The following is a 144179-nucleotide window of genomic DNA, read 5'->3' on the forward strand; positions in this document are numbered from 1 at the left end:
TAAATGATACAAAAGCACTGAAACCACAGCCCATTAATGGTGGTATTGGAGGTAATAAAGCACAAGAAGAAAGGGTGATACAAGAGACAAGTTTAGGATCACTGTTTTCCAGACATCTTTGTAAGCTGAAGCTGGCTGGAATGCAGCTGGGTACTCATTTTGTTCCCAGTGCCTGAAACCAAGAAACCTCCCATGTTCTCAGGATGAAGACCCATCTGTTCTCCAGGTGAACTGCTTCATACACTGTGCTTTCCCTACTAGAGAAGTCCTCGATGCCACTGAGCAGGAGGTACAGGGAGAGCTCTTCTAGTTTAAGAGCATGTCAGTTCAGGAGCCCGCACCTAAATTACTGGAATATTTTTCCCCTTCAAATAAGTAATCTTCTGTACATGCATAAAGGAACAGTCATATGTATAAAGTCACTGCAAGCAAATCCGGGCATCCAACGTGTCCTTGGTAGCTGTTGAACAGTATTCAACATTTCCAGCATACCCAACATACCCAATGCATGCAAGATCCAGGGCGGCTACAGAACTAACCGCAAGACCAGAGCTGCCGCTGGCCTTCCCTGCCCTCCGTGTGCACTCACTGCCCAGTTGATAATTTGACCTTTATTGTCTCCATGACCAGTTGAAATTTCACAATGAAAAACATGACATCAAAGGAGAAGACCCCATGCAGTGATCTCCCTGGAAGAGGATTTCTGCAGCATATTCAAAGAAGCCCTCTATTTTTTGGTAAGAACCATGTATAATAGAGTATAACCTCAAACCATGAGTTCAGTCATGTCCCACATACTGCAGAATCCTTTGTGTGCAAAACCATGAAAGAAACCACATCAAGATGTGTAGACCATTGAATACTTTAAGAAAACATCACCCACATTTATCTATCACTTCCTTACTAGAAATAACCAAATTCTGTCTTGACTAACTACTAAGCTATGTAGAAATGGAAAAAAATGCATAAAATAACTACTTAGAAGTAAACAGTTCGTATGCCAGAATAGATCGTTAGGTGATGTAGCTTTATCTTCTGCATAACACAAGTCATTGAATTTCATCTAATTACTGCCAATAAGTTGTGTTTGACTATAACAGGAAAGCACTGGTGTGAAAATTTCAAGAATTTCAAGAATTTGGATCTTCCTATAGCAGCTTGTGAAGGTTAAATCTCTCTCATTCTTGAGTGTTTTTTCTTCACTTCTCACTGGAGGTTATCTGTCTATCTTTCTGTCACCATTTCGTGGCCTTATTGACAAGAGATATCTCTGAATTTTACAGATGGATCACCCCAACAGGTGTTAGTCAAAGGAAGCATTCCAAAAAATAATGGCTTTGTCTTCACAATGGGAATCAAGACATTATACTGTAAAATAAGCTTCTGTTCTAATGTAGGGAGGTAAACTCAAGAAGTTATTGCACTGAAAGAGGAACTTCACCCTCAACGCATTGCTAATGATATGGCAATCATTTTCTCAAGATAGGACTGAGAATTTTGGTCTGGTTAGACTTGAAAGGGAGGCTAAAAAATGTCTAAGATACCAAACATAAATATACAACATATTTCAAATTATTTTTCAACAGGTTATAACCCTGTAAGGGGCTGAATGGCAGAAGAATAATTCTGGTTTTCAGTTGGCCTCAGAGAGGAAAACCTTCTATCACTTTTCTCAGTCAACAAGGTGTTTCACTCTGAGCACAGACTGGGTTTTACTACTCTTCAGTGTCCTACCAAGACTGAGAGTCCAGGCTGCCCCAGGTCTTTGTCTTTCCCTGGTGCTAATGTTGTACATTAGGCTAAGCAATTTTAAAATGTCAAAATAAAGGTAGAGTAAAAATAAACGGTAAATATTTTTTCTCCTCCAGTAACAGTTTTGTGGGCTTCAGGAGTCAACACACACAAAATCATATTCAAAAGACCATTTAAAGATATATCCCTGTGTCCCTTCCCAAAGCAATGGCATCAGAAGGAAAAAAAAAAAAAAAAAAAAAGCTCTAAGCTGTATAGACCAAAAAAGTATGCTATATAGACCAAGACAGTGTAAATACCTGTTTGATGCTTGTCTACACAAGAAGATTCACACTGGCTATGCAAGCTTACCTCTTTAATCCTTCTCAAAAGACCCAAATGTAATAGGTGTCTGGTAAAGCTATCAGATAAGGACTGCTTTGGGGAAGATCACAGACATCAAATTTCCATTCTGTGAAGATATCTGATGATGGCAAACAGAAGGAGATACACCTGTAGAAAATCTACAGATCCAAAGGGAAATCTTCACAGATTTTCATCTTCTCTGATCATATAATGGTGGACTTATGACTCATTCAGACAGAGCTTACTAACAAGGCTATCTTGTTACCCATGTACTCTGGGTTGAAATTATAAATGTTTCCTTAATAGAGGGTTACACTGAAATATGACCAGTTTGCATTTTTCATACTGCATTGGAAATGCATATAAGCAATGATGCAAGTTACATAATGTTTGCCAGAAACTACCCTGGCATTTTGATTCACCCAGTCTGCTGGTAAATGTTCTTTCTTCCTCTCCACAGATATGCTAAATGCAGCATGGCACATTTTATATATTTGGGCTTGGCAAGCATTTACATCTTTACATCATGCATCTTCAGAGTCTGAAACAGAAATATACCTTGCCAAATATCTTTATTAATGCCAGTGACTAAACCTAATGTTATGGAGAGCAACTTCAGAAGACCGTGCTATCTTCACAAATGATATGCAAGCTCTGCAGTCTGAAGCTCTAAAGAAGTGGCTTACAGGCAATATTACAGACTCTCCAACTTCATCATTACATGCAGCCAGGGAAAACTACAACCACTGAAACCCAAGCTGACAGGGAAAACAAATGGTGTTGCTCCACAAGACACTTCTAGTCAGTATCGTCCCAGGCTATTTGGTTCTGTTGCTCTAGAATATGCAGAGCTTCCCCGAAAGGAGCTGACAGGAGGATGCCATAGAGCTATCCACCACTGTACAGTAACCTAAGCTCTGAGCTTAAAGGAACGAAGCATGGGAAATGTCATATCTTTGGGTGCACCGATCCCTACTTTTGCCTCACTTGACCACAGTGAAGTCGCAGGGAGCACACGGTAGAGACTGCATGCCAGTGGTACCAGACTCAGGTGTTCTCACCTATTTTAGAGTTGCTGCTCTCTTCTCTGTGGAAATCTGTTTACTAGACTTTCAGAAACCAAAATAGCCGTAGAGCTAAAACACCTCCCAAGCTGTGAGATGCTACAAAATAGAGACTCACTGTCTCCTTTACATATGTTTTGTATTATTTGTGCCTTGGGCTTATTTTTTACCCATACCTCATCCTTCCTTATTAGTATGGGTAAAGGAGATGATGATTACAGAGATTACAAGGTTTTTATTCAGAATCAATCCCTCAAGGGGCCTTTTGAGCATTTTTGTAGCTATTTATCTGCTCAAAACAGAAATGGACAAATGAAAGGGAGAGGAAGGAAGCATGCTAAGAAAGGACTGAAAGAAATGGATGACGGTCTAGAGAAGAGACACAGGGGAGAATTCTTCAAATAAGGTGAAAAGTAGCAGCAAAACTAGCTGTTCGCTATCCAAATTGAGCACAGAAGAAGAAATCAAGTTAAATGACAGCAATGGAGATACAGGCTGAACTCTAGAAAATACGCTTACACGATTGTGTAAGGATAGGTTAGGTAAACTTTTCTTAGCTAAAGTTGATTTTATGTGCTGGCAGCAGGAGGTATCCACTGACTGTTCAGGGTCCTTTCTAGGCAGCAGCCACAATCCTGAATAAACTCTGGCAACATCAACTCCCCATCAGCAGACACTGAAATCCCAAGAGCTGCAGTAGGTATAAAAGCCACAGGAAAGGAGAAGGCAACATTTCCGAAAGGTTTAGGGAGAGGCTGTCCAAGCACACCTGAAGACTTTGAGCCTATTATACCCAGCGCCACTGCCCTGGGAGAGAGGGTTAGCTGATGTGGAAGGACGAAATCATGTGGTTAAAGGACATTTACTATTGGATGTTTACACCAGCAGGCAGGAAACCAAATTAACAAACTCTTGGCAGAGTTACCAGTGGAGAATTTTTTATCGTTTGTATAGATGGATTGCTGTTTTCTCTCAGAAAGCCTGTGTTCTTATTCCTCCAAACACAGTTCCACTGATCTGCCACAAATTCTTCTGCTTGGAGGCAAGGATGGGTTTTGTATTAGGGGTAAAACAGGTGGACACAAATTCTGCAAGAGTACATGAGCTGGGGATGTTGGTTTCAAAAGGAGATCCACCCAGGAGCTATTTAAACCTGTCCCTTGTTTTTGCCAGTAACGCCAGGAAGAAGGCTCACACACAGAAAATCGCTTTCTCCTAATACCGGCCAGAGGCCTTTTTCAGGAAACAGAGAAGAAAAATCTCTCCCAGCAGAGCTTCTTGTCCTGTCTCCCTGTTAGGGCTCGCTTTCCTCACCTCCCTGTTAGCACTTACCTACAAGAGAAAAGGAGGTGCAGAACAGGTTTGAAATGCTTGATTAGACATGGGGAGTAAAAAGGCTTGGATTTTGAAGGAGCTCCAAGTGCGGGGCTGATTTGGAGTTTGTCCTCTACAAGAAAGTGGAGAAGGTATTCATGCCAACTGGGTGAAGAAGCGTAAGGGAATACACATATGGCCTCATCTTTATAAAATTAATTAGCTTAAAGCCTCTGACTAGCTTTGCAATGGCAGGGGAGCATCTTCTAAGAGACCCTTTGTTTGGCGGAGGGCACGTTAGCCAAGAGAAACCCAGATGCACATCTGGAACATTAATCTTTCCCCTGACCACACCAATCCCTTCTGGGGAACCAGGAAGCAAGTTCAAGGATGGCTGAGGCTCTAAAATACTCCACAGTGCTTTCCTCTAGGCACAGCAAATCCTCTGCCTGTCCAGGCGCAGAATCAGGTGCTGTATTTCCCAGCAGTCATGTAGCATCTGTCCCTCTTAGCACCCAGTCAATTTTTCTAGTTGGCCTTTTCATCTTTTCTGAGTACTTTAAAGTGCGGCTCAGCCTTTTGCTGCAGTTAGAGGTCCTTTCCAACCATTTCTAGGATTTATCTGATGTGCACTACAGCCCTGCTGTAGGCTCTGCTCCAAATCGTGTTTCAAGGAGCATTTGTTTTAGTCATTTCTGGGTTAGGCTGTACCTCCCAGCACAGTCTCGTCCAGACACTTGCTCTCCCAACACAAAAGAGACTCGCTGTGCCAAGACACTGTCTTCTCCACCCCTTCTCTGCTGGGTGAACTCGCTGTCCCCAAATCATTTAATCTTCCCACTTGGCTGTAGGATAGCAGCTGTCTCTTCCAATGAAACTAAAGCCACTGGCAAGCAAACCTTCATTCCTGGGAGTAACACCAAGAACAGTCCATCCGCCTGTTTCTTGATCTTTCGGGGCTGTTTCTACCCAACAGTTGCAGAGGGGACATGGAAGGAAACACAGTCTTCAGTCACAGGAAATTTAGGGGGCAGACTTGAGGAGAGGGGAAGTAACTCAAGGGGAAAATGGTACAAGAAAACAAAACAAAACAAAACAAAACAAAATAAAATAAAATAAAATCAGAATTTCAGTGCCAGAATCTGAGTGTCATGTATGAGTGTACAGAAAAATTCTAGCATGTGTGCGGTTGCTTTGTGAGTATAATAAAGCTAATATGGATTCAGTCCGATCTGTAAAATCCTGTCACAGCATGTTATTGCTAATTCCTGAAGATTAAAGCAGCCTTTGGCTCTCCCTCAGTGGCCCAGTATACATTGCAGGCTGCCAGAAAATAAACAAGCAGTATTAATTGGTGGTGTTTTTTTCCAAGAGTGGTTGGCAGTATCACTGTGGCCATTGCAAGTTCTCGCCAATGGCCACAACTAAGAAGTGGATGGGTAATCGTGTACCCCTTTTTTCTGGTTTCCTACATTTGCCACACCACAGCGTGGCACCACAGTGAAATTGGTATTAATGGTACTATGACTGGACCATATCAAATATTTCTCTTTGGGCATTCATCATCTACAAGAAAAGTATTGAGTGTTGTACAACAAGATTGAACTTCACCAGTAACTGGCAGGGATTTAAATTCATTAAACAGTGGAATTTGCACTGGAATCACGACAGCCTTCTCCTTTCCTGGGCAGTTTTGACTAATGACAGGGTTTTCCAGTAAGGAAACTCAAAGGGCCTTCAATCTTCCTAGTTGAAGTCTCTCTTAATTTTGAAACATCTGAGAGCTACATTCCTTTGAACTGGAGATAAAAATAAATAAAAACGATGCATTTAACTCCATTTTAAAAGCTGGATTCCTCCTCCCCCACCCTCCCCACCCCCCCTTTTTTTTTTTTTTATTAAATCAGCTCAGATACAAGTTCTCAGCTTTCCTGATTTTCTCCTTAATATATTTCTTATGGGAAAATCGTAAGTGTGGTCTTGGATTCAGGCTTACTTATGCTTCTGCTCTTTCCAATACCCAAGGGAAACAACACGTTTCCAAAGTTCCTTCAATATTTATATTTTAGAGGTAGTAGCTTGTATGTGAGATCATTTCACATGCCTATCCTTCTCACTTTGAGGCTGTTCATGTAAGTTGTAATAAAGAAAACATATTTTGCAAACTGGCCCAACAGTTGTCATAAGTGTTGATGCTGTGGTCAATACTTTATGTGTGTTTTCTCTGATCTTTAGGTGAAGTGACAAGAGGATGCATCAGGTGGTGTGGAATATTGACATAATTTTCAGATGACAGAAGAAGGGAGGCTTGCAAATGAGATCTGACAGCTCTGAGAAGTTTTGTGGGTAGAAGTGAGAATACGATATGGATCAGGGTAGTGAATTTCCATTACATTTTATTTAAAACATAAGGAAGAAAAAATAAACTGCTGTGATACATAGTCGGTTATTCATTGTGGACTACAGCTCATGCAAACACACAAAAACACCACTTCGGAATAGATTAAAAAAAGGCGCAGCATTTCTCTAATGTAACCAATAAACTAGAGTAAATAACTTGGGGTGTATAATACAATCAGGAAAGCAGTGTTGAGTTCAGTGAGGATGAAAAATATTATGTTATCATATTTCACTTCTGAGATACCTGTATGTTCTGGGGGAAAGGTTAATTGGGCTGTGGGGATTTGAGCCTAGTGGTATTTAATAGCTGCCTGAGGGAGACAAGGGGGGACAGACAATGCAGATCTGATCAGTTCATTTCCTGGTCTTTAACCTCTGGTTTTTGTCTTTCCACTATGGTGGTTTCTCATCGTTACCATTGGAGCTCAGATCTGAGCCGAGGGAATTTTTGGAATTCAGCGTTCATGAGTTCCATACACACTCTGCTTTCCAGTAGTATGTCCTTTTCCTGCTTCATGGCTTGAGACCAGTGGCCTAAGCCGAGAGGGGAAGAGACGAGGGTGGCATTCCAGCCTCGGCAGGAGTCGCGGCCTCGTACAAACACAGCAAGGCCGCAGCCCCCAGCTCCTGCTGTATTCCTCACACACCTGAGCACGTTTGGCCTTTGGAAGAGACGACGGAGGTCCGTCCCCACAGATATCACTGGCAGGACCTCAGAGGAACAGCTTTGCTCAGCCTTACCCTGCTTCTGTGCGGTGCAGCCCATCTGGCCGAGGTCGGAGCGTGGCTGCCCGCCTGGAAGCCTTATGCTGCCATGCCATTCGTTCGTGGACCTGGAGCACTGCTTGGGAAGATTATTCATCACAGGATTTGCATCGAGACTTTCACAGCAGGAACTATAAGCTTTTGTTGTTTATAATGAGCACACTGCAGGAGGACAGCCACGGACATCCTTGTGGCTGGAGTTTTCTCCAGTATGAGAAATTAATCTCCTAAATCAGAGGAAATGGTTTCTGGTTACTGGTAGTTCGATTCACAAGCTCACATGAGCTTTTAAGAGAGTTACCTAAAATGTTCTGCTGTGAACAATCAGGTTCTCATACCCGTGTTCACCCTTTCCCTTTCCTCTCTAATTTCTGTGGTTAAACCTTTGCTTACAAGAGCAGGCACCAGAAGTTATGTTACAAGTACTCTCTTGTCTATCTTGTTTGTCATTAATGCAGGCAATAGGTATTGGCAGATCCTCAGATGCTCCCAAGCTCCCCTTCTGTTAGAAGCACTCTTACAGCATTTTCCCCTTTTCCTCCCAGTGGTACAATGGCTATATTATGGGACCAGGACTAAAAGGTTTGTTGCTTCGAGATCTCCTCAATGTGACCTTGTGGAAGTTAAGGAGGTGCTAAGTCACCAAATTACTAATTTCTTGCTACTGGCAAGAAATAAACAAACGAACAAACAAACTAACTAACAACTCCAAACCTTACTTCTACCACATTTTAGGCATAAAATTTAGGGAATTTTTAGGAAAATTTACAAAATCTAGGAAATTAGGCAAAGGGGGACTTTATGCGGGTTCTTATCAGGTCAGGAAAAACTTCTGGTTAGCCTGGTTGGAATGAAGTTAAAGAAATAAAAGTAAAACACATTTGTGGTAAATTTTAAAGGGTTGAAGTGTAATATATTTATTTTAAAATCATAAACATATACACAGGCTCACATACACTCTGTCTAGCAAGAAATTATTATGGTTTAAAAAGTAAAGCCTTTGATATAAACCCAAATCTCTTGCAGCAAATGTGAGAAGAATTTTTGTGTTCAGCAAAGGAAATACTTTGTGCATTTTTCCTTAGTGGAAGCAGCACAAAGAACAATTTGTACCGACCTGGAGTTTTGTGGTGTCTCAACTTTGTTTTAAACACTTTGGAGAGTCCAGCTTAACACTGGTAAGGAATCTATTTTTTCAATTATTTAGCTGACACACAGTGTGGTCTCATTTTAAGGATGCAGAGCAGTCACAGCAGTCAAAGAGCAACTGCCTTTAAGACACAAATAGGCACAGTAACCTCTTGAAAAGACCTCAGCTCTTGTTTATCAAAATACAGAATATTTCTTACTCACTTAGGTGAACTCTGGGTCTCGGAAGTCCCGTAACTAGTTTTGTATTTTTTAACATCTAAGCACGTATTCAGCAAAAAAAAACTCTTTGCAAAGAAGAATTGAGGATGCCCCATCCCTGGCAGCGTGTTAAGGCCAGGTTGGATGGGGCTTTGGGCAACCTGGTCTGTTGGGAGGTGTCCCTGCCCATGGCAAGGGGGATGGAAGTGGGTGATCTTTAAGGACCCTTCCAACCCAACCCATTCCGAAATGATTCTATGGCAATTCTAAGAGGAACTTCTTCAACACTTAAAATGCAACAAAATGCATGATTTTGACTCCAAATGATCTAGGAAGGCTGTTTTTAATCCATACATGCACCCGTAGCTTGTGGGGCACCTCCAGTTATTACTTCTGCTCAGAAGAACTACCACCTTGGCTGAGATGAGCATTCAGAAGCACTTTTCCTGCTTAAGGCTGTTCAGGATTCATACAAAAGGAAACTGCAGCCATAAATCACTGGATCCTTCAGGTGTGCTCACAACACAAGCAGAATGCACTGAGATCTGTGGTCACAGCTACCTTCATTTAAAGACAGTGGGAAGAAGTGAGCTACGCAGTAACCCGGTTGTTGCAGTACTTCGCCCAAGTAGGAGAGTTGGCTTGGGGACCTTCTACAGGATGATAGAGACTGAATCCACGGCTCTTGCTTCACAGGAGACAGCCTAACCGTCGAGTCATAGGACACTGAGTAAGCAGTATCCTGTCCCTTCTTCTTGGGACCCCTTCTAGGGATGCTCTGCAACCCAAATTTGAGATCCATGAGTCCAGACATACAGCGATGAGGAGACCCACAGCTGGCAATACAGCAGTTAGGGAACTCTGCTTCTGAAGCAGCACTCAGCTTTCAGATGTTCAGTATCAAAACACTCAAACTTTTCTGTCATTTGACCCTTGAACCTCATGAAAGGGAGTGAATCTTTGGTAGTGCTGCTTCTTTGTAATATAGACCAAAGTCTGCACAGAGTGAAGCTCAATCGAAGTGAAGAGCCTTTGCAAAGTTTTAAATGAAACATTGGTTAGGCTAACAAAATATCCTTTATCCCCCAAAAGTTGTCTTTCCACCTTCCCCCACAAAAAGGTTTACATTTCCCTTTACTTTGGTTGGGGGTTCTTAAAAAGGCTTAGCAGAAGGCTGCAGACCACCTACGTGATTTTCCTTCTCAGAGTAATTTTAAACTAGCCACAGATCTAAGTCATCATGAATTGTCTAAGACTTTAAACATATAAAATTAATGGATGCGTTGTTCATTTACCGCACAACAAAGCCAAGCATTCCTCCCTGTTATTGCTATCTTATTATTGGGAAAATGCCCAATAATGCTCATTCTTACAACTCAGCATGTTCTTTTAAGCCAAAAGAGTGTTTCAATGAGAGATGAGCTGGCAAATTCACATTTAAGTTTTTATTAAGTAATTTCATGTGACCTTGGCAATAAAATACTTGCTAAATAAATTCATGTGACTGTGATGATCAATGCAGAAATAAGATTTGCAGACCGTGGACTGCTAGAAATTGCTGGGCCTACTGTTGAAACAAAGAAGCTCATTCTTCTAGGGAAAAAAAAAAGAAAAAGAAAAAAAAAAGAGAGAAAAAAAAGGATACTATGCCATCCCTCTGGTTTTGCAATAAACTTTTCCATTTGTGCTGTGCTGTTTGTGTCTTCTACACTGGTTAAATTCAACAGACAACAACAACAACAACATCCTGAACGTTTCAAACAGTATTTTAATTTGGTTTAAATCAGTTGAAGTAGACAGTATGAACGGATGAAAAACTAATGTAGAACGCTGGAGAATTAACTCCTTTGGGAAGAAGACAAGAAGCAGAAATTGCTAGTAGAAGTACTGCAGTTGCAGGCTTGAAGGTGCGTTACAGAGACACGGAGAACAAATGGAGAGCTCATTAGAGACTGTCTGCAGTGAGTCAGATAGGCTGGTTGGGTATTTCCATCTCCATCTCCTAAACTTTAGTCATTCTGGGTACCAGAAGAGTGACTTTTTTGAACCTGTGGGTAATTTGCTAAAGGATCAGCAAGCTGAGCTAAATTAGCAGATTCTCATAGGAAGTCAACAAACAAATCCCCATTACACCTGCTCAGCCACTGAACCACTGATATGAAAGGCACTCACAAAGAAGTGACATCTTTTCTTCTACACAGCTTTGACTATAGTAATTATGACCACCTAACTTGACTTCGCATTAGCAGTTTCTCATTGTGTCCATGTTTGTGGCCACACACACATTGCTACATTCAACAAGGCAGTAGTGTCAGAGAAAAATTCTTTCTTGGGGCTCTTTCAAAGGCTGGAGTAGTGAGGAACTGCTCTGCACTATCTATGCAGAATTTGGCTTGGGATCTTGGTAATAAGAAATATCGTAAACCCACAATATACTTTTGGGTGAACTGTAAGTAAAAAATTTGCATTTTGGCATCTAGTTTATTTACTTTAGTGGTCATACAGGAAAGAGTATGGATTAGAGTAACTAACTCATTCCTCAGTCAGTCCTCCCTAACATAAAGTTGCTGTTTCTCAGCTTATGTAGAAAGTAAACTTTCAGGCTAGAACTGCTATGCCTTGTTTCAGTTTCACCCTGTTGCATTTCTCAAAGCCAAGCTAGGGACTGTAGGAAGTCCAGCAATAGCTCTTCTCCAGCAGTGGGAATAAGAGAAGCCTTGGCGCTGAAACATCCATCAAAACAGAAGTCAGTGATGACAAACATAAAGGGATCCATTATCTGCTTTCCTGTATATATTACAGACCTTGGACCTCCCTGGTTTAAAAGATCAGAGAGACTGAAATGTGTGGCAGGATATGAGGCTGAAAGTACTACTCAAATTCTCCATGTAGGACTGAGGTAGGACTGAGGCTGTACCAAAGTTTATGCCAGCTTCCTGGGCAGGTGTGCTTTTCACCCTGGCTAAGGGACATAACATTTGCTTAACTCCTGACAATTGTGGAATGCATTGCTAACCTCACCACAGCCTGCCGCAAATGTGAGTGGCAAACTACTACGGCATGACAAACCTTCCTCCGTGTCTAGCTTAGAGCTTTCCTCTCCTTCCAGCCACATGCAGCCTGGCAATCATTCAGTCCCTTACTGTCCCTCACCTGCTTTTTGTGAAAACAATATAATTTCCATTACTGGCATCCAAAACCCAAGGTTATAAATATAAAAATCAGACGGCTATTCCCTCTTTCTTTATGGGATTTTCCAAGATTGTCTTGGATATATTTAGTATTCATGTGTAATGAGTCAGAGTGTCCACCTGTGGTCTCCATAAACCGATTTTGTAAATAGCATTGACTGATGTGACTCAAAAAAAAAAAAAAAAAAAAGTAAGTTTCTGTTTTCCAGTTTTAGTCTGAATTCAAACACTGTTTGCAGTTCCAAGAACTCTGTGGGTTTCATGCTCTGGGTCAGTGGGTGGGGAATACTGGAAAAGGCACACTCCATCCTGTCCCCTTGTTCCGGTGGGCTGTAGGTCTGCAAAATGATGACTTTATTTTATAGTACAGCAAGCCACCTTTTCATTTAGAAACTGTTTAATATGCAACCTGCAGATGAGGCTCTGGCATACATACTTTCCTGTGTTTGTTCCTCACTTGGAGGTTGCTATTGAAAAACTGAATTTTGCTTCAGAAGAAATCAATGTACAAAAAGAGCTGTGGTCTGGTTTTTATAGGTGCTGAAAAGCATGAAAAGATTAAGTCTCACTGACTTTTCAGTAACACTTTGAAGAATACAGAACAACTTGACTTTGGTATTATGTTATCTAAGCTCAATTTAGCCTCATGCCAATGGTGGTAGCCACACTTTGAAGTGACACCTGAACTGCTTTCTTTGGACTGGCGTCATCTGTGCATGGTGTGAAGCCCCTCGGGGCTGCGGTACCTGTCCTCAGTCTTTGGACATATGACCTGTGGGGCTGAAATGCTCCCGTGCAAGTTGAAAGGGAACACCCATGCCTTTTAGTGCACAGGAGAAGTTTTGGGAAAAGAGCAAAAGAATTGCAGCAAAGAAGAGGAGGCAGCTTGTGTCCTGTTAATAACTAATGAGCTGTGTTAACTGAAGTTTAGATTAGCCCCTCTGGCAATATGGATCAATATCTTCAGTTAAAAGCACCATCATGCATAATGTAGGGATAATAATGTAGATTTAGGTTTATAGTCAGCTATAAAAGGATAACTGAAGTCAGCTCTGCAATGCAGGAAATCCTCAGCTCCAGAAAAACACACCTGAAATGGGGACTCGTGTTCCATTTTAAAATTCGGCATTTCTCAAGACATTCTTAAGGCTTCAGTTCTTGCCTTAAGATCTAGTTTCATCTGTATCCTGTGTAATCATTGCACAAAAGGATTACCTAGACATCTATCCCATAGTTGTGAAATGATAAGTTGGCAGCTTGGATGAAGGTGTTAAAAGGATCTGTATAAATGCACAGGTACCTGCATTAGGAGTCTGTAAATGTTTATAAATAACCAAGGAAATAAAGTAAGAGGATATGTTTGCTGAGTGCTTAAATATTCTGTTGACTTTAGTGGGAGTTTTGGCAAAAGCTAATGGCAGGCTGGCCCCTTACTAAATAGAGCTGAGTGAAACAATTTGTGATTAAGGCTATATCAACTGTGTTTATGTTAGGGTTTAAATGAAGTGTGCTGTGTTTGGGGCTTAGAAAGGTCCTGGCAGAGCTTTTGAACCTGTTCTTAATTGCAAGCTTAACAACAGTACTTAGTTTTCTTTCACCAAACTTTTATGAAATTTACAGTTTGCTTACTTTCATTATGAAAGTCAAGAAATGTGAAACCTTGAAGGATTTTTACATTAATGCTTCAGAAACACTTGAATTTGGAGCTCAAAGCAAGCTTCAAGGCTTGCAAAACCACTTAGCTTGGAATGTATAATACACTAAAAGGCAATAGTCTGCATAAATTTTTGCCAACTGAAACCACCAAGCACCACATAAGATCGATTAGGACACGATTCTGCCAGGTGCCAACATGTCCTGTGAGTCACTGCGCACTTGCAGCTCTTTGAAACCAACAGAACCAACTCAAAAGACACTCAGTACTTACTGAGATTGGATTTCTAACAAATCAGTAAAAGATTCTGCTATATTCATTCTGCTATATGTTTTGACTCAAAGAAGAGACTAAAAAACAAACAAACAAACAAAAACACTCTCAGACTGTAAAATTAATAAAATCACTGAGGAACCATCATTTCTCCTATTATAATGAATGCAAAGCAAGCAGCTGAGCTACCAGATAACACGAGGCATATTAATTTGGAATTACAGAAGCATTTGATAGCAAGGCAATGGCTAAAGTTTTATCAGCTTTTCCATTATAAGCCACCATAAAAATCTTCTGAAAACAGATAGTTGGTGTATGGTTTCTGAGCCTCAGAGGCATTCTGAAATTTGCATTTGATTAAGTAGTTACCACGAAAAGAAATCAGTTATTGTTATGGCATTCCTTATAAACATTCAACTTAAGTTTAGGGGAATTAAGTTTATTTGGGCTTTTATTACCTATCAAACTTTGGTCCTTAACATTAATTGCAATGCTTATTATTCCATAACTGTAACAAGAGCTTCCTTATTTTAAAAATAACCTGTAAAGGAGAGGAGTTGCTGCGCATTCTTTATGAGTACGTGCTGAGTGTTCCTGATGTAGATACATGCAGCTGACAATTAGCTGGTAGTGCCAAAGCATGCACTAGAAATACAGTCTAATAACTGACTCAAGCCAGGTATGTTTTCTGTGTAGGAATGGAATCTTTGTGCTCTTTGGTGCCTGCGATGCTATGCAAAGATCATTTTTACTTACTGCCATAACACAAGTCTTCAGTGATCCTCAAGCTAGTAGCACCCCTGTTTTGATCTGGACCCCAGTAGGCGGGCACTTTCTAAATATGAAAGGCAGTTCAGTTTTTGTTTCAGCAATGTCACAGGCTAAAAAGGAATGACACAGAAGGAGCAACTCAGCACTCACTGAAATCTAGCCGGGCCCCCTTGGGCACCAAGCAAAAGCAGTCTCCCCTAGAAGCACAGCAGCTCTTGCAACATGCCAGCAGTATGACACAGACTAAGGGGAAGGAGTAACCGTGGGCAATTAGAGCAACCAGGACATTATGGCGATTACCCAATTTGCACTACAGCCAAAAACCAGGATAGATGCTGCTATTCTTGTGACAAGTGTCATCCAGTATTTCATGGCATGGAGCGGTTAGGACTCAGAGCCTCGGTGCTGGGACTTACTGCAGGAGAGCACCCAGCAGGGAAGCTGGGTGTTGCACCGCTGACTCAAGGCAAAGAATGTCAGCGGCTGAATCACAAGTGCCACTTCCTATGGCACTTTGTTTTTCTTTCCAGGATTCCTCTGACTGCCTGATAGCAGTCAGATTATAAGATCTTTGGAAAGCTGAATATATCGAAAGTCTTGGACCAATTTTGCGCTTGGTGCAATGCAGTCAGTCAACATTGTTGGCTTTGTCTCTGGGTTGAAGCTGAACCATTAACTTCCTCTAGTCCATGTAAAGGTAGGAATGGTAGATCTAAATTTAAAATATTTCCTTGTTTTTCTTAAGCATTGACTAGCCTTCTGGTTCCGTAGTCATTTAAGGAGCAGTCACTGTTTCCATTACAAATTCTTCTTTCAGGGATTTATCATTGCAATAAAAACATATTCTTATGGCAGAAATATACTCCCTGCACAAATGCTCTGGTGAAGGAAGATGAGTTTAATTGTCAAAAATTGCTGCATCAGAGCAGGACACAAGGAAAAGGACTAAAGACTTGATCTGAAAAGAATGTCAAATGCTTGTTTTTAAGCACACAAGTAATTTCATTGAGTTCCAGAGGTTTGTTTACCCTTTTTAATAAAAAAGCACAGGCACCAGAGTAATTAATAGTTGATAAAATAGTTAATAAATAAATGAATTATACTTGTTTACACTGATAGACCATACATTGCCTAGCATTCATGCAAATAAGAGCTACATCTGCCCATTAAAGAAACAAAGACCACAATCCTAATACAGTAAATAAATAGTACCATCTCGGTTGTGTCAGGAATTTCAGGTGATTTGTACCCTCAGCTCTTCTTCAACATAACTACAAGAAAGCCAAGCTGCTAAGAGAATTGTCTTCTACCCTCTAATGGAGACAGGCTTGATAATACGTTAAGTTTTATGCATCTTCCTTCTACCTTCTCATAATATCTATCTTATACAGATATAATAGGAAAAAATAATATATATTACAGTTATTGGAATTGGACTACTCTGTGACTGAATGATGTTTCTGTAGATAACCAATTGTTCTTCTGAGACCAGAACTCTAATCCATCCCTTCAGCAGCAGAAATTGGTCCTTCTTGTTATGAGCATTAACGCTCAGAAAATTATATCTGTTTTGTCAAAAGTATTTCCCTACACAAGCCTACAAATGGATCCACATCTGCATGAAGCCATGATGCAGGTAGAGGATGACTTTAAAAAAAGGCTGAAACTACTGATCACTGAGCTACTTACTGGCACAAATTTTAGTGTGCATATAGTAGTATGCTAAAGGAAGAGCAGAAACACTTATTAAGGAACTAGTTGCAATCCTAACCATATGTCTAAAAGAAGTATCAAAATATTAATTTGTCTACAGTAGCTGCAAAAATTGTGTGAGATTCTACAAATATTTAAGCATAACAGATGCACAGTATTACCTCCGGATGACACTAAGAGATGGGGTCCAAAACAACTAGTGAAGGAATATTTCCTGTTTTTTTAATATCATAACTGTAGACCTTGCAAAAAGTAGAGAGAGAAAAATTGATAGAAAAATTGATAGAAAAGTGAAGAGAAGCCAATGAAGAAAGAAAGATCTTGAACCTATTTGTAGAGTTTATGCCTCTTAACTAAATTCGCTACTGCAGTTACCACAAACCCACATCAAATATTCAAAGAAACTGCCATGCCCAACATATTTAGTGAGCTGTAGGCCAAAAGCATATGTCTATGAAAATTAAAGAAAGAGGTTTTTGACAAGCAAGCCTACCAATATTTTATTTTTTCTTCTCCCATTGAATTGAGCTGTAGGTACTGATAAACAACAGCAGTTGTATACAAAATAATTCTGCTTTCAACAGCATCCATTAAGAACACGTTTTGACAATTATTATATTTCTTTTTTCCTGTGTGGTCCATTGTGTGTATAGCAATATCAGAATAAGAACACTTCTAGTTTATTAAAGTACAATAGCACACTCTAATTACCCATTCAGGTGGTTTTAATATTTACATCCTGACCGAAATGCAGTGAAGAGACTGCAAAAGATCTGCTCCTCTCAGCCCTCCTCCTAATGTTGCATCTATCACTTCTGGGGCTTCAGTCTCACTCCATAAATAATTTTTAAAGGGACCCATATTTAGTGTAAAATTGTTATGTAATGTGGCAAAACTATTACATAATACAGCATGCTGAAACTTACTTTTTGTTTTCTTCCCCAAAAGAGATGTTCTGGTTCTTCATATACTGGAATGGCAGTCATCTGAGAGAAGTACAGAGTTTCCTCCAACTCAGTCCCTAACTAAACAGCTCTACAAGTTCAATTTTAGCAGGCTTTGATCAAGTTTAGGGAGACCTTACTGAAACAATCTTTTGCATATGTTTGGCCTGCAAGGCTCGAATTACCAAAAAAGTCAGCTGTAGTAGTGACCGGCAAATAACTTTGAATAAATTTACAAAAGATCCCATAGTATCTTCACATATAGGGACAGAAAAAGCTAACAACAACAAAACCCAACAGAGCTGCAAATTACAGAGGTAGTTCCACAAGTAAAACTGTTGGAGACAGGGAATGAAGAATCAGGCTGGGCACTGGGTGCTTTTAAATCCAGGTGCTGTATTGGGACTGAATCGGAGTCTAGTCATATTTTTTGTTTAACATATAAGATTGAGAGGCTGGAAAAGCATCAAACTGAAAAGAAAAAGCACAGCCCTTACTGAAAATAATTTTAGAAAATACCACAGAGGTCTTTATTTTAAAGGAAGATTTCTGGAGAAATTTACCTTGGAGCCAAATTCCCCTTTCTGTATCACATGCTTCTCTCCGTGGATTGCAAGTGGAAGAATATGCACGTCTGGGGGAAAGATATGAGGAATGTTTTTTAATTTTGTTGACTTAGACCTTCTTGACATGGAATTTATCTCAACCTGCTCTTGTTTCTTATTGGACTCCTAGTCCACTGAGCAGTCCACGGAAAGGTGTTCAGGGAAGTGAGAGTCACCTGAGGAATTTTTATAGGAGTTCTCCATAACAGAAAGAGACACCTTAATATCTAATCTTCTAATCTTTTTTTTTTTTTTTTTTTTTCAGCTCATTTCCTTTTAGCCAAGGGAAAACTGAAAGTAACAGTAAAACAGGTAATAAAGCTGACAAGGAAGTGTTGTGTGTTCAAGGTTGAACACATCAGCCCATCCTTGACAGTCTGTGAAATCAGCCAGCTGTGATACCGGACTGACTATTAAAAGATTTTATTTCCCTAAATTACGTAGAATAAAAATGTCGCAGGCTTCCCACCTGCACTTCCTAAGGGGATTTCACTTCAGAGCAAGCTCCACTGTAAATGCTGGCTTAGCAATAAGTCATGCGGAGGCTTTGTGCATGTGGTACCTATTACAGAGGCTGGAAGCAGCTCTATGTCTCCTGCAGTGGTATATGTTTCTACAAGAATGGAAACTACCTGCTTTTAACTGGTACCAAACATGCTTGCTGAAGGGACTAAGGCCCACTTTGTAAGCTGCTTTGAATCATAAGGCAAGAATCTGGGTCAAGCCTCGTCCCTTTTACACAGCAAATGCACAACAGCTACGTGCTTTGTATGTTCCACATCCAGTCTCTGGACTGGATGTATACCCAAGATAACAAAGTGTTGCACTCATTTTGCTGAAACAAATTCGAAGTAACAAATAAACCAGCTGAGGATACTCCGGTGAACAAAACCACTCCTAACAGTTTTCCTCTTGCAAGTGTTATGCTGTTTCTTTAATACTTAAATATATCAAAATGGTGCTTAGTCCCATTTAGTCTGACAATGTTGTCAAGTGCCACGCTGTTTCAGACAGAAAAATATTTTACAGTCATATCTTCTCAAAGCTGAAGTCACTTTAAACCAGTAGTCTATAGTTACAAACAACAGGAACTCACATGCCTTTGGGCACTTGCAGCAAAAAGCTTTTACTGAGAAGGGGTCAACACACTCAGATGCAACAAAACACTGCTGATGCAGAAAACTTTGTCATATTTAGTCAGTGCGTTACAATGGACAAGAGCCATTTGGGAAGGGCTCTGTCTTAACAATTCCGCTGCATCTCTTCACCTCCACTGGCACCGCAGTACAAAAAAAAGTCAGCAAAGGATTCTTTGTAGAAAAAGAAAATCAAATAGGGCTGAAAAGTTGTAAGATAGCGTTATTATCAGATTCATCTTAGGGGTAGACATTCACATGAAGAAAAAATCATAGGAAAGGAAGAGTCTGCCATAAAAGACTATTTGGTGTGTAAGCAAAACAAGGAATGTCTGGGTCTGCAACAGGTCAGTGACAAGAGATAAAGCAAGATGTAGGTTTGCCATGACTCAGCTCAGCAGTCTGGTGCAAAACCCAAAATAAAAAAAAATAATAATTTTAAAATGTCTATAAAATTTGGTCTTCATTTTGGCTGAGGTTGTTCTCTAAGACTTCTTCATAAGCTGTTTTGGGGCTGGAGGGTTTCTCTTCCTATTGATTTTAAAATACCTGCCAGTTTTCTTACAATTTTGCTCCACTGTTAAGCGCAAGGCTGAATTTCCACTTACAACCCACACATTATTTACTTTCCTCATTCACATGCCTTGGAGTTTATTACCAGCCTTTGATTTAGTTACTTGAAACACGGCAGGTACATATGAATGGATAAAGTGATCCATTAAGTGCAGTAATGCTGTATTCATAACCTGCAATGAATTCACACTGCTGACACTTTCAGATTATTGAATTACATGGGAGTTTTTTTATATTAATTGTTAGGTATAAAAAAAAAAAAAAAAGAAAGAAAGAAAGCAAAAAGCATTGATAGTTTGTAACACTTGCAAAATCAAACTTTCAGAAGTTAGGAAATCACACATTTGCATTTGCCCCAACAGCCTTAATTTTGACACATTTTGTTCAAGCTAGGGATGAAATGGAGAAGTTGCAGAATGAAAGATACTTGGGAAACCCCAGGTTTCATGCTTCCTAATTTTGATGTGTTGATTTTGTAACAAGACTGAACTTCAGATGAATCAGGGCCCTTGAGAAGAAAGAGCCCATGACGAAAGCAATAGAAGATCATACCAGAACACACAAACACGAGGCCAAATTTAGGCTGGCCAGACAGATAAATATCTGGCGCTTCCCAAACTTGGAGGACTTGATTTTCCACTTTAAAAAAGGAAGTGTGAGTTTCAAGTGTGCCTTGCTAACTCAGATTTTAAAGAAAGCCTACTCTGTTCCCATGCAACCATATCAATGGGATTTCGGTGCTGACCGCTTGTGATTGCTACACCGAGGCCAACTGCTGGAGGAAGCAGATGAGCAGTCTCGGCTACCAGCCACACACACCGTATTGCCCGTGGAGAGAACTGGTGGAAGAGGGCTCCTGGAGGGGGGCAGAGGAGGGGTCTTTTCCCAGCCTTCCCCCAGAGAGCTGCTGCAGCACCCCAGTAGCCTGTTGGTTCATCACCTCTCCTGCTGTGCTGGCTGCAGGACATGCCAGCGTTGGGTTGTGGTGCTAGGAAGATTTCCTAAGCTCTGTGGGATCTCTGCAAAGCTTAGGATTTCTGGAAAAACAATTTTGCAAGACAAAATAATGCATTTTTTTTTCTACATTAAGAGCTCACTTCTTTTCCTCCTGCCACACAAGTTTGTATGTGCACACCCCTTACGTACCTGTATTTCAAAGTCCTGTTGGAAACAACAAAGATGTTAGAACTTCTCAGGATGAAGTAACAAGAACTTTTTTATACTGAAATGGGTCAGGGCTCCCAGACGTGCAGGTAGGCCAGCTGCCACCCCTAAGATTAAAGAGATGTTAGAGTCTACTTCAGTGCCTCAGGTTCAAGGACAATTTTGTCCTGCCTTTCCTCCTTTCCTCCAGTGAATACCCATGTGTGGGGTGCACATTGCTGGTCCAGGTTATCCCAGTAAAATTGTTACCACTGACTTCAGGGTGACAGGAACCCAAAGCAACTTCTACCAGTTTCCCTGAATGAATCAGAATTTTAAATGTGCAAGGCAAGTGCTGAACGTCTGCCACAGCTGTTACGGGAAGAAAGAAAAAAAATAATAATGCCATCGTAATAGCACATTTCTCTCTCAAGAAGCTTTAATGTCAGGAAACAAAATACCCAAGTGCAACTATTTTTCTGACTTCTTCATTGTTGGGGGTTGCCAGAAGAAGGTCTTTTTTGCTTCACAGACCACCACAAAGTTGAGACATGGAGAACAAGAGATTGTCCACATGACTCTTCTGTGAAAGTTCTGGATTTTCCAAATGGCAGTTTACAGTTACATGTTTATTCTTTTTTTCCAGTCAGCGAGTATTACAAAAATAAAGGACAGAAAAACAGAGGTTATGCTAATATTTCCCAAGTGACTATCAACAGCATGCAGTTTCAGTCCCTCATGCAGATGATGGTAAATTTTCTCAAGAAGCTAAAGCAGACACAGTCCGTAGACAGACAGTTGTGGAATTATGTAGAAGATAATCCTTTGTAAAATTCTTATCTATAAAGCCATATCAACACTTGTTTTTAGGTGGTTCTTTGAATTATTGGTAACATTCAGCATGTTCTCTGACAGACGCCAACAGCAGAGGTAGTAAGGAATTTTCAGCAGAGCTGAAAAGCCCTTAGGTGAGCAAGTACGTCTATCACTGTTAAAACATTTTTGCAGCTGGTGAAACTACCAAATTTCTGATCTTCTGCCAAACACATTCAATAGTTGACGACTGACATTTAGACATTTTTTCCTTTTTTATCAGATTTTCTGTCTTAATAAAAAAAAAAAATCAAATTATTTAAATTCTGTGTAATTGACTAAATACTGAGAATGATGGCCTGTTTTACAGCTGTCCAGTACGATTCACTGAATAATGCAAAAGGTAGACTTCAAGTGGTGGAATAAATTATACCTTGCTTCCTCATTGGGATGTTGGTAATAGATAAGCTGTTCATAAACATTAAATGTAACAACCCTTATTTGTGATTTCTTCTTTCTGAAAACCTCAGAAACTTCTGAACCAAACTTAATACAGATTGATGAACCATGCCAAAATGAGAATACTCCTGGACACAAAATCGTATTGTTGGACAAAAGCACAGAGTTGTCTTCAGTAGAAATATTTCTGCAAAAATCTCGCTATCTTTATCATATAATTTGTCATTTGAATTTGGCCTGTATTTTTTCTGTTTTCCAATGTAAGTGAACGACAATCATTTGGAATGGAAGGATCTTTGGTATGTCCATATTTCCCACTGTGAGTTTACGTCATTCTGTTGAAGTTAACCTGGTGAAGAGGTGGAATGGGCTCTAGGTATTTACACACTTCATTTTCTGTGCTGTATAATTCACCAGGGATTTGGTCCAAAGCTCAGAGAAGTTAATATGAGTTTTTCTATTTCTCTATTTCAGATCTTTAACTCTTCATTATCTTTCTGAATGTTCACCTGCAAAACTCCTTCCTTGGAGTTTTACTTTTTCATTTGAAGACCCACTGGAGAAGCTCATTCCAGATCTGCAGCTGTCCTGTTTTTAATCTTTACCTGATTTCTTCCTTTCTATAGAAAGGCAGCTTGGGATATTCTCTGTTGCTCCCATCTCTTTTCCAATTGCACCATGCATCCTCCTCAAAACCCATGTCACATGCCTGTCCGGTGTGACATAGCAGGGACTAGGAGCTACCTGGTTTTGTTACTCTGATTCATGGTGGAATTTATGTTTCCACCACATATACATACAAAGTCAAATGCTTTACAGAAATCTATTAGAATCAATGCTCCACTCTCCAGAGCTATGAGATGCCATAGGCAAAGGAAAAATACAGAAAAAAAAAAAAAAAAAAAAAAAAAAAAAACTTGTTTTGGACCTGAACTTTTCTTGGGGGTTAACTACATAAGCAATATTGTGGCACTGAGCTTAAACTCTTTAGCTTTGCTGGACCCAAACTGACTCGCACAGAATCATCTTAGCTCTCTCTGGAACCACTGCACTGGTTGAGCTGCAAACTAAATCATCTTCCCATGCATGATGGGAAGAGATGACTCAGACAAACTGGTTGTCTCATCTAAAAGGATATTCAGGCAAAATACTTGGTTGCAAATAGTTGAGCTCAGTTTTTCCTGTCAAAGACTTTAAGGAGCATCAAAAGAGAACAATAAAGTTTACTAAGAACTTTCGGACCTCTCAGCCACCTCACTTCCAGAAAACACCTCAGCCACCTCTCCCCATGACAGGTAATACTAAAGCCACCAACTTAAATAGTTGAGGAGTTTGTCAAGAACACTATATACCGCAATAAGCTAAAATCATTGGACCTCAGGACTGTTAGCTAATGTGAAGAAGTAAACCAAGAAGCAAGCATTGGTGTGTGCCAAAAATGTTCTCTGGTGAGAACTGCAATGTTTATGGATGAAAGTTGCTGATGCGATACACTGTCATAAACCAGTTTTTAGGATACAAGGTGTAGAACTGGTTGGCATTTGGGCCTAAAATTGATAGAAAGTTAGGAATACTTGAAATGAAACTTTGTTTATTTAAACAGACATATATATTAAATATGTATATTTATATGCTCAAATAATATGCTCAAATAAATATGTGATTTGGAAGATCTAGCAGGTTATAAAATTAGGTCAGCTAGCCTCTGGAACAGGTTAGCTGGTGCATTTTCACTGGCTGGAAATAGTTAAATAAAAATTATACATCTTTATAGATGAAACTTCCCATCACCACCAGCAGCTATGAGCAGGAATCATTCAGTGACATTCCAAGGCTTCTGTTACGTAGGAGGCCAGCCGGGATCATCATAATGATCCCTTCTTGTTTTAAAAGCTCTGAATACTATATGCAATCCCTGTAATTAATCTAGCTCCATAGGCTTCTATTTACAAGGCAGTTATTTTGGCTGTCTGTATCAGGAGAAATAACTAGTTGCAGCCAGTCAGGGTTTATTGAAAGTAGGGAACTACTATTTGGAGCAAAGTCTGTTTCTAAAAAGCTTGCTGTATAAGTCTACGCTCTCTGGAAACACCGAAGTTGATCTCTATGACACATCCTATTTGCTGAAAGTTTACGGGAGATTGACTCATGCAGTTTTATGTTGTGCTCTGTTTAAAATACTATTTTTTTTTGGTTGAGTGGTAGCTGTTTCAGTGGTTACCTTTTGGTTTGATGGTTTGTTTTTATAGGGCAGAGAAAGTTTACCCAAATTACGAGGAGTTGCCAGTACTGCCTGAAGAAAAATGTCATCCTGACATTGATTTCTTTGGGGAATGAATCATGCAGCTATATAACTTTTAGCAGTGCTGTCTGTCTAGATTTGTGATCTTTTTTCTTTCTTTTAGCACAAAGTTTGTCACTTGAAACAATGCGTGATGTCTCGTCTTAAGAATATTTATAGTTTAGCCTATGTTTACTAACAGTTCTGTTCTGTGTCACTCGTGTCTGGCATATGCATCATCAGTAGTTCCATTTCGGTATAGAAACCCATAATTTCACTTTATATTTTGTCCATATGCATCATTTTTGTGGCTATCTTTTATCCGCGATGGGGCATTACAAGGAGGCCTTCTTAATGATAGAAACCATAATGTGTCCCCAATATAGCACAGCATAGATAATTGTAGACAGGAGTTTAGGGGTATTTTTGGCTTTGACAATTAATGACTGCCTGCATGAAAAATTTAATGCATTGCATCACATAAAAAAACACCAAGAAAAAAAAACAATGGCACATTTCTTCAGAGAGTTCCCTTGAGCTCAGTTAATCCAAACAAAATCAAAATGGCCAGATCTTTAAATCAGCACAGGCAGAAAACCTAAGTAATGAATACAATTTTATGGAGTTCTTCAGGCCGGATCTTGCTTACTTGAAGAGCTCCACTTAGGAAGAAAGGGATGAGGAATCCCAGGAGCAGCAAAATCACAGTAGCAGATGTTTGTAGTCTGGTTCTAACCCCACATAATTAGAATAACAGACAAATCATAACTTCTCATTTTCTCATCCGTGTTTTCTTTTTAAGATTGCTTGAGTCCTTTGTTTCCATGCTCTGTTACTGTGCATCCTTGTTATTTATTAAGTGCTGCTTGATGCAAATATTTGGAGATATGAAGCCATTGTGTCTTTGCTGTCATGTTTTTTAGGGATGCTAGTCAAAAAAAAATCAACTATTGCCTCCTTGGAAGGAGGCTCAGAATTTAGGTTTTGTCTCCATCACCCTTCCCACCAGGAGGACCAGAGAGACACTCACTGAATGTGTGTCTGTACGTATGGCATGGCATGGCATGGCAGTGGTGATTGCATGAGGTGGCGTCAGCACCGAGTGGCACCGAGGCACTGGCATCCACACGCAGGGGAAGACTCACAGTTACTGACTCATTCCCCACCACAGATCCTCCTGAAGGGAAGGCACGTGCTGTCTGTGAATAACTTCTGTCAATTACTGCTAAGAGGCAGTAATTCATTTCCAGATCAATTAAGTCTAGAATTTAAAAATAAAAATAAAATGTTATTGCAGAAAAAAGGCCAGTTCCAGCTGGGGAACTGGCAGAAGCAGCATCCAGCAGGATGCCAGTCTAAATCCATTTGCAGAGCTCATCTGCACCCTGGTGAAATCGGTTTCCCACTTGCGTGAGCAGGCACGGCGCCATCCTGCTGCATGGGTACTGGGGCGGGCAGCCAAGCGCTCATGCGCACGCACTGACTGTGGGCAAGCAGGGCACGAAGCCAATCCCAGGAATGTGGAGGCAACAGCATGGCCGGAGCCTCTGCATGGATTCAGCAGCTAATGGACCGTGTCAGCAGCACGAAGCTGGAGTCACCTCGGGGATCAGCCAAGCAGCCTCCTCCACTGCCGGAAATCATTTTTGTCACCAAGGGATCAGGTCTTAAATTGCACAAGAAACAAAGAGGGAGGAGAGGAAGAAGAGCAACTGGAGATTTCTTAATGGCGGCTTGTGTGATCAGACTCTGCTTACCCTTTGCATAGTCCTTGTTATTTTGATTAGGTCATTGGTTTTTTGGGAAAAAACCGTCTGATGGGATGCAGAAGGGTGGATGCTTGCATGGCAAATCTCTTCTGTGCTATATAGGCAGGGAGCAGACAATATCAGAGGCAGCTTCTTACCATTAACTCAGCTCTTCACAAGTTCAGATTTTCTCTGAATTGCTTTTGGCTGGTTATAGCCCAAGGGTACGAGACCTCTCTACCACAGCATTGGACAAAAAACCAAAAAACACCCTGCCAGGATGCACTGGTTCCCCTCAGCACGTACTGCTCTGACCAAACTGCAAGCACCTAGCAGAGAGTGTGGCAATTTCCTGTCCCTTAGACTGAAAGTGACCATGAATCCTATAATAAAGTTGGAAACTCCAAAACACTTGGAGAAATGACAATGCCACATAATGTTTTACTGATAGTGTTGGACTTAGTCCAACACTGTCCTTGGAACTGATTTAATGTTACTTCTAAACTCATAAATTCCTTTGAAGACTGTCATAAAAGCCCACATATTAAACAAAGCCACGCACCAAATTTTGTTGATGAGAAATAGTGTGCTGATTTATGAGCCTTTCTTCTATATCTATATTGCTATAGCCAGAGAACAGACAGATTAAAAAGCAAAGCACCCAAGCATGTGTCACTTTCTATGTGGGGATGAGACAAACACAGACTTGAAGTTTGGGAGAATCCTGCCTTGGGGAAAAATGCTGAAAACTCAGTGGTTCACAACAGTTCCCATCAACAGCAAAATAATTGCTCTTCAGAAATCTTTCTATAAGCCCTGTAGCTTGAATTTATCCTTTCCAGGGATGGCTGAGCATTAGCTCCAAGTGACGTGAATTACTCCAAATGGTAGAAGTCACAGCAGCCCTTTTATCCAGTCCATGCTAGTGCTGCACTTTATACGTTGAACTACTTTTAAACTAAAACCCACTCATACTGTATACTTACAAGTATCTACACTTCAGAGACATGCATTTGAAGTGGGGACTAGAATGCAGTCTTCTGGTTCACAAACCAGAAGTCAGAAGCCTCAGAGGTACTGGCAATAACCAGAACTGAGAAGATAAATGTCTTCTCATTTTAATCTTTCTTCTTTACCCAGAACTTGGAGCTGTAAAAAGTCTAATTCATTATCGGGTTTAAAAATAAGCAAACAAAAGAAAAGAAAAATAAAACAGTTTTCTGAATATGGACTGGGTGAGTGTTTTTCCTTTGACTTTGTTAAGATGTCAAGCAGAAAATATGCCAGCACCATCACCTCCCTCCCCTTCACTACCAAACAGTCTCACAGTCAAGACAATTAACTAGGAAGGTGGGAGAACAAAGTTCAAAACTTTCTTTTTCTTGCCAGAAATACACCCACACGGACATGAAACCAACTTTACGATACGTGTTACACAACACTGTGTGTCCCCAAACAGCAAGGAAGCGATAGAGGAGGTAAGGGAGAGTTCATCGAGCGGGGCAGGCAGATGTTTCAGACACATTTGGCAGCAGGGTTCAGGCAGTGGCCGGGGCCAGGGGCTCTGAGAGCAGCAAGTCAGCCCCTTTGGAGCAGTAAGCAGTCACTGTTACCATTGATGGTGGTCAGGAGGCCACCAAAAAAAAAAAAAAAAAGTCAGGAATGCCTGTTTCAGGCTGTGCCTGTATTATTACATACCTATGGGCTAAGAGGGAGGTGTTCAAGCTTCCTCTGGTCTCCTGTGGATTCTTTCTTTTCTATTGTGTCTCCTCTCTAGCTTCCTTGCAACCTTGCCTTCCGTTTTACCGGATGAGCTCATGAATCCTCCAGGGCAGGTAGCTGCTCCCTGGTTTTGTTTTTTTCTTTTTCGCAAAGTGCTGAAGAAAGTGCTAAAAGCTGTTTGATTCTGGCTGTGTTTGGAAAATATGTGGCAGAGTTCAGACTGAAGAAGAAAAAAAAAAGAGAGAAATTAAATATTCTGTAAATCTATATAATCTATAAATGCATGTGTTCAACCAGAAGGTCACATGAGTAATGCAAGCCTCCATGGCTGAATGCTAGGAGCAGGAGACTAAGATCCCATGGGAATGATGTGCTTGTGCCTTGAAGTTTTTTCAATGTTCTTCAAGATAAGGAGGTTTCACATAAAATCCACAGGTCAGCACATGACCTAGGTACCACTTACACGTTCATGTGATTTATCCTGGGCACCAGCTTAGCGTCTGCCAGCTCTGGTGAATGTCTCGTACCTACCAGCCAGCTTCCTCTGCAGCACCCCACAGAGTTCCCCACTGCAGGGAAGGGTTGAGATGGAGCTGGTGAGCAAAACTCAGGTTTGCACTAGCACAAGGCTTCTCTAAAAAGGTTAAAGAGAGCAGGATCAACCTGTTTTATTTTGCCATGGTGGGGAATATGTCTGTTCTCATGCACAACTTCACTGCTAATCACCACTAGAAACTCAGAAAGCAAACAGAAAAAGTAGATGCTTGGTCGATATCAGTTCACCAAAGTGTCTTTAGGTCTGTTTCTAAATATAAATATTTTCATTAACCATGCAATCCTTTGTTCAATTGCTTACATTAATTAATTTAATTATTTATTTTTAGAGAGGAGCCTCAGACCAGCACAGGAAGGTCGTAGCTGGGCAGGACAGAAATGTGATTCCAGGCAGAACATCACCCTTGGTTCCTCTTTCTCAGCCCCAAAATACCAATCCTACAAAGAGCACTGGGGATGTTTGAAATCCAGGGCCAGGACTGAGCTCCATGACTTAAGGCATTATGTGAACTCTAGGAGCAGAGTGAAAGAGAACCCTAAAAGACAGAAATGCCTGAGATAAGACTGTAAAAATCTAAGGCTGGTTAAATGCCCATAATCTCTCGTGTGTAAACAAATAGTTAAATTTCTGTCAGGGAGCAGCATGTTCAGTTTTCTGAAGAAGCCATATTTCCCAGAAGGAATTACATAAATATTTATGAAAATAAAGCAGGAAATATTTTCCCAGGGTAGGACACTGTTCAGCACTACATCAGGTCAGCAGAAGCTGGGGTTTATTTTGTCAGTCTTCCCCTGGAACTGAATCATTGCCCTCTTGTTTGCAGAAATCTGTTCTGACACAGGAAGAGGCTGCACTTAGATAAACAGAATTACAAACCACACTGAGTATTTCACTTTCTATCGCATCTGCGAATGCATATCTGAGCGCCTTACTATTTTGAACAGCTTCTCTGAGTGATTGCATGGAAAATAACAATAGGTAACTGTCTCAGGCTTCTCGGGAAGTCTGATGCCATGTGAGTAAAGTCAAAGGAATCTTCAGTGGAATTAAAAGCCAGCAGACTGACTGTCAGAGAAGCCTTCACAAAGAAAGTGTTTATGACTTGTTCACTGTGAGCCAGTAAATTCTAGTAAAGTACAAAAACTAGAAACATGAAGTTGCAATGCAGTGCTACCTGAGTGAGCAGAAGTCACACACAACTGAGGTAGGTTTAACAAATGGGGTACAGTGTCTGCTCAATAGGACGTCTCATAAAGAGTCCAGCAGCCCTCTGAATTTATGGTCTGCACCCCAAGCTCCTTCTGAGACCTTGGTACTGACCAGCCCTTCTGCTCCCCAAGCAGCAGCTCTCTCCGTATCCCTCCTGCCTCGCAGCACACACTTCCAGCTGGAATCTGGTCAGCTTTTAGGTTTAAGGGCTAAATGAAGAAGGTAGGAGGGGATAAAAGGGTGAAAGGAGAGGTAGGAATACCCCCAAAAGGGGTTGTCAGCTCTAAAGCAGACCTAAGTTACTCCAAAACTGCCATCCCTGAGTCAGACCTGGGAACATTCAAGATCATCCCTCAAGGTACCAAACTCAACAGAGTCAAACTCCGTAGGGAGGCCAAGGAGATCATAGCTGAGAGGGGAACATCTATTCCTACACTGCTGGGCTGCCCCTCAAGTATTTAAGAAAAAAATTCCTAATATCATTAGGGTCCTATGAATGTTGTTTACTGAATGTAGAAACAAGGAGATTTTGGAGAATTTTTGTCCTTGTTCAGTTCTATTTTGGCAGCTGTTTGGAGGCATATTAAGGTCTAGTCATTGCTTATATCTTACTCAGAGAAATAACACTGGTGGAGCCTTGTGTTTACAGGCTCGAGCAGACAGTGCATGGTGTCAAAACCAAAAATGACATTTTACAAAACACCCTTAGGTTTACTTTCCTCTCTACACTTGGCAAACCACACGGTACCACTTTCCCTCTTCCATTCTCTCTAAGCTTTGCCATGATGATTGATGTATCCATTATGACATCCTGATACACTCCAAATCATCATGATCTGTTACACCAGGAGAATAGAAAGCCATGTAGGAACCCAGAACAGAGAAATATATATATATATATATTTCCTTTTACTTCAGTTGCCCCCAGGTGTATTCAGTATACTGCGGTACAGAAAATAAAAGTTCTCCCTAATACTAAATTTAGTTTAGAAAGGTTGCCAGCAGATTCTCAGCACCTCTGCCTGAATCAGTCCGTGGTAATGGACAGGATGTATTAACCTGGAGTTCACCCACAGAGTCTGGGAATCTATGAATAATTTAAATTGGCTGTAGAACTGGCCATCTTCTGATGCACACCATTTTAGGGTGTCGTCTCTATTCCTTATCATTTAAGGAGAGAGTAAGTCATAAATGACTTACTCCTTGTCATTTAACTACTAACATGTGCATAACCAAGTCAAGGTAATACCAACGAGCAAGGAAGTGCTTGGGCTCCAAGGAGGATTAGTACTACAGGAAGGTTACCTGACTACTGCTCAGCTCAAAGCAACAGAATATTTCAGGATTTTCCTTTGTGTCTTCTGGTGGTTTCCTTGTAAAACATTCACGCCTTAAGAAATGTTTGTTTTATGTCTTTTATGTCTGGACAACACTGCTTAGTTTGTTTTTCTCCCTTGCCTACAGACATTTCTCTAAGCCCGATTCAATAAGAATTAACACGCACAATAGGCAATGTGCCTCATTAAATCTCCATCAGCAGTGAAGTTGCTTGAGGATTTTTCAGTGAACCTGGTTTGATAAATACTGATTCACCAAACCCAAGACTTTTGTTCTACTATATCTATTGTGATGGATTTCCTGTTAAGGAAGATTTTCTAGCCCCAGGATGGGATTTCTTGTCGAACATACAAGAAAACATAACTGATTAACAAAAAGCCCTGTAATAACAGGATAACCTTAAGGCTGCAGTGCAAATGCTGGTTTGAGTTAGGCAGAGAAAGCATTTGAATATGGATCTCTTACATTTTAAGTAAGTGGCGTCATTACCAAGCTCTTGGATATATTAAGCTCTGTTTCTCAATGTGTGTTTAGGGGTTTTGTGACTTTTATGGACAAAAAAAATTGTAGGTTTTTGATTTCATTTCTAATGTGGAATGAGAACATTTGAAAATGATCATAACAGTAGTATTCAAAAAGGTTGTCTGCCTTGTCCCAGTCAGTAACTTAACCGGTTAAACAAATGGATTCCGGTCTCACTTACACTTACCCCTTTTTATCACTGATAAATAACAAAGAATTCACTGCAAGTCTCTCAGTACTGTGGAGCAGATAGCATCATTCACGTCACTTTGGCAACATTTCCCCAAATGCCTCCTCCAAAGCTAAGTACACTAACTTCCCACTCCTACGCTCTCTATTCTTGCTCTTACATTGACCTTCTGCTCACAAAATGGAAAGTGAAGAGAAGAAAAAGATAAATAAAACAGATTTACAGTGTACAAGTCGGAGGCACAGTGCCCAATGCAAATCACAGAGGAACAAGTTTATTCCTGGTACAACTCTATCCATCTCTAATCCCAGCTTTTGCTCTCCTCCCCCCCTAGCTGTGGCGTATCTGTTATCACGGCCACATTTGAAGGTGTTAGTTAGATAACATTCTTTAGCACTGAGACCACTGTTTATTTCTGAAAAGTACTGTATACAGTTTAACAAAAAAAGAACAGTGTTTTGAAAAATGGGACAGTCTGCGACCAGGCTAGAAAGAAAGAGAGAGAGAAGTCTCCTGACCCCTCTTGGGGCTTTGGCCAACAGTTTATCCCACATGAAAGCTTGAAATCAAAGCCTTTCTGCAATACCTTTAAGAAAAGGCATCCACTTTTACAACCCTGCTGCTACTTTTTCTGTCTACTGGAAGACTAAAACATTGTGATGCTAAGGAACTGACACTCTTAAATAGCGGGGAGAGCACCTTAAAAGCTATTATTATAGGAAACATATTTTTTGAAAATAGAAAGCAAATGTGCCCTCACTCAATAGGAAGTTCAACAGAGTTGCTCAGCTTTTTGAGTAGCTGTCTCCTTTCTTGTGTAAGAAACCAGAAGTTAGCAAAATTCCTGGAAAGATTATAAATACCCATCTCCCCTTTCTTTACTGCCAGGCTTCCTAGAATAATCTGCCGTCCCTGGTTAGTGTGTTCTCCGTAAGAGAAAGCTGGAGGTTTTTCTAGGAATGGAAAAAACATACGGATGGACAGCTGTCACAGTTCCTTCCAAGAGGATGTATAGCACTGCTGCGTGCTACCTTGGGGCCTGTGCTATACCACTGTCCTGATAGATCGTCTCTCCCAGTTAGCAAGTAGAGGAAAAAGGTGGTATGAAAGGATGTTCTGCAGTCATTTAACCTCGTGCTACTTTGGCTTTAATCCTGAAGTTTGTCCTTCTGTGCTGTGCTTACCAAAATAATTTGGGCTTGGAGCAACCATTGTGGAAAAATCTGTAAGCATAAAACCATCATTTGTGGGTTACTGGCTCAAACAACCATTGGTAAAAATCAACTTTTCATCCCCCGCTATGGGGGCTTTGGGTAGATGGCATCCAAAAGGAAATCACACCAGTGACTTCCACCCACAGCAGACTGGCAGCTAGTCCCTTGTCACAAAAGGTCTCCTTGGAGAAAAGCTCTTGTGGTAGTCTTTCTACACATTATAAGGAGGCTGAGTTACTCTTCCAGAACAGAACCAGCCACAAGTATCCTATAACTAATTACTACTCACTTGGATACAATACCACAGTCTTTTGTCTCTTGAGTAAGTGAAAAGCTGGGCATGAAGAATCAGCAGGGAAAGGAAAAAAAAAAGAATGACAAAAGAGATTATCCCCATATATTGAAGAAATTTTCCATGGCAAAAGCAGCTAAACATCTCACAGATAAGAGATAAATTGGAATAAACAGCTGTCAGTGTTAAATAAATATCCTGGATAATGTGCAGGACAGAAATAACTACAGCATCATCAAACTCCTTTCTTCACTTTATTTAGCTGTTCGTGCATGTAGCTCCCAATCTTTGCACTGCTTCAGTTAGCAGAGCATTTATTTTTGAATCAGCTGCATTTGTTAAGACTGTAAAAACGAAAGGCATTTCCTGAGAAGCTACAAGGATGAGCAGCAAGAAAGAACAACAGCTAAGGAAATACGGGACCCTAGTTGTGCTTTTCATCTTCCAAGTTCAGATTTTTGGTTTTGATGTTGACAATCGACCTACAACAGATATCTGCTCGACACACACAATTTTACCTGGACCAAAAGGTGAGGAATATGAGGTTACTAATGCTGAGACCAGTACTGATAAAGGCTGATTTTTTTAAAATAGATGTGGAACGCTTGTGGCACAGGCTGGGGATGTAAGATCTAAATTAATGCAGACTGTACAAATGTCTAGAAAAGTGAAACTGTAATGGGGGAAAGTGATGAAGCAATGAGATTTGAATTTGCTTTTCTTTAGTTTCAGGAACTGTCTCGCATATTCTCATATATATTAAAGTTGTCCTTTTGCACCTTTTTCCAGCCACGTAAATCTTCTCTTACTTCTTGTATTCATTACACAGCCGGTACAGGTAGCAGCCATAAATTGAGAAACTTTGTCTGAAAGTAAGCACCTATTTTGAACTGTTAATTGTTCACTTTGCATATAGGTAGAGAGAGAAATGCAATATTTAAAATGATTGTATTGACATCATTTCCAAATGCTTACCTGTAAACAGAGCTCTACTGCATTCATCAGACCTGATCCAGCAGCTCCTGTTGAATTAAACAGCACCTTCACTGCAGACCTCAACAAGAATTAGATCAGCTCTGGCATGTGCAGTTCTTTTGTCTTCAAAATTCTTTGCAAATATCTGAAACCAAATTTTCTGCATTAACTTACTTTTTGGGCAACATAACTAATGTCGATGGAATTGGCTGGAGGGTACCTCAGCCAAAAATTAGGACCATGACATACAAATCTATCTTGCAATGAGAGATCTAAAATCTATATTCCACACCATGGCTACTGCAGTTCGAACTATTGCTTTCTTTTTGGTAATTCATTGTATTTTTCTATAGGCTACAGATTGAGAGGAAAAAAAATTGCAACTGATTTAAATTTTAAGCAGAAAAAAGATTATCAAGTCAAAAGCATTGCTCCAGACTCATTTTTTTTTTTATGATAGATTATTCAAATGCATGTTGCTTAAAGGACCATTTTTAATCAGCAAATTAATTTCTTTATGATTACAAACCAAGCTTAAACTTTTGCTGCCGCAGCATAAATGTAGAGAGATGTAATGATTCCCAGGGGAGCTAGTGGGAGTTTGTTTAGTTAGTACATGAATAATGGCAGGCTGGAGAACAAAGTTTGACAGAATTGTGTTTAACAAGTCATGAGGCTAATGAGGTGGTCTTGTGACAACGTGAGAGTAGTTGGGACTCCAGGTGGTTTCTGTGGTCTAGCTGGAACAGGGAGCATTTCAAGGTTAGATACTATGATTCTTTGCAAGTGCGGTACTGAGAAAGTCAGTATATATCCATTGCCAGTCCTATCGCCCCCTGGCTGATACTGAGATGGAGGAGCCAAACACGTGTTGGCAGGGTCCTCACTACTACTGTAAAATTAGATTACCATAGCCAGGATCCATGATTGGTAAAAGGAGTGTAAATCAGCTCCAAGTTACTGGCTCAAATCCATTGCAGGTCATCAAATATGTTTTGCAGTCTACGTGGTACGATCCTATAGCTTGATTTCAGTTCCCACCAGATCTGAGCTCATCCAGGGCAGTTATAAGCTGATGACGGTGAGCTGGGCAACTAAAGACAGAGCTGGCTGGGTGTGTGAACTACCCTGTTCCTCCTCAGGCATCTCTTGTATTTAGTGATGAAGCTTGCTGGCCTAATATGGCAGAAGCCAGTCTGTCCTGCTGCCAGTTTTCCTCTATCCATCTTGTGTCTAAGGACTCAGGGCACGCGGTCCCCGGCTTAGGACCACACAACAGCCACAGGCAACACTTTGCTGCCCAGACTTTAACCCTGACAACGGGCAAGGCTCAGACTACCACTGCTGTAAGGTTTATTTTCTGTGCTACATTTGTTGTGCCCTTTTGTCAAACATTCTCCCCAATACAGGTTTTGACCCACCCTGCACAAGTTCCTCCACCTCACCTCCCATTTGCTCGGTGTCTTCAGCTATGGAGGTCTCACAAGTCAGAGGTGCTGAGCTCCCACAGTACAGTGGCCAGCTTCTTTCACCACCACAAGCCAGATTCCTGTTGTCCCTCCGTTGGACATTAATGGGATACATGGAGTATCTAACGGAACCAAGCACCTAGATGTGCAAGGAATTCAAAGGTATTAAATAGTTGTGCAAAGCTGTGGTGGCACAAACTGCCCTGTGGAGTAGCTCCACTCTGTGGGCCGCAAGTGGGATCGGCCTTGGTACCACGCAGCAGCAATGCTGCTCTTCCCATCACACAGCACCGTGGAGAGGAGGCTAAAGGAGGAGAGAGGATGTTTGGAGAGATTCAGACCTTATCACTAAGCTCTTGCACTGTTGAAGGCTGCAGTACTCACTTCATCATTTAGGCGTTCATAGTTACAACAGGAGCAAGCACTTGACCTTCCCGCACGTTCACCCTAAAGATCACCTGTTCAAAAAGAGTCATCGGTGTCACTGCTTGTACAAACCACTTGTAACTTTTCCAGATAATTTGTGTAAGCCAAGCTCTTCCCTTTCAGAATTATAGCCTTGTTTATGCTCAGACCTGAGAAGTCACCAGTGAGGTATAATATGAGTGATGGGATGAAAAGAAAGGGTAATTCCAGGCTGATCACCAGGAAAGTCTTCGCACCAGTTGTGACAGACCCACCAGCTCCCAAAGTGTGTCAGCAGAACCACAAAACACAAAGAGCTATAAAATACTCTGGAAGGACACAGTCTCCTAGGAACAGGAGAAAGACAGTAGAAATCCTGTGTCTTTTCCACTTTCAGTTGCTATGATGAAAATCTGCCCGAGCTAAACTCTTCAGCATTTAGAAATGATTAGGGGTTTCAGCCTGACCCCTGGTGGTTATTTGTCATCCAAACCAGGCACTCTGCAGTCCCCTGCATCTATTTTCTGCTTTTCCATTCCTGATGCTAGAAAATGAAAGTTGAGGTCTGTTTTTAAAGAATGATGCAAAGAAATTTTGTAAATATTCACTCCAGAAAAAAAAAGGGGGGGAGGGGGCGGGCGGGAAGGAGCGTAAGAGAAAAGCAAAAGCTGGTCCTCCTTTCCCAGTCTCATTTTCTATGCAATGCTCAGGTCACTTCTCAAAAAGAGGGGAATTTTTTAATGAACATAGCCCTGCTGCAATGGCTGTCTTGTCCTGTCTCCTTAAGAAACCTTTTGAGGTACATGGCAAATTGGCTTATATAGAAGTTAAGAATAAAATCTGAGAAGCATTTTCTAGGACTCTTATTGAAATATTGAAAAAGAAGCAAATTTGTGCTTTGGACCAAAACATGTTTTTAGTATTTGTAACTAGTGATTTGGGGTGTTTGATGTGAGACATTTAAGAATGAATTGGATTTATCTGGGCTGGTTTGGTGCAGGACCTCTGAAATCTTAGGTTAGGTAATGCTTATCCACAGCTGACTAAGTAGGACAGTAAAGACCAAATTCTGTACTCCATTAACTTCTTGGGTCCAAACAGAACCAGATCTGGCATAAATAACACAATGAATTTCCCAGGGTAGCCAAGCGCTTGGACTAGCAAAATTAGTCATGGCCCTGTCGCTCACTTTCCACCCTTCCGAGCCTGGAAATAGGCTGGCGACTGCTGATCCTGAGGGAGGAACTGGGAAACTGTGGGAAGGCAGCAGTGAACGCTGTGAAAGGAAAAGCACCAGCTGTCAGTCCATGCTCTGGCCTGAGTAAATCAGTAAGCAACAACGTGAGGGCAGAAATAAACTGAGAGCCCAAAACTTTGGCTACTAAACTTCTATCAAAAGCTTGAGTAGGGGGAGAAGAATAAGGCTGGCATCGCACAAGCGCAGAACAAGGCTAGAGATGATTTCATGTGAATTTGGAGGAGTGTGTCTGAGCACTGACTCCAGATCTTACTATCTTGCTATCAGGTCCCAGATCATTCCCTTTGAAATCCAGACACGGGAACTTCAAAGGCCTTGAATCAGGCCCAGGTTGAGAAACTGGAATGAGATGAAATCTGAAGAATATTGGGAGTTTCCCATAGCAATTCAGATGGAAAGCATTTCCTTACTATTATTGCTGACAAACGATGCTTATAAACTCTATGACTTTGGCTGGCTCCTCAAAATAGCATTTACTGTGGTCTCCAGTATAGCTGTCCATCTCTCAGCTTTAATTGTGCTTACGCAATTCCACTCTTGGAAAATCTAAAACTCTCTCAGAAACCAGATATGTTGCTATCCACATTTTCTTCCGAAAATATAAAGTGCCTTACCACATCCTATAGGCTGTTCAAACCTATAACTAAGCTTCCCTCTTAGCGCCTCACGTTTGATCTGAAGAGCCCTTTATAATCAACACATAATTCTATTTTGCCATGAATTTTAGCCTTCATGTATTTTAGCACAGGTTAAGTTTCTGATGTTTATCAACCTGAGTTATAAAGCATATATGTGGGCACTTAAATACAAATTCAGAAGATATCGGGTCTGTATTTCTCACCAATGTTGGTTTGATTCCTCACCCAAACCACTGTAAGCCATGGGTCTTTGAGATCACATCATAGTGGCAGGGGATCAGGTGAAGAAGCTTAAATTGGGACAGATCAAGTGAAAGATGAATCAGAAACAGATTAAATGATTTCTGTGTTATTAAAGACACAATATATGTCCCATCCGTGCACAAAGGCCCACACTTTCAAATAATCCAGGTCAGTGGAGCTTCACAGAACCTACTGAGGGTTTGAGTGTGGCCCATGCAATACAGTAGAAGTGGGTATTTCTAGTGAAGTCAATAGCTGCTAATAAGTGGAAAGCAGAAAAGTGAGCAGATAATCCAATTTATTCTTGAAGATTCTTTCAGTTTCACCAGGAAAGGTGACTGGGCCCCTGCTGTCTAACTTGATGCTGGGTGAAAAAAAGACAGTGCCCAAGAAATTGTAAGCAAAATGCTTCTATTCTCATAGTGCAACCTGTGGAGCCTTGCATGTTCCCTGCAGGGCACCTGGAAGAGTGGCTGTGGGTGAAGTTAAACACTACAGCTGGACTGATCTGTCTTTTTTTTTTTTTTTTTTTTTTTCCCAAAAAGGGAGGCCCAACATCTTTTTCTTCTGTCATTCAGATCATATGGTCCTACCTTCACCTTGCGCTGGCTCAGCTGTTTATTAGTCAGAGTCCTCACTTAGCTAGTTCAGCTTGCTAAAAATGTGTGTTTTATTTGCCATATTGGCATTTCCCTTTTCATTCCCATAATTCGTTACACACGGGGTCAGAAGAGTGCTCGAAATCACCCAGAGTGGGACAGAAGCACGCAGGTCACTGCTGGGGTCAGACAGGAGGAGGAAGGCTGGGGAAGGGCATATCACGTCGGACCGATTCCAGCCAGATGATATCATTTTACTCCAGGGCAGGGCAAGAAATCGTGTCCTCACTAGTCTTATGCATCTTGGAAACAAGAACCCCCACAGCTACGGGAAATTCGCTAAGTGTCTACAAGACAACGAAAGTGAAATTAGAGGAAATCTTCAGTCTTTCCATTGACGTAACTGTGACATGCTTGTACAATGGAAAGACAAACTGTTTTGGTGTTGGGTTTTTATTTATTTATTTACTTATTTCTTGGAGTCTGCGACTCCCTCTGGTGACCGAACCTCTCAACAGAGAGTACACATTCAAGTGCTGCAAAGGCTCAGCGTCAGTAGGTTGCAGACTGCCCATGGCGTGTCCTTTTTTCTGTTCAGACTACCTGATGTAGGAGAAGAACTGTGCTTTAGCCCACCAAAAGCAGAGTTTCTACCATCTGGAAGGGTGGGCATGCCCAGGAGTGTGGAGGAAGGTAGCCGGGGCTGTGATGCATGCTGAGCCTGCAGGCTCAGGGAGCTGAACCTGGGACTTTTGGGAGGGCTCTACCAAGAAAAGGCTTCGTCCTTCTTTTGCTTCAGAGGAAGCATTTAATTGATTCACTGTAAAAGAGAGGCTTAAGAGACATTAACATTTATGGAGTATTTTTGGTCAGGAGACAGGAATTGCAGCTGACCTGAGGCCACGGCTTGTCAGCACATCTGGAGACATGTCTCAGTAAAACCCTGCGTGGAGCCGGGGAGTCTCAGCAGGGCTGTGAGTGAAAAGGCTGGATACTAAGTGCTCCTGGAGTAAAACATGCCTAAACCCCGTCAGGAGCCCCCTCCCAGCTTCAGCTTCCAACCAGCCCGCAGACTTGCTCTCGCCCAGGCTGTATCTCCCGATAAACACGGTCTCTGTAATCCCTGGGGGTTACAGCCTGATTCTCCAAGATCCAGGGTCAGACCCTAATTGCAAGGCTTGGGGAGCCACTAAACATATGTGAACAATTTAACCTGAAAACTTCCTCCGTTCGTGAATACAAACCAGATAAACTGCCAACAAAAGACTGAGGAAGGAAATATAAATCACCCGAAGGTCAGTATATTCTTATTAATTGCATTCTTACCAAATGTAACCTCTCAACATTGCATTGTTCAGTGAAACTTCTAAAGAGGCAGAGATCCTTTCAACTGCCTAAAAATCCTGCTGATTATTAGACCTTCAGCATTTCCCTGAGCTTGTTTATAGGAGAAGAAAGGACTCGGTTTTCTCTCACTCAATTACAGTTACTGTTTTCTAATGGCCGCAGAAGTCATTTACTGCTTATCGTTTCCTCTTTTGTTCTGCCTCACGCAGTCCCAAGATGGAAAAGTCTAGCAACTTATTGTTTCATGTGTTAACTTAAACATTCTGATAATTTAAATCTGTGACACAGAAGAAGTGAATCAACTTGCAGGAATATGAACAGGTAGAGAAATGGCCATGCTTCAGCTCCTGGCTCCCAGTGCTTCATCCATAACCATATCAGGCATATGAGACCAGGATCAGATTTTTATTTTTTATTTATTTATTTTTTTTCTGTAAGACAATTCATGTAGCATAAAGCACAGTGGTACAAAAATTGAAAAACTCAGTCCAGAGCACAACCGGGAGTTAGATTTCCCTTTCTGTCAGACTACAAAATAAGTGGCTGGTACAGGGGGATGCCCTGTCCATATGAGGTCCCAGAGGAAAAGGAGAGATGCTTGTTAGAAATTAGAGAGAAAGCCAACTCAACTGTCCAAAACAACCTTCCACACACCCGCCTACCTCGTTGCAAATCACAGTAAAACCACAAGGGGGGAGCATAACCCAAGAGTTCACAATTTTTGCCAAAATTTGAGATCACTGCACACAACAGCTCAAGGCGGGCACAATGGATTTATAATTATAACTCCATGTTTCCAAGCACTGGGCTTAGTCCCGTATTAGATTAACAATGAAATGGTACCACTAATTAATGCTGTTGGCTTCTACCCTTGCTTTGCAATAGCCTATCCATTCTCAGATGTGATACTGGGAGAAAAGCAGGATTTCCCTTCTCCTCTTACAGATAGGCAAATTAACATTATTCTCATTTTCCCAGGTAATGGAACTAAGGCAGAACATCGTAGGCTGCTTTATGCCAAGATGAAACAGGTGATAGGTCTTCCTTCTAGGTGGTTTGAGCAATAATTGGGATTACATGGGAGATGTTAGCAATAAAAGTTGAGACACCTTCTAATTTCTCAAAATCTCCATAACAAACTTTCCCACACCTTTTACTCCTTTTACCTGTCGGCTCTGAGTCTAATGGCCCAAACACAGGAACCTAGCTTCATCTCTGGCAGCCCCACCTGTCCAAAATCTCAGAAAAAGCCACTGCATCTTTAGTGGCTCTAAACCAGAGAGAGATTGGAAGAAAACATCTCTGGGAAGTAATCACAGCTTCTCTGCTGCTATATTGACTTTCTTTCCAGGATTCTATTTCTAAGATTAAGTGCCTAAGCAATGCTTTGAGAACAGCAGCCTCGCCAGAGCCCTTAACCCAATAGAGCGGTCTGCAAGCCACGGGGAAGGTGACTGGGTGGTGAGTAGTACAGGTAGTCCCCTGGGTAGGGAGGTCAGCAGGAATCTCATCTGCTTTCCTGTGTGACACAGCCCAGAGAAACTCCCTCAGCTGTTTCTACACCAAACCCAGAATTACAGCACCTCTTGCACATGGAAATTCATTGCACAGGTAAAGGCTGGACGTGAAGAGGCTCCTAGGTCTCCCTCCCCTGCTGGACAGCATGGCCCATTTGTTAAATAACCCCATGCTACATTTCTAGTCAGAACTCATCCAGCTTTTCCAGCCTTTTAATCACACCCTGATTCCTTTCTGTTATCACACATTTCTTCTCCTGCATGGCTTTGCAGACCATGAACACATCAGCTCTTAACTTTTTCCTGAAATTTCATTTTACGAGCTCTTTGCCAACCTCTGGGAATCTTTCTGAATTTCTGTCCTACTACGAAGTGATTCTTACAGTTTTCTGAAGAGTTTCACAGGTGGGTTTAGAAAGGACAATTGCTTCATTTCTCAGTCATAAATGATGTTAGCACTGAGGTCAACAGCAAAATTAAACTGCAAATTCTCTGGCTCTGCTGTCTGATGACCGCCAGACAAGAACCCAGTACAAGCAGGCATCCTTCCATCTGCTTGGGGCTCAGACCCAAAGCTTTATCAGGATTTTAAGAAGCTTGGCTTTTGGAAATACATACCGACTTATCAAGTGTCTTTGAAGAATCAGTGAGAATAAAAAGATGTTTAAAACTTCTGCTTCTGGCTGGTTACAACCTTTTCCTTTCCTGTTTTGTCCTGAGGCAGCTGGAATTAAAAACAAAGTGCCTGAGTGAACTAGCACACACGTCAGGTTTCTTCCTTTTCCCTCCCTCTAACAAATGCTTCCTCCCTCCAACTCAGACTGAATTTCAGCCCTTTATCATTTGCTGTTTGCACCACTGACCACCACCCCCAAGGGTATCCTGACTGATGGGGTGAGTCTGCCCCCCACAAGGGAGCCCCAGCACTACAGATTTTGTGGCGCACGCTCACGTGCCAGAGGACCCCCTGCTACATTTTGTGTGCTGCAGTTAATGTGCCCCGTTTCTCTTCTCCCATCACCCAGTGGGACACCCCATGATATGCTTTGTCTTGGCTACAAAAGTAGCAGAAGGTAAATAATGAGTGGGTAGCTTTTCTTTCACAAAACAGTGAGGACACCCAAAGAAAGAGTCAACCTGAAAGCAACCACGGGAAGTTGCTTTCTCTCCCAGCACATTAAATCATCGACATCTTTGCTACAGGATATTGTAGGGACCAAAAATCTAACTGCATTTAAAAGGCACGAGACTAATCCGTGCAGGGTAGAATAAGAAGTGGCTCTCACAAGCTGCCTGGATGTGGTCCTTGGGTCAGGTAAGCCCTCCAACCATTGCTCACGGGGAGCAGTCACCCTCAGCACACCCAGTTCCCTGAACACCTTCTTCCAGGGCTGGAGACACCATCCTCGGTGAGATGGGTTACTGGTCTTGTCATGTAATCTGTCCTTCTCTTCTGTCCTTCTTCTTGTCTTGCAGACAATGGTAGGGAACAGGAACAGGGGGGAGATTTTGGAAGGCTGTCTGTATTCAGTGGTGGTCTTTTGCTGCAGGAGGGTGTAGGTGTCCCTCCCAGTATTTGTCAAAAAAAAAAAAAAAAAAAGTGGAAAGATGTCCTCAGGTTTTGGATCAAAACTAAGAATTAGAAGACAAAATAATCTCAGTTGTACCTCTGGTGTTTTGTTTTGCTGCATAACCTTGAATGAAATTCTGTGCAACTTCTTTCCTAAGGAAAGAGATAACATTTCTTTCCCATTACTGATTGCTGTCTTGCTCTTTCAGACTGTAAGCTGCTCAATGAGAGGCTGTCTCTTACTATACGTATAGGCAGTAACCTGTGTAACAGGACCTTGGTCTCATCTGGGGAAATCTCTGCACTACTCTAATGAATGATGAATGCAATGAATTTACTTCCTCCAGATACTCTGTGAATGACTAATTCAAAGTAAAGTATTGGAGTAATTGCAAAAGACGTTTGTTATGTTAACACATGCCACCTGTCAAAAACTGAAGGCAAGACTTCTGCCACACTAAGTGCTAAGGACTATGCTAAGATCTATTGCAACACATTTATAATCCTCTTGTTCTGTAGCATCTGCATACCTTGAACTCAGAGTCACTAGGAACAATTAATAAATTCAATGGTCTCCCTTGGCATTTCTCCCTGGTATGTTCAGGTTTTCCAATATTTATCTACTGAATAAATTCAATTCATTTATTTATCTGTTTACAGCTAATAGGCCTTAAAGGATAAGAATTGGTGTTGGTGTATAATCCTTTTTTTGGAACAGCTTCCCCCAAAGGGAAAATTTTTAGCTTTTCCTAATGGTCAGATGATCAGATTCATCAGCTCTTATTTGGAAATTTATCCCACGGCTACTGTGCCCTCAATGTGAAATAAAAAGAAATCAGTAGAAAAAAAAATGATGGTGGACTTTACTTTCTGAGAGTGTATAACTGGTCTTACTGCACTGAGTAAAATGTCGCATGATGCTTTATTTTATGTTTCTGGAAGGGGATGAAGGTGAGAAAGGAGACAGAGGAGAAGTTGGCAAACAAGGAAAAGTTGGACCAAAAGGACCTAAAGGTATTTATGTCAGTTTGTTTGCTATTACCGATATATGAATATCAACATACACAACTGTACTGGTGCATATGATCAGTGCTGTTTAATGCTTTTCATTCCTCTTGCCCCGGTGGATTTCACAATGCCTGTCAAATATTAATCAGTGAACCTAACAATGCTCTGAGAGTTTGGTGCAATTCGTGCCAATAGATACCGAAGCTACACCTGGCAATAAATCTAAAGTAAATTTCATGTAATAAATCAGCACATTTACTGCTGATCTCCCAAGTGACAACCATAAGTGTGATACAGAAGACTGATAACTGCCTAAATCATACGTACAATCAGGAAGATCACTGTTCTCTTAGTGAAATGATCCTTTAGGTGTAACTGAATTTTGAGAGTTACTTCCTGGCAGTGCATCAGGATGCTCAACAAAATTCAGTCTCAGCTGTCCCTATTTTGCAGAAAAGCAAACTGAGAAACAAAGTTCCTCTGAGCAAGCAGCATCAGGGCTGAGAACAAGGAGCCAAAGAAGTGTCAGGACTCCTATTAAACATATCCCACACCTTCACAGCGAGCTGAGCAGAGCACTCTGAGGCACCAGACGGGATAGCGTCAGCCTTGTTTGCATACTCTAACTCAAAAGCTTAATGTATCATTAAAGTTTAATGATAATGCAATCCATGTTCTTTCTTCCTTGACAGTGGTCTAATATTTTAAGTCTAATCAGAAAAGTTTCTAGCTTTATAGAATCTTTAAAAACATCCTGTTATTACTGTTATAATGAAAACCTTTTTCATTTTTAAATTAACTCATACGGCTTTGCTTCTTACCTTAAAAAGATCAGGTAAGATTCAAGCAGACCATGTAACAAACCAATTAAGAAGTGACTTAGTGATGTTAACTTCAGTGTGCAAAGTGAGACTTCCTAGAAATTAGAACTTAAACTGTCAATCAGTCAAAAAGGCATCCATTATTTTGGTGCTCTGAGGACTGGGAAAGCATACACAGCACAACAAGTAGTTCCCTATTTGTAATCCTGCTTAGATGGAGGATTCCCAGCAAAGCCTGAGTACTTAACTTCCTGAATAAACCCAAGGTTTTTGTCTGGGGTAGAGAAAAAATCAGCAGAGAAACACTTCCCAAGGAACATGCTGATGGCCTGTGAAGTTATATCAATACTCATTAGGAGTTTTATTTTGTATTTTCTGTACGAAAATACGATGTTTGTGAGCAGCTGAACAGGCAGTTTTGCTAAGGTGCCTTGCAGTGCCCTGCTGGTATCCCACAGCAGCAGCGATCCGAACCTGTGCTGCCAGCAGGGTGCTGCTGTGGACCTTGTTTAAAGGCTGGTTTCTGGTGTTGGAGTCGCTTTGCTGCTCCCTGCCAGAAGAGCGGGGCTGCCTGTAACCCTGCGGCTCACAGAAACACCTCAGCAGCCCAGGCTGGTACAAGCCAGCTTCATTTATAAAACTTTCTATATAAAAGTTAAACCATAAAGCTTGTAATGTGTTCACCTGTATACTCACAGGAGCACGCTTGTGTCCGTGCCTTACATTTGGACAGGCCACGCTCAGGGAAAACAGCAGCAGTAAAGGGCTAGTGTCTTGGGGAAGAAACGACAGAAGCCATCCTTACCCTTTTCCTCCTGTTTCTTCTCTCAGGAAACAAAGGAACTGTGGGGGATGTCGGTGACCAGGGAATGCTTGGGAAAATTGGTCCTATTGGTGGAAAGGGTAAGTCCTGATCTGGGAACTTTCTTGTTTGCTTTTTTTTTCCCCTCAAGGTAAATATGTGTTTTGTGTGAGTTCCAGGTATGGAGGTACATTAAATACCTGCTGTGACCAGTGGTCTCCAGAGAAAACTACGCATAAAGATCAGTGATGAGAGCTAACTGAAATAGTTTTATTTCCCATGTGCAATATATCACTTACACGGCTAAAAATAATTTGCTATGTGAGTTAAGAAATCAGTCCTCTGAGATGATAAAAGAGAAAGGGAGAAAATCTGGCCCTTGTGAAGGAAGTACCAAAATCTTCTGATATCTTGGAAAGAGATAGCCGAACTAGTGCCTCTGCTTTAGAGGCTGAAGGGCCTGAGTCAATACTCCGCTGGTGCTCAGGATGCCCCACCTGGTGATCTGCACTGGTGTGGGAGACGTGAGCAAGGGATGCCCAGGACAGGTGGGTAAGGGAAGGATTTTTAGAGTTTTAAGAGAGCACTTAGGTGACGCAGGACAACCACTCCTTGCAAATCAAGGCAGACTCCAACTCTACTTGGATAATCATTTCAAAAAATTATTGGTCTAGTAGCCTGAAAAGAGGCTCGGGCTTTCCTTTTAGAGCTACTTAAGAAGAAATATTACTTCTGCCACAATGAGACCTGCCTCAAAAGCTCAGCAGGGATCCACTATCCTAAGGGGAACTCCGTGGTCTCTAACCAAAGCATCAGCCCAGACAGGCGGGAGAGTGGGTGGAACAAGCTCTCCTGGGAGCTTCTCAAGCCAATGCTTTTTAATAAACCTTTGATGGCCCCTAGCCAGCCGCAGTATCAGAGAAGAACAAAAGAATTTGGCCTGAGGGATTAATTTTCAAAAGTACCTAGACAACTGAAGACGCAGATAGCTATCTCCTAAGATGTCTCCAAGCACCAAAGGAGACTAGAATTTAAGAATCCAAAAACTGTTTATCTGAAAGTAAACCAATGCTCTCAGCCTTTAAATCAAGCTGTCATCCTGACTGTATAATCTATTGCCCCCTTCTAGGTGGATTTTTTTCTCTTTTCCTTTTTTATTTGCAGAAGCAAAGGCCACTAAGTCACTGTTTAGACTGACCATTAAACATTCAAGTTCTTAACGAAGCAACCCTGAAATTTCAGTATATTAGTGTGCAGGCTGTCAAGCGATATTAATTAAAATGCCAGCCAGCTCCTGATTTCTATTTAAAAAATAATAATAATACAACCATATAAAAGAAAAAGCACATCAAAACATGGCTATCAAGAAAGCAGAGCAAGTGTTAACATTATTTTGCCTCTAAAGGTTTTAATTTTTAAAAGAAGAGCTGACACTAATTTCGGATAAAGTCCATCTGCTCTTGATCCAGACAGCCAAGACTTTTGATAGCTGTCAAATCACAGCTGAGATTACTTTAAAAAAAAAAAAAAAAAAAAAAAAAAAAAAATGCTGGTCACCTTCCTTTATTAGAGTAGTGTTTGGAGAAGCAATTTTTTTTTATAAAAATCATTTTTATGATTTACAGTACTAGGGGAAAGCAGCTGGAGGAAAATAAATCCCATTTCCATGAACTACACCTGAAATGAAACACTGTTCCTTACTGACCTCATTTCATGCAGGTGCTAATTGCTGCCTGCAAACATAATCTGTTGCACACATGAATTCGCTGGCTTAGTGACCATCAGCCCCATCTGGTCCCTTGTCCTGACATGAAGCTACCGATCCCAGGAAAGGGCTCTGTCCTGAAAGGCAATGAGAGAAGCCGGGTCTCACCTCCCTCAGGTTTTCTGAGTGCTTTCAGCCTCTTGGGATCACTGGGCAGTTTGTATTTAAAGCAGTACCAGGAACCAGCAGCACTCAAGATGCCTGTGTTATCGGTGAGTTAGTTATTAAAGAGTTCTCCTTATTTTCATTCACCAGAATTAATCATGGCTTGTTTGACTTGGCACATCTACCAGTACAGTACATCTACCAGTACGGTACATCTGCCAGTACAGTACATCAGGGCTTCCTATCAGAAGCACACCACTAATATATTATTAAACAGGGTTCTCAAATACACTCCCCTGACATATGTACTGTCTGAGATCTGAATATGTATTTTTCTTTTTATTCAGGTGACAAAGGAGCCAAAGGCTTATCAGGGGTGTCTGGAAAAAAGGGAAAAGCAGGTATGCTGTTCATCCTTCTCTGAAGAATGGTTGAGTTTTCTGGGTCTCTGATTTCAGGGTTGGTTTGTCTGTACAAATTTGAGAATGGGTGAAACAAACAGGAAAAGACTGAAAAAGTTATGTTTAGCAAAATAAGGACTTGGCAGGGACATGACTGATGGCTATGAATATAAAAACATTCACAACATGGGGAGAAGTTGCCTAAATTAATAGAGAATGGCTGATAAGATGAAAACTAATGTGTAAACAGGCCAGGAATATTTTTATACTGGAAACTAGAATAAAGTTTCTGAATACCAAAGGAATGAAGTCCTTTAATAGTTTCCTAATAGGATCACAGGGACAAAAATATATGTGATTTTAGATAGAGCACAGTTTGTTGTCAGATGAATGCAACACATTTGCATACAGGAGAATTTGGATTTGATGACCCAGAAGGTTCTTCTCAGTCCTAATAACCTTGAATGTTTTCCCACTTTGAATGTTCAGCTGTGTTCATTTATAAGACATTTCATAAGCAGCATCAGTCTGGCTCTTTATGGGAAACCATCAGCAAATTGTTTTCTTCCTGAGAATAAGAGAGGAACAAACAAAACCTACATTAAGCCAAATTTCAGTTTACCAACAAAAGATACAACTGAGACTTCAGTGCTTGACAGCCATTGATTATTTGAGTTGGTATCAACTATTTCTGCTGTACCACAGCTGTATGCAGCTGATCACTAACATGATCCTTCTACTGAGGTATTTCCAGTACCACCTCAATGCATCCTCCCAATACTCTTTTACTGAGAAAACAGTGGTGCTGTTGTTTCTGTCAGAAGTCTAGGAATCAGTGCTGTTTATGGATACAGAGGTGCCAAAGGATACCTTTGGCATTCAGATGTGACACTGTGTGATCAACACTTCAAGCCAGTTCTCAGTAGCCAGATGGAATTGATGATGAGAGGGGCAGGGGATGTGTAAATCCTACACTGATATGGGTGGAAGAAAGATGGCAAACTATCCCATCCACGTGTTTAAAAGTCTTCAGAAGGTTTGGAGGTGGGTTATGGCTGACCCTACACACACATATACACACACAAATATTTCTGAACAGATAAATCCTCTGTTCTTTGCATTGCATCAGGCACGGTCTGTGACTGTGGAAGATACCGCAGAGTTGTTGGACAACTGAATATCAATGTTGCTCGGCTCAACACATCCATCAAGTTTGTAAAGAATGGTAAGGGTTGTTATGTTGTGTATTTGCTGTGATTTATTTGGCTCTCATAACTTTTGTCACTGCTATTCTTCTACCATTGTTCTGTGGCAGCATCCAGGCAAAGACAGAGGGCTCACCGTGCGATGCAATGCGAACACATACAGAAAGTAGGCAGTCTTGCACCTGTGAGGATACAAGCAGCTGATGAATAAAAGCAAATACAACACAGCAATGATAAATAGCACAAGTGAAAGGATCACAAAAAGAACCAGGCACCGCTTGCTAACTGCCTCTGTGCTGCTGGCCTGCTCACCCTCAGGCTCAGTGGCCACTCAAGCAATGAAAGGAAAAAAGTTGGTGCAGACCTGGTTCAAAGAGCCAGGAAAAGCACTAGGAAACTCTAGATCTTGCTGCTGCTGTGCACGAGGACTGCATTCACGGTACTCTCCTCATGCCTTCCCTCACTATGAGTGTCACTGTCCTGTAATAAGGGAGACACCAGCACCCTGAAACCATGGGTTATAAAAAGTCACGTTTGCAGGCAGTGCTGTCAGTGGGACAGTGAAAAATGTCCCTACCAAAAGGAAGGAAAAGCATTTCCTGGCATGGCAGAGATTTTGAGAAGGCTCCACAACCTCTTCTAGGCCTCAGTCAATATCTGTAAATTAAAATGTGTCTGAGACTGTTATATGGCCAGCTGGCACAGCTCTCATCTATATTACTAAATCCTGCAAAACTGAATGGCCATACCAGGAGTGGTCTTCCGCTAAACTGCGCCTGGGGTAACTCCGGAGTTGTGTGGGAAAATGTTATTTGCCCCAGGCCAAAGCTCTGGCCAGGACCAGTCCAGCAATCCAACAGTAGGGACGATCAACTGCCAGTTACCCAGGAATGCTTCTTGGCACTGCTTTATTCAATAGGATACACATTGCCTAAGAAGTTTGCCTTTTAAAGCTGCTGAGCAACCACAGTTTCCTTCCTAGTCAATGCCCCTTGGTGGCTACAGCAGCTGTGAATATCAAGCTGTATTTAAAATGGCTTATTTTAGCAGTAGCATTGACTTTCTTCTGCATGGAAAGGGCGCAGAAACTATCCATACCCCTGTGTTCCTATCCCACAGCACTCTTTCACAATCTATAGCATAAAATGTGGCAATATGGCAATGACAGGGGTGTCAATAAAGCAACAGGGGTGATCCAGAGTTAGACACTGCTATTTGTCCATTTAGCATGCCTTAATTCGGTAAAATTTACTTGAAGGACGTCTGGTACTCAAGTGTCACAGGAGACACATGCCAGGCAGGACTGAAGAGCTCTTGTCCTAGTGCATGCACGGTGCTTGTCACTCCCACTAGTAGTCTCTGATCATGTCCTCATTGTTCATCATAAATTCAGTGGTGGGAATACTTCTCCTCCCTCCCTTTCATTAATTCTGATGTAAAAAACCATCAAATTGAAACACCTTTGATAGCTGCTGAAATGCCATGAATGATTTTTTTTTTCACCTTTAGTTATAGCAGGCATCAGGGAGACAGACGAGAAATTCTACTACATCGTCAAAGAAGAGAAGAATTACAGAGAAGCCCTGATCCACTGCAGGGACAGAGGAGGAACACTTGCCATGCCTAAAGATGAGGCAACCAACGCCCTGCTTGCTGACTACATCTCCACGAGCGGCCTCTTCCGAGCCTTCATTGGGATGAACGACATGGAAAAAGAAGGGCAGTTTGTGTACGCAGACAGCAGCCCGCTGCAGAACTACAGTAACTGGAAAGACGGGGAGCCTCACGACTCCACCGGCAGCCAGGACTGTGTGGAAATGCTCAGCACGGGAGAGTGGAATGACTCTGAGTGCCAAGTCACCATCTACTTCATCTGTGAATTCCTCAAGAAGAGAAAATAAATGTGCCACAAAAGACATCTGGCACCTTCTGTACATGCTGTAATCCCTCCTCATTCGTCCGCTGTAGGGAAAGCAGACAAAGAGGGATAAGTCTCCCTCCAGCCTTCACTTCACCAGCTTAAAAAATAACTACTGCTAGATGGCAGTGACCATAAAGTCAGCTCAGGTCTCCAATTCACCAACTTGAATTTTTAATTCATTTTCGAGTGTAATTTAGGGTGGTTGGGCAAATTTAAGCACAGAGAGGTGAACATGGTCTCACTAATGCAGGGGAAGACTCACTTATCTCTGCTTCCCACTCTATCACCCATCCTGTTGGGCTGAGGTGTGAGGAACCAACTTAACAGTGGCACTTCTGTCTGCAAGTCTGTGCAGCTTGTATGTGACCTGGGAATAGATAGAGATGGGGCAGTTCTAGTTCTCTGATGCCCCCCAAAAGCTGTGCAAGAATCTAGAAAGGTTTAGTGCAAAGAAAACAGTATAAAGGAAGCAAAACCATTGCTGTAGGCTGTAAACAAGCACAAATTGTTTCTTTTATACCAGTGTGCACTACTGGTTTAACAGGTGATTGTAAGAACATATTAACACCCTCCCTCAGTAGCCATCAAGGTTTGATGCTAATGCTAAAATTACATGTGCCTTTGTGACAAAGGAAGCAGCTCTAAAACGTGCTTTATCCTCCAAGAACCCAGATTCGGGTCTGGTTGAGCAACCTTAGTCATGGGTTGACTTAGTGGGGGACTCTCCACAAATGATGAGCAGTAAGTGCAGGTTTTGATGTCACAGCCTGGCTCCTCAGTTATCCATGTCAGTATGCTCATAATAGATCAGATTTTCATATCTTTGCTAATACCAAAGGGTCACTTTCCTTCATATAGTAGAAGAGTCACACTCATGTGGCTTCTTCTACAGCATTTCCAGGACTGTTCTTAAGTCCAGGATGCTCCTGAGACACAGCACCCATTTCGCTTTCAGAACTGAACCTGTTTATTCTTAGTCTTTCCTCAGCCTGCTTAGAAGTCTCTCCTTTCCTCACAGCAGGAGATGCCAGGAGACAACCCAGGGCCTCTGCAAGGTCTATAGATTTTCTTTCCCACTTGAGACTGAAAAGGAGAGAATGCTACCTGGAGGCTGAGGACAACGCTGGGCACCACTCACAGTGCAGAAGCGTACCTTGCAGGTCACCCTTGGCACTGGTTACACACAGTGTTCTTCTGGGTATATGAAGAGCTGACCATGAAGGCACTCCCATCAGGTACTAAAGCAGAAGGGCAGCTCTAAGGCTCCCTCCTACTGGTGTGTACAGCACTGCAAAGGCAAGTAGACAACAGTCATACTTAGCCAACCTGGTCTTCAGCAGGAAAATCCTCCAGTCCATTCACCTAGCTGGTAGTTTGCCTGCAAGCTCATCTCTGAGCAATGACCAACACAGGAGCTACTTGTTCCTCCAGAAAACCATTTATGGCTACCAGCAGTAAATTACCTGTGCTGCTACACACCCTCCAGAGAACTATTCAGCCCCGCGAATGCAGGGGCGGGACCACATTTCTTCTCACTGCTCCCCTGCTATGCTGTGAGAGTATTTGGGCAAACAGGTTCACTTAGCACAATGCGCCTCATCCTGAATTGTTCCCTTCCTGAGAACTGACGTGCCCAGCACCAAGCAGAATTACGCTTTTTAGGATCAATAGTAATAAACTCACTAAGCTAAATTATTTGGCTTTTAGAATTGTTAATGGATAATGATAAAGAATTAATGACTAATTCAAGGCCAAGTTTCTTGAAAAAAGTAATGCCTTTTTTCAGTTCAAGTCAAAGGCTGCTAGCCTCACTTGTGTTAGGTCAGTTCTTACGAGTCAAGAGGAAATGGCATACTAACATCCAGGTGGGTAGGCAAAATCACACTGGTACACACCTCCCCACCCCACATCTTCACCTCTGAGCCAAAAAGTCACAAAAGCATGCTTGCCAGACTGGGGGAACGAAATTTGGAACTGCCTAGCCATACTGGGCTCGCTGGCTGACAAAAAAAAAGAGGTGTCCTTAATGCTGACAATCACCATTAACAGGCTGTTCTCTTGTTCTTTAGGAGGAAACTCAGAGCTGGGAGAAGGTAAGGAGCAGAAACACTTAGCTGCAGGGTCAAGCTCTGCCTAGGATTTGACCAGGCAGTCTGGTCACATATAAAACCAGTCTCCTTCATGTACAAAAGCAAGGAGCACCTGTCTAGATTGAAATACGGTCAAAGCAACGAAGGCAGTTGTACTCCATCTACCCTGTTAGCAGATAGAGAATTATAAGTAACCCAGGAACATGCCCCACACGTGGGAAGGAATGACTGCTGCACGGCTGAGGGAAGCACGTGACAAACTTGTGTTGGGTTTCTGCAGTGGAAAGGCTGGAACTGCCTGCTGCATCCTCCACCTCACCTACCACACCAGATTCACCCTTTCTTAAATAGAAAAAAAATAAACAAAACCAACCCTCTTAACCACTATGCATTCACTGGCCAAGTAGACCTGGGGTGTGTGTTTCTTTGCTAACTACAGAAGAGGGACAGCCCAAGAAAGCAGCACAGATGTTTAAACTAGCCAGGCATAAACAAGGTCAGGTGCTCATACAACCCATTCCTGCAGCACCGGGTCTCAGTTAATAAATTTTGCCAAGAAGTCTAGCTCACAGGCCAAGCCAAATAAGACACTGTACCACACAGGAAACCTGGCAAGTAAGCCCGTACAGCTCTGCACCATGCAGACACAAGTTTGAGCTAGCACTTACTCAAGGATTGTAGCTGTGTTTTGCAGGAAAAACGTGCCTGTTATAATTAAGAATTTGGGCTAGATCACAGGCTTCACTGCTAGCCAATGGAAAGTCACTGCGGTAGGTAACGTACCTTAGGTTTCTACAAGAAGTGGATGGAGACAGGAGCACAGGAAATGGTGTCAGACTGTTCATGATTTATGGTGTGTTGGAGCAGGGTACCTAAACCATTTAACCTAACCCCAGTATTTTTCCCATGTTTTTCTTTTCCTTATACCCAGTCTGAAACCCTCTTGTTTCAGTTTATGCCCACTGTTACTTGTCCTCCCACCAGATATCACTGTGCAGAGTCTGGCTTCACCTTCTTGAAGACCCCCCTGTAGGTCCTGGCAGGCAGCTATCAGGTTCACTTAAAGCCACTTCTCCAAACTGAACAAGTCTGGCTTCCTCAGCTCCTCCTCACCATCCTGGGGGCCCTCATCTGAACTTGCTCAAATTTTTCCATGTCTTTCCTGTTCTGGAGGTGGCTTAAAAGGACACAGTGTCTAGATGTGCTCTAACAAGTGCTGAATGGGAGGATAATCCCTTCCTCAGCCTCCTGGTGGTGCTCCTGCTGGCACAGCCCAGGATGCTGTGAGCCTTCCTTGCTGCCAGGGCACACTGTCCCACGGGCAGTGCTGTCTACCAGGACTCCCGAGGGCCTTCTCAGTAAAGCCAGCCAGCCCCAGCATCTGTCGGTGCAGGAGGCTCTACCTCCCCAAATGAAAGAAACTTTGCATTTGCCCTTGCTGAATTTCATAAGGTTCCTGCCAGCCCTCCAGCCTGGGTCTCTCTGTATGGCAGCCCTGCCCGTGAGTGTATCGACTCAATATTGTTGGAGACACAGTGCCAAAAGCCTTCCTAAAGCTGAGGTAAATGACAGCCACTGCTCTCCACTGCTCATCCACAAATCCGGTCATTTTATCACAGAGAGCTACCAGCCTGGCCAGGCATGATTTACCTTTAGTAAATCCATGCTGTTCCCAGTCAGCCTCTCCTCATTGATATGCCCAGAAATGTGCTTTGGGAGGACTCCCTCTGTTAAGATCCAGGTGGACGAATATGATGCTGATCAGTTTATAGCTCCCTGGATTATCTTTTGGTGTTTTTGAAGAAGGGTGCAACACTTGTCTATTCCAGTCATTAGGAACCTTCCATGTTCACCATAACCTTTCCAAAGTGACAGAGCGGCCTTGCAACCAGTTCCCTCAACACCTTGGCTGTGATCTGTCTGGTCCCATGGAGTTTTCTGGTTAATATCTCTCAAGCAATCCCTGACTCAGCCTTCATCTATTGCTGGTTGTTCCCTTTTAGCACTTTCCCTAAGCACAGAGGAACAGGATAACTTGTTAAAGAAAGCAGAGAAACCATTGAATGCTTCAGTTTTACCTGTCTGCTGTCACTACATCACCTCCTCCATTCAGCTACATTTTCTTTGCTCAGCCTTTTTCTACTGACATAGTGGTGGAAGCTCTTCTTGTTGCTTTAAACATACTGTGCAAGTCACAACTTCATCTAAGTTTTAGATTTCCTGATATTACCCCTATATACTAAGGTAATGTTCCTAAATTCTTCCACTGTAGCCCATCCCTACTTCTATCTCCTCTATACTACCTTTTTGTTTGGAACTCCACCATGAGCTCCCTGTTCAGCCACGCCAGTCTCCTGATACATCTGCTTGTAGATGAACAGTGAACACAAGACAGCTTCCTAAGACCTTGATAGATCATACCAGGAATACTTCAGTGTTCTTCCTGCTCTTAGAGAATCAGGATTTTATGATCTCCTACAGATTTTATGATCTCCTGTAGATTATCACCTCAATGCAAGCATTAACCTCCTGCTCACACCGGGTGTAGAATGCACACAAGGTGCAGATCCTAATTATAAATGCAATGTTTTGAAAAATAATTCTAATAAAAAAGATTACAGAATAAATATACACCATTAGGAATATTGCTCACACCGGGTGTAGAACGCACACAAGGTGCAGATCCTAATTATAAATACAATGTTTTGAAAAATAATTCTAATAAAAAAGATTACAGAATAAATATACACCATTAGGAATATATTTTCCTCAACATTGCAGAGCAATCTCACATGGGCATTAGGGAGAACCACTTCTTTCACTGACTTTAGTGTGGTCAATGACTTTAAAAAAAAATAGTACCTAAAGCAACGGTGTGACACATTCTTGACCACGGCCACAAGAATATACAGACAGCTCTATTTGGTTTCACATAGTCTCGAATATTACAGTGTAGTTGAAGTTCAACCAGATGAAACTGTTATTACGAGATGCGATTTGACACTGTGTGATGACATGTAGTATATGTGTCACAGAGATAGGGGTCAGCTTATGGTTGTGTTGGAAGGCATTGTTCTAGATTGCCTCACTTCAATACGATTGCACAGGTAGGAAAGCCATGAACTGCTTTTTTTTTTTTTTCTTTTATTGAAGTCATACTTAACGTACTCAACGTGTGTAAGAAAGAATGAGGAAGATCAAAGCCGTAGCTTAATCCGGGTTGTTTTTATGCCTGTGTGGGAGGGGAGAACAGCGAATGGTACAAGAATTCTGTGAGCTCGGCCTACCTGCCGCATGCGGCGCACACTGCTGCTGCAGGCCGCCCCACCCTCCCTGGGCCTGGAAAGGTTTCTCCATGCTGATATTTCAACACAGGGAAGAAAAGTTTCACTTAATTTTCATTAGATGGGTGGGACCAGGAACTTGCATCGCCTTGTTTTGCAGAAAGCAGCAGTGGCCTGCCAAAGCACAGGAGTTAACCTCACAGAGATCTCTGTGTCTGGGAAGCAAGTGTGATCATGTGCATTTTTGAGTTCTGAATTCGTGAGACCCGTAACATCCTCCATGCTATACCTATACTTAAATCCCACAGACGCCCTGTGCCTAAAAAAGAACCGATACCCTGGTGTTGGGGCAGTAGAGGGGCTGTAGCTCCCCATGAGCATGATGCAGTACAGCATGGGCCCATCTGCGGAGCTGCAACCCTCTCACACAATGTAATTTCATTCCACTATATATCTTCCCTCTCCACACAGATAGTAGCTGTGTTAGTCTTTACTTACATGTTTTACAAAACAGGCATAGCTTTGTAAAAGTAGCCAGATGCCAATTATTGCTCTGGTCTTACTGTTTCAGACATAGTTCAGTCCTTAAGAGCATAATAAATGTAAGCAATGTCTTTTTGAAAATAGATTTCAGTCATGAATCCTCTGTTCATTTTTTCCCCTTACTAGTTTTTTCAAGTCTTTGCTATTTCATTAACCTATCAGTGAAGTATTGTCCAGCAAGAGATGCTAATTTTCCCAACTTCATACAATGGAAGTCTTTGTACCAGTTGTCCCACAACATTCCCTGAGCATGTGGGACTACACCATGTGGAGGGTGGAGGAGCAACAATGATGATCAGTCAGTTGGGAGAAAATTAAGTAAAACACTGCAGAAAAATGTGAATGCAGAGTTGGCGGATACTTAGCATGTGAGCCGAGGAATTTTTTTCCCACTGTGAGCCAGTTTCTAGGTCTTGAAAATGTTTAAAATCTTGTCTGAGGAAATCTGAAAGGCTGTCAGTAGATCAAGAAGAAATCTGAATTCAATAACTCAGATTCCCCAGAGCTTCCTGAAAGTTCACATATGCAAGAGACAGAGCTTTCTCAGTGCCTGAAGAGGTAGAAATACATTTTCTCTAGAAACAAGGACAATTACAATCTCACACAAGTGTGTGAAAGGTGCACTTTTTCATTCCTGCTTTCTCAGATATGAACCTTTTCCATATATAGGCACATAACACTGGACATATTAAAGTTCATGCAGGGAATGTATATGACTGCACTTCGTATGATTTTCTTTGTGGACAGGACAGTGTGTGACAGATGATAGCGACTATACATGCCATATCCTACCATACCACTGAAAGACTCACTAAAGAGAACATAAGAGCAGTATAATAATAATAATAACAACAATAATAATAATAATAATAATAGCAGAACAACTCTACATCAAACTATCCAAGTAGCTATAGGAATCTGGGAAGCAGAGGAACCACAGAGATTGAAGGTTATAAGATAGGTGTCCTTGCTTATCCTTCCTAGTTGTTGTAATTACATATAACTAATTAAATTCTGAAACTTCAGGCTGCGGTTCCTCCCAACACACAGGGATCTGATTTGTAACTCAGAGACATAAGGTTGCATATTGTATTACTAGTCCCTATATTCATCCTCTTTTGGTCATGGCAGTCAGGCAATTTTCTCTGTGTGTGGACAATAGTATCAGCCAGTTCCTATTCCAATGGAGGTGAGGCTTACTAGAAAAGCTGAAAGTGAGGGCTAGCTGCCCGTATGGCTCAGCAAAAACAGACAAACAAACAAACAACAACAGCAGACAACACAGAATCATAGAATATCCAAGTTGGAAGGGACCCACAAGGATTAATGTGTCCAACTCCTGGATCCCCAAGGGACCACACACACACACACACAAAAAAAAAAAATCAGATCATGTGTCTGAGAGAATGCATAGTTTAGTCAGGAGAGATTTGGAAAAAGTTAAAGAGAGCACCTCAGAAGCCCAGCCCTGCACTGGTCCATCTGGGAGACCAGTTTTGGGGGAAGAAGCTGGAGAAAGTCTTGTAGGAACACAGCACAATCTTACACTGACAAAGATGTTTTTGTTTGTTTGTTTGTTTTTGTTTGTTTGTTTTTTTGCTAATAGGGTTAGCAAAAATCTGAAAGAAAGGATTTTCTACAGAAGAGCCAGACTGGGACACAGAAGGAAGTACTCAGAGGAAAGAAGTTATTTAGGTTTGAGGTAAAGAACCCGAAATATGGATGCAGATTCCACTGATTACCTGCTGATCACAACTGCTTCTGTGGGACTAGGAAGACTCTAGGCAGTTAAGTGCATGTGGGGAAGGCTGGAGAGAGTTTTGTGTCTGCCATAGATCCAAGAAGGAAGGTCATACCTTTGCTTTGTGTTTACTTTACCACCAAATGTGCAAGGCTGCAACTGTTTCCGAGATACCACCCGCACGGTGACCGACACAAGGGGCTGGGAAGCTCAGATGTCTCTGGAAGGAAGCCAGGGTAGGCTGATACAGCATCAAGTCCGAATGGGTTTGCTCTAAGAACTTAGCCTGCAAGGTTTTGACAGAAAGAAAAGCATAGACTTTGAGGGCAAAGAAAAAGAGCATAACAACATCTTCCATTCACCATGTCAAACGTGCTTGGAACCAGGTACACGTGCATATGGCATATGCAGTCCCTTGAAGTTACATTTAGTCAGTCCTTTCAATCAACCAGCCCAGACTGCTATTCAAATCACATTAAGCAGCCCTTCTATCCTCTTTCAAATCACTGCAGAAAACACTGAACTAGTTTGGTCTAGGCATTTTTTCTCACCTAAGTTTAAGAATCTGCAAAGTAAATGTCCACATCAGGTGCAGTTGCTCTAAACTTCCTTTATAGGTGAGAAGCGGACACAAATGATTTGTGATCTATTTCCAGTTATCTACTTTAGTATGAAAAAAATTGTGCTTCAAATATGTCTGTTTCTTTCTCCCTTTGTAGTGGGGGTCTAGCCAGATAGCTCAGAGATACACATAAGCACTTGGTCAGCCGGATCCCACCTGTTTTTTTTCACTGTGTACCAGAAAACCCAAGGACTTCATGCTAGGTTAATAATTTCTTTCCAAGTAGAATATAGCTAAATGTAGAAGTGTATGAACACTACATTAGTCCAGCACAACAAATTATAACTTCAAAGTACCATATAAACATTAACTTCAGTGCAATTAAACTATTCTATTAGTAAAATAATGCATAGAATACTGGCCTATTTATTCTTTTACTATTACGCAAAATTAATGAGCTGTGTTTTTTGACCACTGATTCCTCCTTCCTCTAAATACCTGTGGATTAAAATTTAAGCTATTTAAACAGCTCCACAAAATTACTGGTAAGCCGAAAATGGAAAGGCAAGTATTTGAAATGCACTGCTACACACTGTAAACACTCAGAAGGGTATGTGAACATAAGATCCCATCCCAAATCAGATTCCAGAGTAGATGAAATATTTTTTTTTAGAATCAGAGATGTGTAGGGAGGCTGCTCTTTTAAGCTCATTTGGTTTTAGTTTTCACTTACTGTCTTGTAAATAAATAACAAAATTTTCCTGGTAGCTAATTCATCTTCCCTTTCCCTCCCCTCATTCAGAATCTCTAAGAACAATGTGCAAGTCCACTCTGAAGAGTTACTTACTGTTAAGAATGACAACACTCATGATAATGGAGGAGCATATATAAGAAGTGAAAAGATGACTGGAAAAAAAAGCACAAGATCAGGCACTGATGAACATGAGATTGTATTAGCAGCTGTGAATGAACTAAAATATTCATTAGCATTAGTTGGGTGAGTAACTGCTGTAGTTGTCTCATTAAAAATCATACAGTGAAAGTGAGATAGTTGGTCTTTAACTTATTTTTCATAGTCTGAACCACATCTTAGCAGAGCGTGTCTCAGTGTGAGGACAGCACAAAACACTTCACCTTCCTCTGTGAATCAGAAGTTAAAGGATGCTAATAGAACTACAGATTGTTTTCTATTCAAAAATTGCATACATACTCTGTGTAATACTTATTTCTTCATGAAGGACGCCATGCTAACAGGAATGCAGTGTAACTGGTTTGGGATTTATGAAAGTAGGAAAAAAAAATCCTCAAACCTGTTTGCTTTCCTATGAATCAAGACCTACTTGATCAAATGTTTAAACTTACCAAAACATTGTGTAAGAACCTGAAGCTGGGTTGAGTAGGAACCTGACAGTAGGATTTGAGTAGTTGAAATAGGCCTGAAAAAATATACTCACCATAAATTGCGTTTATAAATACTTCCCAGTTCATTGCATTTGCAGCTTAGATTCCTCCAGAATTTTCCCCAGAGTGGAATTGCTATACACATGGAAGTAATCACATATTTTCCCAAACTCACAGTGTGTTTTGAAATGAAGATACTGTTCTCACATGCTATGCTAACTTCTGATGTTGCTTCAGCACTTGGGTGAACCAGAAACAGTTACCATTTGGAAATTGCCATCGGTATCAGGGCTGGTTTTCAGATGATGTAAGTATATTAGCGGGCAGTGTTTCACAATCTGACATCTGAAAATCGGGCGTTAGAAATAAGGTTCGTGTTCTATAAGCTCCTGCAAACATCTGAGTGCCCCCTGGGAGTTTATCATTTCAGTGGACAGACAAGCTCAAAAAATTCAAGGTGACAGAACATGTATTTGTGCTTACCGTGAGTACACAAAAAAAAATGAGACAAATGATGACATATGTCCTATTTGTCTCTACTGAGACCCTTGGAGTTTTCCAGGATGTAAAACCCTGTAAATCTGTCTCATTAAAGCACTTCAAATTTGTCTAACTAAAATAAATTCCAGATACTAATTTGACTAAAATCACCTATACATATATCACCTATATGTTTAAACTCCTCTTTAAGAACAGTTTGAACTTCATACTGAAATCAATATTCTTTCAGCATAAGCAGATCCCTGTGATGATCTGATTTTTCTCTTTATTTAGTATGGTTATAGTAGCACAGGTTTTAAAGATGCAGAAGCATGGCTCATCATGTGAAGGCTTCTAGCAGCTGGGTGCATTACTATTTCTTATTTATGTATTATTCAGAAAATCTTTTAAAAAATCATAATAATGGTTTTCTGTTTATCATCTTACAAGAGAATTAAAATCCACGTTTGGCGTATTCCATAAAGAAGACAGAACATAGCAGTGTATTCAGCTCATAAATTCTGCGTTTATTTTTAAACCAATTTGTTAGTACTGAAAACTAATCAATCTCAGCACAAGCCTAATCAATCAAAGAGAAAAAAAGGACAGTTATGTCTTGGTCTGACCCACTCGGTATTCTCATTTACACTAGCTCTGATACAAAGGAGGCAGAGGTAAACCATGGTTGGGGGAACAGGATCACCTGATTTGGCAGAAGCCCAGTTACACTGACTTATGTGCAGCTTGAAGTACCACAGGAAAGCTCATAAACAACAGAGGTGTAAGATTCCTGGATGCCAGGGTCAAAGACCCTGAGATGAAGCGTTGTCAGAAAAAGGATTGGGGGTCTGCCCATTATTCAGTGCTTGAAGAGCTCCCTCTCAGCCTTATAACTCCAGTAGTTAACGTAAGTAGCAACAGATGCCAATAGAATAAGATCCTACTCTCTTAAGCAAACTGAAACTACAAATATAGAGGTTACTTATCATTCACTTAATGATGCCCATAATTGCATTCAAATAGTTATGTTTACCATCCTACTAATAGTCATCAGATAAGGCCTAATTATGTGGCCTTATCTTACACTAAGATTAATCCTTATTTACAATTGAATAAACTCCCGGTGTTTTGAAATCTAAAGGCTTGCTCCTTTTGCAAAAGTTTTTATATTATTTCAAAACATTACAGAGCATTTGTCTACAAACATAATTTCATAGAACCATTGAATATCCCAAGTTGGAAGTGACCTACAAGGATCATCGACTCCAACTCCTGGATCCACACAGGACCACCCAAAAATCAGACCATGTGTCTGAAAGCATTGTCCAAACACTTCTTGAACTCTGGCAGGCTCAGTGCCGTGACCACTGCCCTGGGGAGCCTGTCCCAGTGCCCGACCACCCTCTGGGTGCAGAACCTTTCCCTAACCCCCAGCCTGACCCTCCCCTGTCCCAGCTCCATGCCATTCCCTCGGGTCCTGTCGCTGTCCCCAGAGAGCAGAGCTCAGCGCCTGCCCCTCCGCTCCCCTCGTGAGGGAGCTGCAGGCCGCCATGAGGCCTCCCCTCAGCCTGCTCTGCTCTGGGCTGAGCAAACCAAGGGGCCTCAGCTGCCCCTCATACATCGTCCTCTCTAGACCTTTCACCATGTTTGTTGCCCTCCTTTGGACACTCTCTAATAGTTTTATGTCCTTCTGATATTGTGGCACCCAAAACTCTACACAGTACTTGAGGTGAGGCCACACTACTGCAGAGTAGAGTGGGGCAATCACTTCCCTCAACTAGCTAGCAATGCTCTGCTTGATTTCTCTCCCTGCTTCTCCTTCCTGAACTCATTCATGAGAAAATGAAGCTACCTTTGTCTTTTGCCTAATTACCCTTTGCCTTCTATTGGATTTTTAGCCAGGAATTCACTCAATAAAACAAACAGTCCCCCAAAAGCAAATAAAGTGCAACTACGGAAAAAAAGTGACTCTCTGTCAGCATGGATAGTTCATCTAAACACCAGGCACATACTTCTGACCAGTGAGATAAGATCAGAGGCCAACACATTACGACTAAAGATGAGTCCATGAAGTTCTGACTGATGAGAAGTAAGAAGAGCCCCATGCTATCAGCAGCTCTAATGGCACGGCACTGCGCTGCATCCTGCGTTGGCAGCACTTAGATGACATCCTCCAGCCTATGATGGCCAACCTAGGTTCATCTGCAACCAGCTGAACTGCTCCTCTTTTACACCATAGACCTGGAGGCTGGCAGGGAGAAAAAAACAGTAAGTATTGCTGGTGCGCAGTCCAACTACCAGCTTCTCAGTCTTCATCCCCTCTTTTCAGCAAGCATCCTAAATGCAGTCTTACTGGATCACGCAAGTGACTTCAACAGTTATTTTTCCTTTAGTTAGGCGATGCAAAAACTGCCAGCATGCAATCAAAAGCCTGGCCCTGCATGTTAAAATAAAAATTGTTAGGCTGCCTCTGAAGAAACCTCAACAATGTGGTATTTACACACCAATTCATAATATGCACTGGTCCAAACATGACCGTAAAGTTCTGTTACCACTGGGCAAACATACTACACAAAAGGGTTTCCCTGTCATTCATCTTATGCAAAACAGTTTTATGCCAATTTAATTTCACTGGCTAAAGAGGAATGACACCCAGTTTCCGCCAGTATGAGATCAGAATCCTGTATGCAATTTCCAGGAACACATTAAATGAATTAATCTATAAACAAAACAGTCTGCATGTCATACAATCAACTTCTGGCTTTCTATTTGCTTTTTCTATCTTTCTAAAGCCCCATCCAGCCTGGCCTTGAACATCTCCAGGGACAAGGCATCCGTAGATTCTCTGGGCAACCTATTCCACTGCCTCACCACCCTCAGTATAAAGAGTTTCTTCCTTATAACTAATCTAAATGTACCCTCTTTTAGTTTAAAGCCATTACCCTTGTCCTATCCATACGCTCCCTGACAAAGAGTCCCTCCCCAGCTTTCCTGTAGCCCCCTTTAGGCACTGGCAGGCCGCTCTAAGGTCTCCCCAGAGCCTTCTCTTCTCCAGGCTGAACAACCCCAACGCCCTCAGCCTGTCTTCATAGAAGAAGTGCTCCAACCCCTTGATCATCCTTGTGAAAGTTAAATCTGCTTCCAGAGGTGCTTGTGGTAACACACAGAGATAAGATGAAGACCATAAATTCTTACATTGACATTACTTCCACCTACTACCCTAGTATCATTAAAAATGTTCAGCTCTTCCAGAAGTGTAATGCTGAACATCACAAAAGGTAGTCTGAATATGGCTACATAGGGCTGCTATATAAGTAATTTTCATATCCATATAAGTAATTTTCATAGTATTTTTCAAAATATTAATTTCTCTCTTCAGAAACAGATATTTTTATTTCAATACATATTAAAGATATACACATTACATCGCTATACTTAGAATTTAAATCATCAATTGATTAATTCACCCTATGACATTTGTTGCATCTTGGAGATTATCCAACTTCCTCGGCCATATACTCTGCAGCAAGTCTAGCTAAATATATGTAAGATTCTCTCTTAGTTTTGAAAAATGACTCACTAACTATCAACGATCTACAGACCTGTAAACAAGTTTCATTCTACTGGTGTTTTCCCTGCACTGACTACTGACTTGCCATGTGTACTGACTTACATACACTTGGGCTTTTTAAATGCTGGAATTTTAATTTGTTTTACTTTTATCTCCTCTCCTTGCAGATAATTCTTATCATCTGAAAATGACAGAAAGTTATTTTGCAGTTCTGTGACAATCCCAACTTTACATTAGGATGCAATAAGCACCTCAAGAACATCAAGGGGAAGCTTGGACTTTATTTAATACTTTAATTAAGAGAAGTTTTTAGTCCCTTTGGTTGTATAAACAGACCTTCCTATGTAGAGTGAGTCAATATACTTCTGTCTACTTATCAACTCCAGTGGACTTGAAGCCGCATCATTAGTTTGCCTTGTAGCATGCCTAGATGCAATTATTTACATTAAAATGCTATTAAGACAACTGTCCAGCACCAATGGATGCTTTTGCCATGGAAACTTAAAAATGCAGTCCTGATACTGATCCCTTATTGACTTCAGATTTTTAAAAGATTCAAACAGTATCCGAATCAGTATATAAAGAATCACATATGGCATTGTAATGTATACTGCCCAAACATAGTAATAATCATTTAAACAGCTACTTTCATTTAAATGAGTAGGATTTATTTTTATTAAAAAAAAAAAAAAGGATTTCTATAAATCTGCTTTAAGACTATTTGTGTATACATATACCTAACAGTGAAATTTAGACTTTACTGTGACAACCTCGTAAAAGTCAAGAATATCAGTGTTAAAAGGAAAGTGCAGGTTAAAATGAATGGTACTTACAAGAAAAAAATAATCTATTGCTGCTGGAGTCCACACAGATTAATTGTGTGGCTGGATAATAAAGATGGAAATGTTTATGACCAAGTGTTATTTGTACTTCCTCTGCATAAGAGAAGGATAATCACATTTCTTCTTCCAAATCATAAACTGCTCAACACAGTTTTCTACCCACTCAGATCTCTCCCTGTGCAGGGCAATCTCAACAGATTTAGGACCAGACTGTTAAGTTAATTGGACATATGGTCTCCAGAACGCAGCCCCAAGAAAGAACCACCTACACCTCATCAGTTAGGCACAAGTCTGAATCCTATTCCCTTCTAAAACACACCCAAGTCAGGACCTGTAGGCATGTGCCTCCAGAGCCTGGAATTCTTCCCTGAAGATGAATGAATGGGACACAATGTTCATTTCTAAAATATGTCCAGAGGAAGAATAAGAGGTATCCCTCCTCTCATCTGATAACTAACAGGTTAAAGCACTCAGAAAAGAGAGGAGGCCAGCTCAGTGCCTCCCTTAACCTAACAGAAATTCAACCCTACATCTCCCACGTCTTAAGATTGGAAGAGGCACGCAGCCACAAGGGGTGTGGCGATGAGGAGAGAGCACAAGAAAATACAAATTGTTGCTTCTTCCTTCTCTAGAAGCCATGATTTAAAAACTGAGCTGCTCTTACTGCATTTTAGAAGTAACCCCATCCTACTTATGTACTAGGTATTCTGTAAGCACAGATGAGATGTGTTTAGAGGAGCTGACTGCTTCCCCACCTAGATTTTAGATTGGGGTGGGGAGGACAGGCATCTCAAGCTAAAATATTTCTTGTCATCACAAAAAACAAACCTATGAAAGACATTGTGCATCTAAAAACAAAGGAATACAATGTTAATGCCCTTCTTGGTTCAACCTTCAGAGCAGCTACACTTGCATGAAACCTTCTTAAAACATTATCTTTAAAATCTCAGCCGAATATGTTGAGAATGAACACCCAGAAACACTGGATAAAACAGTACTTACTCATTCTAGTGGACACCTTAAGTCTTATTTCAGCCTCTGAGAAAATAATAGAACAAGTCCTCCTAGAAACAACTACAAACCAAATGAAGCAGGTGGTTGTAAAAAGCCAACATGGATTTACCAAAGGCAAATCATGCCTGACTAACCTCATCATCTTCTAGAGCAAAATAATATCTTCTTGTCAACATGGGGAGAGCAGAGGGTATTGTTTACCCGGATTTCACCAAAGCGCTCAGCACTTTTTCTGACAGTCTTCTTCTAGACAAACTGGCAAGATACAGATTGGACGGGTGGTCTGTGAGTTGGGTAGGAATTTGGCTAACAGGCTGCACTCAAAGGGTGGAATTAATGGTTTTTGCTCAGGCTGGCAGCCAGGCACAAGTGGGGTCCCCCAGGGATCAATACTGGGGCCCATGCTGGTCAACATCTTCATAAGTGATCTGGATGGTGGGCTTGATAGCACCCTCGCCAGGTTTGCTGATGACACTAAACTGTGGTGAGGTGGACACATCAGAATGGGTGCCATCTTACAGAGAGACCTGGGCAGGCTGGGAGAAGCAAGAACTGTATGAAGCTTAACAAAGTGCAAGGTCCTGGCCCTGGGACAACATAACCAACGAGCCCAGTACAGGCTTGGATCTGTGTGGCTGAGGAGCAGCCTTGGTGAAAGGGACCTGTGGGTGCTGGTGGACAACAAGCTGAATGTGAGATGTCACTGCAGCCATGAAGACAAATCAGATCCTGAGCTGTTTCTGCAGGGGCGCTACTAGCAGAGATAGAGACGTGATCCTTCCCACTTTGCTCAGCGCTTGGCAGTCTGCACATGGTCCAGTTCTGGTTCTGCAATTCAAAAAAGACAAGGAGAGGGTCCAAAGGAGACCATGAAGATGATCGAAGGGCTGGAGAACCTGCCGTGTGAGGAAAGACTGAAGGAATCATATCGTTTAACCCTGGAGAAGACTCAGGGGGACCTCATCACAGTATTCCAGCACTAAAAGGATGGCTACGAAGAGGATGGAGGCTCTCTCTTCACAAGGAACCACACAGAGAAGGGGCAACAGGTACAAGCTGCACCGTGAGAAGTTTCATCTTGACAAAGGAAAGATTTTTTTTTACAGTGAGAATAATCAATCACCAGAACAACCTCAGGGGCAGAACCCCCATCACTGGAGGTTTTAAGGATGCAACTGGACAGGGTGCAAGACAATCTCATCTAGGCTCCGTTTTCCCATGAAGGTTGGACCTGATGATCTTCTGAAGTCTCTTCCAGCCTGGGCTGCTCTGTGACTCTGTCCTAAGCCACAAAGGGAAAAACAACAAAAATGCTGGATGGTGCTACATCCTTCACCTGGAAAAGATCTGGAAAAGGTATTCATACTAAGAAGAATGAGAAAATACATTATATGTGGTCTGATAACCATGTACCTTTCTAGACCCATATCCACCCCAAACTTTTACATCAGAAAAACACTTTACAATACTATTGGATTTTAGTAATTGTGCGTGGTTGAACGAAAAGCAGATGCATGTGATTGTTTTCAGTATTTTGAACAGGTAAACCAAATAGGCTCCTTAGGGAAAAAAAAAATATGCAGCCTCCTAATTTCTAAGCCTCAAATATCCACAACCAGAAGGTAAATCACCACCTTCTGCAGATCGGCATGAGGAAACAGCCACGTAAACGCGGCTGGAACTGACTCAGGACTCCCGAACGGGCGGTTTTGCAATCCGGAGCAAACACCCAGCGCGGTGCCCTGCAAGCAGGAGGCCCCCAGCCCGGCCTGAGAGGCTCCTGAGGAACCTGCTCCTGCTTTTCACGGCTCCTGTTGCGGGCTTTTGGCCGGGAGAAGAGTCCCGGGAGGGGACACCGGGGCAGCTCCTCCGGCCCCGGGGCGGGGTGGGGAAGGAGGGAGGCGGCCGGGGCGGTGCGTACGGGCTCGCCCGCACCTGCTCCCTCCTCCTCCTCCTCCTCTTCCTCCTCCTCTCCTTCCTCCTCCTCGCCCACCTGGCCGCGGCTCAGCCGTCCCCGCTCGGCGGCACCACCACCACCACCACCACCAGCAGCACCATGTTGCCCAGGGGAGCCTCGTCCATGCCGCCTCCTCCCAACCCCGCCGCCTACTTCCCGCCCCCCCGGGTCACTCTGCCCTCGGGGCTGGAGATCCTGCGCACCTACTCGGGAGCCTTCATCTTCCTGGAGATCGTGAGTTTTTTTTGGGGGGGGAACACCGTAGCCTTCCTCCTCTCGCCTTCCCCCCCCCCCCCGCCGTCGCCCCTCACCTGCCATTTTGTGAGCGGGCTGAGGGCGGCGGGCTGTGGCAGCCGCCGGCAGGGAAGGAGGGAGGGAAGGGGAGGTACCGCCGCTCCTACCCCAGCCCAAAAAGGGGGGAAAACGGCTCCGTACCCCGGGGAAGGGCAGCAGGGACCGGGACCCCCCTCCCCGGCCCGCCCCACCTCGCCTCGGGCACCCCCGGTCCGGCCCGGCCATGTGAGGAGCTGATCCCCCCAGCCCCGTCCTGATGGGTGGCAGGGGGAGCTCAAGCTGCTGAGAACCCAAAAATCTCCCTGAAAAGTTACGCTGGTTGTGCTACAGGTCCTGTGCAAACTCCTGCAAGTGTGCTTAATTTGTGTGTGCGTAAGGCCGTGTGCTGATTTATGTGGGACTGAGGTCCTTCGAGCTCAGTCTCTGCGCGACTGTGGCACTAATTAGTGTGCACGGGGGGGAGAAATCTTGGCACAACTGATTTTAGTAAGATTTTTTTTTTTTTTTTTTTACTTGGCGTCCCAGTCCGTGTGTCTGTGAGCTAGGTGCCACCCTGCAAGCTGTACAACAGCACCTGAGGAAGGAGCTGGGCACCAAGTCCTGGCGCTGAATCAGGGCCTGAGCCAGCGGGCACAAAAGGTTAAGTAGGTTGGCTAACCTGGCAGGCATTTGCCATGCGAGCTGAAGGGGACAGCTGTAGTATTGGGGACATTGCACAACCCTGGGTGCTGAGATTAGCAATCTCTGCAGTAGATTTCTTTTTTTTTCTCTTTTCATTGTTTTTTGTTTCTATTTTTAAAGAATCCTACAAGATTCCACATTCAAAATACTGAAAACGTTTCATGTGTATCTGCTTTTTATTTAGCAGACGCTTTCTGCTATCCCTTCTGCTTCCTCACTGCCCATTGCTGTCTGGTCAATAAGTAACAGACTTGCACCTGCAGCCTTGTGAAACTAGAGAAAGCGGTTTGTCACACAGCAGCAAAAAAAAAGGAACCCTAAAGAACAACTTGAAGGCTAATACCGAAACCCTTGGGAGTTTTGAACTGAGACTGCCAGTGTGTCTTTACATGCATGGTGCAGCAACGTAACACGAGAGAGGACCCAACTAATTTTCTAACCAATTATAACTAATTTTATAGCAGGCAGCTTTTGAAAGGGATCGCTCTTCCAACCTTGATTCTCAAGGAAGTTACCTGAATCTGAAAATGTAGCCTCTGACTTTGTAGTTTTAAATCTGTAGGATTTAAATAAGAAAGTGGTAGCTTGCTTTGAAATTAATTGTAGCTATCCGACAGTGGAAGTAAAAGCTCCATCAGTCCCTTATGGCACAGTATCCCCACTACTCATTCGCTCAGATCTGTATACTGAAAAAAAATTGGTGATGCTGTGTTCTTTCTCTGGTTACAATAACTTCTGGAAAATGTACGTTTCTCTAGTTACTGCAACATAATTTATAACTATAATTCTATAATTAATTTATAATTCTATAATCTAGTTTTCTCTTTCACTTTATTACTTATTGTGCACTTTTTCAGCATTTTATTACAAATACATTAATAAAGATGTGGTTTCATCTTCTTTATGTATCTCATCTGTTTAGGACTACCAAACTAAACAGTATGAGATTGAATCCAAATTTGATGTGCATCCTCATCAAGCTAACTTCAGTGTATGCGTGTATACATTATATACATACACACATAGTTGTGTATATATATGTGTATGTGTGTGTGGAATATTTTCACACTTCTTCTTTCCCTATAAATGACAGTAAGAGTAACATTTTCAGCAGCAACACAGAAGTCACCTGAGCATGTAAATCCCATTGCCAAGACTGTTTTAAGAGGGGCTTCGTTTAACCTCCACTTAGTGCCTATCATTTCTCAGAACAACTCTTGTACTCTTTGAGAACTTTTGAAGTGTTTCCTCTGTTTTCCTGAAAGTAGTCAGAGGGCTTGTTGATGTGTGATACGAAGTGCTAATTCTGAGTTAGAAGGGACTGAATGAAAGTTCTCTGTCAGTTCATCATCTGCATTCCTTTCCTTGCAGCTGTTTGGAACAATAGTCTGGATTTTGGTAGCATCTACAAAAGTTCCACTGCCGCTGCTGCAGGGATGGGTAATGTTCGTAGCGGTGACTGCGTGGTTCCTCTCCATCGTGTTCCTGTGTGTGTTCCTCTTCGGTTATGCAAATAGAATTGCCGTCAACTGGAACCAGACAGTAAGAATTTTTTTTATTATTTATTTATATATATATTTAAAGGATTATGTTTATTTTATAAATCGAAAATGATTTTGTGAGAAGTAGTTATCCTAAGTCTTAATGCCTGGGCTTCTGTTTAACAGGAAGTTTCTCAGAAAAGGAGTTCAAAACTGGAAGAGGGCAGAGTAGGGCCACAAGGATGACAGGGGAAATACAAGACCTCTTTTATGATGAAAGCTGAAAGAACCTGCCTTTTGAAACAGATTGAAGCAGCGTACTTGTCCTCTATAAGCACATAAAAGGCCTGAGCAGCAGGAAAAGAGCTAGTTTAATAAGTCATGACAACAAATTGGTTTAAATGGTCAGAAATAATTATGGACTAGAAATTAGAAAATATTTTTGGACTACTAGAGAAGTGAGTAATGGGAGGTAAAAAGATGTATGTAATATTGTAAAGGAAACGATACGTATTTTGAATGCATTGTGTGATGCAGTTGTCTGAAATGGCACCAGACTAAAGCACCCAAGAAGTCCCCTTCACTTCCTAAGAAAGTCTTCAGCTGACTTGGGGGTCAGTTCCAGAACAGCATTGACAACTGGCTGTTAGATCTTAGGCAGTCAAAGTCAGCATAAGCCTCAGCAGCTTACCGTCTTCTGAGGGTAACTTTATCTTCCTTACGGGAAATCTGGGGAAACTACAGACCTCATTATGTTCTCTTCAGCTTTTGTCCAGTGTGAAGACAAGACTTAATTCATGCTGTAATGAAGCATTATGGCTTGTGCCAATAGTTTTCACAGACTGTACCTTCCTATCAAAAAAAGGGAAGCTGTTGGTTCTGGTTTTTACCAGCAACGTGGATATATGAGGTTATTGACTGCTAATTTATGTACTCCTTTGTTGTCATAAACTGGTTTTTACTTTGAGGTTTTTAGTGCTCAAGTAGTTGAGCACAAGGTGGTATTACTCTCTCTAATAGTGCTGGGAGTGAATAATAACAGGTGGCAAAACTGTCATCAGAGTGGGAATTATCAAAAATAAAAGTCTTCTGAAAGGATCAAAACTTCTGAAATATTAAAGCATGTCTGTTTTTAACTGCTGATCACCTTTTCCTTCCTCCTGTGTGCCTTAGTTCTCTTACTGACACTTTTTTGATGATAGCTGTGTTTGTGTTCTTCACTATCAGTATATTTGTTTATCTGTTCAAGTTATTGACAGACAGTCCTTTGAAACAAACGCTCTTTAAAGCAAAGTCATAGAGCTTTGTAAGTTTGAGGCTCCAACAGCATCCAAGTCCATCAGTGGTAACAAACTGAATTCTATTAAAACAAACAATTCTATTAAAACAAACTGGGTTCTATTAAAGCAAATACACATACGTACAGTCTTGGCTTTCCAGCACAATACAGGCAGTAATTAAGCTAATAATGAGTTACAATTAGAGAGTGGTACAGGGATTTACGCTGTGACATCCTCACAAGTTATGACGCAACAAAACCCTTGAGCATGTGCATAACTGAAGTAAATTAATAGTGTCCTGGGTTTCATTGAAACTATTTGCCAATTTACAATCATTAATCCATTTAAGGGTTGCTGCGTAAGGGCAGAGTCTTTTATAGATTGCAAATGCTCATCTTAAAACAATCTTTTACCTTGCACATTGGCTGCCTGGCGTTGGTAGTGCTTGGTTGTACTATTAATTTTCTCCCCTTGTATTTGATAAATCAGTGAGAAACTTTCCGTGCCAGGAAATGCTAGATGAGCTGTATAAAAGCCATGCCCGTGGGACTCTAACTTACTCCAAAAAGCTATCGTAACTAAGTCAATATCTTAAATAAATGCAGTGTGAATCCTTTTATCTCTAGCACGGTGGCATAAATCCAGCCTCTTCCAGTCTTCAACAGAAATAACAGTAGATGTATCATTTGACCACTATCGTTAGGCACACAAATGTTCTGTGACTTGTTGGCACTAAACTCTTTAGTAGCACTTCACAAGGATTTTTACCTTCTGTTTCAAATAAATAATTACTAGAAATACTAAAACTGTTTTTTAATGTTACACAATACAGAGGTATACGTGTTCGTTTTAGGTTGGCACATTTATATAAATACAAGTTTTTGGTACTTCAGAAATTAAATTTGTAATAGAACTCAGACATTACAGGTCATAAAATTAGGAAAAATAGGAAGAGTCATGGCTTGTTCATGTGAGAGTATAGATGCATCCTTTATAGATTCATGAACAAATGTGGTTTCAGACTCTGGAAAGCTAAGTGTAAATATGAAAAATAGCTTGGGATTCTGACAGACCTGCATTTATTAATGCCATATGACATAAGTAGCTCCACTGAGCTCATACAGATATTTAAAAAATAAAATGCTACTCAGTGAAAAGTTGGGAAAAAAAAAGGACCTTAATACATCACTGTATTAGACCAGATGGTATGACAAATGCATTTCTTTATGACCTGACTCACAACACACTTGTTTACAAAATTAGATGTGAGCTAACATATCACGCAGATCTGGTCCTGTTTTACATATCCCTTGTGTGAAGCTTCAGTGATTATACAAGGGTTAAGGCAGTGGAGAGTTAGGCACCATGCTAACAATTATTAAAAACAAAGCTGACCACCTTCCCTAATAACATCTTGGCTTTTTCGGTCATAGAAACCCTAACCATATGAATGTGAAACCTTTCTGATGCTACGTGGCTTCACTGTAATTGCTGCCAGGAGAAGGAAATTAGAGGCTTCAGCAGGAGGATGGAGGAAATGAAAGAGTTTGTCTTGTGAAAATACCTCTCCTGCATGCATTCAGCACCATCTTCCTCATGGAGCTATTTGTGCTCCTTCCAGTATTTAGTAGCCCCAAAATACTGGATGTCCTTGATCATCTGTGGATTTATGAGCACCGTTTGAGTTGCTGAACTCCAGTGCTATGAAATTTGTATGTCGGGTCATGGTGAGGTCTGGGGTTTGTCACGGAGGGAGCGCACACCTGCATGCAGTCTGTCTGTGGAAGTTGTAGGTCTGTCTGCCAGCTCAGTTGAGCAGGGGAAACCAAACCAGTAAGCTTCTGGTGGAGAGAAGTGCCTCCCCAGTTGCAGCACAGCACTATAGGTTCTCCAGTGCTCCATCACTCTCATGTACAAGCAGCTGCTGGTCCCTGCATTTTTTTCTATGAGGTACAGATGTTGGGGGAGAGCAGGAGACTGAGAGAATGTGTCTCCTGTCCAAACCTTGATTTCTGGCAAGCCCAGGACATGACAGCCATCCAGCTAGGTTGTAAAGCCGCTCTCAGCCCTCTTTTCTTCTCTTAGTTCTGTGGATGTCAGTGGCGTTTCCTGGTGGTGCTCCTAAAGAAGTAATAGTATAAAAAATAAATAAATGAATAAAGCAGCCAAGATAGAAGACCTGAAGTTGGGAATTACTGCAGGTGTTTTTGCCAAAACTTGTATTCTCAGTAATAAGCAGTCATTAAGAAAAGCAGTATTGTCTATGACCTAGCCTCAAATGATTCTTAATTAAGATAAAATTATTTCCTGGTCAAAGTGGAATTGCAAAGTGTAAGTAGCCGCTTAGATCATAACTTGCCAAAACTGACTGGAGTGTAAGTACTGGAGTAGGTATACCTGCTATCAAATATGAAACAACCAATTAATTTGGAAAGGAATTCTTTTAATAATAACAATAAAATAAAATCTAACACCTATGAAGAAACAATTCTCTAATCTGGGAAATGTTCTCTAAGCAGGGAAATGCAGAGCATTCCTGCCTTGCTGTCAGATAGCAACTAGCTAAGGGTAATGCACGATAAATTCTGTGTGTATGAATGCTGTCTGCTGTTGCGATGAGCCACACGGGATGCTTCCTCCTGGGTGCTCGCTCTTCGCATACTGGTAGTCCATTGCACTCACGTCAATGACAAGTCCACAATGAATTTGTTTGTACTTGAGATAGACTGTGTATCATGGTTTTCATCAAAAAAGCATACCCATGCTTGTGTATAATATATAAAATTATGCAGACCTGCATGTGTACGCACACACAGCAGGTGGTATATGGACTCAGGAACTGAGTGCAGTGCACATACATGCTTTGCAGACTCAACAACAGAGGGAGATGCTGGAAGAATACTTTAGATGTCTTCAAACTGTACTGGAACGTCTTGGATCTTGCTGCATGGAACACTCTGAGGCACAAGCCACAGAAAGATTTAGGCACCAAACCTGCTTTTTTTTTGTGTACACCAGTCATAGAATCCAGAAATGCTGGATGTCTGAACCTTGTCCTTTGCTAGTAATAACTACAGAGCAGCGAATTGCCTAGAGAAGAGCAGGAGAGAGACATATATAAAGCAAATCCTAGCTCTTGTTAAGTCCCAGGCATTTTATTCAGCAGGATCACAAAGTACCTCCACATTACTCTATTTTGTGTAGAGCCAAAACAGAGAGAGTTGAGGAAGTGCCTCAGTACTTGGACTTTGTACCACGAAGTAAACTTCAGCTGTGTCAAGGTTGGCATGTTTCTGGGCACTTACAGAAGCAACATTTAAGCATGTAAAGGGAGCTTTTGGAGTTGAGGTTGTAGCTGAGAGGGGATTAAGGGGACTGCAAGTTTGTACTGTCCTGCTTCAGTTGTGATAAAGTCAGCCTCTATGTCCCTTCTTTTTGATCTGAGCTTTATGAATGGAGAGTTCTGTAAGCTCCAATTGCTTTAAAGTGATCTAAAAGGTCAGCACACGTACATAAGATGAGCACATGCCTCTTAATTTGAAAGAACATGGAGGTTGGGGAGAGGGAGGGTTGTCTTATTACTAATTATGTTAGTGAGTTGTTTGTAATTGCAAGCAGTTGTGAAAACATGTACTGTTTAAGCTCTCAGATGGATTTAGCATTGCTCACGTACAGTTATTGTTATCAGTGCTTGTTTCAGGTTTCAGTGTTGGCTTTCACTTGCACTGAGACTAGAAGAACTAGGTGCATGTTGCAGCACAGACTCAATCTGTTCTTTGCTTTTCAGGACTTTCTTTTCCATGGGGCTACTTTTGTCTTTTATTTTGGAGCTTTTCTGCTGCAAGCAGCAACCACATCTCTGCATCACTTCCCCCGCAGATTTAATTCCACCACACACGAGAAGATTCTAGCTGATCATGAATATAACATAAGCATAGCAGCCTCGGTATGTATTTCATTAACTTGTATCTGGGGACAGAAGTCTGCTGTAAGTCCTTGTAGCCAACTACTCAAAACGGGAGAAGTGATTGTCTTTGAAAGCAGCAAATATTTTCACAGTGGCATGCAAAAAATATCGCAGTAAGCCGTTACTCAAAGCTAATGTGATAGATGCTCGGAGGGTACTTTTCACAATAGTATTTGAAATATATTATCACTACAGCTTATAATTTTAGATGAGATATTTTGTAAAAGCAATGCTGGTTATTGGAATAGGAGAAAAAAACTGAGCCTTCGTCAAAGCATCAGGTGTGAATTCCAAGCCTGCGCTCAGACTTGTAATTGCTTGGGATTTTTGGTACTGTTTAGGTAGTCCTGAACATGCCATGGGGAAAATCTTGGACTAGCTCTTTGTGCAGCTCTAGATATGCCTGACTTCAAAGAAATATACAAAAGTTAGCTGCAAGGGCCATGCTGTTACCTATGACAAGGGTTAGAGTGTTTTTATTGATAGCCTAATCTCAGACTTCCTTTTTATCACTGCAATTACATCATCGCTGAATCCCTGTATCTGGTGATGTGGGTGTGTATAGCTGAGTCAGGAAATACACCGGGCGTTACCTTTCTCCCTGACTGGACTCTTGAATGGCAAGTAGAGGTGTGGAACTGGACTAAAACTACTGAGCTTTTTTTCTCTTTTTAACCTCCAAGAGCATCTCACATACCTCAGGGAACACTATGTATTTGTTAACCTTCTAAAACACTCTGTGGGTATCTGTTGTCTTCAGAACTGGATAACCACAAATTTTACACTGTAAACACCTTCAGCTTATCTTAGGATAAAAACAGATGAGCCTAAGGTGTAAAGTTTACATTCTCTCTGAAGGAAAATTAAGGAAAAACCCTTTGCTTCGGCAAGGGGTGGAGTGGGCATGTCAGTCTCCAAGTCCTAAGTGCCTTGCCATTACCCTCTTGCCAGTAACACACTCCAGCACATTTAATGGTACACAGACAGAACTGGTATCTCATAGCTGTGTCCAAACTGAGAGAGCACTTTCTATTAAATATCTCAAATTCTACGCTTCCGTGTAGCTCTTCAGTCCTTGTTTTAGTATGTTCAGATCCTACTTAATAAAAGGTAAAATATTTTTCTTCAGTCAACTGTCATCTTCTTAGACAATAGAATACCGAGGACTCCAAGAAGCTCTTTACCACTTCCATAGTATTTTTAAGAATAATTCAGTTCTTCATGACCCTCAAATCCCTGCCAAGATAGGGAGAAGGATATTCTTTTGTAACTCACCTCAGTGATTTTTAATTAAGATATGCTGGGAAATGGCAAATCAGATACTGTAGTCTTTAGCTTTGTTGTGTTTTTTATTTTTTTCCAAAAAGTATCTAATTAGAAAGTCAGGGCATACAGAGAAAAGAAAATTGTGACCCTTTGAAACACTTCATTAAAACAATCCTATGATCTACATGAGGAAAAAAAAAGAGATAAAGCCTTGTTGACATTTTGTCTTTTAAAATTACTTCTTAGATGTGTGTACTGCGATTAGAAATGTATCTGTTCCTTTTATGAGTGATGGTTCTAGGATGTAGCATCTCTTCAAAACTTGATTTATCACATTAACACTTGTATGGCAAGCAAGGTTGTTATCACATGATTGAATCTGTATGTTCTAGGAGAGCGACCATCATCAGCACTGGACAATATGAGAAACTATCTTTTTCAACAATTCAATGTCTAACTTTTTTCTTCTGTTTTATATTATATAATTGAGTTTGCCATGGTATGGCCTTCAGTTTCTATCTGTTCGATTTAGTTCTTGAGCAGCAGCAGATTCCTGGCATTTCTTAGGAATCTCTTCTAGTGTCTGGTTATCTGGTTAAGGAGGCCAGATTTGAATCAATCTCTGTATTTCTGCAAGTAAAGAACTCTGCTCTTTAGAAGTTTGTCTCCTTAATTGTTTGCTGGTAAAGGCATGCACTTGGAGGCCTTCTAATCAAACACTAAAAACTTCCAAAACTGAAATATAAGATGTAAGTACGCACAATTATTTTGTACCATAACCTCTGAACATGTTCTGTTTAGATCCTAGTTCAAAATATCTTCTGCAGCTAGCAACTAAGTTAAAAGCAGTAACATGGGTTTAAAACAGAGAAGTTCGTGAGTAAACTTGAGAGGATCCCAGACCTGTCTTTACCATAAGAATTTTGCGTGGGGGAGATACCTTTTGAATCATTTGTGTTGCTGTATTCTTTTGGAATAGAAAAAAAAAAGTAGATCAATATAATGTGTGGTTCACTCTTTTTTTTTTTTCTTTTTTCCCCCTACTCCTCTAGATTTTTGCCTTTGCAACAGCTGTTTGTTATGGTTGCAGCACAGCCATGGCATTAAGGAGATGGAAGCTATAGCGGTTGAAGAGACTTTAACGCCTGAGTGTTCCACTTCAGATCAAATTAAATACTACTTGTCTGTTTTACTGTAATGTAATTCCGAAAAAGACTTTTTTTTTGCTTAAAATCTGTTTTCAAGTGCTGAAATGCAAATAACCCCTAATCAGGATTTCCTTAACAGAAGACGTGTTTCTGTCTCTTCCTTTTTTAGTTTTAACTTTTGTTGGGGCCTAGAAACATTATTCACTGAATAGTATTATAGAGTTCAGGGATAAACAGATGTCATGAGCAGACAGCAGAATTTTAGTGCTAAACCAGAAGAGCAGGAAGAAAGCTGAAGCTAAACAGACATGTTACCTGCACAGGCAGCTAAAAAGCTCCCCCCTTGTTAAGTCCTGGGACTGGGCTTTCAGTGCTTTGCAGCATTACAGTGCGCTCCACACAGGTGGGCCTTGAGGCTCCTGGTGGAGTCATTGGTCCTGTGTGTGCTGCTCCTTGCATAATCAGAGCCCAAGCTGACTTTGCGGTATCAGCTTAGTATAAATTATTAACTTTGTACAGAGGAAATATTTTAAATATCCACGCAGTGCAATCTTTTGATATTATTTTACAACCATATTCAGCTATGGTGATCAGATCCTCTAAAGCTTATTGTGTTCTTTTGTAGATGGAAACTGTCTGGGACTGCCAGACAGTAGTTCATTAGTTTTAGGCATTTAGCTCAATCAGATCTATTTATACTGCAAAACAAACAGTGCATTTGTGTTGTGTGTATATAGGTGATATAATTTTGTTTAACAGGAATATTTGCACTGTTTTACTTTGTTGAAGTACAGCTGTGGTTTTGTTACTTCAAGTGCTGCATTTGTTACTTATTATGTGAGTCAACTTCATTTGAATGGAATGTTACCAAATGGTGCATGTAGTCTGACCTCAATTCTTGCAGTGCGCTGTTTGTTACATCTTAAACCTGCGGTGTTGTAAAGGTGTTTTTATTTGGAGAGATGCCTATGTAACATCTTGCTGAAAGCAGTGGAATGCAAAGCAGTCCGCCCATGAGGGAGTTTGCTTTTGGCAGGAATGAAGTTTAATTGAGCCTCCTTTGAATATCCCAGTTGAATAATGACATGCAATATTATAAATACAAAGTTAACGAAACGATAGCGTTGCACTCTGTTCCTTAACACTCATCCTGTTTGGCAGATGGCAAACTTTTTTTTTTTTATAATGCTAGTAAATATTTTTTTTTTGCTCTTGTGAACAGTGCCAAATTGATAATGTGGGAACGTAAAGGTTCCCTGTCATTCAAGAACAACTTGCTCACTGCATCTTGCCAGTGCACCTTACAATTCTGCGGAGACCAGCGGTGGTTGGGTAAGGGAGGACAGGACTTCCCTCATTCCGGGCCTACTCATTCTCCTTGAGCCAGCAAGAGTATCTGCTCTGAAGGTTACTTTGCCAGACTTGTCAGGAACAAGGATCTCTGAGAGCCAGCCACCATCAGTGGAGCCTGTCAGTCCCTGCTGACCCAGGATAGAGATTTTATCGGTGACACGGCAGTGAGCGGCCGCCCTTCCAACTACTGGGACCACGTCCTGAATTATTGCAATGGGATGGTTTTGTATATCTTTTCTGAAAATTTTATCTTCCAAGGATTTTATACTCTGCCTGATTTTTTTTTTCTAATCCTCTACTTGCATTAAAATGTGTTTTGTGAATGTTTTATCTAGAGCCATATACTTTTAAAACACTTCATATTGTATAAATACATTTACACTGGAGTATATGGATGAAAATGTTTAACGGACTTATGCTAAGCAGCATTAAAGTTACTTGATGTGTCTATGGCAGCAGTCTGGTTATTAATCCTGTTTCTAAAGTCTTGTTATTAGTTCTCTGTTTGGAAAGTATCAAAAAAACTACTTTGCAGCTCAGACGTGGTGCTAGACGTACAAAATTAAGGCTAAGATTTCTTGAGAAGGCACGACTACGTTGGTATTAGTTTTGTATAGTGGTTTGCCATGTGGTACAGCATAAATGTCAGTGAGGAGAAGAGCAACATCAGCTACAACAACACTGTAAATGGACGCTGCGCTTTGGTGTGGTTACTCCGTCACCCTGGAACCTAGACGTGCACGGCACACTGCAGACAGTGCACAGCTACAGCACCTGCAGCCAGCTGGGGCGATGGGGGAAAGATCTTAACTTTTTGCCTATTTAAACGTACGGAGGATGAAACCCACACATGGTGTCAATTAAAAAGTTGTCCAAGGTTAGCTGGCCTTTGTACTTGACGTCCGAGTTCAAACCTGAGGTGTAAAGATGATGACTAGTGGGTGCTGTTTAAATGTCTTACTCTACTTGTAGAAGCAACCCAGGTAGCAGAGTGCAGTTAGCATAGCGTGGAAACTTTATTTGCATAGTGAGGAAAGGCGAAACTTTCCCTCTTAACTATCAAAGACAAACAAAGGGCAGTGAAGAGATAAAGGTAAAAACTCCAGTAATGAAAAGGTGGCTTTTGTAGCTGAAAAGGATTGAAAGGACAGAAACGTTTTGTTAGTATGTAAGGAGTTTTACTGGTCTTTGAGGAATATCTAAGGAAGGACATACCAGAAAAAGGAACAAGGAAGCCATTGCATTCCTTCTTTCTTTCTTTAAAAAAAAAGAAGCCAGTAATTAATTTTGTATTTCTTTTTACAAAGGCGGGTGTGACTCACAAATGTGTGCATGCTGGGATGTCTGTATGCAAATACTGATAGGGGATTAGCACGAACCTTGTGATGGTTATTACAGGTGATATATGCAAGCTGGTTCTAATACGTCTCACTCTTTTCTCCTAAATTAAATGTACAAAAATGTCCCCAAGCCTATGATTGATGACCTTGAAGAACACGATCTTAGACTTCTTCAAAGAACGGAAGGAGCCCAGGAAGAGAGAGGAATATAAACTGTCACAATGAATTTAAGGTGGATGGAATTAGACCACAGATACCAAAAAGTGTTTTCGTCAAATGTCTCTATGTGATGTGAAGTTACGGTGCAGGGATATCCAAGATACCATGCAGGTACCTACTCTTTTAGAATCAGAAAATACTACGTAGTATTTTGGATACCAGTGTTCTGTAGCTGCTGCTAAATAAGCTCTCTATAAGGAGACTTTTCTTCAAAAGGTGCAGGGAGAAACACTAGTTTGCTATGGCTTAAGAGAAAGAATGAGTTTTAGAAAGCTAAACTTCCGTTAGAACATACTCAGAAAATGATGCACAGAAAGTGCTTCACCGAAGTCCTGACTCTATGTCTGTCTTCCTGAATATCTGGATATGACCCAAGGTGACACAGCTCCTGCAGCGACTATTGATACGTACAGGATCAGACTGTTAATGATTTCTCATGCCTGTGTATATTGGTTATAACTCATGAAATGAGTAAAGTTATGCTGCTGTAAAACACATCTGTAGAAAGAGAGAGGCAGAACCGGACAGAGATCACGCAAATCTGTTCCCTTCATAAAAAGTTAAAGAAAAAGCACTGAAAAATCAATAGGTCAGTGTCTTTTCCTCTTTAGCTTCCAAAACCATCTCACAGCACTGACTCCCACTGCACTTCCTCTAATCCTTGTATTTTGCTATTGCTTTATAACTGTAAAAAATGTTGACGTTCCAGTCTGAATTTGAAAAAAAAAAATAATGTTAAGGGAGGGTAAAACTCTTGGAGAACTAGTTTGCTCCTTTTTTATCTATATAGAGGGAAACTGGTCTCTGAATGCTGGTATCCTGATGCATTTCACAGTCCATTGCTGGGCTGCCAGGGCTGTACAGAAAGGCTTCCTGGTTGTGTCTTCAGACACAATGGGGAACCACAAATTCTAAAACTGAAATGCAAACCTAACACTGGGCTTTTCAGTCTTACAAAACGGAAAATTGGAAAATGAGAACATGCTGTATGTTTTTCTGATCTGGATTTTGGACCATTGGTCGTGACACCTTGGCCTTTGTGGAGACACAAGGAACACCATCAGAAGAAAAAAAAAATTAGCAGTGGAAGTATTATATATATATATATTATTATTATTTTAAGTGAAGTTCAGCATGACTGTTCACCTTTCCCCTGGTGGGTTAACTTGCTGTTGGTCCCTTATGGTGCTCATGTAAACCGCCTTCCAACCTGAGCAGCCCAGAACTTACTGCTGCTGTATCTGAGGAGCTCCTGGGAAGAGAAGTGCTGTTCTCCTGTCACAGATGGGAAGCTCAGAGAGGCTCATGTGCTGAAGGAGACCTGTGGTGGAGCAGAACCCGGTTGCCCAAGGCAAAGGTGGGTTGAAATGTGGGCAGGAAGGCAGCGGTGCCGTGCAGCCTGTACATGACAGTTCCCATTTCTGTCTGTCACGGTCGTATTAAGTCAGGCAAGTAGTTACATGGGGTTAAAAGGTAGAACAACTGTGAAGGATTATGAGTCAAAGGGAGGCTTTATGTGCCAAGTTGGCCATTCCTACATCAAACGCTGGTTTCTGGATATTCTGACATTTTTAAGTTTTGATTATCCAGCTGTAAATACATGGAGTTCCTGTTTGAGATGTTGGTCTACCTCCTGCATCTTAGGAGAGGAAACAGATCCTCAGGAATCTGCAGGTTTCAGCTGCTTCCATCTACACGACATGTTTGAGCCTTACAACCTTGGCGTTAGGAAAACTACTTGCATCCAGCCTGCCAGGGCACAGCTTTCAGGTCAGAAACCCGAGCTAAGTTTTGGCAACTAACTTGTCAAGCTGCCTTCCAAGGAAGCGCAAGGATCAAGTCATCAGACTTGGACAGGTATGTTTTAACACTTTTGTTGCTGTGGGATTAGTGCAAATATTTGTAAGGATTCTGGAGATTGTGGGCAACATATTCACACACGTGCCCAGCAAACCCAGTGTCAGACCTGGCTCCAGAGAGGCTCTTGTGCAAGGAATGGGCCCTGTGGACCCATGCTTGATTGCAGCATTACTAGTAATCTTCAAGGAATTACTGGAGCTTTTAATCTCATCCATACACAGTTTCTAGTCTTCTCAGCAAAGTGTGGCCCATATCACCAGGCCAGTGCTGTGGAACAGCAAACAACAGATGAGAACAAGCCCAGAGGGGTTCCCTGCAGAGCGAAGGATCCTCAGCACTCCTCTGACTGCACAGCCAGGACCTCACGCTGCCCCATTGCCCTGTACAAAGGTGCTGGGGCTTCAGGGTGATCTGATTACCTTGCTGCAGGTGTTTTAGGTTCAATAAGCTTTATGACACAAACCAATGAGGCAAAAAGTGTTTTCTTTTAACAAACACTTTGCTACCTCTTTTTTTTGTCCTTAAAAGGACTATAACCTTTTTCTTTGCAATTAATTTTCAAGTGGAAAGCATACTGTAGCATAAACTAATAATGCAATTACTAATACCATAGGTCTTACTATTTCCCAGCTGAAGGATCTGGAGGTATTTCTGATCTCCTGGGTCCAGTGAACACCCTAGCTACATCACAGCTCTATGTGCTAGTGTGACCTGAACAGGCATCCCCTCTTCTCCCTGCCTCTTCCCTGGTTTTGGAAAGAAAGCCAGGCATGCAGACAAGCAGGGAGCTGCACCATGATCTGGACAAGCTGGACAACCCAGAAAGCAACGTGGTGTATTTGGACGTGATTCACTCTTAGGTAGATAGCACATGCGCAGATGAACTTTGATGGTTCCACCAAGACAATGTAGAAGTTCGGGCAAATGGAGGAATTGTGTCAGAGGCCCACTGAATATAAAAGGTTTAAGACCTTAGCAATTCGTTGCATTTGTCCCATGCAATAAGTCTAGGTCTTGAAACTTTAATGTGCCTGTTTTTCAAGCTGTAAATACCTTGTCCTGGGATGTGACGTCCTGGGGAACCTGTAGGGCCAGCTTAGAGCCTTGGGCTGTTCAAATAAGAGGCAAGGTGAATCATCACCGGATGCTTTAACCCCAAATTCAGGACCAGAGGGGAAGGGGAAGTGTTCCCCACCTCCCAAGTCCACTTCCCAACGTGGTATCAGCTCTAAAGGTCAGAAGAAGGACAGGAATTCTTCTCTTTCTCTGTTCCCTGGCTACAGTCAGCATGGGCTCTGCACGAGCTGGAGAGCAGAAAAGAGGAGAAGCTGGACAGAGGTGTCACCTGAGTGCTAAGACACGGCTGACCTGACCCGCAGCAGTGACAGCTGTTCCTGGGCTAAAACCCAAGGTTCAGTGCCTGACCTAAAATAAAAAGTAAATATACCTGATAATGAATTTGTCAAACAACAGGTCTGGGTCTTAGCTGGAGCAAACGTTCCTAAAAGAGACAGAATACGTCAGAGAGAAATTTCATGATGAACAAGAGGCCAGATTTTGCTTTTAGTTATATAAATGCAACTTCTTTTGAGGTCTGGTCGCCAGCAAGGAATCTCACTAATGGAAGTAAGAACAGAATTTTCCCTCAGCACTAAATAGAGCTGACATTTGAAATAAATGGTATTACAAATTCTTTGGCCTTGTGTCATTTGCTTTTTCTCCTTAGGATTCTGCTGCTGGGATAAGTTATTACTGGAATAGCTGCTGCCATGAAAGGAAAAAGAGCCTTTGTGTCCATGGCAGGCTTAGAAGAGATGAAGGCTCCAAGGTAAAAACCCAGAACTTGTAGGGTCTCATTGTTTTAGGGGATCTGACTCAGGGGTTGTGACTGGTTTAGGGTTGACAATGTTGGACAAACTAGGTGAGGCACAATGTCACATCGGACTTCTAAGATGAAGAACTACTACAGTGTCACCACTTAATTGATACCACCAGATTGTGCGTCTCTGCTGGCTGAAAGGATATTAGGAGAAGAAGTTAATGGTGAATTTACCTCAGTCCTGAATCTCGTATTTTTATTTTGATAAAAAATAAATAAATAAAAAGACCTCCAAGGGGAACATTACGTGGTTTAGCTCATGACTTAAACGTGGAGATCAGCCCCGTTAGTACCGGTAGATGGAGCTACAATCACAGAAAGCCCTTCACTGGCTGCACAGACTTTAGGGACGTCCTTGGCCACTCAATCTTCAGGGTTTCTCCATACCCTAATTTCCAGATAAGCAAAGCTGCCAGCAGTGCAGTTAAAAAGACTCCTTAAAACATAACTAATTTGTCTGAATGGACGGGGGTCACACTTTCATCTTTTTCGTTATACACAGATATAGCAACATCTTAGTGCCGTGCACTACTTCAGACTTCAGTCGGTATGTTCATATTCCATATTTCATATTTATTGGGAACAATCCCAGTACAGTAACACAAAGCAAAGTCCCTTTTCTAAGGAGGTAAGAGGCAGCTGGAGATAGCATCCTTCCATCTTCTCCCTGCAGGACTCAGTTGGCTTTGTTGACCTCTATAAATCACATGTGACTGAAACCCCTGGAGCTCCACTAGGTCAGACAAGTGGAAACTAGCTTTCAGACCTTAAGGGGATTTTGGAGAGATTTCTTTTTCCTAGGGAGTTATGGATGTTAACCAAGTCAGCTCATTTAAAATGGCAGCTGAAGAAATGGAGCCACAGACTTTGCAGAGTTTGCAGATACTAAATTCTTTCAGATAGTCAAATTCTGTGCATGCCATGAAGACTTCATCAAACTGAGCTGGCACAAAGGTGGCAGATGAACTTTAATGTAGATAAATACAGGGCAAAGCATCTAGGAAAAAATGATCTATACCAAACTTGGAACCGAGAGTTACAACTTAGGAAAGACATCTTGGAGCCATTGCTGATGGCTCTCTGAAATCATCAGCTCAGTATGCGATGGCAAGCAAGAAAAGTCAATAAAATGCTGGAGCTCATGAGAAAGTTATTAGGAACAGAACAGAGGGTGTAATGTTGCTGTTACATTAAAGAGAGAGAAAGAAAAAGAGAGAGAGAGAGAACAAGAGGAAGAAAGAAGAAAGGGGAAGAAAGAAAGAGGAAGAAAAAGAAAGAAAGAAAGGAAGAAAGAGGAAGAAAGAAAGAGAGGGAGAGAGGAAGAAAGAAAGAAAGAGAGGAAGAAAGAAAGAGAGGAAGAAGGAAAGAGAGGAAGAAGGAATGAGAGGAAAAAGGAAAGAGGAAGAAAGAGAGGAAGAGAGGAAGGGAGGGAGGGAGGGAGGGAGGGAGGGAGGGAGGAAAGAAGGAAGGAAGGAAGGAAGGAAGGAAGGAAGGAAGGAAGGAAGGAAGGAAGGAAGGAAGGAAGGAAGGAAGGAAGGAAGGAAGGAAGGAAGGAAGGAAGGAAGAAAAAATGGAAGGAAGGAAGGAAGGAAGGAAGGAAGGAAGGAAGGAAGGAAGGAAGGAAGGAAGGAAGGAAGGAAGGAAGGAAGGAAGGAAGGAAGGAAGGAAGGAAGGAAGGAAGGAAGGAAGGAAGGAAGGAAGGAAGGAAGGAAGGAAGTCTGTGGATACAGACAGTATTAGCATGTTTGGGATTAGCATGATGGGATTAGGCAAATCAATGAATGATGGGTCTGTCTGTTAACAGGATGAAGGAGGAACGGATGCTCTGGTGTCCCTAATCCACCAGTTGTGGATGTCGAGTGCTAAGGGAAAGAGTTGCACTGTCATGTTCACATGTTCATCCTAAATAGCAGCCCCTCTTGCCACCACCAGAAAGCAGTGGGCTAGATGGCTCACCAGTGTGACCCATGGGGCATCTCTCACCTTCTGCTGTTTAGCAAAGCTGCTTGTGACCTTCTAAGTGGTGAAGTTCCCCTGTGGCATACAGCCTCACATACGCAGTCCATCCTTGCATTACTGAAATGCTGAGTGCATTTAATCAGAACTGATAGTTTAAAATCAAGACAGCCAAGTTAATATTTTTAGGATACATACGTAAAACTTGTATGCCCAAGCACAAACAGAGATCAAGAAGCTCTGTTTGGTACATATTTGGTACACATGAGTAACAGTGCTGGCTTCTGGTCCTTCACATTGCAATGGAAGAACAAGAGGTAAAATCAGGTCATGCTCTTGTGCGCAGTTTTGGGAACAGTGAATGGATACAATACAAGCTGCCCAAGTTAGCTGAGAAAGTTCTCGTCCTTTAACTACTGCTCTTCAGACTTTCCCTAAACAAATATTTCATCAGTGACATGCTGAAAACTAAGCATCTAAGCTTGTACATGTACAAGGTTATTGAAAGAGAAGTTTCACAAAATCTTCTTGTTCTTTCCAAGATACTTTCTGTCCTGTTTCTCTCTCCCCCAGTTCATTACCTTTTCTTCTACAGCTCTGCAAGGGCTGGGCTGCCTGTATGCACTTGCTCGTGCATGCACATGCACACACTTCCTCATCCCACTCACATTTTTTGCCATCGAAATCCCATAGCATCCCAATTCAAGCCATCCATTTCCTCTGCACTATCTTTTTTTCTTGTTTGTCTTTTTAATGCGGATGCAATTTCCTCTATGCAGTGTCTTCAGTCTCAACACGCCTTGCTGATGTTTCATCCCTTCCTCTTCTCGTATTCCTCACCCCTTTATTAATCTTCCCTGTTGTCAGCATTTACCAATTAGCTTTTGTGTTAGGCACAAGACGGGGATGCTAGTCATTGGAGTGACTCGAGCTGTACCTCTTGCAGGGCTGTGGGACCTCAGGTAACAGGAGTTATGCTTCTGGGCATGCCACTAGTGCTACGTGTTGAGTCAAGGGCCTGACAGGTACCTCTGCCTTTCCCTGGCAAAACATGCAGCTGCTTAGTTGTGTAGTTACAGGTTTTTTTTTTTTTTTTTTTTTTTTTTTTTTTTAATTCAGTATAGGCAAAGCAGAGCAGCTTTTCCTAATTGCTCTTCTAGAAAGGTTTTAATGACTTCTGATTAAACCTTTCTCAGAGAGCTCAGCAGAAAATAAGCAACTAGCACGGAGAATTTCTGGCAAATCATAAGCAATTGAAAAAGTCTTTTAAAGGAAAAGTGTTATGTTTACTCAATTATAGACAATGCTTCCTGCTCTAGCCAGAGTATCTTTAACTCTTCATGCCAAAGGAGTCCTTTGACATCAAAGAAATTCTGTCCTTTTTGGACAAAATGTCAGCTGTACGATCACCACTGAAAAACTCTTGTATTACTACAACCAAATATTTTCCATCACAATCTGAATGGCATCTTCCTCAAGTAAAGGAGGCAGTTTGGCTGAGTAATTGAAGTATTTGCTCCTTTCCCAGATCACATCTACTGCTTTCCTTGGGGTCTGATGCTGCAGTGCTGCTCTCCTGGCTGCAGCCGAGCTGTGCCAGCTTACATCAGCCGAACATCCAACCCGCTCTTTCACTAAAGCTCTTTTTCAACCTTTAAGCTTCGTTTTTCTTTACCCAGCAGCACCGTGAGGGTGGATGACCAATGTCATCTGGCTGTCCCGGAAGGCCACGAGCAGATGGAGCAGGTGAGGATGCTCTGCGATGGCTGGAAGAAAACAACCACCGCAGTCAGGAGAGAAGCCCCCGAGCCCCTGGCTCTGCTCAGATGTGTGCCAGGCAGAAGGGAGCAGGCTTTTAGCAGCAATGTTTCAGAGAGCTTCCCAATAACACGCTTCCCTCAGAGAGCATCTTGTATTTGAGTGTGCATTAAAGGGTAGCAAGCTGCCACGGGATTCAGTGAGACTCTGCGTATTCTGTGAAGAGGCAGCCTGGGTTGTCTTTAATGGGAGATGAAGCAGGTCTGGAAGCTTTCCATTTTCCATCCTGCTGGCTTCAGCAATAATGTCATGTAAATCCAAAGGGAGACAAGTGACCTTCTAGCTCAAGGCATTGTGCTGGTAACACACATAAACAAAGCCTGTAGCTAGAGGGGGAAGAATTTCACCAAAACAAGGTCTAAGGAGAAGTAATTTCCTTTACCTTTCTGTGCAACACTCTTGTGATAAAAGGTCTCCCTTGCGCGAGTGGCATTTCAGCCCCCTGTCACCTAAGGGATTTAAACTCACCTCTCCCATTATCAGAAGAGATCCTTAAACACCCACTCATCCGGACTGAAATGGCTCACAAACACACGTCCATGCTGAAGTTACACCACAGTCCATAAAGCAGTCTTGTATTCACAAGGCGACAGCATCAGTGAACTTCAGCTGATGACTGTCTTCCCATTGTGCCCTTGTCTTCTGTTACCAAATGGCTACAGAATATCCATAACAAAATTACACAACTACAGAATGGCTGAGGCTGGCGGGGCCCTCTGGGGTCCATCTGGTCCCACCCCAGCTCAAGCAGGGACACCCAGAGCAGGGTGCCCAGGACCACGTCCCGGTGGCTTTTGAAGATCTCCAAGGAGGAGACCCCACAGCCTCTCTGGGCAACCTGTGCCAGGGCTCTGTCACCCACACAGCACAGAAGTGCTTCCTGACACTCAGGGGAACCTCCTGTGTGCCAGCTTGTGCCCATTGCCTCTTGTCCTGGCACTGGGCACCACTGAAAAGAGCCTGACTCCATTTGCACTCTCCCTTCAGGTATTTATACACATTGGTGAGATTCCCCCTGAACCTTCTCTAAGCTCTTCTCATTTCTACTTAAGACAGGCTCCAGGTTAAAATTTTAATAGCTGTAAAACATGGTCCAATTCTTGGATTATAGTCACTATCAGCCTGAATTTTCCACTCTTCTCACAGCACATGATGTGCTAACAGCTGTCCCCGGATGCAGTCTCAGGCAAGCCTGCCTCCAACAGCAGTTTGGGATGTCTCCACCCTGCTGCTGCTCCTGTCCGAAGGATGCTGCTGCATGTCCCATCCTGGCCCCATGAAGGACACCTGTTCCAAAGGGAACTGGCAGCTCTTTTCAGGACACAGGCAGGGCATATGTAGCAGCACATCCAGCAGAAAGGGGAAAAAAAGGGTTTAAAATATTTCCTATCTTTAGCATTTGAAAAATATTGACTGTTCCAGTGTAACAGTGTGCCCCTTGTGGCTTGCTCCACAGCTTAGGCCAGCTCTCCCCTTTGATGTTTTGCCCACGGTATAATAAACTTCAACAGAGAAAAGAAAAACAGCTCGTCTCCTTGAGAGCAATGAACAAATGAACTGCAAATGTGAACTGAAACTGTGCTGTGCTTTTTGCAGCAGCAGATTCTTTTATGTTAAGTGGCCTAAAACGATACTGTAAAATTCAACCAAACAGAAGAGCAGTCAGCCCAGCTGGAATTTGCCTGGATCTGCCTGGGTAGAAAATGTTGTGTTTAAGAGGTTTTAGTAAATTCCTAAATTTTGGTACCTGCAAAAAAAAGGAAAAAGACTTTCTTCAGAGCTAGGTATTTTAGTTCTTTCTTCTGTTCTGACTCCTGGTTTCAGGCAGCTCAGTATCAAAGAAACCAAACTGAAATAAGCAAAATGTAATTTCTGGGAAACAATCAGTTGTGGGAAGAGCAGAGCTCAGGTCTGAGAGTTATAATCAGAAAATAATAATTTCTCTAATACTCACCAAAAATGTATGGCCAAATCCTCAGTACCCTTTAAGTTAAAATGGAAATGTTCTCTCTAATCTGTCTTGAACGCTTCTCCTGGGAGATTTTTTCCCCTCTCCCTGTGTTCTTTGCTGTTTGTGTCATTCCTGGAAAGGGACTTCTTTTCTACATATCTTCTAATTTTGTGGTGGGGATTGTGGATTTTGGCAAAGTGCCAAAGCTTCAAGACTTTCAACACTGAAAGTTTCTAAGAAAGAAATTATGTCAGATAGACTTTCTTACCTCATATGACACTTGGCCTGAGACTTAGTGCTGTTATTTTTTTATTTTTATTTTTTTTTAGGATGCTGTAAGAAAGCTACATTAGACTGGTAGAGCAGATTGTAGATTATCTTCTGAGCAGTCCTTCACAGGTTTTATCCACAGAGGAACAGAAAAATTTACCAGGAAAATGTAGTGCATCAACAGGAGCAACTTGCCACATGAGCTAATTCGGGGCCTATTTTTGAAAGCGTGTATGTGCTGTAAAAGGCTCAACCCCAGAGCTTTTTTAAGTCATGAAAGGCAAGCTCCTCAGAGACCTGAATTATGACTGTAGTGCACATTGCCATATCTAAATATGGGCTCAGATCCCAGGCTGGACTTTTCTGACTGGACGCAGGGTGAGAGGGCAGGTAAGGTGTCCCAGTTCACAGGAGGTACCTCATTTTTAAAGTATCCCATAAGCAAGTATACTGGAAGAGGGTCCTAGAGATGAGATGTACCTTGTGCTCATCACGCACCTGTTTGCAAGCCATGGCTGCACACATGTCGGTACACACAGGGCAACAGGCCCCCCACACCTCACTGACCCAGGCAGGGATGCTGAGGACATTGCGGTAGGCAACACCATGTCTTGCTCTCCCTGTTGGCATTTGTCTTAACTTTTGAATTTCATGTGGTCATGAGCAATACTGGAAGATCTGGAGCGGAGACCAGTGCTAAACGAGGAGTGCTCTTCTCTGAAGATGCTGCAGAACTCACTGGTAGAGAATTGGGGTGCATCATGGGACTATGCATGGATGCAGACTATGGGACTGTGCTCTGTCTACAGACAGAGTATACGGAGAACCGTTCTTTCAAGGCAGAGAAGACCCCATAGTCTTCTCTTTCTAACTCCAGGGTTAGAAAAAGTATATTTCCATTAAGACTTTCTACATGATTTTTCTGGTCTAAAGTTCAGCCCTTATATCACGTAAACCCATGCAAGATGCCCCTGCTATGGAATGCCAAAAGGAAACTTTTGATGATCCCTTTGATGCTCCAGGGCACTGAGTGTCCCAGAATGAAAACCAGAACTGGGGTGACTTTGTGACTGCCAGTGACAAAGGCTGTGATGTGAGCATCTCAAGAAAGTTAGAGGCATGCCTCTGCCAGAAGTCTTCCAGGTAAAGTGTTAAGGACAAGTCGGCTTGGCTAGTAAGTGTGAAATTTCACCACAGAAATGCACATAGGCACAGACTGCAAGCCCCTGGCAAGCCATTTTTGTGCAATTTCCATGCCAAGTGCTCATGCTGGGGCTCACACTAACAGCTTTGCATACAAGTCAGAACAAAACTGAGTTCCAGCTCCAACATTATTCTGCTCCCACATGGCTTTCACTTTTCACCTTGCATGTCACGGTTGCTTAGCATTAAGCACCGTAGTTACAGTTGACAAGACCTTAGATTTATGCAGGCCGTAAGCTAACACACCAGAAGAGGTTTGCAAGAACTGAGCCAGTTCTGCCCAGAAGCAGTGATTCTCCTGTCACATCGTTACAGCACACGTGGGTGCCCGCCTGGCTACGTGCTAGCTGGGCTGGCTGACACCCAGGAGTGGAAGAGCTAATGTTCTCCCGTCTCATGCAAAATGAGGGTCAGGGTTTGCTCTTTGCTCAAGAGCAATATTCCAGACGGATGGTAAGAAAGGTGCCAGATAACTTGCTTCAAATGTGACAGAGGACTTACAAGCCAAGTGACAACAGGACACAGTATTCAATTATTGCAGGTGAAGTCCCTGACATTTGCTAGTGTCCTTAGAGGATCCTGTGAAGGAAGTCATCTGGGGCAGTAGATTTACGGCAAAAAGCTGTCACTCACAGTTTGTTTTTCAGCAAGACTTCATCCTCCATCCTAGCCTATGATACAAATGTGGGATGAGTGGCTGATGAACCAGAGGGTCATGCTGCCATCCAGAGGAACCCATATAGTCAGGAGAATTGAGCAAAGAGGAACCTCGTGGTGTTCAACATAGGAAATGCAAACTCGTGACCCCAAGAAGGAACAACAGCAGGCACCAGTACATGCTGGTGAGAAGAGAAGGTACAGCAGGGTTTCATTGATGTATATAAATACTTGATGGGGAGAGTAAAAAAGACAGAGCCAGTAACAAGACAAGAGGCAATGGACACAATTTGAAATAAATTAGATTAATATATTCAAAAACAAAAGCAAATTTTTTTTATTATTTTTTTCTTCTCCCACAAATGTGGTCATACAGTGATAGGTTGCCCAGAGAGCTTGTGGAGTCTCTATCCTTGGCAATAGCCAAAACCCAACTAGACACAGCTTTGAGAAAGGCAGCTGGACCAGAGATGCAGAGTTCTCTTCCAACCTCAATTATTCCACAATGCTATGACTTTGGCAAAACAAACGAAGCAAACCTCATCAGCAGAAAGGCCTAAAAGAGATTTGCCTTACACTTGGATAGATTTTCTTCAGGCAGCTAAGCAGCAGGAGCACAACATGAGACTGGTCACAGCGCACGCTGCTTTGCCAACTCGAGTTCAACAGCAAATCATCTGAACTGCAGGACCCACGTAACACTGTCTCAAGGTAGGCCCGATAGGACGTGGAGCTGCTGCTCAGTGGTGCGATGCAGAAATTTCAAACTTGCTGAAGAAGCCCTAAATCACAGAACCGCAGAACAGTTGAGGTTGGAAGGTGCCTCTTGAGGTCATCTAGAGAATCCCTTTTCTCTGCACATTTGAAGGCAGTGCAACATAGAATCATAGAATCATAGAATACCCTGAGTTGAAAGGGACCCATAAGGATCATCGAGTCCAACTCCTGGCACCACACAGGACTACCCAAAAATTCAGACCATGTGACTAAGTGCACAGTCCAAACACTTCTTAAACTCCGACAGGCAATGTTAAATATACCATATATACACTGTCATAGTCAGTGAGACTTGTCTCACCCATCCCAGACAAGATCCTTCTCTGCAAAGCCTACAGTGATGTAGACTGTTGGAAGCAGCTTTGGGTCAGGATGCCAACGGAGGTCTCCCACCCCCATGTCCTACTGTGGCCCTCAGAGTGCTTTGCAAGCCATATTCATTTCAACTGATTCATCTTTCTTTGAGTACTTTTTAGGGTGTTCTTTCTCTTAGTTTTTCCAGTCCCTACCATAGACAGAGTTTGTTCCCTTTTCTCTCAAATTGGGACTGTATAACTGATAACACTGTCTGTCTCTCCTTATTTTTGTTCAGATGGCTTTTCTTCAGGTGCAAGCATTTAATCTCTTGCAGTAACTACAAAGTACTCAGAGGCTTTGTGTTAAATGTCCAAAAAAAGTGAAATTTAGCTAAGTAAAACACCGGACCACATTTTCTGTATTTCTGATGTCTAGTGCACCAGAAATGTTTAACGTATTTCTTTAATCATGTGGAGCCTGATCCAATCTCCCCTGAGGAACATCATAGTCCTTCTACTGACTTTCATATGTCTGGATCACATACACAGTGTATGCAGTGTATCTCCACCACATAACTCATGGAATGTTCTCCTAACCTTTCAAGGGTATATGGTACATTTTACATATATGTATATATGCATATATAAAAGGAATAGGATTTTACTACCGTGGCTAGGAATGAAAGTAATCATTAGGAAGTCATACCTTGTACCTTGTGCCTATTCCAATACTGAAGTCTACAGCAAACTCCAAAATCTGAAGGAATGAAGGGAGGCCATTATTACTTTTTCTATGAAAATGCTATTTTTATTAAAAACAGAAGGTGAGCTAAAGGCACCAATCCTCTTTAAAATAACTTGGATTTTAGCATCAATAATGGAAATTTATATACTGTGGCTGGGTTATGTCTAGCACCTCTCCCATCTTTTCTGACTGTCCATAAATAAAATGTTTAAGGCCAATGAATATAATCAATGAATGATCTTAATGTTTTGCTCTCAAATTTTTCCATTTCACAGGAAGTTCAAGTTTCCTTCAGTAAATGGTGTAGACTTTCCCATGCATTCTCATAGTCTAGTAAAATCTATTTTACACATATTAAGTCTTGGTTTATTTATTGGGGAAGAACAGGAATGCCACAGAATAATCACGACTGCGATATTTTTAAGGTTAAATTTCTTTAAAATATTTAGCAACTCCTTTTACCCTGCCATTTTGAACAGGATAAATGCATCACTGCTTTCCATTTCTTGGGTATGTCTGCAGTGGTTTCCTAAACAGTGGTTTTACACAGGTTTAGGCTATCTGAAATGCAAGTCTGAGATCCAGATCAGAAGTGATAACAAACATTTGCAACTGTGGAGGGTCCCACTGCTTTCCATGGGGCTCTGGATGGGGTGGCAAGTCCCTATGTAAAGACCAGACCCTGTGACCGGATCCTTGATTTCTCCAGGCAGGAGGAATCTACCAGCTGGTATCTCAAACAGTAAAAGCTTGGCATATTTTCCTGTTCTTTGACGGTGTCAAAACACGGAATCTCAAGAACATCGTAAGAAAAGAGGGCATGTCAACTGCCCCTAATGAATCTGATTTACTATGTGTAAAGAAAAACTTCGTCCTTTTTACAAAACCACTTCGTTATTTTTCTCAGAACAAATTTTCTCAACAAATTAAACACTTTCTACTTTACAAGGAATACAAACCACTATTGATTGCAAATACAGTCTATCCTGCTAAAATACTGAAGGAGATAAAAACCTAAGCATTCCTGCAGGAGCGAACTCTAAAATTAAAGAGCTGGAATCTTCCACGTTCATTTTATTAAAGTTTCTCTAATATCTATAATGACCCCTTTATCACTAATTCACTTCAAACACTTGCTGACTTTTTGGTACTGGCTGTAGGAAAATCCTCCACTTACTCTTGCCACTTCCTTTCCAGTGGCCTAGAAGAAGGTTTGTTAATGGTCTTTCCTCACCTACTCTTTATTCATTCCCTGCGTATCACAAATATTTAATACTCAATTCTGGATTCTGGTTAAGTGCTCAGTACACAAATTCCAAACCGCAAGCCAGGTGCTTGACAGAGCTGGAGGAGGAAACAAATTGCTCCTACCTATGGGTCCAGGGATTTAGAGCTAAGGCAAGTGGTGGAGCCGTTACCGACCGTCCCTGAGGTCCTGCCCTGGAGGAAGGCTCTGATGGATGGTCAGAGCTGGCAAAAGATGCTGGGAGAGGCAGCTGTGAAGGAGTGCTAAATTCACACAGGTTCCCTGGCCATCGACTTGTTGTGGAGAAGACAGAAAGATGGAACTAGTTACCAGAAAGTCTTTAAAAGCACAGCAGGTGGAACACTTAATATATATTAACAAATAAATAAATAAATAAATAAATAATGTAGAAGCCTACTGCCAACATCTTTAACAAGGGAATTCCCAGTAACAATACACCTGGTTTTACCTTGGTTGTCTGAGAAACTAGAGTCTATTCAGCCTTCAATGTCATCCAAATGCTCTTTGGCTTCTGTCCCCAGGTGGGGAGATGCCCTTACCTGCTAAGCACTTACCTACACAGAGCACATCACTTCATGTTCTGTTCCTGGAAAACAAGCCAGGTATATATGGGTGAAGTAAAACCATGCTTGGCTTGTTCACCTGAACATGGGGAAGAAGAGATTTTGGGGCAAAAATAGGAGTGTTCTTGGCATCCACTTCTGGGAATTTTCTTTAAAATTCTTCCCATTTTTTTGTGACCTGGTCTAGGCCAAGAATAAGAAAAAAATAAATGCACTCTTTGGGAGTATTTCAGTAATACCTAGCGATAAGTTGTCTCTGGCAGAGATTATTTCTGCAAGATCCAGGGAGGATTTAAAATCCAAATAGAGACAGGAAAGCAGCCCAGCACTCCATTTGAATTGGTGGCAAAATTAAGTCAAGTGTCTCAGCAGCACCCGAGAACTCTCGCCAAATATCTCTAAGATGGCAATCTAACCTGAGTTGTGTTGTGGCTGCTCCTTTTGAGAGCCTGCAGGGGAATAAAAGGGCATAAGCCCCGAAGAGACTTTCTTGTACCGTGTCTGTAAATCTCAACGGCGAGTAAGGAGAGAGCAGAGCAGGCATAAAAAGTCCTCCCCTTCCTTCCAGCTGTTTCTTACATGGGGTTTGCTGTTAAAAGATCCGAAGCAATAGGTGATTGAGTTTGGCCTAAATCCCGGGCTTATGTCTATCCTTGCACAACAGAAAGGATGTGAACAATAAAACTGGTTAAAGGTCTGTGGCTACTCACATCCTTAAGTGCTTTTCTGTTTTGCTACGGAACTGCTAGCCAGTTGAGAGAAGTGATTGACCCACTCTGCTCTGCCCTAGTGTGGCCTCACCTCAAGTAATGTGTAGAGTTTTGGGTGCCACAATATCAGAAGGACATAAAACTATTAGAGGGTGTCCAAAGGAGGGCAACAAAGATGGTGAAAGGTCTAGAGAGGAAGATATATGAGGAGCAGCTGAAGTTCCTTTTTTTGCTCAGCCCAGAGCAGAGCAGGCCGAGGGGAGGCCTCATGGCGGCCTGCAGCTCCCTCACGAGGGGAGCGGAGGGGCAGGCGCTGAGCTCTGCTCTCTGGGGACAGCGACAGGACCCGAGGGAACGGCATGGAGCTGGGACAGGGGAGGGTCAGGCTGGGGGTTAGGGGAAGGTTCTGCACCCAGAGGTGGTTGGGCACTGGGACAGGCTCCCCAGGGCAGTGGTCACGGCACTGAGCCTGCCAGAGTTCAAGAAGTGTTTGGACAACGCTCTCAGACACAGGGTCTGATTTTTGGGTTGTCCTGTGTGGATCCAGGAGTTGGAGTCGATGATCCTTGTAGGTCACTTCCAACTTGGGATATTCTATGATTCTGTGATTGTAGGTGCAATCTTGACCCTGCTTCTAGGGTTTGGGGCATGAGGATAAATCAGCATCACAGCAAAAAATTCTTGCTCTGTATTCATAAGAACTTGAGAAAATGGCTCCTGTTGTGGGATTCTTGGAGGAAGTGAAGTTATGGGTGGGCTATCTTGTAGCCTAAGCCTAAAGACAGAATCTGGCTTTGCAGCGTTTTCTGTCTTCATCTTTTCAAAATCAGTCTCCTATTTTCATGTCCAGCCTGAGAACATGCCAAACAATGCATTTTGCAATTCCATCACCTGCGCTGTGAAGGAAATGTAGGTGTGGTTGCACATGTGGATTTCTGCAGGTACAGCTGAAGTCATGCTGTCACTTCTGACAGTTTGCACCCAGCACTGGCAGAATGCCTCCCAGCTACAGCTCATGTATTTGGAGGCATGAAAAACTGAGCACCTAATTAAGAAGGCACTGAAAACACAGGTGTTTAGATCAGAAGCTTGTCAGGTATATGCCAGACTCCCTTTACCGGCAGAATCATGTTACTAATCTATTTGTAGAACTTGATTTATGAAGATAAATAAGACAGCCAAATTATGTCAACTTATGGCAAAAACCATGTATTTTTCTTTCAGCTCAGATTCCAAAAGGTTATTTTCTTTCTCATAAGGTTATTTTTAATGGCAAAATATATGTGTATGCTACCCAGTCCTGCATGCAATGCCAGGACAGCTCAAAACATGGCAATTATGTTGACCCACCAAAAGTTCAAGCAAAAAAGTATATGGTGTTTACCAATATTTATTAGCCATTTCAAACCTGGACAAAACCAGGGTATCACATTTATCTTCTTTCTTAGTCCTTTGTGCAGAAATCCCTTGTATCTACTTCATTTGTGTCTTCATATCCTCCTTAATGCTAGCTGAGAGATCCTGGTGTCTTCTGGTGTCTAGTAAGCCAAACTGTGTTAAACCTGTTCAAATAAATATGTAATTAGACAGAAATCTGCATATTAAACATTGTGAATCTTGACAGCCTACATTTTCACTGTGTCTTCTACACTTTTCTTAAACACAAAGCACTTAAGGAAGTGATTAGCCACAGACCTATAACCAATTTTATTGGTCACATCTATTTGGTTGTGCAAGAGCAGACATAAGGCTGGGATTTAGGCCAAACGCAACACCCATCCACATTATTTGCCTTCAGGGGTATTTCAGAGTTCTTTCTGAGATAATTCATTGGATTTGTTCAAGTGGGATGATCTCTGGCTGTTGTTCTGCTTCCAAATGTATTCAAGATAATGGGCATCAGCCTTTTGTGTACTCTTTCTCTAATCTTTTCCCCCTAAAGTGATGCCACATGAGTGACAGCAAACAGAAAAGTCAGCCGCTGAAGAGGATAAGTGGAAAAGACTTTCTTAAGATATCTGCCTGCCACCCAACTCTAAGATATATAGATTTCTGAACCCTCTATTCAGGTTTCTTATGTCTAACAAATCCAGATTAAATCAAAATCGATATATTTAGGTCTTGGAAGCACAGTGGGTTATAGGCTTGTCTCAAGACTGGACAGCATAGGTATAGTGTTGATGTAGGCATGAGAGAAACTCTTCTAAAATATCCTTCATGTGATCTTTTGGACCAAGGAAGGCATTGGGAAGGGGAAGGAATCTAAACTCTTTCGTGTGCTTTGATCCACAATCCCATAACAGACTTCATTAGTAAAAATAACAAGACGTGATGATACCTGCACATTTCTTTTTTTTAGCTGCGTATGTAAATTTTTTTTTGCTAGTCAAAGTAATCATTTTGTCAAGCTCATTTGGTTCAGCTGTCACTTTCATCTACACAGTTAATCATTGCTCCTGAAAATGACTTAATCATGGGCTCTGCATCCTCAGAAGGAAGAGATTCTGCAATCTGACAGCAACCCCAAACTAGAGCCAATGCCTGGTTCTGCTACTTGAAGAAAGTTTAAAACATAAAGGATGTAACTGTGTGACCAAAACAGATTAATAAATGTTCAGGTCAGAGACAAGAGCAAAGGAAGCAGGACCAGAGAAGTGACTAACTAGAAAAACCTGGGGCCTTGATGACTATGGGTAAAATAAGGGTTCATTGGCTGGAAAAAATATATATATAGTCTAGGAAGTTAATTTTAGTTACAGGGTTCACATTCATGCTGCCACTACAGACAAGATGGAAAGCAAATACATTTATGCAAAGGAAAACATGATGCATTTTATGTTATAGTCAAGCTTTTTTATATTTTGCGAGTAACATTTTCCCAAATCAAGGAATTAATCAGTAAATAGAAATACATTCTGAATTTCAGAGTCTAAGCATCACAGATTCCTCTGAACCAATGAAATCTGGCTGTCTTAAGAATTCTAACACTCTATTTGAAAAGCTGGGCTTTACAGACCAAAACTTGAAAATTTTGCATACTTGTATTAATCTCATTGTCATATGTATTACACTGGAAATTTAAGTATGAACCTGTCTCTGAAAAGACTGAATAAATACTTACCATATTTCTCTGTATTATAGTAGTTTTCCCTTGTCCTGATTCCTGTCCTGCCAGAGATATTGGTCAACAAACTGTGTATACAGCAGTATTCAGAAAAATATAGTAGCTAAATATAAACTTCCAGGACTTGAAAAGTTTTATATTTAACTTCTCTGTTTTATTCAAATCTTAAAGTGATTTTCATTCCTATTTCTTTCTCACTTTGGTCTTTCAATATCTGATCCCACTGAAGTGACTTTGAAAGGTACCACCTTGACCTTTTGACATTAGCATGATAGAAGAAAGAGGAATGAAAGCCTATTATCTTATGGAGGAAGAAGTAAAGTTACTGATTTAATCTCTCTGTTTTTTTTTTTTAATTGGATTAAATAGCTAGAGGGAGGTAGACACAATTCATCAGCACTTTATTTAAATTGCTGTATCTTCATTTTTTGTGTGAACCCGTACATGCTTATTCCTGTAGGTATGCAGACTGCATACTTATCACCAAAAGCTTCAGAAATATGTGGGTGTAGTCAACATCTGTGACTGCTTTGGCTTAATGTTCTGGCCTGTTGCAATCTTCTGACAATAGAAGCAAAAGGAAACACCTTTCACTGTATATGTAAGGCAAGAAATGCAATTTGTGCTTTTCTCATCTTTCCCATTTTTAAAATCCTAAAAAAAGTATTAATCACTTAATCCCACCTGTGCTTCCTTGAAGAAAGAAAGTAGGTAAGTTATCTCCATTGCACAGATGGGAAGATTGAGGCAGAAATATGACACATCACAAAATATACCTCTAATTCAGAAGTCAGAAATCTGTATCACTTAATCCTGAATTTTCATTAGAGTGGTCAAAATAGACCAGTATACTTCGGGAGTGTCATAAAGACTCTTCACAGAGATATATCAGCATTTTTAATGCATAGCAAATCGAATGGATTAGAAGTACATCAGGGCTCATTACCACATATGTTCAGGTTTCTAAATACTATATTTGTTATACAGTACTTCCAAAGACAATATCATCCCTGGATTGTACCTAATTCAAGTGTATTAAAATTTGTTTTACATTAAATCGTTCCACAGTACATTTTTACTTATGACTTGACACGGAACTGTTCTTCACTCAGGGATTCATTTGTGAGCTATCTGTGGCTATCTGTGGAATACTATTTCAACTAATTTGGTCTAGATGAGACTTTACTCCCACCTTCCCCCCCCCCCAATAAATAAATAGATAAATAAATAAATAAATAAATAAATAAAAGAACAAAGTGTTAGAACAATGTTGGGCCCAGCCTGGTGTTACCACTTACATCCCAATTTTCAGATTGTTATTGCCATTTCTACAGAAGCAAGAGATGAAATATTTTCCCTTTCAAAACCCCTGCATGATATTGCCCAATATTCTCTGAGATTTAGACTTCTAAGAAAGATGGGCTTGGATGCCTGAGCCAGGAGAATCCTTTGTGCGCCCTCCTACTGTGTGCCCAACCTCTTCTGTGGTTTGTACATCTCTGCTGGTGCCTATGACCAGGGCATAAACCCTTGTGTACCACCCAGGAACAGGCTTGAGCTGAGTTTTCTTGGATCCCAGGTCAAGCTGAACATACTGGCCACCCAGGCCCCCATAGCCTGTTCCTCTCCACAGACATATTCAGGAAGCTGCACTGACTACACACACAAAACCCATGTGTAGGTAAAATGTTACAGGTTGGGAACCTCTGGCTAACGGCATGGCTTTGAAAGAGGTAGTACACAACTAGCCCCAAACTCTCTTACCTTCTTTTTGACTTCCGTCACCTTCTGATAATGCTCATCCGTTTCCCTAGCAGCTTCACTCCAAAGGGAGAAACACAGAACTCTAAAAATCAACTAATTCATTGATCATTTATTTATTTTATTATACATATTTTTCCCTATAAATGAAACTAATACATAGCATGGGAGGGGAGGATCATCTCCTACTTAAATTCTTGGTTGAAGTTAGCTAAGCTGGAGTCACATATGCTAAGACCCATCACATATCCCCCCAGAAGGAGACAAAAAATCCAAAGTTTGAAGTGTGGTGCTACAAATACAGCCAGAGTAAGATTTTGAAACTGTCAGCTTAATTTCAAGCAGTTAAGATCTACTGTTATTGTGATTTGAAGGTAAGCTTCACAGTGAACATCCTTAAATTAATTTGGATATGAATTTAGACATACAGTTACACACACCTATTTTTAAGGACAGGGATATTGATCTTGGCAAAGCAATAAATTCCAGTAATATCTCTCTTCAGAATAAAGCCAAGACAATTCAAATCCGTTTATTTTTTTGTCTTCATAACATTTTGCCAAAACCATCATTTTCTTGGCCACATAATTCTGATTTATATTCAACAAGAGTAGTAAAAAGCTTTAAAAGAGGAGACAGCCAGAGTGACATTTTCCTATAAATCACAATGATTTTTACTGCCACAAGATCCTGCGGCTCAACTTCAAATACAACTGTGCTGTAAACTGCGTGGATGAAGCTGCATTCTTTCTGAATGAGAACCATGTTTCCCTTTCTCACTGAGTGACTCCACATTCCTATCAGTCTCTAGCAGATAATAACAATATCCAAACAAAAGCAGTTTTCAGAGCTGGTAGAGCAGCGATGGGAAAACATGTTCAAAGTGGGTGCCACTCTGCATTAAACCACTCTCTACCAAAAAAAAAAAAAAAAGAGAGAGAGAGAAGGAAGCTGGCTTCTATGTAATCCTCTAGGCACTTTAATCAGGTAAGGGAGTTGGGAAATACCTATATCCATTTCTTAACATAACAAGGGAAAATCCATCATGGATTGTTGAAATCCTTGTGGAGGAACAACCCCGTGCATGAATATATGCTGCGGGTCACCCAGCTAGAAAGCAGCCCTGCAGAAGAGGACCTGAAGGTCTTGGTGGACACCAAGTTGAACGTGAGCCAGCAGCATGCCCTTGCTGCAAAGAAAGCTAATGGTGTTCTTGGCTGCATTAAGCAAAGTACCGCCAGCAAGAGAGGTGGTCCTTCCTCTTCACTCTGCATTGGTGGAGCCACACACCTGAAGTACTGTGACCAGTTCCAGGCTCCTCAGTACAAGAGAGACATGGATGTACTGGAGAGAGTCCAACAAATGTCCGTCAAGATGGGCACTTCTCCTGTGAGGAAAGGATGAGAGAGCTGGAAGTTTTTAGCCTAGATATGAAGAGGGATAAGGGAGGATCTCATCCATGTATATAAACACTTGAAGCCAGGCTTTTTTCAGTGTTGCCCAGTGCCAGGACAAGAGGCAACGGGCACAAACTGGAGCACACGAGCTTCCATCTGAACATCAGGAAGCATTTCTGTACTGTATGGGTGATGGAGCACTGGAACAAGTTACCCAGAGAGTTGGTGGAGTCCCCTTCCTTAGGTATTTTCAAAGGCAACCTGGACGTGGTCCTGGGCACCCTGCTCTGGGTGTCCCTGCTTAATTCTGCACAATTAAAATAATTCTAACCTGTTATATATGGTAAGGCATTTGTTTCCCAAGAAGGGATGACATTTCTCTCCCACAGTCCTTTCATTTTATTCTTTGGGAACTGTCCCCAGTAAAGTGAGATGAATGGAGCAGGGCCAATGATGTAGTGTTTTGACTCTAGATTAGATTAGTGGGCAAAGGTCTGCCCACCAGGCTCAGGATACATTCCTACTTTGCCAAAATCTCAGCAAAAGCTGTGAGGAGCCTGCAGCCATATCTGAAACAGACTAAAAATCATTTTATTGCAGTCCATCACACAGTGCTTATTTCCTAGCAATATGCAAGTCACCTGAACTCAGTGACAAGGGTTCACGCTCGTAGGTCATTTCTATCTTATCTCTTGGACTCAATTCCTCACTTCAGGCCACCCCTCCATTTGGTGTCAGGATGAGACACATGTTCACCCCCCACAGCTCACTGCCAGGATGCTGAAACCGAAGCCCGGCTGGAAGAGAGGCAGCAGATTCACCCTCCCTCTGCACCCAGCGTCCTGGACAGCATGAACAGCAGCCCCTCCAAGGCTGCAGGTGAAAGCAGTTTTATCACAGGTCCCCCACGCTTGCTGTTTCCCCCCACAGACACAGCTTCTGTGTCAGCTGGGTTCAAGGCATTGCCCCACATGCATCAGCTTCCACACAGACATGTGCTAGACACTATGGTCCAATGAAAATATGAATCTAAAAGACACAAGCATAGGAAGTCAATGAATGAACACGCTTTCTCACGGCAATTCAAAAATCACTTACGTGGTTGATGGTGCATGGATCATGATTATTTTTAATTTAAGTTTTGGAGAATTGCAGTCCTGGGACTCCCCTTTAACACAGCACGCTTCATCCCAGCCTCTCACCGGAGCACAGTGCCAGATGGAAATGGGGATCGTGGTAGCTGGGTGGGAACCCAGGCTCAGGATCTCAGCTCCAGAAACCTGTGTGCAAATGAAAGGAACTTCAGATTTAAATTCCTACTTACAGACAATTTTGGGGGGTGGAGGAGAAATGCACTTATACTAGAGTAGTGTAAATTGTTGGCATATTTAGAAAGTTGTTCTTCCACAGCTCTTTGTAAAAGCCGCTTTTCCTGCTCATGCAAGGCTTATCATTGCTATATATAGTCAGAGATAGGGCTTTTATGATTTGCACTTCAATATGAAATAAAATTCTCCCTTTCCTTTCCAAAGAATTTATTTTCCACTTTTATGACTATAAATGCGTTAAAATGATGAAATTTCTCTGGGTTAAGCTATCCTTAAAGGGGCCAAGAAAAGAAAACTGCCTACAGAAGCAGATAGCATCGTACAGCAGGCTGGCAGCACAGAAGTGCAGCTACCTCAGCCACCTGTGGAGCGCACACTGAGCTTTCCATGCAGCTCTTCTATTTCTGTTTTGCTTTTAAAAAATAGCAAGTTGCAAAATACTAATTATGGCAGTCGTGGAGGAGTGTGGAAAGGTTCTGTTCAGCTTGTGTAGACCTGCAGGAGAGTGGTTACTTCTCACCCTTCAGACTAATGTAGCTTTCAGTCAGCTTTTCTCTCTCGTGGCTACTCAGGAGGCCAGGCCAGAAGATAATAATGTTCCTCTGCAGCTTCAAAAGACAGCAACAAAGTTGGTGGACTGGATGGTGCTGCCTTTACCTCCATTTAATAAAATCAGCCCTTCCTGATGGCCCTCCTGCAGTCCAGAGGACCAAATTAGGATGGCTTGAGACAGCACTGCAGGAGCCAGTGCTATGACGGTGCCTCATGGTGAACCCCAGGCCCTTCCCTCACAGGTGAAATTTTGGGATCTCTCAAGTTCTATTGATTTCAGAGAGGTTTGCCTTTCTCATATCCCTCTCCGAGAATGTCCATTGGAAGCTGACTGCTCTTTCTTGCTGACAGCTTGAGATCTGCCTCCACTCCTACAGCTTTTTGAAGGCACACCTCCTCCCTCCACATGAGCTGGGGAAAGCAAGTCCAGGCAGCATGTACCAAGCCACTTCAGCAGGTCAGGGACAGGTTTGGCATGCCTGGCTACAGAGACACGTGCTCTCCATTGCGTAGGGACATCCAATGCAATTAGATTAATTTTTTTTCCCTGACATTGAAACAGTGAGGAGTGAAGAATGACTCCATGCTAAAGTAAGCATGTTTTGGAGGCATGGTATCTAAAAAGTGAACTTTTTCATATTAATCATTTTATTTTGAAACAGTCATGATAGTGTTACTTCTGGTTTTTTGTTTCGTTTTGTTTTGTTTTCATTTGTTTGTTTGTTTGTTTCCTTTTGGAAATATCCTCAAATACTTCTGATTAAATAACTTATGCTCAAACTAATTTTCTTTCTTTCTGCCCTTCACTACCTGTAAAGATATTAGAGAAAGAAGTCGTAAAATCAAGTGAGCAATAGGGTACTGAACAGAGTTCTAGCAACAAAATAAAGTTCTTATTTCCTACACACACCCACACGTTCTGGAAGCAAAGTAATATTGTTTGGCTAATGCTGTATCGCCCATTCTCAAGGTTAGATAATGCAGAGCAAGACATATGTTTGGATCAGAGGTGTGAGTTAATGAAAAGAGAATTGAAAATAGACATTTGCAGTACCACTGATAGAAATCTGAACTGATTTTATCATATAGGTCTGGGAAAAAATTGTGTGAGTGTAAGAATTGGAAGAGAAACATCTACGTGTGAATAAAAGAAAATCATTGCACTGAACTGAGAATCAAAGCCTGTGGTACCCAACCTAGGAGCTGATTTACATTATGAAGGGTTCAGAGGGTGACCTCACGAGCTGATTTTTCTACAGTGGGGACAATGAAGATAGAAATAATTTTCTAATTTTGGGATATATTACTGAGATCCACTCTGGGGGCCCCTAACACAGAAAAGACATTGACAAAGTAGAGGGAGTTCAGCTGAGGTCCAGGAGCACTTGCTCTGCAAGAAGGGGCTGAGGGAGCGGGGCTGGTTCAGTCTGGAGAAGGGACAGCCCTGGGGGGACCTAAGAGCAGTCCCCGGTGCTTATGAGGAGGCCATCAAGAGAATGGGGAGCCAGGCTCTTACAGTTTTGCCTGGTGGGTAGATGAGAGACTCAGCATAAGCTGAAAGAGGAGAGGTTCAGCTGGAACTTTTTCCCCATGAGGGCAGTCAAACACTGCAGCAGATTACCCAGAGGCCGTGCAGGGCCCATCCTGGGAGGGTTTCAGCCCTGACTGGGCTTGCTCAAAGCCTTGAGCAATCTGGTGTGACCCCAGAGCTGACCCTGCTTTGAGCAGGAGGTCGGGCTAGAGACCTACCGAGTTCCCTTCCAATGTGAATTTTCCTATGATTCTATGATTTATTAGATTTTTCCTAAAATATATGTTTGAGCAAGCAGATAATAATTTTGCCTAGTCTTTTTAAACTGTGTTTCCAGAGACAAATTTCACCTACTGTGTCCAGCAAATTCCTTCCTCTGACTGCTGAAAACTGCTGATAAGTGTGTCATTTATTATGGTGATTTTATGATTTGGCACCACTTTCACAAAAACTGTTCAGGAGCCATTTCATATCAAAGTGGGCAATCACTCACACTCATTTCAAATGGAAACCACAGGTCGTGGCGAGCTGGGCTATTCTGTGATTTTTGTGAATGAGAAATGAAAAGGTAACTATTCATCAAGTATTCAGTCTCCACATCCAATTAAATGGCACCTTTGTTTTATTGAACATAGCTTATTTCACTGTACTAAAGAGTTTTAAACTAACTTTTCGAAGACGAGTGGACAATTTATCACTACAAATATGGGCAAGCACACTGATGCCAAGAAATGCTCTGAAAGTATTAAGCTGTTCTGAATAATATTTCAATACAATTGAAGCTGCTGTTTTCACGTCCCTGAAACAGCAAAACCAGAAATATTTGCAAGCTGTGTTGAAATTCTTGAACACACCATTAAGCAACAATAAAAGAGGTTGTCATAGCTGCTGTGTCATAATGGAATGAGCTTGTCTCTCTTCAAACTGGTAGTGGCATTTTGCTAGTCAGAACATTAGGAAAAAATGTTAAAACCAGTGCCAAAAAAAAAAAAAGGAAAAGACTCACAAGACAGTATAAATCATCTTTTATCTTAGTTCAAGATTTATTCCCTTTTTCTTTCAATCTGTTAATCGATCTTTGAAATAAAAAAATAAAAATAAAAAATAATAGGGAAATGAAATCTAAACCAACCAAGATTAGTCGCATAACTGAAAGAAAATGATTTCAGCTATTAGATTTCTCTGTCTTGTACAGCTTGTCAAGAAAAAGCTGGTAAAGTTTGCTTTCAGTACTTTGCAACTGAGTTTGCATCCCTGAGTTTGCATCCCGTACATTACCTCCCTGTTTTTTTTATCCTGACCAGAAACACTTCGTGTGTATTGACCCCTACTGATTTAAAGGTACTTTGTGCCAATCTTCCCCCCACTCATGGATTATGCATATCTAGTGATTCAGTACTCAGAACTAAACTATAAACATATATCAGGATGTGATTTTGATAAAATTCTTGATGCAATGCTGTTTAACATTGGAATTCTTAATAGACTTTGCTAAAGAGTACATTTGTAATAAATAAAAAATAAATCTCAAGAACAAGATTATGCCTAAATATTAATAAGCAGTGAAATGGAAACAGCTAATATGCATATAAATATGCATCCTTAGAATCCTTAATTACACATCTTCATCACTAATATCACTATTCCAGCATCATGATTTCTGTAATCATAATTCTATAACCAGTGTGAAATGGCATCATTTTGAAGAAGTTACTAACTTCTAGAAACAAATTTCTCAGGAAAACAACATCTTCTACTCATAATATTCATGCAATAATGTTGGAACTGTATACCCATACCTGTATATTGTATACTAGAACACTGGTATTCCCATAAGCACAGCTGTTGTTGCTAGAGAGACTTCAGATAAGGCAGAAAAAGGTGCAAGGTTTATCTGTTGGTTGTATCAGAAGATAGGTTTTAATGCATTAAATATAAAACAAGTGAGAAAATTCTAGCTTAGAAATCAAGTTTGAGGTACTAGGCTTTTAAAGTTATTTGCTCTGTGTGACATATAACGTATGCATGCTCAGAGTTATACAAACACAGAAGAAACTGTCACTGTCCTGCTCCTTTCAGTTGCTGAATGGGTCTTAAGAAGCAGTAAGCAGAAACATCCTTTGAATTCAATTAACATACTGATATGATCAGAAATCTCTTAAATATGCCCGTAAGTGGGCATTGGCTTGCCATCTATCATGAGACAGAGGATAGACAAGTCTAGCATGAAATTCTTCAAAAGAATACACGTTTTGTTTTCATCCAACACAGAACAAGATTTACAGCATTTACAGTATTCAGGATGAAGTTATTCAACAGGCAACATTTTGACCAAATCTGAGGAGATAAGCAGGGACCACAGGAACAGAGGTATAAGGCTTGGAAGCAGTGTCATGTCCTCTTGAGAAAATGTCAACAAGTACATAATTTCATAACTTTAGCTCATGTTTCCAAGTATCTCTGCTACAGAGTGTATTTGTGAACAAATATCAGTTGATTACACTTTAGTCACAAGAATAAACCTTTCTCAAGTCCCTTTCTTTTCACTGAAGTGATGTTAGATATCCTCTCTCCATTAGTATTTCATGCTTTGGTCATTAGAAGTGTTAGAAAAATATGCAAAAAAATAATATTTATCCTCATTTGATTTTCCTTTACTTCTTCACAATACTCTCTATTTTATTTCTGCACCTAATCTGCCAACATTTTTAAGAATTTATTGCAACGATTGAGGAGTTTTTTCTCTGGTTACAACTTCAAAAGTATGATCAGGTTGTAAGAAAGGCAGTCTCTACTAACAAGGAGGAAAGAGCCAGTGAAATAAGTACCTATCATGGATTGTATTCATAGACCACCACTGACTGCAATTTCATAGTAGTCTCAGGCAACTAACGTTTTGCAATCCTTCCTGCTAAGAAGTTCATACCAATGTTTAGCCAGAATCTTTCTTGCTGTGTTTTAGGCTGATCAGTCCTTGGCCTAATCGCTTGAGATATTACCTAAGTCTCTGGAACTAACTTTCACATACTTGGAAGTGATAATCTACTTTTATTTAATTGATTTTCAAACCTTCACATTGTTGATTTCTCCATTTTTTCACAATTTCTTTGAATCCTAATCCTGTTCTCCAGCACTCCTGAAGTCTCTCTCAGCTGCTCATCTTTGACAAGCTTAATCCTACAGTTCTCTACTACACATTCAAGTAATGTATTCCAGTATTGAACATCTCACTCAACATCTTGATAACTTCTCTGTGGCTTCCAAACCTGCACTGTACGTGGGCTTGTGTCTTTAGAGGGGTTTCTTTGAAGACCCACTGTACCTCCTTAAATACCTTTCTCTTGGGCTGTTTCTTTATAAGATCTTATGTGCGGACAATGAATATGATGAGTCCTGCTCTCAGAAAGCCTCTTCTTTTCCTAACAGTGAATTCACCAGCTCCCTGCCATGCTTGCTACCTTTTTTCTTCCTTTTGATTAGAATCAAACCTAGAAGATCATCTTCTATGGATGATTTAATTAGTGCCACAAAGGTGATGAAGGAACTGGAGCACATTTCCTATGAGGAAAGGCTGAGAGAGCTGGAAGTTTTTAGCCTAGATATTAAGAGGGTTAAAGGAGGATCTCATCCATGTATATAAACACTTGAAGCCAGGCTTTTTTCAGTGTTGCCCAGTGCCAGGACAAGAGGCAACGGGCACAAACTGGAGCACACGAGCTTCCATCTGAACATCAGGAAGCATTTCTGTACTGTATGGGTGATGGAGCACTGGAACAAGTTACCCAGAGAGTTGGTGGAGGCTCCTTCCTTAGGTATTTTCAAAGGCAACCTGGACATGGTCCTGGGCACCCTGCTCTGTGTGTCCCTGCTTGAGCTGGGGGGTGGGACCAGATGAGCTCCAGAGGTCACTTCCAACCTCAGCTATTCTGTGATTCTGTAATTGCATTTTTTGGTGGGAATCTACTTCTTTAACTATTTGCTAACTGTTGATATTATAATGATATATTTCTGTTCTTTTCTTTAGAATTGTTAGTAAGAATGTCTGGTCAACAATCCTCTCCACATGTATGTACTAAAATGTCAGGCAATAGACATAACAGCAAAAGGTGATGTTCAAATATAGCTGTAATTGTATAAGTATTGTATTTATACTGCAATGTTTGTAATTGTCTCCCTGTTCTTGTATCTTTAAACAACTACATCAAAAAAAATAATGTCTGTTTTGTCTGGCTATCATGACCTACCTAATCAAAGCCTCCTGTCAAGTTTTGGTAACTCCTTTGAAAGCCTTCTTAGGCATCAATTTCAACAAAGTAGAGCCTGTTTTCATTTCTTTTACTCCTTTGCCGAAAGTGGTGCTTCCACTGTTTTTACACCAGGTTAATTTGTAAAGAAAAAGTGCTAGGAAAGACAAAGATTTGCCAAGAATATTTCTTTAGGAAATGGGAATATGAAAAATAAAATAAAAGCAAGGTCTGAATAGGCTGGCATAAATAAATTGCTAAAGCACATTCTGGATTTTAAAAACAGCATCCCAAAATTGAAGACTTCTTCAGCCTTACCTAACTAGAATCATTCTTGTCTTTAGTGTCTTTCAACCTCCAACTTCCAACAGATTCAAGCTCCTCCTCCTCCATGAGAGAATGGCATAAAGTTGAGCCAGGGGAGGTTCAGGTTGGAAATGAGGAGACATTTCTTCTCAGAAAGAGCAGTCAGGCATTGGGACGGGTTGCCCAGGGAGGTGGTGGAGTCACCGTCCCTGGGGGTGTTCAAGGAAAGGTTGGACGTGGTGCTTAGGGACATGGTTTAGTGGGTGACATTGGTGGTAGGGGGGTGGTTGGACCAGATGATCTTGGAGGTCTTTTCCAACCTCAGTGATTCTATGATTAACATGGGTTTTCAGCTCTGGGGTTGGACTGGTGAAGAAGAGGAAGAGCACAGTGAATGAAGAAGTCAGCTGAGAGGCTAGAGAGATATGAAAGATAGAAATTTCTGTATTTCTCTCCCTGAAAGGAGAGTTGGCATTAATCTCTTAGTCTAAAATTGCAGGTCAGGTGAGTAGTTTGGGCCTCCTGACCATTGAAGCCAAAGGGTTTGTTGGAGTACAATAATCTTCTGGCCCAGAAGCCTGGATTTTCTCCCGCAAGAAACGAGGGAAAAGGGAGAAAAATGTGATTGCAGCATAGAGCCAAGGCATGCCTGAGATGTGCACGCAAGCCAAAGCAGGTGAGTAGCACCATCTGGGCCCACACCTTCTGTCTGGTAACAAGTGAAGCATGTTACCCTCTCCCTCCTCCAGTTTATTTAAATTCTTACCCTCTTTATCAGATAGGTCTCTGCAAACCTCTTCCACCTAAAAGGAAATGAGTAACCCTATGCTGCCTTACCTCCGTTATCCACATAATATAGTTTGAGATTGAGAAAAAAAAATAAAAATAAAAAATAAATCCTCAATTACATTCACTAAAAAACAGAGGTTTAAGTAAGGCTTTTCAAAAACTTTGGTTTTGCACTAATACAAAGGTTAATGAATCTAGCACAGTTTCAGCCACCAGAAGGATTTTTTCAGCTGACAGAAGCAACTTGAAGGAAAATCAGATAAATGCTATCGGCAGGTGCCAAAATAGTTTTAAATGCAACTTGCAGTGGACTTCCTGAAAGGGATTATTTAGTAGAAAAAGAGGCAAGATTTCATCGCTGCCTTTTTATGGTCCTATTCTAAAGGTTTCCATAAAAATCCTATAATCTAGTTCTTCAGGCCTGAGAAAGGCTTTTATATCTGCTCTAACTTTCAGAGGCCTTTTAAATATTTTGGCATTTGGAGCCATCATTACAGATTGGAAGTCTGTTGAAAAGATACCTTAGAGACATTTGGCTTTACTTTGCATTCTTACAGAAAGAAACCATTCTGAAGAAATATGGGAAAGAAAATAAAAAGAACTTTACTGTCCTGCTGAGAGTCACTTTACCTATTTTTCCCCTGACCAGACATCCTATTGGAAAAGCACTGCAATGGATACCTGGACTCCAATGACATCCTTTGAACAGGAAATGGACTTTGGCTTTTTCTTCTCAAGGTCTTACTTGCTTTTTTTTTTTTTTCCTTTGCCACCTTCTGATAATGTCATTATTGCACAGTCCCTTGCTTGAGCAATTGGATACCTAAAGGTCCTTGAGGGTCTTTCTCTTCAGATTGAGTTCACTCACCTGCTGGGGAAAACAAGGAATTGATGCTATAATAACAAGGAAGCTCCAGCAGATTGAAAAGGGAATTGATCCAGGGATCAAATCCTTCCGGCTCCAGAGCTAGCTTGGGGTGGTCTGCACAGCCCTGTAACCTATAACATGATATGCCTCTATACTACCATCACCTGCCATAGGGAAAACAGTAACTTGTTGATTTCTTTCATGAAGTTGCTGCATAACTTGCCCCTAGAGCACTTACAGCTGTACTTGTCTTCATGCTCAGCCTAGTTTGCTGTCTGATATTATCCTGGGATGTCTGTCAGCACTACTTCTCACCCCCCTCCCATCAATGATATCAGACTGCTTTCCCTTAACGCAGTGGTTCCTGAGGTTTTGGAAGGCCACCAACTCAGACATCAGCTAGGTATTCTACAATGACGCTAACCTGAAAAGCAACACAGCACAGCAATTTTTAAAAGTCTTTTGTGGTGCACATAAGAGTTAGAGTGTCCTAGGTCATGCTATGGGACTATTCTGGGGAAGAATTATACCGTCCAAGAGTTGTATAAGAGTTTTTGTTTATAAGACCTAAATTGCTGTATGTTGGTGAGTATCATCATTAGTATGAGAGCTGGAGGAGCTCAAGTTACCAAGATTTTAAGTGTTTTGCTTACAAGAAAGTCTGGAAAAATCAAGGTTTTACCCTTGGTATAAAAGTTCCACTCCACACATATGCTTCCTACATGCTGTTATTTAATATGCTTGAGAGCAACTCTGCCCCAAACCTGCTGATTTTGATGGAATTTTTTTCTGTTCACATCAAAAGGTATTAGATAAACACCAAAGTGTATTTGAGGGAGTGGAGGCAGGACTGCTATGAAGCAGAAAAAGCAGAAAGTCAAAGAATTCAGGAAAGCATTATTTTTAAATGAAATATTATTAAAGGAATGAAATGTCAGCTAGGAAAGAAATAAGAAAATGTGAAGAGAGTCATCAAGTTAATTAAAGAATTATGAAATGACTGAATCTTGAGAAGAAGAAATAATGACAATATTAATATACATAAGTAAGTTATTTAATAAGTTAAGAAACGTGTTTTGAGACTATGAACTATATTCTCTGGTAGTGGGGAGGGAGGCTGTTTTTCCCAAGATTAGCAAATATATCGGGATTACCTTCTGTCAGATAAGAAAGAGGCTCAAAGCCAAATCCAGCCATTATTTGTAAATGTATTGGGATACTTCTGATTTAATTCTATTTTGTTATAATTCTTATACCAGACTGAATTTTATAAAATATGTAAATTCTTATTTTGATGTCTTTTATATGGAAAAGTCAGACAGCTGCATTCCAATGCTGGACACTTCCACCTCTTTCCCCCATCTACATTTCAACGGTTTGGCTGGCACAGAAGCAAGTCAGCCAGCCAAGGGACACGCTTGGTGGAACCCCGTGATGGAGGTGGTGTGTTTGCACATAAGCAAAACAGTTGACAAAGTGGGTTAATTCTCCTCATTGACCTTATTTTTACATATTTTCCATTTCCTTACTCTCCTTCTCCTCCTTCCTCTAGTGTCAAGCATCTCACCCTTTTGATTTCAGAAGAGCTTGTCTCTCGCTTTGTTGCAGCGATCTCCTTGTTAATGTGGGTGACCAAGACATAATGTTCCAGCAGTTGGTCTAATTCTTGATGCATTGACTGAAGCACTTACACTGAAATAGGTAACAAAGCCAGTTTCCTACTTCATTGGAAGTGGCGTTAAATCCACAAGACGCCTATAGATTTCCTTATCAAAAATTTTCCTGCAGCTTTAAAACTTTGAGTGAAGTTTGGACAACCAAAACATTCACAGTAAGATGTAATTCTTTATCCTTTCTGCCTCTGAGATACTGCTTGAATAGAAGTACTCTGAGAACAAACCAAAAGAAAACAAAAGTCGTGCTTTGGTAAAGTTAGAATCATAGAATGGTTTGGGCTGGAAGGGACCTTGAAGATCATCTAGTTCCAACCCTCCTGCCATGGGTAGGGACACTTAGGAAACTGAAGGCCTCTTTTCAGTCTTGTAAGGGGCTGAAATCTAGACAGGCATTTTCAGGCTTTGCCGGCACTGCTTTCTTCCCTGTTGTTTCATTCTCCCCTAATTGTTTCTTTAACACAACCCAAGTTTACTTTCTAGGTACTAAAGACCAAGAAGGATTATTTTCATCAAAATCTGATAGTAAGAAAAATCTCCCTGAGGAGATCAAGTGGTGTTATAACAGGTTAACATGTCAGCTAGTGGGTTGCTCATATTAAGCTGTGAATCTTTGAAGCCTAATGAACCTTGTGAACTTTCCACCCATCTCACAGTACAGAAACATCTGGGTGAAATAGCATTGAGCTTACTCACTATGAAAACACACAGATGAACACTGACATACCTTCTTTCTCGTGTCCATGAATGAAAGTTGAGCTGAAGTGTGAAAAAAATAAAGTTACTGGTTTTGAAATTTCTGGAGAGCTGGTTTTTTACTCCTTCTGCAACAGAAACTCTGACTTGCTTGATGATGAGATGTTTCTCCATTCATATTTAACATGTTCTAAACTGTTTAAATACTTTTTTTTAATACCTTGTATTAAAGAAAAAAAATACACAGAATTTACAAAGGAATCTTCTCCCTCTTCCTTCGTTATAAGTAAAAATCCTCATTTGAATGTTCCTGAATATCAGAGGGAGTACAGAGCTTTCAGGGCTACTCAGCCAAAATCCTTAGGTTTTCCAGCTGTCTCTTAGTCCTTTGACCCCAGTCTCTGTTCCGATACTGCTAGTCATAATATCATTCATTGTAATGGTTTCTGTGATGTGATTACCTATCCTATAGATGCTGATCTAGAGGTTTGTCTACATCACAAAATATTGTATGCCTTCATAATCTTTATAATGAGCTAAGCCAAACAAACCATCAGACATGACCAAATGTTTGTTTAGAATTATGTCAGATAATCATGCTTACAAAAGTTAATGCCCATATTTTTTCTGTTAAACATTAGTAGCATAAAAAAATGACTATACACCTTTTTTTTTCTAAATTGCTGCTCCATTAAGCCTTTTTACAACTAATGTTTAATTGCCCATAGAATCCTTATTTACAAATGAAGTGGGTTTTTATATTCATTGGACTGATAATTTTAAATTGTAAAACTAACATAATGCAGGATACTAATTTTTATACAACCTGGCACTACCTTTCCACTCGTTCACTGGAATTAGAGCTATCTCTTTGGTAGGTATTTCAGAGTCTATTTTGACTGTTATCACAAAACTCAGATTTGAGAAAAAGTATCACCGTCTTAAAATGCTGCCATGTTTTTTTGTGTTCATAAAAAAAGATTTAAAAGGTTTAGAGTTTACACTAAAACCTATCACTCTTACATGTATATTAAATGCCCTGACTTACATAAATAGATGATATCAAATAACTCTAGAAAACTAACTAGAAAATATTTCTAGTCATGAAGAAAGAATCAGAGAAGAAGAGGAAAAAATCATGTTATATGAGGAAGAGGACATAGTATTTTCAAGAAAGTGAAAAGAAAATAGACTGTCTACACAACAAAGAACTCATATTTACTTAAAACAGACTGATATTGCTGAGACAATATTTGGATGAACTCTCATGGTGCAGTATGAACTTTTTTTTATCTTAGTTATGAAACCTGGAGTGATGAATAAAATGGCTTAAGAATGTCTTGCAGAAAATATTTACCATGATCATAGACAGTGTAACTTCTGCTTTCAGCTTCAACTAATATCCATACCTCCTTATGATATAATAAGCTTGATAATTTTATTTAGGTTCAAAACTGTCATGATCAGAGCTTGTGTCTTCTTCTATATCTGTACTGTCCTTACCACAGAGTATTATAGGAAGCTGCAATAATATCTATTAGAAACAATTTATCTAATATTTATTAAAATGTTTAATATGAATAATGATTAATTAATAATTAAAATATGTATTGTATCAGCAAATTACTCCTGCAAAGCAGTTTCTAAGTTATAAAATTTGCTTTACTGAACTTTCTAAGATCCCAATATTAGCCCTCAGTTTTGTCATGACTGGTTTTGGAGATAGGTTTTAAATGACATAACAGCTGATTAAAAAGTTGAATTAATTTTTTTTTTAATTCAATATATGTCCTTTTTCTGCCTGTATTTCTGTAATTCCTCTTTTCCTTTCTCCTGGTTTGTCCCTGACCTCCTTTTATTTCTGTTTCCAGTTTATAAAAATTTTCCTCCCTTCTTGGCAAGAGAAACAGACTTGTGGCCTAGAGACTTTCAAACATACTTCTGTAGCCATGGATTTCACATACCTAGCCTGCTGTCTGTGCTGTATTTAAACTGAAAGGTTATACCGAAGCAAATATTTCTGGAAATTTTTATGAACTAAAAGAACTTTACAGCCATTTATAATTGTTTGGCATTGGTACTGAAGGCCAAATGGGTGTCAGCAGGCAGGACACACCAGCTGTGTTTGCCAGCCTTGTTAACACCTACACAAGCTGCTGCAGAGATTAAAGAGCAAAGCAAGCAAACGAGAGGAAATGGGGCAGAGCACAGCTCTGCTTTGCTTTGCTTTGCTCTCCTCCCTTCCTCTCTCCTCCTTTTTTTACTTAAACTTCCTCACAGGAAAATCCACTTGTGCACGGTTGGCAAGTAATCTGAAAGGTGTTTTTTTCCTCTGAGAAGAAGGCGGCTCTTCCGTTCACCAACAAGTGAATGGTTATTTACTGAATGTTTCCGTCTTTTTCACTAAGCAGAAGTTTTACTCGCTTTTCACTCTTGCAGCTCTTTCAATATTTTCTCTTTCATCTAGAATTACATTTGCAGAAGAATCATCATCCACCAGCACTGACAGATATTAAGAACACACAGTAGCATCCATTGGTGGCTCTGATGTTCCAGAATGTTCTAAGAACAAGGAAATCTACCTTCAGATTGATCCTGATGACGGCATCACTACTGAGGGAGTTCACAATTGTTATTTCATTGAAACTACTGTGGCCATGGGGTGGTACAGGAAGCAGTTTACTGGCCATCTGCTTTGATATAAAGGGTATGATTTTCCATTCCTGGCTCTGATGACACCATCTATACTTTACAGTCCCTAATTTCCCCCAACAAAACCACCACAGGATACACAGTATAGCACTGTTATGTTTACTGCACCAGCCAAGGGTCTATCTCCAACCAACCTCATCTATTATGGATGCGTGTAGTGGTCAAATTACCGTCTTGCTCATATATATTCGAAGACTTCCTCATTATTATTTTTTTTCTTGCAAATTATCTGAAGTCTGGTTATAATGTTACTGTTTTGCTTTGTTGTTATTATTGTTATTCATAATTGTTCCAATGGAGCAAATGATAGGTAGATTTATTCATAATCTGGGCATTAAGCAGCCAATCACTGAAATGCACACTGGGACTCCTGTTCTGCAGATTTTATCTAGGTGTTGTTTGCACATCATTGCAAAAGCTCTAGCTGTTTTGTATATTACGTGACTAGTCAAGAGTGTGGCAGAAAGCTATGACTGCAGTTCAAAAGCCAACGTAAATGAATATTAATGCAAGGTGCTCCAGTTTTCTGTAAATGTTCTTGTCAGTACTTCACGTTCAAAAATCATAAACCATGAGGTAATGTGAATGTCTAATGAAAATCAATGCACTTCATTTTGGCAGTATCAGAAATGCTTTTCAATCTATTTCCTCAGCTTTGTGGATTCTCAGGAGATAATGGCTGCTGACGCTCTCAGGAGCGTCAAAAATTTGCAACTATATAAAGTAACAACCTAGAAAACTTCACGTTTGTATTTGCCTAACATTTGCTTTTATTTATAGCTATCTGCTAGCAAACGCATTAAGCAAATGGGAGAATGTCCAATTTCCAACAGGATTTGGGTCCCAGACTGGGCAAAGCGACTTAGAAGAACTCACATATGATGAGAGGAGCCCCGTATCTTACCTCATGTACCTCTGCAAAAATCTTGAGGCTGTAGTGTTCCAAAACAGATGGATTTGTGTGTCTAGCACGTACGTAGTCTGTTAGGATAACAATTTCTTTCAAGGCCAGAGAAAGGTGTTCGGTTCTGACAAGACGCAGTGTGTGTGCCAGGCCAGGTGGCTACCACCTGTACAGTCCCTTCGCCTTGGTCAACTCACTCCAGTATTCTCTCCAGCTTTGGCAGAAGCAGCAACTGAAGTTAGAAACACTGCCCTGGAGCTTCTTGTCACATTACCTCTAGAACCGAACTTATAAAATAACCAGCTGGGTTGCGATTTCCCCCTGGTCCTCTTCACAACTGCTCCCCAGCTGCACAAGTCATAACGGTGTATGCTACACCGTGCGCTATCAGGAAAAGCAATCACAATACACCATGTAGTGACTTTATTTCTTATGACAACTATATACATCTTAGGCTTTCCTGTATTGCTGGCCAACTGACTTGTACAAGGAGTTACGAATATCAGTTGAAAGAAACAACATCTACCCTGTCACCAAAAGTAAAATTCTTGATGTACTGGATGCAACACAAAAATCGTCCGTGACAGGCTGCAGGAAACTGATGACAAAGGATCAGCCGTAACGTGTACAGCAAGGAACCGTAATGTGATCAACCGTAATGTGTATAGCGAGGAACAGCGCTGGCCCACGGACAGCTGGTAGGAGCAGTGACAGAAACTTGGAGAGGCGTTTAGTTCTCGAGAGGACTGCTGCTCTCAGAAGCTTTGCTGTGGTCAAATTACAAATTACATGCTGCGTCCTCCTGGTGTTTAAGACACTCTACAGAAGTCCGTGGGGAAGCTCTGAAGGAACTCATCAAAAAGGAGATGAGATCACACGATCAGAGCACGAGGCTGAACGCTACCCAGGAATGGAGCTTCCCTCTCCTACAGGTGCCGAATTGCTTCTCTTCAGGACCTCCTACATTCCTCCCAAATCGCTTCTTTGAAGAGAAGACTAAACAGTGATCCCAAATTTTAACTACAGACTTCTGGATCTTCTGCCCATTCCTTGAATTTGGTAATGCTTACAGAACAAGCGAATGTCATGTTAACCCTGATGAATATTCGTACTGAGTTATTCTGAACTTAGAAGCAAACATATCAGCAAGCACGTGTCCCAAGGAAAAAAACATATGGACATATGGAAAAAAAAGGAACGGGGGGGGTGGGGTGGGGGTGGGATCTGAATCCATATTCAGTTTCCATTTCCACAAAAGGGAAAACAGAGGGAGACGGTCCTGGACACTTCTAGAAGGACCAAAGAAAAGAAAATGGGAAAACGGAATGAACTGTGTTAAAGCACTCTCTATAAACAAGCCCCTGACTTTCATTTAGAAAAAAAAAAAAAAGGCGTGCTTGTCTGAATAAATTTTTTCTGCTCTATGAGTTTCGGTAGGAAAACCTGGACAGAATTTAGAGAAACACACACACACACACAAAAAAAATGAATGGATCGTTTACAAGGAATATTGAAAGTATTAAATTATTTGAGTTTGGCTAAACAATGACACAATAACATTTTCAGTCCACAAGTATTTTTAAACTTTATTTTTAAATGCTGTTTTTACAATGAGGCAGTTTATAAGTGAAGTGAATATGTGGGCCACTCCTTTTAATACAATATCTCCCTGGCAACAGGACCAGCAAAACAGAAAAAGAGATTAGATGACCAATTGTTTCTTCCATCTCTCATGTCTTCGATTTCTTTGCTGGATGGCTGATACAGTGCTCGGACTCAGCGACTCCGCTGGGTGGGTGAAGCTCGACTCGGTATGTTTCCTTTGGCAAAAATCATTGCATGCAGTTAGAAGGTATGCTGTGTTGATATCATATGGCTGTCTAAAGGAGAAAAAAATCTCTTTGTAATGCCAACAGAAAAGGCTTGGCTATCACCAGATCAAAATTTCAGTATTTCCTTATGAGTATTTTTAAGCCCTAACTTAGAGAAACAGCAAAGAGATTTTGGGAAAATCAGAAAATTAGTCCAGGAACTATGGCTGGGAACGGTTCCCTGGAAGGGCACCCGGATTGCCAGCCCAGAATGTTACTCATGGACACTGCAGGAACTCAGAACAGATGATGGAGAAAATGCAGACGTATTACTGACAGAGATAACTGATAGATACTCAAAATCAGATGTCTGACCTGAAATGTATGGTCTTCAAATTTATTCCGGTTAGAAAATATGAACACCTTGCAGCAGGCGTGTCCCTGATACAACCCTCTGTAGCTGTACTGTGTCCCTGCCCTTCTCATTCAGAGACAGGAGTGCTGTAATGCAATCCCAAGACCCCTAAAAGTGCAGTTTTTACACAGGGGGTCAGTGCTTGTGAATATGGGTATTCCTCTGTAGGGAACATATTCTCGTAGTTCCCTGCCTTCACTGGCTAGTAACTTGCTCTATGAGCAAAAGCTGGTTTTAACCTTAAAAACCTTAAATGGTAAGAATTACTTCTGAGACTGCCTCTTCACCAGTGGCACAAAACTACAACAGAGATTACAGAGAGTGCTCAAGCTAAGAGGGTCCAATTTAATTGCATTTCATTTGTTTTCATTGCCTTGCATTCTCAGTAGATTCGCAGCCTCTAATTCAGATCTCTACCAATTCAAAAACCTCTGGAAGTGCTCATTCCCAGGACACACCGTAAGTTTTGTTTGTTCTCCCAAGATTTTTCTCTTTCAGTTAAGGCCACAAAAGAATATGACAAAAGCATATTGCAAAATTAAATGAAAACTATAAAGCATGTTTTCATTACTTATGGCCAGATTATTCAGCTCTTGGCAGACACCAATGCGGATATGGGAAACAGGCATGAAGGACAGCCCTAAATCATGCCATTTAGTAACAAACCTTACTTGGCAGCATCAGGAACTGTCAATTAGCTGAATTATTTAGCTATACCCCTTTCTTTCAGACATGCTCAAAGAATGTTCGTTAGAGAAAAAAGAAAGATGGGGAAAATCCACTCTGCTGATCTAACTTCCTGATTGCAGAACATCAATTTTATCACCATTAGGTTCCTCAGAATGCCAGCCTGTTCTTCCAGCCCTTACTCATACGTGTATTCATTTCTCAAAAACAATCTGAGATGCAACCATGTAACAGCTGTTTCATCCATGAAAAGATTTAAAAAAAAAAAAAGTCCAAATGACCTGTTCGAGTACCTCTTCTGAAGCTCTTGAAGTAGAAATTAAGTGGTATGTTCCTCAAACATCTCATTGGCCATCTGCACCAAAAAAAATTTCATTCCATGAATAATGAAAGGAAAAAATCCCCAATTCTTTTTATCCATTTATCATCTCACGCAGTAAAATGGACTAAACTTAGACTCTTAGTAATATCAGTCTGGTTTTCAGATACAAAGCACAAGTATATATTTGGGATTAATGAATTTTTAAATTAAATGAAATAAGCAAATACACTTATTTATTTTGGGAGCAAATATTAATGACCGATTTCTGGGACAATTCTCATCTCTTTGTTTCCCAACATAGCAGAAATTATGAGCAGAATATGAGCACACAGTACTGAATAAACACACACATATTGCCATCTTGAACAGGAGCAGGCAAGCATACAACATCCCGTGGCATGCAATATCTGCCCACGGAGTCCTCGTATAAAAACATCTTTTTGGTGAGATGCAGTATAACTAGCCTTCATGTTACTTCAGGTGCTTTGTATGGTAATGTCACTCATCCTCCCCAAACTAATGGTTATATTTTGCGGCCGTGAGGGTACGGAGAATTCCAGGGCATGAAGAATTAAATGCTAGTCCAGAGAATGATAGCCCTAAGCAGTGTGGACATGAGCTGTTCCCACCCTACTTATCTGTAGCAGTATGAATACAGTGTTTGTCCTTCTTGGCTGTCTTCTTTTCCAGAAATTTCATCCCACACGAAACCACAGCAAACACTTTCACCTGCACTCTTCTCACTTCAAAGGGCAGAGCTTTTTCAACGTTAGTTAGAAAAAATTGTAAATGAAAAAATAATAAAAGCTTTCTTAAAAAAAATAAAATTCCTCTTATGTTCCCCAAAACAGCAAGAACCAAAAAGCTATACATAGCAACTTCACCTGGTGACTTGTGCTAGAAGTATTCCCAGCAGGCCCTATAGCTAAAATAAGTTTGGAAGAAAGAAATCGAGGAAACTTGTTTGGTAGAACATACAGACTGCATTAAACTGGAACATTTTGTGAATTTCTTTTAAGTACATGGAATTGTCTGAGTCAAAAGCAATGATGCAACTCCCCATCCCCACTTAACTCATTCTGACATTTTCTAAATTGTTTCAATTGTAAACAAAATGTTATTTAAGTCCAAAGTTAAATCTCTAAAATAAAGACATTTTGCTTCCAACATGTTTTTATCCAGATTTCTAATTTGCCAAAACTGTGATGATATGGGAGGCATATCTCAAAAAAAAAAACCATCCAAATTACTGTCACTTGCACAATTCTTAAGTATTGCAAAACTGACTGTATTGTTGCATAGGCTAAATGGAATTGTAAAACACTACATATAAAATGCTGTATAAAATAAAAAGTACAACACTTCTATAGGCAGAAGGATAATATATTTTTAATTTCAATTAAAAAACACAACCATGCTTAAGTTTGAGGGGCTGACTCTGATAATATTGTCATAATTCGTCAGAAAAACAATTACACCTTAAATCCTACTTAAAAGAATGATACAAGAAAGAGTGTTAAACACTGAAGAAACCAGCTGCTTTTCTGGAATATCCATCTTTCATCTGAAACAGAATTCCTTTTGAAGAGAGAAGTCATTGGGTTCACTGCATTTACTAGTGGGGAAAATTCTCTGGCCTGGTTTACTCAGCAAGAGCACACACAGTCATATTGACCTCCAGTGGCCTGACATGTTTTCTCTGTCCCAGTCATGACATATGCAAGATGTTTATCAGTAAACTTCCATGGCATGAACAGATGCTTTTGGGAGCGGATTGTCTTACTCATGGTGAACAGCTCCTTTGATAATTTTCAAGCTGACCAGACCTTAAGGGCTTTTTTGCCTCAGTGCCATTTTTCTTCTCAGAATCTTTCCAGTGAGGTACTCAGTGTACCTTCTGGGTATTGTTGCTATCCACTAGATCCTACTGAAAAGGATATATGTATCAAAATACAGAACCTCTTCTATGAACATAGTTCTGTTGCCTAATGGCAACAGGTATCCCATTGTGAATAGGAAACAGTCTTGGTATAGAGCTGAAGGGACTCTTCATGAACTTGTGTAGCTCTTCACGGGAAGCAATCTTCTCATATTTTCTCGATAAGAAGCTAGATAAGAATTAAAACAGTTCATTAACACTGACATCAGAAGTAATGTCACCAGCATCTGAGTCTAATATTTGTAGCTCAGGTACCATCTTCAAGATTAACCACACCATCCATCAATATTAAAGCCCCAAAGGTTGAGGATTAACAACAACTCAAACAGCAACTTCAGAACTCAATGCTAGCCATATAGACTAGTGATATAAGCAGGGACAAATGAAGGAGAGTCCACTTGCATCTTGGACAGATCTTCTCTGAAACACAATGACTGTGGTACATACCTCAAAGCATCTCTACCAGCTCAGACAGCTGGGGCTGTTTCAGTTACAGCAGTTTCATCTGTGGGTGAAGAACCTCTCATGTTGCTATGTGGAGAGGAAACAAGGCAAAAGGAACAAATTTATTATCAAACCTACCGGTTTGCTATTAGTATATCAAGTGTAATGTGTATTTTGGATTTAAAGCTGTCATCTAAGTTGAGAAGGACTAGCTAAAAGGAGGACTAGCTAAAACTAGCTTGAAAATTTCATGAAAAATACTGTAACTGTACACGTAAAAAATTGTATTGTAAATGTAAATGTAAAAATTCTGTGGGACGGTGGCCTTCACAGGAGGTTAGACAAGTGGCTAGCTTTAAAAAGAGGGATGTTGCTGCGAATGCTTGTAAAGTTTTTTTACCTAGATACCTCTGGATAGGAATAGGATCCACAACTAGAAAATCTGTAAGAGTTAAAACCAGTTTTATTTGTAACCCATGCTTCCAGTCTTTTAGACAGAGGCCATAAACCATCTTGTGCTGTGGAAGTAAACAGGCTGGGTAAAAGCGACATACTGAGCGTTACTAGCTCTATGGACATAAGGACCTGAGTGAAACACCATGTCCAGACAACCATGCTAGAGGTTTAGCCTAAGGTAGAGATGGAAATCCAGAGTGAGAAATCTTTGCCTGCAAAGGCAATGGAGAACATAGCTGTGGATGAGATTGGGCATATTTTCTCTGCACAAAAATGCAAAGCTGTGTTCCTTCCAGAAAGAAAAGGTATCTGGGAAGCACTTTGTGTCTCGATAATGCTTAAGTGCAACTTAAGACACATTACCTGGCTTGCTTAAGCATTCACAGCAATTAGCAGCTTAATTTTAAAGCTAAGATTAGAAAACACTTCAGCGTTTGTTCTGCATGGCCCCTAGTTAGCGTCTTATATACCTGTACAGGTTATATCCCTATGAGTTAGAAACTGTAGATAACCAGCTTGTTTTCCTTTTACTAGGTACCATGCAAGACTTTCCTTGCCTGTGACCTTGGCTTGGGAAATCCCTTATGTTTATACTTGGAGTTGGAACTCTATTCCTGAACTCTGTTCCTGAACTCACGCTTCTCAACACTGTTTGTCGACCGTGTCTTCCTGCAAAGTGAAGAGCAGAGTTAATTTCTTTAATTTCTTAATTTCTTTACATATTACTCTTTGCAAAACCAAGACCCAAGGCGGCAGCCCAAATATTAACCCAATTAAACAGAGTTGTATAAAAAAGCAAACACAGAGAAACTAAAATATTCATTTGTATGTACTCGTTTTATAGCATGAGTAAGTGCTATTCATTGTCAGCTGAGCCAGCAATAAAACCCTCCACCTGATCATTATTTTATTCTCTGAATAATAACAAAGGGTGCTTTCATATGATAAAAAATTATGTCAGCCTTAAAAAAGTTGTAAAACAAGTACAGACAAAAAGATTCACTTCCAGAAAGATGAAACAGCATCTTAGAATGGGTAATTCCAAAAGAGTCCAAATTGTGCCTGCTTTTTGGGGGCAGAAATGTCTGGAAAAAGGAATTTGTCCCTACAGCACTAAACTGCAGTATCACCTTATTTTTATAACTGATATTTTATACGAAAATGGCCCCATAATAAATTTAGTAAATAAAGATAAAGCAGTTAATTTTTCAAAATTAACTACGCTGGTAAATATTCTTTTCATTCTTTTATTCTCTCTGCAGTTTTATGTGCTGAAACCTTTTTTTATAGACTAGAATATATTTAAGAGTGAAGTAATCTCATTTAAAGGGAAGGTAACTTTCCATGGCTGTGATTATCGCCACTGAAAACCTCATCAGAATCACACAGAGAGAGGCAGGCAAAAACAGCTGTTACATGTGCCCCTCTGGCTTACGGCCTTGCTTCTGGGAAGACTACAGGAACAACAACGCTTCCTTTTAGCAAACTGTAACATTAGCTTGGCCAACAGCATCGGTCCTTCTGTTCACAAGCAAGGTACTATAAAAAATGGCTTTATACTGACTGCCTAAATTGGAGAAGAAAGCAAAGAAGCAAGGGAAAAAAAATAGGAGATAAGGAAGCTGAAATGGTCTCTGTGGCAGTGGATAACTGAAATAACCTCAAATCGATGCCCAAGCTGTTTGTAAGGTTTGAACCCCCCTATGTTCCCCTTTGCCCAGAATGACAGCCTTTTCCAGAAACCCAGCTGTTGCCGCACAGCATCAAGAAAGGCATGGTGACTTTTGTTCAACACCAAACTTGCATCTGGTGATTGCTGGTTTTGCACTGAGTGTTGCTTTGGCTTAGAGCGACAGCAGCCTTGTAAATTCATGAGTACCACTTGTGTCATGTCTTAGGCTTAAAAGGCATCCTGTTTTCACTAGTCTGTCTACAACTCCTGTTTATTTTCCAAATATTTTTTTTCTTTAACAAGCCACAACAGAACCCAGTGCATATTACCTGCCTCAGACAACTGCGGATGGAGAACATCTATATCCTAGAGAGACCCAAGGCCACCTGCCTTGGGCAGAAGATAATTTCTGACACGGATAACACGTTAACAGATTTAGTCTCCCATAAGCCCTGCCTATATCACTGCAGGTACCGACACTCAGGTAACTGCAGGTACCATCTGAACAGAGCAGTGGAGCAGGCTGCCCAGAGAGGTTGTGGAGTCTCCTTCTTTGGAGATATCCAAAACCCACCGGGATGCAATCCTGTGTAACATGCTCTAGGTGACCCTGCTTAAGCAGGGGGAGTTGGACTAGATGATCTCTGGAGGTCCCTTCCAACCTCAACCATTCTGTGGTTCTGTGATACCACTCAGGTTAACAGCACAGCACAGAGCACTGGAGCTACTTCTCCAAAGCACTCCTGAGGCTTGACATGTTGGCGTGCCCAGGTGAGGATGGCGTGAGCATGGCTGTGTGTGTTTGATGTCCAAATCTCCACCCCACGTTGTAGCATGGCTGTGTGTGTCTTCTTCCAAATCACCACCCCATGTTGTAGCGTGGCTGTGTCTGTCTTCTTCCACATCACCACCCCATGTTGTAGCATGGCTGTGTGTGTCTTCTTCCAAATCACCACCCCATGTTGTAGCATGGCTGTGTGTGTCTTCTTCCAAATCACCACACCATGTTGTAGCATGGCTGTGTGTGTCTTCTTCCAAATCACCACACCATGTTGTAGCATGGCTGTGTCTATCCTCTTTCTAAATCACCACCCCATGTTGTAGCACGGCGGTGTCCTCCTTCCAGATCACCGCCTTATGCTGCACAGAGAGTGAGGAGCTCGCTGTGCAGCCACTGAACCCAACAGACCGATGCTTCATACTCTGTGGCAACAAGCAGTGCTTAAAAACATGAAACCGGAGTTTATTGACGAGGGGGTGTCACGCCCGCAAGGCTTCGCCCTCACGGGGCACACCGGGGGCCTCAGGACCCGGCCACCCAGGCTGGGCCCTCGGTGCGAGGCCTGCGGGGAGCGGGGCCGGGGCCTCAGCGGGTCATGGCGGGCCTGGGCCCGGCGCTGAGGGGCAGGAGGAGCCGGGGGGAGCCGAGCCCGGCTCCGGTTCCAGCTCCCCGCCTCCGGCCCTGCCTCGTCGGCAGCGGGACGGGGAAGGGGGGGGGGGGGGGGGGGTTGGAAATCGCTCCCCGCCGTCTCTTATAAAAGCGGCCGCAATGGCTCTGTCGCCACAGCTTCGCGGGGAGGCGGCGATCGGGAGCATGGTGCCGGGCGGCGGGCAGGGCTTGGCCGCCCTGCTGCTGCCGCTCCTCCTCCGGCTGTGCGAGGCAAGTGCGGGGCTGCCGGCGGGGCTCGGGGAAGCGGCGGCGGCTGGGACGGGGGAGCCGCCGCCGTGACCCGATTCCCCCCCCCGGGTTTTGTTCCCCGTTAGGTGAGCGGCCGGGAGGCGGCGTGTCCCCGGCCGTGCAGCGGGGGGTGCCCGGAGGAGCCTCCGCGCTGCGCCCCGGGGGTGCCGGCGGTGCTGGACGGCTGCTCCTGCTGCCCGGTGTGCGCCCGGCAGCGAGGCGAGAGCTGCTCCCCGCTGCTGCCCTGCGACGAGAGCGGCGGCCTCTACTGCGACCGCGGCCCCGACGACAGCGGGGACACCGGCATCTGCATGGGTAAGGTGGGCGGGGGGCCGCGGGCCGTGCCCCCAGCCTGCGGCTCCCCGCCTGAAAGGGGGGTTGCCGGGGGGAAAGAGAGACCCCCGGGGCCGGCGGTGGGGTGCGGGAGCCGGTTCCGTGCAGCGAGAGGGAAACCGCTGTGCGTTGGAGGGGTGGGGAGGGTGCTGAGCGTGCCGTCTCGGTGAAATTCATTCGTTTTCCTCGCCAGTGCTGGAAGGGGACAACTGCGTGTTCGACGGGATGATCTACCGCAACGGGGAGACCTTCCAGCCCAGCTGCAAGTACCAGTGCACCTGCCGGGACGGGCAGATCGGCTGCCTGCCCCGCTGCAACCTCGACCTGCTGCTCCCCGGCCCGGACTGCCCCTTCCCGAGGAAGGTCGAAGTGCCCGGAGAGTGCTGCGAGAAGTGGATCTGCGACCCAAAGGACGAAGTGATTTTGGGAGGTTTTGCTATGGCTGGTGAGGAAACTAAAGCTAATAAGCATAGTCTGAGGAGAAGGTGATATACTGGGAATATCCACGGGCTTGCAAAATCTAAGACACGTTGCTTTGTGCTCCTTCTTTTTTGTTTTTCCTCCTCTAGAGTGACCAGTAAGTATAACACAGGTTATGAATAAAGGCTATGAGTTTAAAGGTTATGAATGAATAGGTAAAAGAAAAGATACTCAGAGGATGAATGTGCACCACAGTTTTAAAATGTAGTTAACCTGAGTGAGTTTCCAGTTCTGGAATTTCTGTTTGTCTGCTACAGGGTAGTTCTATGAGTGGAATAAAATAGGGACAAACTCATAATCCTCCAAATATTATTTTGCCCCCGCAATCAAAAGTGCAGTCTTGCTGTTTGCCCTGCAAGAATATGTTACATCATAAATACCACTCTAACAGCTTAGTCTACAAAAGACTCCCCCCACCCCCCCCGAAATTCCCCAGCTATTACAAGTGGTCAGCCTGGTAGCTAAAATGCCAACAAATTCCTGTCTGTCTGTGCTAGAGCTCTCATCATTATTGTTGGCATTAAAAGCATTACAAAATACTTGGAGAAGCAGTAGTTATAAATACAGCAAGTGGATCTGAAAACAAAAAAATCCAAAACACAACTCAAAGTGCTTTTATAACCGAAAAAAAAATTAGACTACATAATATTTTTACCTGTTTTCTTACTGAATTATGTGTCCCTCCCCTTTAAATCAAACTATCAGTTCAACATGGATTTTCTCAAGCTACTTTTACTGAGAGTAGAGGGCTCTGCATTCTCTTCCAGTCACTGTTCTTTGTGGTGTTAAGCAGTTACTTATGCTGAAACTCAGTTAATCCATTTGAAAAACAGTTAAAGAATGGTCCAGGATGAAAAGCTGTAATAACTTTTTAGAATGCTCTGAAGTGTCAGATGTAAGACACATAAGATGTAAATGAAAAGCTTGCTGCCTTTCTACTATCTTTTCTTTGATTTTTTTAAGTTATTAATATTTTTTTGACAGTGACAGGCTAATCCTTAAAATACCTACAGATTGATTATCTGGATTCTTTCTAGCAGTGGCCATCTGTCTTGGAAAGCCACCTTTTTGTATCTTTATCTTTGAGTGATGCAGGAGAATTCATGTGACTGGCTCAGTCATGTTGCCTCATTCTGTTTGCTCATATGATAACTGCTGAACCAAACTATACAGTTAGCAATATTTGCATAATACAGCTTAACACATCCGTGAGGGCAGAACGGGGATCAGGGTTGGTGGTGGCTTTGAGCAACTAAAAACAGCTGGAAATTCCTTCCTTCCTTCCTCCCCACCATCACCTGTCTATAATCTGTCAATAGTTGACAAGGTTGGGTGACTATCACTGTGGGAATAAAGCAGTTTACTTCCCTGCTGTTTATTAGTTTAGATGAATCATCCAACCTCTCTTAAGTCATATCTAATATAAATATTTTTTGTGACAGCTTTAGAACAGATTTGTAATATGTTCCCATTGGAAAGAGTGACGATTAAAGACTAGTTGAAGCACTGTTCTGATGACATGCACCTTTCTATTGGCTTTTAGATGTAGGAAGTAGCCATCCAGGGCTCCTAAACAAGCAGATGTTAAAATTCCTAAAGCATGAATTTTGGACCTTTTTTCTGGTCTCTTGTTTCGTCCTACACGTGGTAGAGGTCAATTAGTTACTGGGCTTTCACATAAATTTTACCTGTAATGAAGTTCTTTGGGGTTTTGTCTCCAGCATACAGACAGGAGGCCACACTTGGGATCGATGTGTCTGATTCAAGCGCCAATTGTATTGAACAGACAACAGAATGGAGCGCTTGTTCCAAAAGCTGTGGAATGGGCTTTTCCACCCGTGTCACCAACAGAAATCAACAGTGTGAGATGGTGAAGCAGACACGCCTTTGCATGATGAGACCTTGCGAAAATGAAGAGCTATCTGATAAGGTATGCTGCAAGCAGTGACAGGGAGCAGGATCTCTTCAGCTGGAATGTTACAGTTGCAATATTACAGTCTAGAACGCTCGAGGTACAAGTGTATGCAAATACACCTTTTAGCATATGTGCAGCAAACCCAGTATTTTTAAAAATCATTAGATTTGCCACATATGCTCAGCAGCTTTGTGCTGCACATCTTTTGAGCCATCCCAAACAGATCAGATTTCTAGTTCAGTGAGCATCTTAGAACTGCAGAGAAGTGTGTGAAATGGGTAAACTAAACCTTTTCTTAGTCCTTATGATACATTGCCAAAAGCGAACCCAACCTTGACACTTAAGGGGCAATAAATGTGTTTCTAAGGGAGCTGAGATTTTTGCTGCTACTACACCTTACGCAAGTGTTGGCTGTCAGAGCGAATAACATGTAGTTAGGGAAAAGACCATAAGTTTTGTAATGTTCTGGTGTTGGAAAGCATTGCTAAGGCCTTTGCTGAATACTCTATGCAGTTTTGAATGCTGTGTTTAAGAAGGACGTGAAACATTCAGAAAGAGTCAGGGAGATTAACAAGAATGGTCAGAGGTCTAGAAAGATTGATTAAACTGCACTTTTTCTGAAAACAAGGGAACAAACATGAGTTCCCATAACTGTGCTGACTCCGTGGTGGACATGACAAGAAGTGGTGAGCTTAGACTGCAAGAAAATTAAGGCAAGAGTGAAAACTTTCCTGGCAGTAAGAATAGTGAACCTGGATTGTACAGTGCAGTTGTGGCGTCTCTGTCACTGAAGACTTCCAAGGACAAGTTAGACAAGCATCTGTTAAGAATAACTTGGATAAAGTTGGTTCTGCCTTGGGTCACAAGACTGGGGCAAGTCTTTAGAGGTTTGTTTTAGCCTTCTTTTTTCTTCCTGAATCGAGTCCTGTAACTTGGTTGTTTGGCTTCCTCATTTTCTGATGGAACTACAGTTACCTGAGAATTTTTTTCCATTTTCATAATGAATGTTGGCTTGTCTTGTCTCAGATGACAACAGTGGGCTTTAATTATTTGTCATTTATTACTCTGCCAATCACGTACTGACATCAAGGTGAGAACTTGCAGGGATGAGAACCAGTAACTATTGAAATAACTGCAAAGTCCTACTGATGTAGAACTAGCAAAGACAACAAATTTCAGTTTTCAGAGTAGACCTATATCCTTGCATGTCAATTTTTAACTGCTTTCTGTTTTATGCAATATTATGTCTAATATCTTTTCATATTTCTCTTAGAAAGGGAAAAAATGTATCCGAACGAAGAAGTCCCTGAAAGCTGTTCGCTTTGAATACAAGAACTGCACTAGTGTGCAGATGTACAAACCTCGTTACTGTGGCCTCTGCAGTGATGGGCGGTGCTGTACTCCACACAACACCAAAACGATTCAAGTTGAGTTCCGCTGTCCTCAGGGCAAATTCCTAAAAAAGCCAATGATGTTGATCAACACCTGTGTCTGTCATAGTAACTGTCCTCAGAGTAACAACGCTTTCTTCCAGCAGTTAGATTCCACATCTAGCGAAGCAAAAATATGAAATTATGAAATGCATAATTTGGGTTGCCCAAAAGGTATGTGGTTTATACAAAACTTGACCCACAATCAGGTGAATGTAATAATTGCATATGTAAAATATCTAAGATTTTTTCAAAACTAAGTGCTTTCGTTTTTTCCTGTAGTTAATTAAATACCTCATTTGACATTTCCCCCTCTCCAAATGTCTTTTACTCACTTGAAGGAAACTGTACCTTGGACAGAGCCTTTTTTTCTTAACAGTGGCATGGAGATTACAAAGAGAACAGCTAGTCTTTCCCCTTGAGTTTAGGGGATCATGCCACAAACTTTGGTAGGAATAAGACTGGGCTTTTTAATAATAAATGGATTCCTTGGGGAATTCATGATAGTATGCCATATAAGCTTCCGGGTTCTTAACTTCACTTTGCATAATGTGCATAAACATTTACACACTGTTCTTTCTTCCATTCTAATGAAATTATTTCTGATAACCATAAAAATATTTCTGACGAGAGTGTTGAATTCTTGTGGCTTATAATATATCTTCTTTCTGTACCTCTTGACTTTCTCTGAGGTTACTTTTGCACATATCCTCAGAAATGACATGGCTGAGATCTCTTATTCTGAAGCATAGGAGATTGATAGCTGACAGCAATTAAATTTCTCTTTGGTAGCTTCATTAGCAGCCTAATCCAAAACCCACTGAAGTCAGTGTCTTGAATGAACTTGGTTCTAAGCAATGTGTGTCTGTAGATAGAAGTATTTGGATGCAAAAATAAAATTGTTGTAAATTCCTCTAAAACACTAACTGTATCATACGGTGCTTCATTTATTAGAAAGGTGTATATGTAAATAGTAACTGTATATATTGTAATATAACTTTTCTCTACTAAGTAAATAAACTTTATGTGATCCAAAATATTTTTCTAAAGTTGTGTTGGTTTTTGTCTTCTTTTAACTAATGGTTAACTTCTTCTTTTTTAACTAATGGTTAACTTCTTTTAACTAATGGAATTATAATAGGTAAAGCCAATGGGAACATAAAGAGTCTGCAGACTCCTAAAATCAAAAGGCCCAGTCTTGTGAGTAAGTTAACCTGGGAGCCAGGATGATGTAAAAAATGTTTGGAAGCAACCTGCCCTGAAACATAGCAGTGGAGAGGAAGAAAAGTTATGCAGTTTGGAATTCGGGTTTGTGTCTGAAGTGCTGACGAAGTATTTAATTGCATCTTGCAGTATTTCTGCCTCACAAATCAGCCTATGACCCTGATTGTGCCATACATCGTATACCCAGGGAACATGGAGCCTGAGGGTGGCAGTTTCACGTATGTCAAATCACGTATTTAACAGGAGTGTGCAAACAGGTTCGAAGTACAATTAGGCAAACATTCAGCTGCTTAGACTGTGGGGTCAGGCTTAGCTTGGTGTGTCTCTCTGTTAGAGATAGCAGAGTAGTATTTATGCCACGACCATGGTCTTGGTTCTATAATTACATGGTAGGAAACAGCTTTCTTGGGGAAAAAAACAAACAAACAACAAGAACAAAAAAAACACTGAGTGTTCTTTGAAGGAGCTGGCAAGCTCCAGTTGGGAAATTCCTGTGACACACAGTGGGATTCAGCTCCAAATTAAGACACCTGAATTTGGTGTCTACATGTAGACATTTAAATGCCCATTCTAGCCAGTGGAGCCCATGTAAAGTTAGCCATGAGCAAGCATCAACAGCTCAAGTATTTTTAGTAACATTTAAGTCATCCTTAAAAGGATGAGGCCCTAGTGTTAAAACCCATACTATTTCAGTTAAGGTTAGATATGTCTTTGGTACTTACCTGGACTCTTGCATGCTTCTCCTCTGTAACTGTACCAATGATAAACTTGTTTGTAGTCATTGCTATTGTTATCAAAACATCCCTGACTGCTTTACGTGGTTCAAATAGAACAAGATGAGTCTTGCCCCTCATTAGGAACACGTCACTGCATGCGCACTGTCCTTGCACTGGTTAATTCCTAATGTAGAGAATTTGTAAAGATCTTCCTAGTTTTGCACCCCAGTAACCTTATGTGCTAGGAAATGCTGAGTGCTGGAGGGCATGAGGCCAGGACTCCTCTAAGTGTCTAAGGAGCAGGTTAGAATCTGGGAAAGGGAGAAAAAGTATTATATCAGCTACTTTCACCCCAGATCTCTGTCTGCCTCCCTGAGGTTCAGGCTGGTTTCTGCAACGCTTTTGATATAGCACAAGCTATCTAGTATTTCTCAGGATCATCTTATAAATTAAGTGCATCTTACTTCGCAAGAGATATCAACTGCCATGCAATGCAGCATTTGACTGTCTGGCCAAATTTAAAGCATCTGGATGAATAAAACCCAGCTAATCCTGAGCCAGGAGTAATTAGAGAAGAACGTAGTCAACTACTGATTTCCTAAGAAGCAAAATGGCTCACTCAATCACTACTCTGACAGCTCCTCTAATCCCTTCACACCCAAGGTCATGTATGCTTGAGCACCAGTTTATCGTTGTTGCATTGCTTCTCCTTTATCCCTCTGCTTTCACTTTATCTTATCTTGATTTTCACATAATTCCTTATGTTTTCCTTCTATTGGATCTTACAAGCAAAGTGCAGGCACCAGAGAGAAGCTTTTCAATGGGCAGCTTTCTCTTTGCAGGCAAGTTGAAGAGCTCATCTGGGATATGAACCCATGACTCCTTGTACCTTGAGATCATCCGCTCTTAAGTTTGCTTTTTTTTTTTCCCCTTCCAAAGACAAAACATTAATTTCTGATATTTTAGAAGAAAAGTAAACCCTACTCTCTGCTGAGACACTTATTGTGAATCATCCATCACTTCCTTTGAAAAGGGGCTGTATGTGCGATGGTATGAGTCTAATTCTGGCTTGAGTAATTCCTTTTGCCAACAAAAATTTCCTCACCACTTTAAACTATGGTCTTCAATTCAGCACATCCAGTGCCAAAATACTCTCTAAAACGTACCTTAGTGCTTCTGTACATAATCTCCGGGTGTTCAACCCATTTTAGAAGGAAGGAGTTGCATTCTCCTACACTACATTCTCCTACACTGCATTCTCCTGCACTACAACCTTCACAACAGGAAAGTGCTACAGTGTTCATATTAGCTATCTTTATTAGCACCAGAACTCTTACAATCTGCTTGTCTTCTTACAATGCTGTAGCATTTCAGCAGGAAAATATCTTCTGGAAAGGAACACAAATGTTTCATCTAGAAAAAAAGGATCCAAAGATCTGACCTAGTTCTCTACAGTCTTTCAGACTATATACATAATACCAATTCAGTGGCTATTTTTAGTTTGCCATAGTTGATACAGCTTTTCATCTGGTATCACTTTTGTTATACTCATTTAGCTTTGTTTTACTTTAATATGGACAGTTACTAGCTCAGACTGAGCGAATTTCAGCGTGTTCCTGCAAGAGGCCATGATGATAATTTAACTAAAACACAACAGTGATGTGTCAAACCTGAGACATTTTTATGAGTAAACACCAATAGTAAAATCCTGAACTTTTGTGTCTCGGGGCTATGATTTTCCCACACAAGCAAAGTTAAATTATTCAGGTTGAGCAAAATTAAATTATTGAAATATCAAAAATATATTTTCATAACTTCCCATGTTCCCATCTCAGCATTTCAAAGAATATCACTGTCATGTTTTTGGCAGGGATAGAGTTAATTTTCATCATAGAGGTTTGTATGATGCTGTGCTTTGGATTTAGGATGAGAAAAATGCTGATAACACACTGATGTTTCGGTTGTAGCAGAGCCGCGCTCACCCAGAGCCAAGGACTCCCCAGCTCCTCGTGCTGCCCTGCCAGCGAGGGGCTGGGGGTGCCCCAGGAGCTGGAGGGGACACAGCCAGGACAGCTGGCCCCAAATGACCAAAGGGACATCCCACACCACGGGGATGCTCAGCAATGGCAGCTGGGGGAAAAACAGGCATGGGGGCGCTGGAAGCGGTGTCATTTGTCTTCCCAAGGCACCGCTACGTGGTGAGCCCTGCTGTCCTGGGGGTGGCTGGCACCTGCCTGCCGGTGGGACGGGGCGAAGGGATTCCTTGCTTTGCTTTGCTTTGCCTGTGCGTGTGGCTTTTGCTTTGCCTGTTAAACTGTCTTTGTCTCATCCCATGAGTCCTCACACTTTTACCTCTCTGATTCTCTCCCCCATCCCACCTGGGGAGAGGGAGCAAGTGGCTGGGTGGTGCCCAGCTGCACGCCAGGTTAAAGCACAACAATCACCCAACATTCAGTGTATGGGTCTGTACAGTGGCATGTGCTGGCTGACCTCTTGATGAAACAAGCACAGAACATGCTGGTTGACCCATTCATCCCATACTCTCTGAACAAATGTACTACCTTTCCTTTGCCAGTACTAGTAAAGGATTATTCCAAACCTTTTATTTGTTTATTTATTTAATTTAATGGTTTTCAGTGTTAGCAAATGGTAGTGCAACTTCAATAAGTGATGTTGGTGTTAGACAACGATACATCCTACAGCACATATACCTAGCAGAGATGTTTGTATCTACTTTCAGGACTGTTTCAACTATAGGGCTTCATTCAAGCGATATGCTCCCTGCATTTAGTCTGATACAAATTTGTCTAATGTGGTAGCTAAACATCCAAAGACATTCTAAAGAGAGATGCTATTAAATTTGTTTTCACGCAATCACAGATTGGTTGAGGTTGGAAAGGACCTCTGGAGGCCATCTGATCCACCTCCCCTGCTGAAACGGGGCCACCTACAGTTGGTTTCCCAGGTCCATGTCCAGGTGGCCTTTGAAAAATCTTTGAAAAATCTCTAGAGAGCCAACAGCACCTCCCAATTTAGTATGGTTAGTGAACTTGCTGCGGATGCATTCCACTCCTGCATCCAGATAAAAATGGTTAAAATTGATATTATTGATAAAAATGTTGAACAGAATTGACCCTAGAATTAAGCCCTGGGGAACGCTGCTGGTGACTGTCCACCAGCCAGAGGTAGCCCCATTCACACTTTGAGCTCTACGCCAGTTCATCATCCTGTGTAGCATGAGCCTGTTCAGCTCACAGTTGGAAAAATTGTGCAGAAGGGTATTGTGAGGGCCTTACTTACAGCCAGAAAGACTGCATCCACCATTCTCTTCATCCACTAAGTGGGTGACCTTACCATAGGAAGAGATCAGATTATTAAGACAGGGTTCTGTACTGTTCTGTTCTGTTCTATTCTATTCTATTCTTCCAAAAAGTCAGGATGTAATCTATATACCTGATTTGCAAGGGACACTTCAAAGCATGTATTTCCTGGCTAAAGTTCAAAATATAATTGCCTGCTTTGTCTTAGCTTCATAGCAGGAGTTTTTACTAAGTGCAAATCTAAAGAAGAACAAATACACTAACAGCTTTTTGAGTTTTGCCAGTGGAACAGAGACATAATACCAGCTCTTTCCCATACTCTCCTAAATAATTTGTTTCTATTTTGGGTACATTTAGCTATATCTTTAGCTATAAAACCCACTATCCAGAATTCAAACCACTTTTTTTTTTTCCTGTGCTTATACGATCCTCAAAGAATAATGAAAAATAAATATAAGTATTGCAAATATCTTTTTTTTTTTTTTCCCCACTCTGTAAGGAGACCAACTGTCAGCCTCCTTAACTAGATACACAAAATTAGAGTGAAAATCACAGAATCACAGAATCACAGAATCATCTAGGTTGGAGGAGACCTCCAAGATCATCTAGTCCAACCTCTGACCTAACACTAACAAGACCTCCACTAAACCATATCACTAAGGGCTACATCTAAACGTCTTTTAAAGACCTCCAGGGATGGTGACTCCACCACCTCCCTGGGCAGCCCATTCCAATGCCTAACAAACCTTTCAGTAAAGAAGTTCTTCCTAACATCCAACCTAAACCTCCCCTGGCACAACTTTAGCCCATTCCCCCTCGTCCTGTCACCAGGCGCGTGGGAGAATAGACCAACCCCCACCTCGCTACAGCCACAATCTCACAGTGAGTAAAATCTACAATCAATTTCAGTAGAATCATGGTTTCACCCTTCCTGCTTTCCAATATAATTTCAAGAGTAGTAAAAAAATGCAGGAAATAATAAAATTACCCTATTTTTTATTTCTAGTCCAAGTCATAGTTTATTTTCACTCTATTTTTGTTAAATTTATAAGCATGTTGGGAGATGGACAGAGAAGGAATTCAGTTACTAGCCCTAATATTTTTATCTTATTACAAATCTGAACTTTATGAATTAGGATTGTATTTCTCTCCTCTGACAATTTATTACATTGGAATTTATATTCCTTCTTAATTTTTGAAACAATGGCAGCATAATTCTTTGGTATGAAAGCCTTTTGTATTAACACTTGTTTCAAAAAGCCATGCTAGCTATTTCTACCATGCTAAATTTTGTAATATGACTCTTTAGTATAGGCATAACATTTAGTGGGACCTGCAGGAAAATTATGCCCTGTTTTTTCCATTACCAATCCCAGTTTATATATACCAATATGAACAACTATTCTCTGACCAGAAGATATTAAGCTGATATCAAAGAAACCTACCAAGCAGCTGTGAGAGGAACAGTTTATCTGCCAATATTTACTAAATACTCATTATATCGGTTTAAATCACTGGAGTTAACACTGTTATTCCTATAATTAAGCCAAGTTAGAGCTAGCAGCCGGTAGCTGTATGATTAAGCACATCTTTAAAATCTCATGTTCCCTTCGTGGACTGTAGAGGGAACCCAGAAGATTGACTGCCTGCCAGTGAGCTTGCTAAGATAATATAAAATTAAACTCATGCTAGGTCTCTCCACTCAGTGAAACGGTAGGAATAGCCATTGCTGATCAATTGATTTGATCAATTGATTTGCAGATTGCCTAACTGAAAAAAAATACCAATTTATATCCCAGGAAGTGTATTTGTCTGTCTTGGACATTTAAGAGGTCATGTTAAAATAATGAAAAACAATACCCCGCTGATATAAAATGCTTCAGTATTCATGAGTGTTATTTGTTGTTATTCTCAGAGGTATAGTTAAATATTGCAAAAATATGTACATTGTGTTTCAGTTCATAGAGGGAGACACATACGCCTGGTCTGTTACGTTGTCTCACCTCGTCTTTGGCCTCCCATTATTTCTGTATGTGTTGAGGCTGTTTCTCTCTTTCATATTTTTTTCCATGCTTTCCTCGACAAAATGCTCTTTTTATCCCAATTCTCAAAGCCCATATTTATTATTCACTTCTACAGTGCCCTCAAGTGGCAAATTAAACATGGATACCCCATGACCAGAGGCCTTTTTTATGCACCCCATGCTTCTTGTCTTCTCCATTTTTCTGTGAGTCTTGCAGCCCTCAGGGTCTATGTTATGTCCTTTGTTTTTGCAAAAACATTGCTTGGAGCTACTCACAGCTTTTTCAGACAAATCCAAATTAAATTTTGCTGAAAGCAAACCATTTATAAAGCTACTCTAAAGAGAAAAAGATGTGTTCAGGGAAATTCGCTCTGCTACATCACTGGGCCTGGCTCATTAGAAACCCAGCTCAGCACCCCATCTCACCTCAGTCAGAGTAATCCAGAAAAAAAAAATACTGGGCATTAAGCAAGAGATTTGAGCCTCCACATAACCCAAGACAGCGCTCTAACAATCAGGACAGAAAAATATGCATGTTAGCCCCTGAGGGAGGATCGCTGGTTTGTTATTTTTTCCCCCCTGTTTTTAATTATATAATTACGTTTCAGTAGAAAGCTGGCGGTTTTATTTTGTGCAAATAAAAACAAATCCCAGAAATCCTTGCATGGATTGAGGCATAACTAAATCCTCTGAATTGCCTTTGTAAACAACAGCAATCATTGAATTGCTTGAAGATGCGTACCCTTGCCACTTTCCAGAATCTTCAGACCGTAACAGGCTGCTCGATTCAGAAACTAACTGCACATCTTTGGGGAGAAGAATTGGACTTGTTACATCTGTATATACCTTTAACATTCTGCAGGTTATGTGGTTTGTGACTTTCTTACTCTGTGAGATAATCGGTTTGTGACTGAGCATTAAAATTCTGTCATTCTCATACCAGGACTCCAGCCTGCCTCCAGCCCCCAGGACCGGGGAGGTGATTGCCGCCTCCACCACCACAGCAGGGCTTGGAGGGGGAATGAAGGAGCCCATAATATGGGGCCAGAATAACGAGCCTCGTTTCATTTCAAATTTGCAATGAAATACTTATTTCAGTGAAATGGCCCAGTTCTTTTCCAAACCATGGAGAAGAGGGACACCTGGTGGCTACGGGCCATTTCACCTTGCAAATAGGCTTTGGGCCTGCTCCTGAAAGTTACAGTGCCTCTGGAAGGATGAGGCCAACAGATAGAACAACTGCCGCTGTTCATGGGGACATTAACAACAAGGGAGGGCAGAAGCCTGTCCCATTTTTAGACGTCTTCAAATTATTATGAGAATTACAGAAGTGCCTGCAGGCCTCTGCCACGCCAGGGGCCTGGTTTGAGTTGGAGTAGATAACACAGTGCAAAGGAAAAGTTTCTGATCCAGTTAAGTGAGAAAGACACAAAGGATGAGGGAAAGGAGAGGCCCTTTTCTCTGGTTAGCACACTAGGCACTAAAAACTCAGAATACGTGATCAGTGTCCTCCATACCACACACAATTTGTGGTAAAACCAGGAAATGAGCCCATTTCTCTTAAGTCACAATCTCCTGCCTTAACCACAGAGGCTGTCCTCCTCTTAGTGTTATCCTTTCAAGTCGACCCTGAACTTCAGAGGATCATGTTGCAGAGGAAATGAAGCAATATGATTTCTCTTTAGAGAACCAGAGGGGTCTCAGGCATTACTTAATATCTTTACAGACTAGAAGGACAATGAGATCAGAGAAATTTATGGTCCCTGGAATTGCGACTGTGTGCTCCATGGTGGAGAGGCTACATTTTGTGTACAATACACAAATACTTGTGACAATCTTGCTGCGATTGATTGCAAATTATTGCAATACCGCATTTCATTTTTTATTGCATTTCTGGTTGCATATTGCCTGGTGGATATGACTTTGCATCTCTCTTCATCAGGAAGCCTTTGGGTGGAATGCTCATCTCTCACTTGCACTGACCATTAGCCAAAATGTTGAATTTTTCCCCTTTCAGGCTGTAGTGAACATTTTAGCTTCTGTACCAGTGCAGGGGAAAATAATAATAATAATAATAATAATAATAATAATAACAACAACAACTAGAGATCAACCAAATATTTGCAGCCCATGTGTGGAAGCAGAACCATGACTCAAGTGAGCAATGAAGAACACCATGAGACAGGAGGCTGCAGAGCAAGTCACTGCCCTGCTCTCAGGCATTTGGCATGAAGAAGGGAAAAGAGAAAAAGGTTCTGCTGTAACATTTGGGCCTGTCTGAAGCGGGAGAGGAGAGAAAAAGGCAAGAGCATAGTTTTGAGAGAGACAGAGTCTCAACCCAGCTGCAGTTGCAGATCAAGTTCTTTGTGGTATCTTCACTCTCATTTAAGCTTATTTGGAGTTTTTGTTCCTGGAAAGAACCGATATGTTCTTGACTTAATTCACATTTGTTCAGTGTTTGAAATTCTCCTTCTAAAAAGACTCAACTCAAATGCCAGGGCTGAGCTTTATCCAGTTTTTCAAGATTTCCAGATGTTTTCCATATTGACCACGAGGGGGAGGCAGTTGAAAAACTATTACACACATTCTTAGAACTCTGTTTTTAGTGAAAAAAGGGATATCTGCAAAAAGAGTGTAGGCAATTTGTCTTCGAGCTTAGAGGAAATATTAATCTTTTCACAGTTGTTATCGACTCATATCCTTTTAAGTAAGATTTCTTGTTTAATGTTAATAATTGCAGTTAGAATGAAAGTCAACATTTTCCAGAGGAAGGAAATCTGCTAAATGAAACAATGCTCTTGCTTCTGTATAAGGAGTGAAATAACAAAAACAGTTCCTCCAAAATTTAAATCAACCAACAAACTTTTACTGCTTGCTTAACATGAAGTAGATCAAAAGAAAAATCTTTCTAAATTTTGGGTGTGCTTTGATGCACAGTGAACCCCAAAATACATACTTGTACTAAAAAACAAAACAAAACAAACAAACAAAAAAACTATTCTTTGAAATAGAATATTCAACACACTACAGAACTTCTCCCAACACAATTTTTTTGTATGTCTGAAAGAATTTTTTAAAGGGCATGACTACCAAAACCTAAGAAAAGTGTCAGAGCAGTAACTAAGGTTGCCAAAAGCCTTCCATTGCCCACAGCACTGGCAAACAAGACAGAAAAAGGCCAGATGAGACAAAAGGGTCAACTGCCTTCCCCATGGTCATCAGCAGATCAGTGGCAGAGCCAAAAGTACAAGGTACTAGCGAGGTATCTCTTGGAAGAGTTCTTTTTTTTTTCTTTCTTTAAGTGATGAAAATAGAAGGAGGTTTCTCTCTTAGCCTGCCTCTCCAGTGACTGTGCTTCAAGAAGCCCTGGAGCATTCAAAGTTCAAGGTCAATGTGGATGTGGAGCTATGAAAAGCAGCTAGGGAACCCTCGGGAACACTAATTATGAGCATATGAGAAACAGTCTTCTCCCCTCTGTGAGACACCAGTCTGTTAAAGATTGTCATTCAATAGCAAGCCTGCAGAATAGGCCACCTTTGAAAGCTATAATGAATAACCTCGAAAGAAACCTTTATAA

General features: G+C 41.4%; 3 protein-coding genes and 2 long non-coding RNA genes across 6 annotated transcripts; 3 read left to right on the forward strand and 2 right to left on the reverse strand.

Annotated features, from left to right (window-relative positions):
• Positions 1-6654: 6654 nt before the first annotated feature.
• LOC308190512 lies at positions 6655-44294 on the reverse strand. Of its 2 annotated transcripts, XR_013947284.1 has the most exons (4): positions 34313-44294; positions 27993-28236; positions 20997-21121; positions 6655-7867 (listed from the first exon to the last, which is right to left on the reverse strand). It is a non-coding gene; the product is annotated as an uncharacterized lncRNA (long non-coding RNA). The 2 variants fall into 2 exon arrangements; XR_013947283.1 differs by lacking the exon at positions 20997-21121.
• On the forward strand, positions 33374-51399 carry COLEC10 (collectin subfamily member 10). The gene is made up of 6 exons (XM_080582038.1): positions 33374-33867; positions 44301-44372; positions 46019-46090; positions 48207-48260; positions 49390-49485; positions 50975-51399. The coding sequence occupies exons 1-6, from the start codon at positions 33720-33722 to the stop codon at positions 51364-51366; spliced, it is 834 nt and encodes a 277-aa protein (XP_080438164.1). The 5' UTR covers positions 33374-33719; the 3' UTR covers positions 51367-51399.
• Positions 51400-68616: 17217 nt separating this feature from the next.
• Positions 68617-80796, forward strand: MAL2 (mal, T cell differentiation protein 2). The gene is made up of 4 exons (XM_080582039.1): positions 68617-69105; positions 71218-71388; positions 76395-76553; positions 78893-80796. The coding sequence occupies exons 1-4, from the start codon at positions 68971-68973 to the stop codon at positions 78962-78964; spliced, it is 537 nt and encodes a 178-aa protein (XP_080438165.1). The 5' UTR covers positions 68617-68970; the 3' UTR covers positions 78965-80796.
• On the reverse strand, positions 71396-92144 carry LOC308190513. The gene is made up of 3 exons (XR_013947285.1): positions 91368-92144; positions 85208-85261; positions 71396-74728 (listed from the first exon to the last, which is right to left on the reverse strand). It is a non-coding gene; the product is annotated as an uncharacterized lncRNA (long non-coding RNA).
• A 36841-nt stretch (positions 92145-128985) lies between these two features.
• CCN3 (cellular communication network factor 3) lies at positions 128986-134358 on the forward strand. The gene is made up of 5 exons (XM_080582272.1): positions 128986-129143; positions 129248-129476; positions 129688-129939; positions 131696-131904; positions 133163-134358. Exons 1-5 carry the CDS (start codon positions 129033-129035, stop codon positions 133457-133459), a joined length of 1098 nt encoding a protein of 365 aa, XP_080438398.1. The 5' UTR covers positions 128986-129032; the 3' UTR covers positions 133460-134358.
• The last annotated feature ends 9821 nt before the right edge of the window (positions 134359-144179 follow it).

This window comes from Anser brachyrhynchus, assembly GCF_964034855.1.
Source record: "Anser brachyrhynchus genome assembly, chromosome: 2".
NCBI classification, from domain to species: domain Eukaryota; kingdom Metazoa; phylum Chordata; class Aves; order Anseriformes; family Anatidae; genus Anser; species Anser brachyrhynchus.

Excerpts from the sequence above, each read along its gene's own strand:
- COLEC10 (XM_080582038.1), top strand. The coding sequence starts at position 33,720 with ATGAGCAGCAAGAAAGAACAACAGCTAAGGAAATACGGGACCCTAGTT. Across the intron at positions 48,261-49,389 it reads TGGAAAAAAGGGAAAAGCAG|GCACGGTCTGTGACTGTGGA; the intron begins GTATGCTGTTCA and ends GCATTGCATCAG. Across the intron at positions 49,486-50,974 it reads CATCAAGTTTGTAAAGAATG|TTATAGCAGGCATCAGGGAG; the intron begins GTAAGGGTTGTT and ends TTTCACCTTTAG.
- MAL2 (XM_080582039.1), top strand. The coding sequence starts at position 68,971 with ATGTTGCCCAGGGGAGCCTCGTCCATGCCGCCTCCTCCCAACCCCGCC. Across the intron at positions 69,106-71,217 it reads CCTTCATCTTCCTGGAGATC|CTGTTTGGAACAATAGTCTG; the intron begins GTGAGTTTTTTT and ends CTTTCCTTGCAG. Across the intron at positions 71,389-76,394 it reads CCGTCAACTGGAACCAGACA|GACTTTCTTTTCCATGGGGC; the intron begins GTAAGAATTTTT and ends TTTGCTTTTCAG.
- CCN3 (XM_080582272.1), top strand. The coding sequence starts at position 129,033 with ATGGCTCTGTCGCCACAGCTTCGCGGGGAGGCGGCGATCGGGAGCATG. Across the intron at positions 129,144-129,247 it reads TCCTCCTCCGGCTGTGCGAG|GTGAGCGGCCGGGAGGCGGC; the intron begins GCAAGTGCGGGG and ends GTTCCCCGTTAG. Across the intron at positions 129,940-131,695 it reads GGGAGGTTTTGCTATGGCTG|CATACAGACAGGAGGCCACA; the intron begins GTGAGGAAACTA and ends TTTTGTCTCCAG.